This window comes from Cryptomeria japonica, chromosome 6 (assembly GCF_030272615.1).
Source record: "Cryptomeria japonica chromosome 6, Sugi_1.0, whole genome shotgun sequence".
NCBI lineage: Eukaryota > Viridiplantae > Streptophyta > Pinopsida > Cupressales > Cupressaceae > Cryptomeria > Cryptomeria japonica.
Genome location: NC_081410.1, coordinates 607,726,873 through 607,871,051, shown reverse-complemented (window position 1 = coordinate 607,871,051; position 144,179 = coordinate 607,726,873). Strand labels below are relative to the sequence as shown.

At 37.1% G+C, this 144,179-nt stretch overlaps 1 protein-coding gene across 1 annotated transcript; it reads right to left on the bottom strand.

Moving 5' to 3' along the window:
* Window positions 1-100,328: 100,328 nt before the first annotated feature.
* On the bottom strand, window positions 100,329-100,802 carry LOC131033609 (E3 ubiquitin-protein ligase RING1-like). Its single transcript, XM_057964851.1, has one exon. It carries the CDS (start codon window positions 100,800-100,802, stop codon window positions 100,329-100,331), a length of 474 nt encoding a protein of 157 aa, XP_057820834.1.
* Between the last annotated feature and the right edge of the window lie 43,377 nt (window positions 100,803-144,179).

Sequence of the window (144,179 nt, the reverse complement as noted above, 5' to 3'; positions counted from 1 at the left end):
CAACCCTAAAGCAACTAAAACCTCCAACTCATCAAGCCGCAACTCTTGATATAAACTCATGGTAGTGGGCCAATGCTCCCTCGAAGTCAATGGCCCCAACTCAGCTTACATCCAGCAAAACCAATTCATTATTTCCAAGTCCTCAAGTCCTATTCTACCCTCTAGGTGTAGCCATACCCTCAACCTATCCCAAAAATCTAAGCCTACCTCTAATCTCTCCCCTCCCAAGTGCATGCGCTGATTTACCTTACGCTCGCACCTAAGCCATAGCGCACGCACTATTCTGTAGGTGCATGTGCTAGCAAAGAGCCTAGCCCACCCCCTCCCCTGCCTACCACCCCCTTCAACACGAGCACCCACACAATAGTGCGAGCACCCGCGTAAGACCTTGAGCACCCGTGCTAGACACCACCCAATCCCCAAAAAATACCTACTCTACCCGCCTTTGCCAGTGAGCACGTGTGCTATTTGTTAGCACTCGCGCTAACCCATTGGTGTGTGCATTGAAATGGTGATCAATGTGTGTGCCTCACCAAATCTTGGCCCTAATCTAAGCCCCAATTCTACCCTTAGCCTAAAAAATCAAAAGGGGGGATAGTCCTACATACCGGTGGTCCATAACTGGTGGGTTTTTCGTACCATTGGATCCTCTCGGTGCTCACGGGTGGGAATGCAATTCATATCTCCTTCTCTCTTCTAGGCTCTGATTGGCTCCAAGGCTTGTGTATAACGATGACTCCTCATTAGGCCCTTTGTGGCTTATATGGCCCCCCTTGAGGGCCCATTCCCCCTGCAGTCTCTCTTCTTCTATATGCTCTTCTACATTTTCTACATCTACTCCCTCTTTCTCTTTCACTCATCTTGTCCACTCAAGTTATTTCTTTTTTATTTCAAGAATTTTTTGTCAATTGTTCTTTCGACAAAATTCTCAAGGGGGCATACACCTCCCACGCTTTACGCTGGGGCATCTATTTCTTTTTCTTCTATCTTTTACCCACCACCAAATTTGTTGCTGCATAAAAGAGGGGCAAAATGTAGACACTTAAAAATAATTATTTTAATTATTTTAAGTCCCTGACATAATTAATTTATTAATTACACCAATTTTTAATTCCTCCTCAATATTAATTAATTATAATTAATATTGTCACTATAGTCTGTTGATTGATTTATTTAATAAATCAATCCCATTTTATTCTTCTAAAAATCCTCAATATTAAATTGTCTCAAATTCCTCCTCTTCACTAATTAATTTCAATTAATTAGTTAACCTATGTGATTCCTACAAATCACCTTTTTCCTAATCCATCATTAACCTAATAAATTCTTCTAGAAACTCCCTAAACTCACTTAGCATTATTCTTCTAATTTTTAATTCCCTCCACTCATTCTCTCTCCTAGTCAAATCCTCCTACAAATCTTAGCTATCCTAATCCCACCTAATCTTTCCTCTAATCCCTCTCCTAATGAGTTGCTAGTGGCTAATCATCATGATTACCCACAAAGTCGATTCCTTGTCCCTTTCATCTAACTACTCTCCTTAAATGCTCTCTTCCTAGGTGAATGTGAGATTTTCAAAATCTCACATTCCTCTAAGTATCTCATCTTCCAAGGAATTTTTAACTCCTCCTTATTACTCCAATCCCCATGAGCATGCCTTTTGAAGAATTTTTAATTCTTCATTTCCATCCCTCAAGGAGTATCTTATCCCTTGTTCTTCTCAACGCACATTGGGAAGTCTTCCTAATGAACCTTGAGGAGTGTGGAGACAAGAAAGGCCTTTAAGGCATATCTCTTGGTCTCCACACCTCCTCTTGGGCCTTGTGTGGGCTCACATAGAATCTTGACCCTCCATCTTGGATCAATCCTAGCCCTCCATTTCTCCTCCTCTCTTCCCATAAATTGAGGACTCCATTCCTCCATATCTCATCTCCAATTTTAGAAAATCCATGCTACTAGTTTGTGCCTAGGAAACCATCCTTGCATCCTTACCATGCCAAAACTAGCACTCATCCATACTTAGCCATCTCATCCTTCAATCCTTAATCCATCACATCCATTTGTTCACAATATTGGAGAGCCAACCACATCAAGCAATCTAGGAGAAACCAACATCATGTTGGAGGTATTTGGGCACACTTCGACTTCATCCAAGTTCCATCTAAGGGAGAAGGTAAAATTTTGCAAGGTATAAGCATTGTCTTCATGTTTTTATGTCGTTTGATTTATGTTCCATGTTTTAATATGTTTTAGTCTTTTGTTTGCATACTAACCACCTAAATTCACCTTGCTGCTTTTTACCATCTTCACATTCTTCATTTCACTAGCAAATTCATGACACATATCATCATTTCCTCCAAAAATTATATTAGCCACAAATACCTCACTTACCGGTATCTTATCTCCTTCTGACTTGAGGTATATGTTACCATCTTCATTGGTTCTTTGAAAACCAATCTTTACTAAGTGAGAATGTAATCTTTCATACCATGCCCTAGGTGCTTTCTTCAAACCATATCGTGCCTTGTGTAGTTTTCACACCATATCGTTTGCTTTAGTCAAAGCATAACCATCTGGTTGTTCAATGTAGATTTCATCTTCCAATATTCCATTTAGGAATGTTGACTTCACATCCATCTGATATACTTTAAATCCTCTGTATGCTGCAAATGCATGTAGATTCCTAACTCCTTCCAATCTTGCAACTAGTGCAAATGTCTCAACATAGTCTTCACCTTCTTCCTATGCATATCCTTTTGTAGCATCCTAAAATTGCGACACTTACAATTTCGACCGCATTTGGGTCTTCATGATGGCGATGCAACACGGAACCTAAATGGAGACCCTGAAACTTGTTCATGACACCAAAAATGCATTTTTCAGCACCCTGGCCTGATCCTCCTTGCACCCTGCTATCCCTAGAGGTGGGACCATGGCGCCCAGCGCCCTGGTCCTTCAGGACTAGGGTGCCCAGCGCCTTGGTCCCCCAGGACCATGGTGCCCAGCGCCCTAGTCCCTGGCCCTATTTTGGGCCCGGTCTCTTATGGGGCTTCGGGTCTTTAAGTTTGCAAATTGGAAAATAATGTTTCCTGGTCGGCCTAAGGTCGGGAAAATCAGTCTATCAACCCTAATTGACAAGTATATAAACTACATTTCCTCTCCCATTTGAGGAGGTCAAAGAAGAGAACATAAGCAAGAACAAAATGCGGAAACGATATTCGAACATTCAAGCATTCAAGCATTCAAGCATTCCTTCAAGCAATTGAGCATTCTAAGTCTCCATTCAAGGCTAAGTGTTGCATTCAAGACAAGGATTCAACCATTGAAGAGGAGATCACTTACAACATACAACATACTACATACATTACACCTTCGCATGTAAGAATACAAACATTCTTACAACAAGGTATCAGTACTTGTTTACATTACAAACATTTACATTTACAACATTCTCATTTCTTGGTTAATTCGAAAACCGGGGTTTGACCTAAAGGCAAACCCCTCATCCCTAACCCCCCAATCGTCCTCTCTTTTCTGTGTGTAGGTTGCAGGTACGCGAGTGTAATTGAAGATCTGGAATCCTTGTGCAGAGACGAATAGATCCCCCTTCGTTTCGCGGATTTTTCGGAGGACCGTGTGCACGCCGGGCGCGATCGTCCCGTCAACTTTCGCTCAAATTTGCAGAATAGCACCATCTCGACATTTTACTGCTAATTCCAAGTCCGTAGCTTCATCCCATATCCCTATCTCTATTTATAAGTGAATCTTTCCTACTTTACATGCATTCCTAGTTCAATCTTTCTATCTACATTCTTTACAAAAGAGGGTATCCTTGATGTCTTAACCCTTGAAACTCATTCAGAATCCAATCTTACATTGCGTGGGATTAGATCTTGTGGGTTTCAACCCATCTTTTGAATGTAAAGTCTCCCCTAAGTGAAAACCATCAACCCTAGTGACTCTCCCTTCTCTCTCCTTGGAGTTGGGGAGGGGAGAACAACTAGGGTTCGATTTTTCCGCTTTACATTTTGGTGAACCTGACGTGAACATCCTCATTCTGATTATTCATGGTTAGATCTGAAAATTTTGCTTTCCTAATTACATTTCCATGTTTGATTTTTTTTGCAAATTTTAGAGGTTGATTGCATAAAAACCCTAAAATTTTCTTTTAAGTAATTAAACTTGTGAAATGTTTAATTGTTAATGCTTGTTTCAGATCTACCCTTCTATTACAAATTGTCAATTCATATTTGTGCTTTAATTTTGAAAATTAAGTGGTTAAGTGTCAAAACCCTAATTTTTAAAACCTTCTTGATTCAACCTTTGACTGATAATTTCACTGATCAAAACACCTCCAAATTGGCTGTAACTTTGGATTCCGCAATAAAATCACAATATCTTTCATCCCTAAAAATTTGGAAAAAGGTTGCGAGGACCGTGTGCACCCCGAGCACCATCGTCCTTGACATTTTTTCCAAAATTTTGGGAGCTAGATCTTACTGTATTTTTCTGCTAAAATCCAGAATTTTGGCTGATTTTATCAATTCTAACACTTTCAAAATTAAAGTCAAAGTTGGTCCTAAATCTGAAAAGTGTGTTAGCATTCATTCGAAATTTCAGTGCTTTATTCAAATTCTTGCAATTTGTGACTTTTGAAATTAAGTGTTTAATTACACCAACCTTGATTTCCACATTCAAATTTGAATTTTGCATGAAATTCAGTCAATTTTTAAATTTCAAAGCCTGCATTGCTTTCAGCATTCCCTCTAAAATCATAAAATTCAAAATTTCAGTTTCCCCCTCTTTTTCAAAATTCAAATTTTACATTTTTCAACAATCTTGGTAGGGTTCAATTTTGAGATTGCAACTTTAATTTGGCCTATCTATAGATCGTAAAATCACTAAATTTTTTCAGATTAGCTTTAAAATCATCATAACTTTCATCCTTGAAAATTTTGAAAAAAGTTGCGAGGACCGTGTGCACTCCGTTCGCCACGGTCTCGGACATTTTTTTTGAAATTTCGAGAGATTGTCCTGATTGCATTTAACAGCTTAAATCTAGGAGATTGGCTGATTTTATTGAAATTTGCTACCTCTAAAATTCAAAATCTTCTCTCTCTCTTTAGTGCATGAGTTTTACAACAATAAGCCCTACTTACACTAATCCCGTTAGACGAAGCCTTAGAATTAAGTCTTTCCAAGGTGTAATTACCGAGGAGATGGAACCTAATTTGAATGGCCTTTTTAATGAGGACATGGGTAATTCCTCTAATCCTCTTAATGATGAAGAAGCTCTCGATGAGGTTTCTATAGAACAACTTTCAAAATTGGATAACCAATTTGATGATTTTCGACAAAGGATGTCTCAAGAATACCCCAATAGTCAAGCTCTTTCATTAATTGAGGGTCTAAAATGTATGGTTCAAAGTGATAAGAATGGAATTGATATTTTGCATGGTATTGCACACATTGTGGATTCGAATGTGATGCCTATGAAGAGTTGTGCTGAAACTTTAGGTTATACACAACCTCCTACTCAAGTTAATCATTCTATTCCTTTGACAACTCCTATTGCTAGTATACCTACTTTTACATCAAACATAATGACTACTTCAATACAAGACATTCCTCCTATGATCACTAATCATGGGGGCAATCCTTCTTCTTCAATCAACCCTCTTCCTTCATTCAATCCGACTTCTTCATTCATTCCTTCAATGAGTGTTCCTATTATATCACCAAAAATGAACATGATGCAAGGGGGCAATTCGTTTAACCCTTCTATTCCTCCTTGTAGTGTTCCTCCTTTCCAATCATCTCCTATGACTAACTATCATAGTGTCCCACCACCTTACTCTCTACCTTCTTTCAATAACATAATACCTCCATCACAATCTAACACGTCTAATATGAACTCTTCGACTGAAGCGACCATTAACAATCTTGCACAAACTGTCTCTTCTTTACAGCAACAAATTGCCTCTATGAATCAATCTAAGGTTAGTGTGCCCACATTTGATGTTGCGAGCCCACTTTCTCTTGACATTGTTCGAGCTATTCCCCCTAAACATGTTGAAATTCTGCATTTGGAGCTTTATAATGGTAAGGGTGATCCTCTAACACATGTTAAGACCTTTCAAACAATATGTACTGATTTTGCTTATGACCAAAGGTTGCTTGCAAAACTGTTTACTAATACATTAAGAGATAAAGCCCTACAATGGTATTGCTCGTTGCCTTCTTATGCTATTACTTCTTTCGAACAACTTGCAAATGCTTTCATTCAACAATTTCAAAACAATATATGTCCTAAGGTTACTTTGATTGATTTAATGCATTGTAAACAAGGTGTTAAACAAAAAGTGACTGATTTCATTGGTAGATATAAGCATTTGTATGCTCAAATTTATTTTCCAGTGCCTGACAATGATATTCAAAGAATCTTTATTTCTAATTTACAAAAAGATATTAGAGAAAAAATCCTATTTTTTGAGTTTACTTCTTTCCAACAGTTGTGCACAACTCTTCACAATTATCAACTGACTGTGAGTCAAATGGAACAAGCAAATCCTATGGCTCCGAGTGATAAGGGTGATAGTAGTCAACAACCATTTGGGAAGTTTAAACTGAATAGAGAGTCCACTAAATTCAATAAAAACATCATCAACAACAATGTGAATGCGGCATCAGGTGTGCCTCCCATTTCTAAGTTTTTCAAGAAAGAAAGAAAGTTCACTCCTTTGAATGAATCATTGCATAGTATTATGAATAAGTTATTGGAACAAAATGTGCTTACTCTTCCTCCTATAAGGCAAATAGATCTTGCAAAGATTAATTCACCCTATTTTGATAACAAATCTTTTTGTCAATTTCATCGTCATCCTGGGCATGATACTGAAAAATGTTTTGCTTTAAAGGGTAAAATTCAAGATTTGATTGATAATAATACTATCTCTGTTTCTGGTGTTAATGATAAAGGCAACACATCTGTAGCTCCTCCTAATCAAAATCTTAATATTTTTACTGATCCATTTCCTTCTCATACCTCTAATGCGATTTATACTACTGATTCCTCTGTCTCACCTGATGATCTTGTGTCTATGACTCCGAATGTGATTAACTTTGTAGAGCAGCAGAAAATCCCTAAAGAACCTTCCATCACCTTTGATTCTAGTGAAACTATCAGGGCACCTAATGGTCCTTTATATATAGTTGCAAAAGTCAAGAATACACCTTGCCGTGGAGTGCTTATTGATCCTTCTTGTATGGTTAATATCGTTACTGAAGAATTTCTTTTTACTTTGCAATTGAATCAAGTGATCTATGATGAAACAAATGTGGTTGTGAAACTATTTGATGCATTTTCTTCTCCTGCAATTGGTTCTATTACATTACCTATTGAGGTCCATAACAAATCCCTTGATGTGGACTTTGCTATTATTCCATCATCCGAACAATTTCGTGTGAAGCTAGGCTATCCTTGGCTATCTTCCATGAAAGCTATTGCTTCTCCTATTCACAAGTGTTTGAAATTTCCCCATAAAGGTGAAGTTGTTACTGTCAATCATAGTCTCTTTAAACCAGCTGAAAGAACTTCTAGCATTCCTATTGATTACTTTTGGCCTAAACAATTCCAATCTCTTCCTCCGTGAAGTGATCATCTTTTCAAATCTTATCAAAAGTGGAAAAAAGATATGATCCTATCTCTAAGTGAACCTAGAACACCCAAACTTGATATTCCTATCGTTCTTGAGAAGGAAGTTCTTCCTTTGAAAGATAAAACTAATGTCTTTCCTCAAGAAGATTCCCAACCCATTCCTATGAATGTGACTATGCCTATATCTAATAAACTTTCTAAAAGTAGACCTATCCCTCCTCGTCATGATGGACTTGGTCTCCTTCCTAAACCAAATATTCCTCCTTTATATGGAGTAGTTCCTCCTCCTCCCTCTTATGGAGAGAAGAGACCTTCCTCTTCTCCTATCATTCAACCTAAGAGACCACAACCTAAACACCCAAGTGATAAGGATGAGAACATTCCTCCTCCTCAATCTTCTCAACTTCCTACTAAGACTAGACGAAATCGTTCTGCACGTGAACGCCGACGAAAGCATCGTCTTAGAGCTCAGGCAGCTGCTTCTCAAACTTTGAAATCCCCAAAAACACCTTCAACCAATATTATTCCATTTTCTCCTTAGCTGACGATTGAGCCGAAATCTCCTAAACATAAGATGCATGATGGCCTTGATCCTGTGTGAGTTAAAGATCCTATTTTTATAAATCTTGATGATGATATAGATGAAAATGTTATTCATGATGAAAATGTTACTCCTGTTCATTCTGATAGTGAATATTAATATGTTGATGTTGATAACCATCTATCTAATGAATTTTCTAAAGCACTTATCCTAGCTCCTAGACAAGAACACCATGGCTTGGGGTATGAACATAGCCCTTGTTTGGATCTTGTGATATCTCCATCTGCTGTGTTGGATGTTCCTCCTCTAGCGTGTTTCCTACCTTCCCGAAATATTGATCAGCAAGATCAGGGGGTAGCTGACGTGCTAGACTAGTTCATTAGCATAGCAGATTCTCTCCTCCTCTCTTTTGTCACTTCTTCTATGTGTTATTCTCATTCTTCTATTTGTTGTCCTTAGTGTTGTCTACTTGAGGACGATGCAAAACATTGAGATCTCTTTTGGTCTCTCTCATGTTGACTCAAAAGACACATGTGTTCCCTTCTTCTAGGTGACCTTCCTTGATTGGGGAATGAAGAACAATTATGCATACATACATATGATATACATGAATTATCATATAGCATACTGACCCCGAGGAGAGCGAAGTCACCTTGTGCTTTGTGTTTTGTGTCTATTATCCTTGGGCTTATCTCACACTTGGGGGCTAAATCCTTGTGATAACGTGCTCCTTTCTCATTTCTTATATGTATCACTACCTTAAAGCAATCACCCCCAGTGAGGCATGTGCGATCACTTTAACGTAGGGGGGCATACATCCCGTTCATATCTTTTCAAGATACTTGAAAATTTCTTGACAAATTTAGCTTTACCTTGAAATTTTTTGATATCTTTCTTGCATGACTCATAGTGAGGGAACCTTACTACTGACAGTCATGGTTCTCCCTCATGATCTTCCCTTTTTCTTTGTCAATCGAAGTCGTAAGATCCTTAGTCCACTGGGGGCTTGGTGTATCTTGCCTCCTTGACGTTGTGAAAGTTTTTCAATGTTGTTTCCTTGTACTTTACCGGAAGTATGAGCGTACGCTTATACTCCCGCTAAAGTGGGGGCTAAATGTAGCATCCTAAAATTGTGACACTTGCAATTTCGACCGCATTTGGGTCTTCATGATGGCGATGCAACACGGAACCTGAATGGAGACCCCGAAACTTGTTCATGACACCAAAAACTGCATTTTTCAGCACCCTGGCCTGATCCTCCTTGCACCCTGCTGTCCCTGGAGGTGGGACCATGGCGCCCAGCGTCCTGGTCCTTCAGGACTAGGGCACTCAGCACCCTAGTCCCCCATGACCATGGCCCCCAGTGCCCTGGTCGCTGGCCCTATTTTGGGCCCGGTCTCTTATGGGGCTTCGGGTCTTTAAGTTTGCAAATTGGAAAATAATGTTTCCTGGTCAGCCTAAGGTCAGGAAAATCAGTCTATCAACCCTAATTGACAAGTATATAAACTACATTTCCTCTCCCATTTGAGGAGGTCGAAGAAGAGAACATAAGCAAGAACAAAAGACGGAAACGATATTCGAACATTCAAGCATTCAAGCATTCAAGCATTCCTTCAAGCAATTGAGCATTCTAAGTCTCCATTCAAGGCTAAGTGTTGCATTCAAGACAAGGATTCAACCATTGAAGAGGAGATCACTTACAACATACAACATACTACATACATTACACCTTCGCATGTAAGAATACAAACATTCTTACAACAAGGTATCAGTACTTGTTTACATTACAAACATTTACATTTACAACATTCTCATTTCTTGGTTAATTCCAAAACCAAGGTTTGACCTAAAGGCAAACCCCTCATCCCTAACCCCCCAATCATCCTCTCTTTTCTATGTGTAGGTTGCAGGTACGCGGGTGTAATTGAAGATCTGGAATCCTTGTGCAGAGACGAACAGATCCCCCTTCATTTCGCGGATTTTTCAGAGGACCGTGTGCATGCCGGGTGCCATCATCCCGTCAACTTTCACTCAAATTTGTAGAACAACACCATCTCGACATTTTACTGCTAATTCCAAGTCCGCAGCTTCATCCCATATCCCTATCTCTATTTATAAGTGAATCTTTCCTACTTTACATGCATTCCTAGTTCAATCTTTCTATCTACATTCTTTACAAAAGAGGGTATCCTTGATGTCTTAACCCTTGAAACTCATTTAGAATCCAATATTGCATTGCGTGGGATTGGATCTTGTGGGTTTCAACCCCTCTTTTGAATGTAAAGTCTCCCCTAAGTGAAAACCATCAACCCTAGTGACTCTCCCTTCTCTCTCCTTGGAGTTGGGGAGGGGAGAACAACTAGGGTTCGATTTTTCCGCTTTACACCTTTGTATACTAGTCTGGCTTTATTTCTGACTACTATTCTATCTTCATTCAGTTTATTCTTGAATACACATTTTATCCATAAAACATTCTTGTTTTCTAGTCTGGGTACCAGTGACCAAGTATTGTTCTTCTCTATCTGGTCAAGTTCTTCTTCCATTTCCTTGATCTAGTCTTCATCTGTAAATGCTTCCTTTTTAGTTCTTGGTTCAATGGTGGAAATCATACAAGATTTCTCTCTAAGCCTTGTTCTTGTTTGCACACCTCTGTTCATGTCTCCAATGATCTGACCGGGTGTATGATTGAGTCTAACATACTTTAGAATTACATCATCTTGATTTCTAGGTTCTTCTTCTTCTTCTTCACTTTCTTCTTCTTCTTCAGCTGGACCTCCCTATTCCAGTTGAACTGGGGCTTCTCTGTTCTATTCTTCAACTTTTGGTTTCACCAGTTCTAGTTAAAAAAATAGTGTGTAAGGTTCTTCTTATTTCTTGTCCTTGCTGGTTTCTCTTGATTTCTTAGGAAACTCATCAACTTGGACATTTATACTTTCAATGATCTTCTTGGTCTGGTTGTTGTAATACTTGTAAGCTTTGCTCTTGGTGGAGTAACCAAGAAATATGCCTTCATCACTCTTGGTATCAAACTTACCAGCATAGTCACCTCTCTTGATAAAACATCTGCTACCAAAAATCTTAAAGTAAATGACATTAGGTTATCTACCATAATAGTACTCAAAAGGAGTTTTATCCTTACCTCTTTTAACCAGTATTTGGTTCATTGTGTAAACAACTGTTCTGAAATCTTCTCTCCAGAATCTCTTAGCTACACCTCCTTGTATTAGCATAGTCCTAGCAGCTTCAACAATTAACCGATTGTTCATTTCTGTCATACCGTTCTACTATGGTGACCTAGGTGCAGAAAGTTGCCTCTTAATTCTATTGACTTCATAGTAACTAGTGAATTCCTCTAAAGTAAACTCACCACCTCGATTAGTTCTTAAGAACTTTATCTTCTTTCCACTTTCATTCTCAACTAAGGCTCTAAATGCCTTAAATTTTCTAAAATATTTTGTCTTGTCTTTCAAGAATGTGACCCACATCATCATTGAGAAATCATCAGTAAAAATCATGAAATATCAATAATCTTGAATACTCCTAGTTCTCATTGGTCCACAAAGGTCAGTATGAACCAAGTCTAGAAAATGTTCTGTCGAGAAAGATTTGCTCTTGAAAGTAGAGGATGGCATCTTCCCTAACTGACATTCCTTGGACAAAGCATTCATCAGTTTGTCCAACTATGGCAACCCTCTTACTGATTTGGATTTACTGACTTTTACAATGTTATCAAAATTTACATGACATAATCTTCGATGCCAAAGCCAACTATCTTCTACTTTTTCTATTAAACAATTGTTGACTTTAGAACTTAAATGAAATAAGTTACCTCTAGTCTTTTTTCCAGTTGCAATCAGTTCACCTTTGCTTCCATAAATCTTCCAGACTCCATTCTTGAATTCTAGTGGGTAACCTTTGTCACTAAGTTGAGCTACACTCAAAAGATTGTGTTTCAGTCCTTCAACCTAGTAGACATCATCTTCATTGCTCTTTACATTCAAAGAGATGAATCCCTTTCCTTTTACCATGCAGGGTGAGTCATTTCCAAATCTCATAATACCTCCATTGAATTCTCTCAAAGTAATAAACTTACTCTAGTCACCTGTCATGTGGTGTGAACAACCACTGTCTATAATCCAATCATCACAACTATCCATGCGAGAGACTAATGCCTTCTGATCTCATGTCTCTTCTTTAATAGCAACAAAGACAATGTCCTCATTTGCATCTTCTTTAGACTCCTCATATGTAATTCCTCCATCAATTGCAATGAGACAATCCCTTTTACCTTTGCCTTTGTACTTCTTATACTTCTCACATTTTTGCTCATTATATCCATTTTGATAGTTAGCAACAATATGTCCAATCCGGTTACATGCAAAAAACTTCAAAGGTAATTTACCTTTGTACTTACGGATACCTCTGGGTAACCTCTTGGCCAACAATGCTTCAAGCTCAATTAGACTATCTTCATCATCAACCTCTCTACTGGATCTAGACTCATGACTGTAACTAGCTTCTCTGCTTTTCCTTACCGGTGGGTTTGAAACTGAAGCTCTAAATGCAGATTCTGATCTTTAAACACTTCCATCAAAACCATTTAACTCAAATGTAGTTAATTTACCAATGATGGAGTCAAGAGTTACCTTTGATTTATCAATAGACTTGAGTTCTTAAATGGATGCAACTTGGATAACATAGATCAGTAGAAGGGTTCTCAACACCTTGCTAACCACTGTGGTATCCTCCATTATACCACTAGCACTTTTGATCTCACCGACTATCTCCTTGATCCTCTGACAATACTGTTGAATGTTCTCTCCTTCACCCATCCACATATCATCAAATTTACCTCTCAGACTCTCTTCTTTGACAATCTTAATATGCTCATCACCACTATAGATATCATCAATTTTCTTCCACACTTTATGAGTAGTCTCCAATCCATGGACATCAACATACTCTAAATCGGAAAAGGAACTGATAATGGTCTCCAATGCTTGATTGTTCTCCTGTTGCTCCTTCTTTTGGTCATCTAACAAAATAACACTAGGCAAGTTATATTTAGTAACAACATGTTCCCAATATTGACATCCTAAGCTCTTGATATAGATCTTCATCCTATCACTCCAAATTCTGTAGTTTTCCCTATTGAATTGTGGACCTTCTTTCTTCATCATGTTCTCCTAGATCTTTACCTCAAGCTATTAGGCTTAAACACAAGAGGACCTGAAATGCTTTGATAGCAATTGATAATATGATGAATCAATAATGATCCGATCAACTACTGAGAGGGGAGGGTGAATCAGTAGATAGAAGAAAAACTAAACTTTCACCAAACTTAAACCCAACTCATAAACCAATCACTAAACTAACCAGTTTAGACACTGTATCTAAAACTGCAACTGCACTGTCAAACTTTATTGTTTGACCAAAATATCAATATAACAGATCTGAAACTCACATACCATTTAACCAAAACATTAAATCAATTTACTAACATTAGTAATAGCTCATTTAGATCACTTTTGATCATCTAAACATATCTAAGTGGCTTTACCAATTAATCATATCAACCATATCAAAACATATCCACAAAATCATTCAACACTTGACACAATGATTTTTCACATGGAAACCCAAAGGGGAAAAACCACGGTGGGGATGAATATCCACAAGTATTTTGAACTCTTCTGAATTTCGCCATGTTAGGAGCCAAGCCTTGTTAGAAGCTTATACAATAATGTCCTGTTAAGAATAGATCCGGTTAGGGAACACCCGGTTAAGGGATTGACTACAATACCCCATTAAAGGCAATCCATGTTAAGAGTAACCTTGATAGAGGCCTTCAAATAAAAGCTAATAGATCACCTAGTTAGAGGATTTAGACAACACCAAGCCTGTTAAAGCTTACCTGGTTAGGGGATTTAACTATTGTAATGGTTAGAGAACAATAGGGTCTTTGTTGATCTAGTAATAGCACTATCTTGCTTAGTCAGATCCTTTCATGCTCCTATCTACCTTCAAAACAATTTGCAGACACTCCTTCTACTTCAACAATAATCACACTACCACACTTAACCAAATTGCCAACACAATTACAAACAAATCATCAACCTTATAAGAAAATACAATACGTCAGGAACACATCACAAAACCTATAACTCTCATTGAGATTACAAACATATCAATTCAAACATGACCGTAAGATTACATAGCAATAAACTACATGTTTTTCTAGACAACTTGAACCGCTCCTGGATCAATGGACATTGAATCTTGTAACTCATCACACGGTTATCACTTCATTCTATGCATTTTATCATTACCAAGATAAACAGTTATCTTCATGCACCAAAATCACTTTGAAACTCATCACACACATCATTTATATGTGGAATCTTCATCTCTGATCACCATTTGATCATAGATCAACATAACTGATTCACCAAGCTCCATCGGTTAGGGTTACCGGTTGATCACTCTACTTCAAATACCAATACCAGTTTCATTCACTATTCAACTACTGGTTGCTATACAACTCCATTATCGATTACTATCAACATCAATGACAACACTATAGTTCATCAATGCAATCTTCATGCAATGCCAATAGAAGAGAGAGAGGGATGGGGTATGGAGGAAGGGAGAAGGGGAGAGAGGGAGAGAGAGGTAGTGGGAGGGAGAGAGAGAGGAGGAGAGGAAGAGAGAGAGAGAGAGAGAGAGAGAGAGAGAGAGAGAGAGAGAGAGGCACCCTATATGTGCTTGAGAGGGGGAGAGAGGGAGACAATACACATACATACACACATATGTGTGTATATGTATACTTAATATATTATATATTATTATATACATATATATATTAGATATTATATATACACACATATTATATATACAATATCATACTATACACATGATACACACTCCCAAATTTTAAACAAAAGTAGCATGTACATGCTATTTTAGCTTTATTACCGTATACACATTGTTTATAGTAAAGACAGTGCGTACGCACTTTTGACTGTTTAGGCTTGGAAATAGGCCTAGATGATAAAGCTACAGGTTGGAAGTTTGATTTCCTTCCATTTCCCTCCTTTTTGACGTGTTTTATTTTACCAACTTGATTTATCGACTTTGTCATCATTAGGTTTACACTTCATCAAGTGGGTATTTCTAAAATTCCCACCATATTTTCACCCATCTTTTGAGCTTTCTAACCATATAATTTTTTTAAAATTTGAACAACAATAACATATTATTATTGGATTTCTTTTACCAGTGTCTCCATAGTTCTCACAGACATACGTGTACCATTTTAAAATTTTTTTTGATCTACTTATCCAAATTTAAAAAAACGTTATATATTATTGTAGTGCACTTGATTCTTTACAATTTTAAAAAAAAAATTATATTTTTAAATTTTTTATTGCAAGTTATGCTTCTCACACAAATAGGTACCTAATTTTCAGGATGTGCTTGATTGGAAAAATCATTAAAAAAATACTCAACAAAAAATTACAAAAAAATACACAACTTAACTATCTTTCTGCCAAAGGAATTGTCAAAATACTAAATCTAACTATGACTTTTTGATGTGCACGTTAGACACTATGCTATATTTTTTAGAAAAAATTAGGGTCTATTTTTCGTGCATGAAGGATTTGACCCCCTTTATCTTATCCAATTTTCAAAAAGTTTAGTAGTTTGGAAACTAGATTCAGAGTACTACAATATTTGTTCTTTTATTATCTTCATATCTTGAGTGGATGACTTTCAAATTTTGCCTCCAAGTTTAGGTTCACCTGATTTCAAAAAACAAGTGTCAACTTATACCCCCCTTTTTGACCACCATCTTTGTGCACTTACTCAATGATGTATTTCATTTAATGACCCTTACGCAATGTATGTACAAGTGGGAAAATGTTGGGAAATAGGTGTTGTACACCTTGCATAATAATATTCATAATTGTAATACTTTACTTATTATGTGAAGTTGCACATGGATGTGTAACATGTCAAGATTCTTTTAGAATATTCTTAGGGCCATTGTGATGTTCTATTGTAATATTGTAATTATTTAATATTGGGAAAATGTATTTAAAAAGAGAAAAACTAGTACCCAATATTAAATGTGGGGTCAAGGGGTAGCTATGAGCATATGTTTTTACTTAACCACTAGTTGTATTTGTGTGAGCTTTTTTAAATTAAAGTAAGTACATATTTGGTGGTTAAGGTTGGCTGATGGTTTTGGGTTGTCACTATATTGATTCCTTTGGAGGTTGCATTTGTGGAGCATGTCATGGGATGCATAGATTCATACTTCGACACATGGGAATGCATTGGAAGGCTTGATGGCTTAAAGGTATTCATTGTAAATCCATACATGCTTTGTATTGCTTTATGATTGATTAATATGATGGAGTATGGATGATTTTGGAGGCTAGTTTTTTCCCTTATGAGGGCTTTCCTAGAGTATATCTTGTGTTACTTTGTGGCTTGTCTATTTTATCTTTGCATTATGGTGATTGTATAAGCTTGTATGCATACTTTTATCTCATGGGTTATGTAGAAAATGGATTAAATTAATGTGGGTTTAAAGCATTATTTCCTAATAATCATCAATCGTATCAAGTGCACATTAATATGGTGTAACTACATCTAAATCATATGCTCCAAAAATTGTATCATCAAAAAACCTTATAAAATAAGAAATGAGCTAAGAAAGGAAGGAAGAGAAGATATCCATGATAGAACAATATATCCTACTTTTAAAATTAAAAAAAAAATATTAGTGAATTATTTGAAGATTTGAGATAAAACCCTATTGTCTTGTCCAAGAGTGAATAGGGATGGTAAAACATAAAATATGTAAATAAGTAATAAACATTAAAGTGAATATGTATCATTTAAACACAAACACGAAAAAATATGGGCTATATCTAAACTTAAAATGTTGAATTAGGAAACTATATTTCTAAAACCTTAATGGAAATAAGAAATCCTAGGAAGAAAACTACATAATATAGGATTGATCAAGTTTAGTAAAATGTAAAGGATATTAAATTTACTTTCCCTTAATGTAATATAATTTAATTGAGTAAGATACAATCAAATTAGACTTTGTTAATTAATAAGTCTATTGAAATTGTATAGTATCAATAAGGATACATGAAATTTTCATAGTCCATAATGATTGCTTGTAATGCAACATAAAAATCTATGTGTAGTCAAATCCAATAGAATAACAAGCAAATAAATAAGGATAATTAACTCCATGACCAAGGAATGAGTGACACCCAATAAAGATTTTGAACCTTTACTATCTTTAGCCTAAATTTGTGATCTTTCTATTAGTTAAGTTCCTTGATTCTTGCACTGGATTTGTGATATATCTAAGGTCAAGTTTGTAGATAGGGGTTAGGTCCACAATTTTCAATTCATCCTCTATACCCAAATTTGACCACACATATTGTGTACATCTTCTTTCTTATTCTCTAGGTTCCCTTCTAATTATCCTACTTTTTTTTATATCTAAGGATTGGTAGTTTTAGAAACATTATCAAAGGACTATTGTTGTATCCCAAAGAGTCATTTTGTCAAAGGTCAACCAATAAAATATGTGTAAATTATTGAATATAGAAAGCAAGGGCTCTAGAATGATGTATGCAATTTTTTCACTTCTTTTAATCTACCAATCCAACTTTTCACTATTGGTTGCTCATTTAATGCTCTAGGAATGCAAGAGGACTTGCAAATTTTTAAACTCTTTAGAATGTCAAATGAGTGCTAATAAAGACCTCTAAACATTGGCACGTAGCACTAAATTTATAAATGTTTACCTAATCGGTCTAGGCTGAAAAAATAAAAGAGGCTAATCTTTATCCAGGTAGCAGTACAAATAATCATAATAAATGTGTAGGGGAAAAAGCGAGACTAGGCTAACATGCCCTAATCCTACCTTTTGACACACATTGCAGAATACGAAAGAGCCTAGAGGTATCATACAATTGGCTACTTCTTTTTGTGGAAGAGAGAGCCATGGGCTACCTATTAGGGTTTCTATTCCTTTGTTGTAATTGAAAGATAAAATGATGCAAGTTCAATTCCCAGCCCTAAAGTGCAAGTATGAACAAGATTGCAAAATTGAGATTAAACAATTGAAAGCTATAAACACAAGGAAAAGGAAAGAATGCCGATGCGTACCCAAAGTTAAAATCTGAGTGAAAATGTTCAAGACGGGGGTGCAGGCACCACTATCCTGATTCTACCCCTGAAACTGCTCCTGAAACTGCTGTTTTGCAACCTGAAAAGCTGTCTGAAACTTGCTATCTGACAGAAGGACCAGGGCGCCCAGCGCCCCTGTCCCAGGGACCAGGGTGCCCAACGCCCCTATCCTGGTAGGACTAGGGCAACCCATGCCCCTATCCCAGTCTTTTGTCCTGAAATTTGGTGTGAAGTTCTATCTCGGTCCTCTTTTGTCGGATCTGCAACTTGCGGCGTCCTTCGAATTGAAAAATCTGCACTTATATCTGAAAAGGGTTGTAGGCGGCTATATAGGGTTTTGCCTTAGTCAAACCCTCGATTTGGTGATTTCCACCTCCACGAATAGCCAAGTTGTATTGTAAAATTAGTGTGTGTGCAGACCTTGTGTGTGTGCAAGATCCTAAAATGCAAGTAAGCAAACTAGAGCAACCTAGAAAGTAAACCCTAACTGCTTGTAAATGATAATGTAAATGCTCCAAATCAAGATGCAAAGTGATCTAAAGCATGAATACAAATAATATAATGAGGCTTATGCAAAGACATGAAAACAACATGAAATCATACCCAACCCCAAGGGAAGGGTACAAGCCAATCTTCAGTCGGTGATCCCCTATTGCTCTTCAATGTCTTCAAAGCCCTAAATGGATGAATGAAATTGATGAATGCTTGATGGATGGATGTTAAATGTTGTTGAAGTCTTCAAAGATCTACTCTTTCACTGCGTAGAAGGTCCTTTAAACCAAAATTCCCATCCTTTCAAATGAAGAAAGAGAGCTCTTATATATGAAACCCTAGGTCTTAATTTCAACTTTTGGCCAACCTAGAGATTGAATCTCTCACCAATTTCTTGGGGTTAAGCTTTATTTTATGATTGGATTGTGCTCCTAAAATTTTGGGAAAAATGTCGGGGACCATGTGCACTCCGGGCGCCATGGTCCCGACAATTTTTCACCAAATTTTCAGGGCCGTCGGATATGATGATTTTAGGGAAAATCCCGAAGTTACAGCTGATTTCAAGATGTTTTGACCCCCGAAATCAAGCCCCCAAGTTCAAAATAGGACCTAATTAGGGTTTTTGATTAAATGATGTGTTGGAGGAATAAAATAAAAGGGGCACACTTTAATGAAAAGGTCCCAACTTTATGATACGGGAGATGATAAAAATAGAACCTTAGACCTAATTAAGTGCTAAAGGGGAAATGCAATGCAAAATGCAAAATGCGCCAAGGCGGGTGCTAAACCTAGTGTGAAATTGTACCACCCTAGCAAGTGCGTACAATTTATGATGCTACATTTAGCCCCCACTTTAGCGGTCATATGAACACTACGTGCATATGCAAGCTAAAGTATAGAAAAGTAAACATTATTTGAAAAAGGATATATCCATAATTCTGTCAAACGAAGCCCCCAGCGGTAACTGCAGTACACAATTAGGAACCGCACCCTACAAAACACACGTTAGATCACAAAATCACCTAATTCTTACTAAGGAAGGTGATGAAAATTCGAGGGTAGCTATATGCCCCCCCTGTTTCGGATTGCTAATTTTAGTGAGTTGAAACAGGGTATCATGTTTACCACTTTGAATTGTTAAAGAATATTGATGACAAATGCTCACAAGAAGATTTGATATGAGATCAAAAACTAATGGAGAATCATTTGGTAAGAAAGAGGACTAAATCTCAATTCCAACACAACAAAGAGTGTGAGGATTTGAGAGTTCTCTAACACAAGATGAAGGATGTAAATGGAAACAAAATGCAAAGAGAAGAAAAGAAAGGAAAAAAGCATGAATACACACATTGGTGATCCATGAGAAGAATAGTGAGAGAGAAAAAATGGACTTCTCACCCCTAGATCTTGTCTAGGTGATCCATGGGAAAAGGATGGAAAACTAGCCCCTAGAGTCTGTCTAGGTGATCCATGTAAGGGAGGAGAGTGAGAAAGTCTAGCCTTATGTCGCTAGTTCCACTCAACCTCATGCATGTGTGTGTAAGGGAGGTTAGAAGCACCTCATAGGAGTCTATGCCCGAGTATGCTACAACCTGTATATGTATAGTACAAAAGCGTGACATCTCGCTCTAAGAGTCTGTGCTCTGGTTCCGAGAATGACCCATTGCTCAAAAGGTGTAATGTTTATGTCATAAGTAAAGTAGAACAAGGATACCTACCTTCATCACAAAAGAAGATACCCCAAAAATGCAACAATGTCATAAATCCAAGCAAGAGAGTTTTGCACTCTTTAAGCATGGATAAGATAGTTGAAAAAGGGATATCTTGTGTAAAGGAGATCCTTAGAGGAGAAGAGATCTTTGTACAAAAGACACCTATCCCTAAGAGGAATTGTCTTAGACAAATATAACATCTTCTAGAATAAGACAAAGAATAGAATAAGAATGAAATACTTTCTTCTTTTGCGAGGTGAAAGTGATTCTTAATGAAGGATAATGCTCTTTTTAACCCAATCGGGAGAGTGATTTCATTATGGATGTATTTTACCAAGTGCAAAAGAGGTTGCAGTCAAGGACTTACACCTCTTGTAAGAGAGAATCCTTGAACAAACAACAACAAATGCATACAAGGAATAACATCAAGTAATAAAGTTCACACCATCCACGAAATAGGAAAAAGTGGATCCTTAGAGAAAAATAAGGAAAGATCATTGCCTCCCAAGGATAAGGACAATGAGAAGGACTTACACAATCTTCTAGGGAGAGATTTAGACATAAGAAAAATGTACTACATACTCAGATGAGTTCATGCAAGCAAGACATTAGTGTATGTAAAATGCTCCTCACAAGAAGTGGGTAGGATAAGAAAGAGAATACACATCTTCTCCCATATCTAGGAAAAGAGGTTTCTAAAGAAAAGGTGATCAATATTTCCACACTATTACCCCAAAGGGAAATTTTAACCATAAAAAGAAGAGATGTATGAAATCACTCTTGTCCCCATAGGAACAAGAGATAACATAGAAAAATTAGGCTATTATGTTGCTTCAAAAATATGATTGCACTTGTAATTGTACCATCATGAATGACAATGAGCCCCCAGTAAATGAGCTACCAATGTCACATAATGATGAGCAACATAATAGCCATTAATGTTATTTAAAGACATGATAGACTAAATGAGGTATTTGAATATGACATGCTAAATGCTCAACTATAAGTGAGATCAAAAACATGTATAAAATGATAAAAATTGAAGAAGAAAAGTCACAAGAAATCTTAGAAGAGGGATGACTGTAATTTATTAGAGCCTTATCCCTGGAGGAAAGGACTTTATGATGCATAGGAGATAAAGATTCATAAGTGGATTTAGAAATTTGAGGGGAGTCATAAAGAGATTTGTTCATCGCCAAGATTTCCTTATGAGGGGAGTGAGAGTTGATATAAGTAGAAGATGATTTAGTTGAAGTGAGATCATCATCACTACTAAATATAGCATTCACATTGAGAGATGGTTTTTTAGATGCTTTGGTGGGATTAGAAAGATTATATCCAAGTCCAAATGAATATTCATGCATGTTATGTTCTAAAGGAACTTTAATTCCTTGTTCATTTGTGCCACAACCATTTCCACTATAGCCACTCTTAGCCAAAATGTGAAAACCACGACCATGAAGGGATGCTAAATTAAAGAGGGATGGTGATGCCCCATAGATCTTAGTGCTATTTGTATTAGAGGAAGATGTTGAAGAGTTATTTGAATTGAAGGTAGCCACAAAGTTGTTACTGAATTGCTTAGACAAAGTGGGCTTCTCTTTAGTTTCTTCCTTGGATTTTCCCTTCTCAATCTTAGGCACTCTATATTCTTCTACAAAAGTAGGGTTAAAGTCTAAAGATCCCCAATCATCATCCAAGAGAGCCTTTTCGGGAGAAAATATATCTTTGGGAGAAGATTCTAATTGAGTAGAAGGATCAAGAGTACTAGAGGGGACAAAATCCTTAAAGGAAGTAGATGCATTTGAAGTGGTAGAAGGATTGGAAGTAGTTGAACAAGAAGATCCAGTTTGTAATGGTTCTTGAAGATTAGTATCAGCTAGCAAGGTGTATGTTATATTGTCATAAATGAATTTGACTCACCCATGCAAAGTTGAGGGGACAACTTGCATACTATGAAGCCAAGGTCTCCCTAATAGAAGATTGTAAGTCAAATTACCAGAGATGACATGAATAGGTTTAGGTAAAGTAATAGGACCTACTATAATAGGTAAGATTATGATACCCAAACATTCTTTACCAACATTATAAAAGCCTCGAATAGAAATAGAAGAACGTTTAATGAGAGAATGATCCACATTAAGCTTGTCCAATAAATCAATACTACAAACATTAAGGTCAGATCCATTGTCCACAAGGGCTCATCTTATAGCACTTTCATTGATAATAACTACAATCATAAGAGGATCATATTGATTTTGAATTTCATGAGAAGGTAACTCATCTTGTGTGAACACAATTTGAGCTTTGGGTTTGCTTGTAGAATCAATCAGGGAAGCCATGTTATTATTATTATTATTAGGTGTCACTGCAGGTGGGACATCTAAATTTTTTAAAGCATCTTGTAACATCCCATGATAGGCAGGTGAAGTTTGAACTAAATCCCAAATAGAAATCTTTTCCAGAGTAGTTTTAAGTTGTTCAATAAGATCATAGTCCTTACTAAGCATTTGTGAAATACGTGGAGCTTGCGGAAGAATTGTTTGAGGATTAGGAAGAGAAACTAGAGTAACAGGAGGAGGATTAGGCTGCCTATTATTTCTAGTATTATAAGTATGGGCAACTGCATTATAACTCTCTCTAGTTAATTGCTTGGCATAAATATAAGGACTTATAGGTTTTCTTCCTTGCACAGTGATGATAGGTTTATTCAGAGTAAGAAAGGAATCATGAACATACCCTCCTTGGACAGTAAGGAGAGGTGATTTAGGATCTTGAAAGGTGGGAGAAGGATAAGCACCTTGGACTTCAAAGAGAGGCTTATTATGCTCATTCAGGTTTATCATGTTAACTAATTTAGAAGTTTTGTTCTTGTTTAAAGATTTCGATAAAGCCACAAAGTCATCAAGAGCATCATCCAACAAAGCATGATCATATCGATTAAAAGGTTTATCTTTTGATTCAAAAGGAGACATCTCTTCATAGAGGGGATCATTGAAAACAACCATGTTACTAGATTTAGTGGAAGAGGTGATAGGAATGTACCCTTGAGAGGAATCATTTGACTTATCTTTCTCATCACAACGAAATGGCATAGTAACAATGTTTATGAGTTTTTGGTAAAATGAAGGTTTGGTATCTTTAGGGTTCAAAAACACATCTAAAGCTTCATCTAATTCATCTTGGATATACTCATTATCAACATAATTGCATACATCATCATAAATATGAACATCCTGCAAATAAAAATCTGACATTTTGAAATAAAAATTGCATAAAACTTAAACACACAATGCAAAGAAACAAAACACACTCTTTCTTTTTCCTCTTTTTTTTTTCTCTTTTTTTTTTTTAATGAAAATGAAACTTAAATGAAACACACTAAATCTAGATCTATATCTAACAAATGCAATGCAAGAGAAGGCAATAATAAGTTTACGTCAGGTTCACCAAAATGTGTAGGGGAAAAAGCGAGACTAGGCTAACATGTCCTAATCCTACCTTTTGACACACATTGCAGAATATGAAAGAGCCTAGAGGTATCACACAATTGGCTACTTATTTTTGTGGAAGAGAGAGCCATGGGCTACCTATTAGGGTTTCTACTCCTTTGTTGTAATTGAAAGATAAAATGATGCAAGTTCAATTCCTAGCCCTAAAGTGCAAGTATGAACAAGATTGCAGAATTGAGATTAAACAATGGAAAGCTGTAAACACAAGGACAAGGAAAGAATGCAAATACGCACTCGAAGTTAAAATTTGAGTGAAAATGTTCAATATGGGGGCGTAGGCACCACTGTCCTGATTCTGCCCCTGAAACTGCTCCTGAAACTGCTATTTTGCAACCTGAAAAGCTGTCTGAAACTTGCTATCTGACAGAAGGACCAGGGCACCCAGCGCCCCTGTCCCAAGGACCAGGGTGCCTAGCACCCCTGTCCTGGTAGGACCAAGGTGCCCCATGCCCCTGTCCCAATCTTTTGTCCTAAAATTTTGTGTGAAGTTCTGTCTCGGTCCTCTTCCGTCGGATCTACAACTTGCGGCGTCCTTTGAATTCGGAAATCTACACTTATATCTGAAAAGGGTTGTAGGCGGCTATATAGGGTTTTGCCTTAGTCAAACCCCCACTTTGGTGATTTCCACCTCCATGAATAGCCAATTTGTATTGTAAAAGTAGTGTGTGTGCAGACCTTGTGTGTGTGCAAGATCCTAAAATGCAAGTAAGCAAACTAGAGCAACCTAGAAAGTAAACCCTAACTGCTTGTAAATGATAATGTAAATGCTCCAAATCAAGATGCAAAGTGATCTAAATCATGAATACAAATAATATAATGAGGCTTATGCAAAGAAATGAAAACAACATGAAATCATACCCAACCCCAAGGGAGGGGTACAAGCCAATCTTCAGTCGGTGATCCCCTGTTGCTCTTCAATGTCTTCAAAGCCCTAAATGGATGAATGAAATTGATGAATGCTTGATGGATGGATGTTGAATGTTGTTGAAGTCTTCAAAGATCTACTCTTTCACTGCGTAGAAGGTCCTTTAAACCAAAATTCCCATCCTTTCAAATGAAGAAAGAGAGCTCTTATATATGAAACCCTAGGTCTTAATTTCAACTTTTGGCCGACCTAGAGATTGAATCTCTCACCAATTTCTTGGGGTTAAGCTTTATTTTATGATTGGATTGTGCTCCTAAAATTTCAAGAAAAATGTCGGGAACCATGTGCACTCCGGGCGCCATGGTCCCGACAACTTTTCACCAAATTTTCAGGGCCGTCGGATATGATAATTTTAGGGAAAATCCCGAAGTTACAGCTAATTTCAAGATGTTTTGACCCCCGAAATCAAGCCCCCAAGTTGAAAATAGGACCTAATTAGGGTTTTTGATTAAATGATGTATTGGAGGAATAAAATAAAAGGGGCACACTTTAATGAAAAGGGCCCAACTTTATGAAACGGGAGATGATAAAAATAGAACCTTAGACCTAATTAAGTCCTAAAGGGGAAATGCAATTTAAAATGCAAAATGCGCCAAGGCGGGTGCTAAACCAAGTGTGAAATTGTACCACGCTAGCAAGTGCGCAAAATTTACGATGCTACAATAAATATATTAATTAATTGAATATACTAAACTATATGTATATAAAAATAAAGCAATTACTAAGTATATGACATCATATGATTGTAGAGGATCAATCAAGATTAAAGAATTATACATATATGTAAATGTATATAATTCCTACTATATTTATATATGCCTTTACTTTATATATATGTGTGTTAAAATAGTTAGAATAAATGAAAAATCACATGGGTACATAAAAATCACCATGACAAGTATGTAGGAGAGGATCAAGTGGATGTGCACCTTAATTTTAATGTCTCTCAAAATCCTACATAGTGATTTCAAATGAGTCCCATATTTTTACAATGGATTACTTGACAAGGTCCTTCCATTTAATAGATTCTAGGTCCACATCATCAAATATGATGCCACATCAACATGCTTTTTGTTAAGGTGCCCAAAAAGGCCCCCCAAAAAGGGCAGAACAATAATTATGCATTAATTTATAATAGTTGTGTATTACATTTTATTGTTATACCAATACATAATCACATGATTTGTTGCTTTTTACATCTAAGGTTGAAATTAAGAACTCATGATCAACAATAACAACTATTAAATCATAGCTACTAATGCTATATTATTAGTACTTGCCCTTAGGCTAGTACTATTGCAATCGGTTGCATTTCATTAACTCGTTATTATTCAATTGGTTTTCCACTAATATTTCTGTGAATTTTTTTCAATGATTTTTTATAATTTTTCAATAGTTAAGATGCTTGATTTTTCAGTTTGCAAATTACAAAAATTATTTTTCTTCAATCTAATTGGCTCAAATAATTATAATATAATAATTAAAATACATAATTGATTAATAATTTTTCATAATCTAGAAATTACGATTATAATTTAGGGTTAAGTTAGGTTAGGTGTTTAATTAATGCCAGGTATAGTTTTTTTTTTTGCTCAGTAAAAAGCCTAAACCATATTTTATTAATAAATAGTATTACAATCTCCGCTCAGTGCAGGTGCTGGTAGGAAAGAGCAGAGAGGAGAAAACCTTCGGCCTTGCCCGGACCATAGGTCCAGTCAATGACTAATAATATTTAATGATTTACATATAATCTTTTACAAATTCTGCAATCTGGTTGATCAAAATCCCTTCATAGGTAGCATCTATGATTTACATGAGGTAATATATTTCTGCCAAACTTCCTAGTTCACTGTTGCCATATTTTCCATCTTCTGATTATCCTACAAAATAGATTTTCAAAACAATCCCTCTACAAAACCACTTTGTTAAATGTTAGTGCCAAAGAGAAGAATAAGAGCCAATATTATCTCTCCATACTTACCCTTCTTGTTATTATAGACTAGGTTTTCTTCATATTAAGTCAACATCATAAATGGTTGGCTATACTATGAAAGATTACCCAATCTACAATAATATTAGGGGTATAAACACTGGTTAGCAAAGGATTGATACTAACACAACCTATCTAGCCTATACCGTAGGCTCTTACCATGATATTCAAGACTTATACATGTTTAAATATAAATGTTGAAGTAAACCAATATGCCAGGATTACTAAAGTACTCCTTGTTACTATATTTTAGTATATGCCTGATTCAAAGACCATCTGCATTCTAAACTTCACTTAATTAGTATAACTATAAGTTTTGAAATTGTCATTAAGTGAGTATCTTACCCTTCGCTATCTATGCTATATCAAAGAATTTAATAAACACCTCAATATGTGCCTTGCACTACCTGCAGATCCTATATCTTTGTGTATAAGATTAGTTATAGTAGTAATATAAAACAAAACTATGTAATGAAAACTTATTCTTCCTCCTTGTCATCTACAGCTTCCATGCCAGAGGCCTGTGTTTCACTGGGACTATCAGCTTGGAATGGGGTCCACCCCTCTTCTACCATATAACTCATCAACCATTCCCCTTTTGGTTCTTTTACCACTCCAATCCATTGCTTAAGGAATGCAATGCTCCTTACAATCTCTATTTTTCTTTGATGGCAGAGTTTCTGATCCTTGCTACTTAGAATAGACCTTGTGAATTCTATATTGAGCACCACTTCCTTATCTATAGCTTTCACAACTTTGGAGTAATATTCCAAGTAAGGTATTTGAAGCTTATCATCCACACATTTTATCTCCATTTCCAGGTTGACCAGGTATTCTTCTTTGAAAATCAACCTGCATAGTGTGACTATGACTGCTTTTTCTTCTCCCATTGTGAGTAGTATTGCTACAAACCCTACTCGGATGCTGCTATTAACTCATTTCCTATGTTTTAAGAGTATAATCTCATCACCCAAAATCCTTTTGGTCGCATGTATGACCAAATCATCTTCAGGTCTCAGAATAATCGACCAACATTTGTTAGAGATCTCTCTGATGAATGACATTTCACGCTTCTTAGGGTAGAGACAAATACCAGAATCCATTTTTAAACAAAGCTAAGTGTTGAGTTCCTATGCTTAGATATACTGGTTATGTCAACTGGTATTGTTGGTAATACAAGTTGTGACCTCGGTTGTGCCTAGATAATCTCATGATGTTTTCCTATCTGCCTCTCAGTATATATTATGATTGCTTACTGATAACTCTGACATATTTCCATCCCCAAAATGCCCTGTTGTAATGACTGTGGGAGTGATGATTACTTTTTCATGATTTTTTGTTTTCCTTACTCCCTAGCCTTATCAATGTATGATTGATCAAGCAATCGAGCAATATCTTCATGATGATTTCTAGCTTATGATGTTTAATCATATTTATATACTACATTGATGTATATATATATATTAGTTTTTGTGCGAATATGTGTGTGTGTGTGTGTGGGGGGGGGGGGGGGGGGGGGGGGCATATATATCTATATCTTCATGTAAGTATATATTTGTTCTATTAAATTTTTGTCCATGTACATCTGTGCATATATATATGCCTTTATGCATATATATTTGTATACATATTTATATATCTCTATATACATGCATGTATATGTGTATATATGTAGATATATGTATACATATATGCACCTATATGCATATCTATATATATATATATACATTAATGCATATCTATACACACACACACACATATGCCTATATGCATATATATCTATATCCATACTTGTATATATGTATATATATGCATATATGTGTATGTATATATAGATTTGAGTATATAATCCTGTTGTATGTGTCCAGATGAGCATATGTATTTCTATCACATCTGTGAAAGTTCCAACCCTATTCTGTCTTGTCATATCGATTGTGAGATTGTTGATTTCTCTTTCATTTATTCTCTATTTGTCTTATATCCTAGTATCTTCATCTTGCTAAGGGGTCAAACCATGTCTAAATGATAATGTCTTGTCATATGATGATGTCTATGCAAATCTATATATTATATAGATCTCTTTATATATAGGTCTGCATATATGTCTATATGTATGCTTGCATATTTCGGCCTCTCTCTCTCTCTCTCTCTCTCTCTCTCTCTATATATATATATATATATATATGTCTATATATACAGATATTTATGTATATCTCTATGTAAGTATGAAATATGTATATGTCTGTGTATGTATATACATGTATACTTGTATGTTGTTTTGTATAAATGCATATACTTGTATTTATATAACCCTATATGCCTACCAACATACTTTGTTTATATTCGTTTGCATCTATAAAAGGGAGTAATCTCTACTCTAAGAATACTATTGATAGGTATATATGATTATATGCGCATATATCTCAATATGTGTCTGTATACATCTGTATATATAGTTATATATGTATACGTGCATCTATATATGTCTCTGCTACCATATATATGCACGTGTACACATTTAATTATATAAATACAAATATATACGTACATATATACTACTATCTGTGCAAATACATATGTATACCTTCCAATATGTATGTGAATGTGCTATGAATGTGATATTTTTAGGATTATGTCTAAATCTCTACCTGCCTATGAGTATCCTGGTCTAATTGCCTATATGTTAATGTTGTGGTTCTATTTGTTCCATCTGCCCCTAAATTGGCTAGCTTATGTGCCAATGTGTTAGCTTCCCTATAGATGTGATTGAGCATGTAATCTGATAAGATTTCCTTTAGAGAGAGGGCTCTATCCAATAAACTTCTGAGCTCCTAGTTTGGCATTGTCCTAGTCCTCATTGCATTAATTATGATGGTTGAGTCCCCTTCTATTTCCAATTTGGATATTTTTAATTGTTTGGATAGGTTTAAACCTTCTATTAGGCTCAACAATTCTGCCTTATTGTTGGTGCAATGTCCTAGATATCAGGATCTTGATCCAATACATATCCCTTAATGTGAGTGGATTATACATCCTGACCCTACCTCCCCTGGATTGCCTCTGGATGCTCCATCAAAATTGAGTTTGCACCATCCAGTCTTCGGGGGCACCCACTTGCATGCTTTTCTACCCTCGGTCTTATCTATGTTCCCCTTCCCAAAGAAAGGAAGGATTTTAATCCCCTTCCACTACTTTCTGATGTAGTTATCCTAGTCTATAAATGTCTTATCATATTGTGGAATGGTCGTATTCCTATTATTGGAGGTTTCTGTGATGGAGGCTTCTATTTTTGCTATCAAATTTTCTACCTTCATTTCTGTCTCTTGGAAGATTCTCCCATTGCTCTCCTTCCAAACCTCACATATTACTATTGTTAGGATGCATATCCATAAATTGTGGAAGATGCTATTCCTTTTGATGATTGGTCAATTTCAAAGCCAATCCTTTAGGTAAGGGATGAGGGTACCTGACCAACCTAATTGTGCCATCAGCCAATACTAGCATTTTTGTGTGTAGTTATAGGTTGTGAATATGTGGTCATTTGTTTCCTCATCTTTCTTTCATAAGACACAAATTGAGCATCCTTCATAACCTCTAAGTTTAAATTACTCCATAGTTAGTGTAAAGCGGAAAAATCGAACCCTAGTTGTTCTCCCCTCCCCAACTCCAAGGAGAGAGAAGGGAGAGTCACTAGGGTTGATGGTTTTCACTTAGGAGAGACTTTACATTCAACAGAGGGGTTGAAACCCACAAGATCCAATCCCATGCAATGCAAGATTGGATTCTATATGAGTTTCAAGGGTTAAGACATCAAGGATACCCTCTTTTGTAAAGAATGTAGATAGAAAGATTGAACTAGGTATGCATGTAAAGTAGGAAAGATTCGCTTATAAACAGAGATAGGGATATGGGATGAAGCTGCGGACCTGGAATTAGCAATAAAATATCGAGATGGTGTTTTTCTACAAATTTGAGTGAAAGTTGACGGGACGATGGTGCCCGGCGTGCACACGGTCCTCCGAAAAATCCGTGAAACGAAGGGGGATCTGTTCGTCTCTGCACAAGGATTCCAGATCTTCAATTACAGCCGCATACCTGCAACCTTGTTGTAAGAATGTTTGTATTCTTACATGCGAAGGTGTAATGTATGTAGTATGTTGTATGTTGTATGTGATCTCCTCTTCAATGGTTGAATCCTTGTCTTGAATGCAACACTTAGCCTTGAATGGAGACTTAGAATGCTCAATTGCTTGAAGGAATGCTTGAATGCTTGAATGTTTGAATATTGCTTCCACCTTTTTCATACCTATGTCCTCCCCCTTTTTGAGAGGGGAAATGTAGTTTATATACTTGTCAATTAGGGCTGATAGACTGATTTTCCTGACCTTAGGCCGACCAGGAAACATTATTTTCCAATTTGCAAACTTAAAGACCTGAGACCCAAAAGAGACCGGGCCCAAAAATAGGGCCAGGGACTAGGGCGCTGGGCGCCATGGTCCTGGGGGACCAGGGTGCTGGGCGCCCTAGTCCTAAAGGACCAGGGTGTTGGGCGCCATGGTCCCACCTCCAGGGACAGTAGGGTGCAAGGAGGATCAGGCCAGGATGCTGAAAAATGCAGTTTTTGATGTCATGAACAAGTTTTGGGGTCTCCATTCAAGTTCCATGTTGCATCGCCATCGTGAAGACCCAAATGCAGTCAAAATTGCAAGTGTCGCAATTTTATGATGCTACATTTAGCCCCCACTTTAGCGGGAGTATAAGCATACGCTCATACTTATGGTAAAGTACAAGGAAACAACATTGAAAAACTTTCACCACATCAAGGAGGCAAGATACACCAAGCCCCCAGTGGACTAAGGATCTTACGACTTTGATTGACAAAGTAAAAGGGAAGATCACAAGGGAGAACCATGACTTTCAGTAGTAAGGTTCCCTCACTATGAGTCATGCAAGAAAGATATCAAAAATTTTCAAGGCAAAGCTAAATTTGTCAAGAAATTTTCAAGTATCTTGAAAAGATATGAACGGGATGTATGCCCCCCTACATTAAAGCAATCGCACACACCTCACCGGGGGTGATTGCTTTAAGGTAGTGATACATATAAGAAATGAGAAAGGAGCACGTTATCACAAGGATTTAGCCCCCAAGTGTGAGATAAGCCCAAGGATAATAGACACAAAACACAAAGCACAAGGTGACTTCGCTTTCCTCGGGGTCAGTATGCTGTATGATAATTCATGTATATCATATGTATGTATGCATAATTGTTCTTCATTCCCCAATCAAGGAAGGTCACCTAGAAGAAGGGAACACATGTGTCTTTTGAGTCAACATGAGAGAGACCAAAAGAGATCTCAATGTTTTGCATCGTCCTCAAGTAGACAACACTAAGGACAACAAATAGAAGAATGAGAATAACACATAGAATAAGTAACAAAAGAGAGGAGGAGAGAGTCTGCTATGCTAATGAACTAGTCTAGCACGTCATCTACCCCCCAATCTTGCTGATCAATATTTTGGGAAGGTAGGAAACATGCTAGAGGAGGAACATCAAACACAACAGATGGAGCTATCACAAGATCCAAACAAGGGCTATGTTCATATCCCAAGCCATGGTGTTCTTGTCTAGGAGCTAGGATAAGTGCTTTAGAAAATTCGTTAGATAGATGGTTATCAATATCAACATATTCATATTCACTATCAGAATGAACAGGAGTAACATTTTCATCATGAATAACATTTTCATCTATGTCATCATCAAGATTTATAAAAATAGGATCTTTAACTCGCACAGGATCAAGACCATCATGCATCTTATGTTTAGGAGATTTTGGCTCAATCATCGGCTGAGGAGAAAATGGAATAATATTAGTTGAAGGTGTTTTTGGGGATTGCAAAGTTTGAGAAGTAGCTGCCTAAGCTCTAAGACGACGCTTTCGTTGGCGTTCACGTGCAGAACGATTTCATCTAGTCTTAGTAGGAAGTTGAGGAGATTGAGGAGGAGGAATGTTCTCATCCTTATCACTTGGGTGTTTAGGTTGTGGTCTCTTAGGTTGAATAATAGGAGAAGAGGAAGGTCTCTTCTCTCCATAAGAGGAAGGAGGAGGAACTGCTCCATATAAGGGAGGAATATTTGGTTTAGGAAGGAGACCAAGTCCATCATGACGAGGAGGGATAGGTCTACTTTTAGGAAGTTTATTAGATATAGGCATAGTCACATCCATAGGGATGGGTTGGGAATCTTCTTGAGGAAAGACATTAGTTTTATCTTTCAAAGGAAGAACTTCCTTCTCAAGAATGATAGGAATGTCAAGTTTGGGTGTTCTAGGTTCACTTAGAGATAGGATCATATCTTTTTTCCACTTTTGATAAGATTTGAAAAGATGATCACTTCGTGGAGGAAGAGATTGGAATTGTTTAGGCCAAAAATAATCAATAGGAACGCTAGAAGTTCTTTTAGCTGGTTTAAAGAGACTATGATTGACAGTAACAACTTCACCATTATGGGGAAATTTCAAACACTCGTGAATAGGAGAAGCAATAGCTTTCATGGAAGACAGCCAAGGATAGCCTAGCTTCACACGAAATTGTTCGGATGATGGAATAATAGCAAAGTCCACATCAAGGGATTTGTTATGGACCTCAATAGGTAATGTAATAGAACCAATTGCAGGAGAAGAAAATGCATCAAATAGTTTCACAACCACATTTGTTTCATCATAGATCACTTGATTCAATTGCAAAGTAAAAAGAAATTCTTCAGTAATGACATTAACCATACAAGAAGGATCAATAAGCACTCCACGGCAAGGTGTATTTTTGACTTTTGCAACTATATATAAAGGACCATCAGGTGCCCTGATAGTTTCACTAGAATCAAAGGTGATGGAAGGTTCTTTAGGGATTTTCTGCTGCTCTACAAAGTTAATCACATTCAGAGTCATGGACACAAGATCATCAGGTGAGACAGAGGAATCAGTAGTATCAATCGCATTAGAGGTATGAGAAGGTAATGGATTAGTAAAAATCTGAAGATTTTGGTTAGGAGGAGCTACAGATGTATTGCCTTTATCATTCACTCCAGAAACAGAGATAGTATTATTATCAATCAAATCTTGAATTTTACCCTTTAAAGCAAAACATTTTTCAGTATCGTGCCCAGGATGACGATGAAATTGACAAAAAGATTTGTTATCAAAATAGGGTGAATTAATCTTTGCAGGATCTATTGGCCTTATAGGAGGAAGAGTAAGCACATTTTGTTCCAATAACTTATTCATAATACTATGCAATGATTCATTCAAAGGAGTAAACTTTCTTTCTTTCTTGAAAAACTTAGAAATAGGAGGCACACCTGATGCCGCATTCACATTGTTGTTGATGATGTTTTCATTGAATTTAATGGACTCTCTGTTCGGTTTAAACTTCCCAAATGGTTGTTGACTACTATCACCCTTATCACTCGGAGCCATAGGACTTGCTTGTTCCATTTGACTCACAGTCAGTTGATAATTGTGAAGAGTTGCGCACAACTGTTGGAAAGAAGTAAACTCAGAAAACAGGAGTTTTTCTCTAATATCTTTTTGTAAATTAGAAATAAAGATTCTTTGAATATCATTGTCAGGCATTGGAAAAGAAATTTGAGCATACAAATGCTTATATCTACCAATGAAATCAGTCACTTTTTCTTTAACACCTTGTTAACAATGCATTAAATCAATCAAAGTAACTTTAGGACTTATATTGTTTTGAAATTGTTGAATGAAAGCATTTGCAAGTTGTTCAAAAGAAGTAATAGAATAAGAAGGCAATGAGCAATACCATTGTAGGGCTTTATCTCTTAATGTTCTAGTAAACAGTTTTGCAAGCAACCTTTGGTCATAAGCAAAATCAGTACATATTGTTTGAAAGGTCTTAACATGTGTTAGAGGATCACCCTTACCATTATAAAGCTCCAAATGCAGAATTTCAACATGTTTAGGGGGGATAGCTCGAACAATGTCAAGAGAAAGTGGGCTTGCAACATCAAATGTGGTCACACTAAACTTAGATTGATTCATAGAGGCAATTTGTTGCTATAAAGAGGAGACAGTTTGTGCAAGATTGTTAATGGTCGCTTCAGTCGAAGAGTTCATATTAGACGTGTTAGATTGTGATGGAGGTGTTATGTTATTGAAAGAAGGTAGAGAGTAAGGTGGTGGGACACTATGATAGTTAGTCATAGGAGATGATTGGAAAGAAGGAACACTACAAGGAGGAATGGAAGGGTTAAATGAATTGCCCCCTTGTGTCATGTTCATTTGTGGAGATATAATAGGAACACTCATTGAAGGAATGAATGAAGAAGTCGGATTGAATGAAGGAAGAGGGTTGATTGAAGAAGAAGGATTGCCCCCATGAATAGTGATCATAGGAGGAATGTCTTGTATTGAAGTAGTCATTATGTTTGATGTAAAAGTAGGTATACTAGCAATAGGAGTCATCAAAGGAATAGAATGATTAACTTGAGTAGGAGGTTGTGTATAACCTAGGGTTTCGGCACAACTTTTCATAGGCATCACATTCAAATCCACAATGTGTGCAATACCACGCAAAATATCAATTCCATTCTTATCACTTTGAACCATATGTTTTAGACCCTCAATTAATGAAAGAGCTTCACTATCAGGGTATTCTTGAGACATCCATTGTCAAAAATCATCAAATTGGTTATCCAATTTCGAAAGTTATTCTATAGAAACCTCATGGAGAGCTTCTTCATCATTAAGAGGATTAGAGGAATTACCCATGTCCTCGTTAAAAAGGCCATTCAAATTAGGTTCCATCTCCTCGGTAATTACACCTTGGAAAGACTTAATTCTAAGGCTTCGTCTAACGGGAATAGTGTAAGTAGGGCTTATTGTTGTAAAACTCATGCACTAAAGAAAGAGAGAAGATTTTGAATTTTAGAGGTAGCAAATTTCAATAAAATCAGCCAATCTCCTAGATTTAAGCTGTTAAATGCAATCAGGACAATCTCCCGAAATTTCAGAAAAAATGTCTGGGACCGTGGCAAACGGAGTGCACACGGTCCTCGCAACTTTTTTCGAAATTTTCAGGGATGAAAGTTATGATGATTTTAAAGCTAATCTGAAAAAATTGAGTGATTTAACGATCTGTAGATAGGCCAAATTAAAGTTGCAATCTCAAAATTGAACCCTACCAAGATTGTTGAAAAATGCAAAATTTGAATTTTGAAAAAGAGGGGGAAACTGAAATTTTGAATTTTATGATTTAGAAGGAATATTGAAAGCAATGCAGTTGAAATTTAAAAGTTGACTCAATTTCATGCAAAATTCGATTTTGAAAGTGGAAATCAAGGTTGTTGCAATTAAACACTTAATTTCAAAAGTCACAAACTCCAAAAATTTGAATAAAGTACTGAAATTTCGAATGAATGCCAACACACTTTTCAGATTTAGGACTGTAAGAAACACAATTTTGACATGAATTTCAGTTTCAATAATTTTTGAATGATTATAAGCCTTAATCCAAGCAATCGCTAGACCAAATTTGACTTTAATTTTGAAGGTGTTAAAATTGATAAAATCAGCCAAAATTCTGGATTTTAGCAGAAAAATACAGTAAGATCTAGCTCCCGAAATTTCGGAAAAAATGTCGGGGATGATGGTGCTCGGGGTGCACATGGTCCTCACAACTTTTTTCCAAATTTTCAGGAATGAGAGATATTGTGATTTTATTGCGGAATCCAAAGTCACAGCCAATTTGGAAGTGTTTTGATTAGTGAAATTATCAGTCAAAGGTTGAATCAAGAAGGTCTTAAAAATTAGGGTTTTGACATTTAACCACTTAATTTTCAGAATTAAAGCACAAATATGAATTGACAATTTGCAATAGAAGGGTAGATCTGAAACAAGCATTAACAATTAAACATTTCACAAGTTTAATTACTAAAAAGAAAATTTTAGGGTTTTTATGCAATCAACCTCTAAAATTTGCAAAAGATCAAACATGGAAATTTAGGAAAGCAAAATTTTTAGATCTAACCTTGAATAATCAGAACGAAGATGTTCACGTTGGGTTCACCAAAATGTAAAGCGGAAAAATCGAACCCTAGTTGTTCTCCCCTCCCCAACTCCAAGGAGAGAGAAGGGAGAGTCACTAGGGTTGATGGTTTTCACTTAGGAGAGACTTTACATTCAAAAGAGGGGTTGAAACCCACAAGATCCAATCCCACGCAATGCAAGATTGGATTCTATATGAGTTTCAAGGGTTAAGACATCAAGGATACCCTCTTTTGTAAAGAACGTAGATAGAAAGATTGAACTAGGTATGCATGTAAAGTAGGAAAGATTCACTTATAAACAGAGATAGGGATATGGGATGAAGCTCCGGACCTGGAATTAGTAGTAAAATATTGAGACGGTGTTGTTCTACAAATTTGAGAAAAATTTGACGGGACGATGGCGCCCGACGTGCACACGGTCCTCCGAAAAATCTGCGAAACGAAGGGGGATCTGTTTGTCTCTGCACAAGGATTCCAGATCTTCAATTACAGCCGCGTACCTGCAACCTTCTTGTAAGAATGTTTGTATTCTTACATGCAAAGGTGTAATGTATGTAGTATGTTGTATGTTGTATGTGATCTCCTCTTCAATGGTTGAATCCTTGTCTTGAATGCAACACTTAGCCTTGAATGGAGACCTAGAATGCTCAATTGCTTGAAGGAATGCTTGAATGCTTGAATGCTTGAATGTTTGAATATTGCTTCCGCCTTTTTCATACCTATGTCCTCCCCCTTTTTGAGAGGGGAAATGTAGTTTATATACTTGTCAATTAGGGCTGATAGACTGATTTTCCCAACCTTAGGCCGACCAGGAAACATTATTTTCCAATTTGCAAACTTAAAGACCCGAGACCCAAAAGAGACCGGGCCCAAAAATAGGGCTAGGGACTAGGGCGCTGGGTGCCATGGTCCTGGGGGACCAGGGCACTGGGCACCCTAGTCCTGAAGGACCAGGGCACTGGGTGCCATGGTCCCACCTCTAGGGACAGCAGGGTGCAAGGAGGATCAGGCCAGGGTGTTGAAAAATGCAGTTTTTGGTGTCATGAACAAGTTTTGGGGTCTCCATTCAGGTTTCGTGTTGCATCGCCATCGTGAAGACCCAAATGCAGTCAAAATTGCAAGTGTCACAATTTTAGGATGGTACAGTTAGGAACTTCCCCTGAAACTTTGCCTAGGCAAAGAAGCAAGCTTTTGGGAGACCGAATTTGCCCCAACAAATTGTGTTAGGGATGTTGTCCTTGATTTCAGCATGGCCAAAATCATGAGGCAACCCTATGAAACTGGTTCGTTTCATACCTTACAACCTTTGGGAGATCTTGATCGACTTCATCAGTTAGCTCATTTTTACTTTTCACTTTTCTTTTTATTATTTTCTAAGTTTTTCTGATTTGCAGTTTTTCCTACCTTTCCAAAGGGAATTGCACATCGGACTTTAAAGTCTGAAGTGCAAAGGTTTAATTTTCCCCTGCAGATCAGACTTTAAAGTCTTACCTATAGGTAATCCTTCCCCTCTAGTTCAGAATTTAAAGTCCGATCTGCAGGTTGTTTGGCCAAAAAATGCATGTCGGACTTTAAAGCCCGACTTGCAAGGGTTTTACTCATGCATATCAGACTTTAAAGTCCAACATGCATTGCGTGATTAGTAATTAATGGCTGCATTTAATGGCTAATTTAGGGGTTATTTATTAAGTTTTGGAGTTTATTTCTTCATTTTCATTTTGCGAATTCTCCTCTGGATGTGCCCTATTCCTTCCTCCTCCGATTTCACTTTCCATCCTTGCGGATTTGTTGGGTTTTCATCATATTTTCATCTTTGGTCGCTCGGATTTAGGTAGGGTTTTTATTTGTTTTCCGTGTTTTACCTTTCCTTTTCTCCTTCGTTTTTGTTTTTGTTTTGTCATTGTCTTGGAAGGGCAATCGGATTTTAAAATCTGATTTCTCTTAAACCTTGTCAATCTAGTTGATGGTAATCAGATTTTAAAATCCAATTTCCCTTTTAATCCTTATTTTTCCTCACCTGCACAATGGGTTTTAAAACCAAATCCGTAGGCTGTGTGCGGAGATCCCCTCACATATCGGACCTTAAAGTCCAATATGCAGGAGGGTAAACCTTGTGTATTGGACTTTAAAGTCTGATATGCGAGGGGAGATTGTTAGATTGATGTCAGGGTTTAAAATCTAACATGTCAATTGGTTGTTCTTCCCCAGCACATCGAACTTTAAAGTCCATTGTGCTGGTCTTTTTTGCAATGTTCTACACCTGCACATTGGAATTTAAAGTCTGATATACTAATGATTTTTCCCAACTTGCACTCCGGACTTTAAAGTCTGATGTGTCAATGATCTTTCCCCAACTTGCACATAAAACTTTAAAGTCTGATATCCAAGAAATGATGTTTTATCTTTGCACATCGGACTTTAAAGTTCAATGTGCAAATTTTGACTCCTAAGGTGTAGATTGGACTTTTTTCCCTGACCTGCTATTTTTGACAGTTTTGCTCCCAAGCCTATTCTGAGTCCAATTTTTTTATCTGATTGATAAAATTTGATTTCATTGATGATAATAACTATCAAAGAAGCTAATGCTCAGTGTTGAATGTAGTCATTTGCAAATGTCAAAGCCCTCTCACAACAAATCAGAGCATTCTTTGAGTCAGTTGGAATCTTCTCCGAGTAAAACATAAACAAAAAAGATGTAGTACAAGTATGATAAGTACTTGAATTTGTACCCAGAAAGTTTAGTAGACTCAAATATCAAGGAGATCAAAGATACAGAAATTGGACATGTCAATATGCAGGAGTTTATTGATCAAGTTGAGAAAACTCTTGCTTGCCTAACAAACCTAATCAAATCTGAGTTGCATAAATATGCATCCTTCCTAGTTGTAGCTCATGATCCAGATTTTGTACTTGTAGCAACAGATCACTTTGATCTAAATACAAGACAGGTTAGGGATGTTGATCAAAATGTCATCATGACTCAAGATAGTGTTTTCTTAACCATTGTTTTGAAAGGTTCTCCAGTTGAGGAAGTAGTTGACATTTTTCAAGAAAGTGCTCAAGAGTACAATGAGAAAAATGAGGTCAAATGAAAGAAAGTGATCAATACTGTGTACCTCTCTGCTACCAGAAATTCTACCACCTCATGATGGCCCAAGTATTTTCACAGGAGTGACTTCAATGAGGAGTACAACGACATGGTCACCATGTTATCAATGTTGGCATTTGGTATTATAACAGGCAATGGGAGATTGTTGGCATTTCAATAAGGATATTGAGAAGGTTGTTGATGATTATGGATATAACTAATTAAGGATGATTTACTGTCTTAATATTATTATTTTGTCATTGATGTCAAGAAATTGATTTTCTAATTTAGTATGATGTTGCCATATCTTGAGAAGTATGATTTGATGAGTATAAAGATGTTGGTAAAAGACATAGAAAGAATATGATGAATAAGGGGATGAATAAGGTATTCAATGAGCAACTATTACCGAGTTAGACAATGATGAGATAATGATGTTTAGATTATTTTAACATCATACATATGTTGTAAATTTTAAGGTTAATACTATATTATGTTACCGAGCAAAGAACCTAGTCAGTAAACCCTAAGGAACCTAGTCGATAAACCCTAAGGTTATCGCTATCGGTTAATGAAGGTGGAACGTCTACCGAGTGAAGTTTAGTATTTACTGAGTTGTTACCAAGTTGTAACTAATCTGTAATAGAATACATTAAATAGTTACATGCATTATTTAATGAAGGAAGCTGATGAGCTAGAACTGATTAAATGATTGGTATGCTATGCATAAAGTTTGTTAAAGAATCTATGGCAAAGGAAAATTGGCATGAAGATCTATAGCGCAGATTGAACCGCATTACCCTAGCACAAGTTCCAAGAAATGTATGCGAGTTCCAAGGTAGGGTAAAACATTTTTCAGATCGAAGGATACATTGAACCTGGACAAGTTTGAAGATCTGATGGCTATGATTGATCATGGGAAATGTGATCAAGGAGATTAAGCGGTTGGATAATTGTTTATAAATAGGGGGTTGTTGATAAACAATGTATGTGGGCAAATGTATGCATAGGGATGCTACATAGTGATTACAGAGCATAGAAGCTTGAAGACCTATTTGAATAACAGCGTATAGAAGCCCAACAGATGGACAAGATTAGTTCTATGTCTAGATTGTATTGAGCAAATAAGAATCTGCTTTACAATTTTAGATGTGAAGTTGCAGATAGATTTTTATTACTGTTATTTTGTGAAAGTGATAGAAAATCTCTTAACCGAGTGGACTTAACAGTCTTATTTGTAAAACCCTCTAGCATGGTGGCATTCTGATTGAGGGTTTGAAATCCTTTAACAAGGTCACCTCTAACAAGGTGAAGATCCTAACAGATCTGAGGGAAATCCCTTAACCAGGTCACATCTAGCAATGTGTTTGTAATCTTTAATAGGATTTGCTTTTAACCGAGCATACTCTAGAAGAGTATATTTCTTAGTGGGTCCGAAATCCCATAGTGCTTTTTCCCTATTTAGGTTTCCATGTTAAATCTAGTGTTATGAGGTTTATGATGTTTATATGCTTTTGAGTTTGCATGTTTAGTAGTTTTGGTTGTATTACTGAAGTATATGTTACTAAGGTTGAATCTGATGTTTTTATGGAAGATTAAGTTTGTATGATTCACCCCCCCCTCTCATCTTATTGGCTATTGGATCTGTACTTACATTAAGTATCAAAACTATCAATTGGTATCAGAGATTTGGACTCTGGAAGAAAAAGTTTAAAGGTACTTGAGGCAAAGATCCAAAGATGTATAAGAGGGATGCACCAAAGCTGAACAAGTCAAGTTTCTCTACATGGTAGAAAAGAATGAAGCTGCACCTATCAGGAATTGGAGAATATGTTGTATATTATCTGGAGAATGATTTCATCACACCGAGCACCTATCCATTGACTATGGAAGAAATAAAGGCAAAGCAAGAACATATCCAAGCAATGATTAAAATAACATCTGCATTGAACGACTGAAAGTTCAATGATCTAGAAGGCTGCAATGATGCAAAGGCAATGTGGGACAAGCTCATATCTGTATATGGCGGCAATGAATATGTTCAAAGAGAAAAAGTGGATAGTCTAAGAGGACAACTTGAATCTATGAGGATGAATGAAGGTGAGAACATAACCCAGTACAGTTGGAACTATTGAAGAAAAGGATATAACAAGTAAGTTGTTAAGAACCCTTCTACCGGCTTATGCAATCCAAGTCTCTACAATCAATGAACTGAGGTCTATACCTAATATGCTAGTTTCTTTAGATGCTACTATTGGTAAGCTACATGCATTTGAGTTAAGTAACTTTGATAACAGTGGATCTTCGGTAAATAAAGATGAATATGCATTTAGTTCTTTTCATGTTGATGAATCTAATGATTACAATGAAAGAAAGTATAAGTACACTGCAGGAGATCATAGTGGAGCAAGTGAAAGATTTTGTAAGAACATGGAAGAAGTACACAAACTGTATGAGGAAATTAGAAAGTAGGAAGAGTTTGAAGCACTATTAGCCAGAAGGTTACTAAGAGGCAAAGGTAAGTATAAAGGAAAACTACCTTTGAAATGTTTCAATTGTGATAAAATAGGACATATGGCTTCTAACTGTCCTGACAAAGATTCTACTAAAAAGAGAGATTACCGTGATGACAGACAGAAAGATAATCATTACAGAGGACAACGAGACTTCAAAAGAAGAGATAGAAAGACATGCTTAATAGCCGATAAGGAATCCAACAATGAAGAAAGGTATGAAGAAAAAGCCCTAATATCTCACATAAATACTAATGATTCTTGTGTCATAGATAGTGGATGCTCATATCATATGACAGGTGATAAACACAAGTTTGTTATGTTAGAAGATTATGATGGAGGCTATGTAAGATTTGGTAATGATGCACCATGTCTAGTAAGAGGTAAAGTACCTATAACACTTCTTGACAATGGAAGATGCAATGATGTTTATTGGGTTGAAGGTTTGAAATACAATTTGTTGAGTGTAGCACAACTAAACAATATATGTTACTGAATAGAATTTCAGAAAGAAATTGTCAAAGTTCATGACAAGCATGGAAAGTTAGCTACTACCGGGACACAAACAAAAGGTAATACATTTCACCTTGACTCAACTTAGAGCAAGTGTCTATATGCAAAGATGGATGATACATGGTTATGGCATAAAAGGTTTTGTCATGTAAATTTTGATAATCTGATCAAAATAAGTAAGAAGCACCGAGTAAGAGGTCTACCGAGTCTTGAAAAACCTGAGAATGCTATGTGTCAAGGATGCTAGATGGGTAAAATGACAAGATCAAGCTTTACAAGTAAGTCTTACACCTCTAAGGGAATTTTAGATCTTGTGCACACTGATCTTTGTGGTCCTATGAAAGTTCAAAGTTATTATGGTGATAAATATTTCATATTATTTGTGGATGACTATTCAAGGATGATGTCGGTAATGTTTTTAAAAGAAAAATCAGAAGCCTTTCAAATGTTTAAATGGTACAAGGCAAGAGTTGAAAATGAAATAGGAAGACAACTGAAATGTCTTAGATCAGATAGAGGAGGAGAGTTCACATTTGATGAGTTCAACTTATTCTGCAATGATCATGGTATTAAAAGACAAGTCTCTGCACCGAGAACTCCACAGAAAAATGGAATTGCTGAGAGAAGAAAAAGATCTATTGTGGATTGTGCCAGAACCCTGATGATTGAAAAGAAAGTGCCACAAACATTTTGGAGGGAAGAAATAAGCACAATAGTTTACACCCTGAACCGAGTACAACTGAAGAAAGGTACTTTGAAGACACCATATGAAATCAGGTATGACAAGAAACGTAATGTAATTTATTTTAAAATCTTTGGAAGTAGATGCTATGTACACCAAGATTATAGAAATGGCAAGTTTCATCAAAAAAGTGAAGAAGGAAAATTTCTAGGTTATTCTTCTAGAAGAAAAGCATTTAAATGTCTGATCAAATCATCTAACAAAATAGTAGAAAGTGCAAATGTGAAAATTGATGAATTTGCAAAAAGAAATGAAGGAAATTCCAAAGAACCAGAAGATTATGATGAATTTGTCTACGTTCAACCAACAAGTCCTACTAACAAAACTGTTGAAGAAAATAAAGAGAATATCCAGTTACCGAGTGATGAAGAAGATCAAAGAGAGCCTACCGAGCCTGTATTAGCCAAGTATGTCAGAAGACATCATGCACCAAGTCAGATTATAGGAGATAAGGATGATCCAATGATGACAAGGAACAAACTGAGATAGAACACATGTCTGATATCTGAATTTGAACTGAGAATAGTGAAAGAGGCATTTAACAGTGAAGATTGGATAAATGCTATGATAGAAGAGATTGATCAAATCAAGAAGAATGACACATGGACACTAATCCCAAGACCAAAGGACAAAAATGTAATCGATACAAAGTGGATTTTCAGAAACAAGCTAAATGAAAAAGGTGAGGTCATTCAAAATAAAGCAAGACTAGTATGCAAAGGTTATGCTCAAGAAGAAGGAATTGATTATGGTGAAACGTTTGCACCTGTGGCTAGACTTGAAGGAGTAAGAACATTGTTGGCATATGCTGCTTTCAAAAACTTCAAGGTATATCAAATGGATGTCAAATCTGCATTTCTGAATGGAATATTAGAAGAAGAAGTTTTTATTGAACAACCTGAAGGATTTGTTGAAGACAAGAGTAAAGATCAGGTATGTAAATTCAACAAAGCATTATATGGTCTGAAACAAGCACCTAGAGCATGGTATGAAAGATTGCACTCTTATTTGATTAAGATTGGTTTTATAAGGACAAGTGAGAACAACAATATGTACATGAAGAATGATGAAAATGGAATACTGATCTCAGCCATATTTGTTGATGATATTATATTTTGTGGAAATGACTCTTTATGCAAGAACTTTGGAAATGAAATAAGCAAAGAATTTGAGATGTCATTAATTGGTGAGATAAAGTATTTTATAGGTTTACAGATACTGCAAATAAAAAATGAGATTTTCATTACTCAATCCAAGTACATAAAGGAAGTCTTGAAGAAATTTAGAATGGAGGATTCAAAACCAATAAGTACTCCTATGACTACCAACTGTAAACTATCAAAGAATGATGAATCTGTATCTATTGACGAGACACTTTACCAGTCCATGATTGGAAAGCTACAATATGTTGTTCACAGCAGACCAGACATAGCACATGTAGTAGGTATAGTTGCAAGATTCTCTATAGATCGTAAAGAAACACACATGACAACAATCAAAAGAATTTTTAGATACTTGAAAGTGTTGGCATATGCACACTCCAATGAGACATTGTATGTGATTGAAGGTTTTGTCATTGATGGCAACCTTGCAATCTTATGACACCAGAAAAGGCATTATACTGGCATCAGTAGATGACACTCTACATCAGCACTCAGGACACCAACACTGACACAAAAGAAAGGAAGTATACCGGCACAAAGGCCGACAGGATTTTGTTATATTATATTTTGTTTATTATTGTAAAAATGTGTAAGCCGACTTGGCAAATTGTAAAATGACTCTTATATATAAGAGATATCATTGTAGACATTAGATATTGAAGATATAAGCAAAAAGGAAAATCTTAGGGAGACCTATTGTGTGAAATATAGGTTAAGGGGTATATTTAAATAATAGAGTAGGAACTGGTATTGAATCTGGCATTGAAGATGCTATTGTAATGCAGTACAAGAAATTGGATTTGTATAATCCTTATTGTAAGTCAGTGAGACTTCCTATTGAGCAGTGAGCTCTAGGTAGTTGGCCTTCCTGCATGTGTAGGCCTTTATTGTAAGTAATATTGTCTTATTGGCCAGTGAGTGAATATTGTGGGTCACAAATCCCACTGAGGTTTTTCCCACACTGGTTTTCCTCATTAAAATCTTGTGTTATGGTGTGATTTTCATGTGGATGTTCTTGAATCTATTTATTACATTATTTCTTGCATACTAGTACACTGTTATATTATGTTCTGCATGTTTTAAGTTAAGAAATTCCATTCACCAGTCAGATACTGATTCACCCCTCCCTCTCAGTATCTGTGGGATCCCTAACAATTTGTATCAGAGCTTGGTCCTCTATTTTCAAAAGCCTAACAACTTGAGGAAGATCTTGACACCGGTAAAGATGGAAAATCTGATGAAGCAACTAGAAGGAGCTCTTACAGACTATGATGCAGAAAAATTGAAAAATATCAAACTAGAAGATGATATAAGGGCAGCTTAGGACATCATTCATGCACTTCAAGAAAACTTTACTGTTGCAAGAAATAAGAGAAGAGAACTTTGTGAAAAATTGCAAAATGAGAATGATGAAAAGGAATCACTTATTGATATGATAAGCAAGTTGAAAAAAGAGATCATGACAAAAAAGAATGAAATGCAGGATATGACTATGAGATTTTGCAAAGAGATTGAGGATAGGAAGAAGAATGAAGAAGAATTGACTAGAAGACCAAGTGATGTAGCAAATGAGAACACAAGACTTAGCTATGAAAATGACATGTTGAAGACAGATCTGATGCATACTCAGAATGACTCAAATGAACTAATGAGACAAAAAGAAGTCTTAGAAAGAGAACTAGAAACTGCAAATCAACATAAAGAAAAATTCAAGAAAATCTCAGAGGAACTTGGCACCTTGCTGAAGAATCAAAAAACTAAAGGTGACACTTCTGGAATTGGCTTTGAAGTTGGTGAAAGCTCCGGTACTGCAAATACTCAGGATCATAGCAAGCCGGTAAGAAAACCTAATTCTTAAAAATTCAATGGAAAATGCTTTAACTATAATAAGTATGGTCATAGAGAAAATGAATGTAGATCTAGAAATTATAAGAATATCAACACACCCACCGGTCAATGTTCTAAATGCAACAAAGTAGGTCACAATTCTGAAAACTATAGAATGAATGTAAGATGTTATATTTGTGGAAGATTTGGACATTTATCTAATCAATGCAGAACACAAATTGGCATAGGTTATGGGAAAGCTATCCAAAAAAATAATGTAACTTGTTATGCATGTAACAAGATTGGGCATATTGCTAAATTCTATAGAAGTAAAGGAACGCCGGTAGACAACAAAAGTTCTAGCTTGAAAGGTAAAGAAAAGGTTGAAGAGGTTAAGCAAGAATTCTCAAAACAATGGATTAGAAAAGCTGATCTAAATATTGTGAATACTCCTCCACCGTTAGAACCAACCAATGCTTCACTAGTAGAATAGAGTGATGCTTCACCAGAAGGACAAAGCAGTGCTCCACCAGTAGGAAGTTCTTCATCTAATTGAAGAAAATTTCCTTGAGGATTTGGCAATCTAATGACACATGTGCTATTATTCCCTCAGTTAGAGATAAGAAGTTGGAAATTACTTATTACCAGCAAACAATGTTAAATGAATACTTAACCGGAATGCAATTAATGTGGTAGATAGCGAATAGACACTATATAATCAAGGTTTTAGCTCCATTTCATTTCACCAAGATTTCAAATTTACGAAGAGCGTGAAGACTCCGAGCTAAGTCATTTCGAGCAAGAAGCAAGAACACTCCAAACAATCATCCATCCTAAGGAAGTAAAAGGTATTTAAGCATGGCATCCACCTCTGCAATTGAATATATAGCAAACCCTACTGTTGTTGAAGTGATAAAAAGACCTAGGCCTATATTTCAGTTAGTTCCCAAGGTAGCAAAGAAAGATGATACCTTAGGTTCTTTTTCTCAAATTCCTAAGGGAGTTGTTTATGATAAAGACCCCAGAATGTACATCCACTGCAACATTGAAGAGTTAGGAGATGAAGAATTTAAAACCATGTTTAAAACTATGATATGTGATAAAATCGGCAATGTAAAAGATGAACACACGATCATTGAGACCCTAGGATTTATAGAGATCCTTAGCATTCCTAAATTTCCCAAGGATGTGATTAGGATAGTCTTAAGTAGGGTACATGGTGAGTTTTTCTGGTTGGATGCAGTCCACAAGATCACCAAGGAAGCTGTGAAAGCTATCACAGGGTTACCGACCACCAATAAAAGACCAAGTAAAACCAAGAATGTTTCCAATGATCTAGTTATAAACCTAATTGGTGCAACATTCGACAAGAGGTCCCTAAGAGTTAATAATGTAATAGATATCAATGTGGATTCATCAACATGATATTAGGATATAAAGCTACTCGTGCAAATAGACTTAATTCAGTTTCAAGCTTATGCATTAAGACTTCTTATGAAATGGTCACAGACAATGCAAAAATTGACATATGTGAGTGGTTAAAAGATGAATTAATTGACAACCTTGGAAAGATCAAGAAGGACAAGAAAGGAACTTTCAGGTTTGGAAATCTGTTAGTATGTCTGATGCTACACATAACAAAACAAGTTCCCCGTATAGGTTACAAAGAACTTGGTGTTGGTGTAAATAAATATTCATTATGGATATTATTACACTTTACTTAAGTTAACTTAGGATAATGCATCTCTTCGTAGTTTGGATTTGAGACACTTAGGGAAGTGTGCACATAGGGATAGAGCTTGTAGGAGAAATTCCACCTTTTGTGGTCTTGTTTTGTTGTTACAATCCACATTCGGTGGGTCATCCACCTCTTGTGGAATATTATATTATTTCTCCTACCTACCCTTGTTTCTCATTGAGCCACATGTCATGATTGTGTACTCGTACATCCATATGGCCTTGCCTATATAAGCAGGCCTATATTCATTGTATTGGTGAATCTAGTTGATCACTTTCATATTGATGAGAATACAATTTGTTCTTGTCATTCTTTTATCTCTATTTTTATACTTTTCATTGTGCCCTTGATCTTGGCAAAATCTCACATGGTATCAGAGCCATTGACGCTTCATTGATTGGTTTTTGGAGACATCATGGAAGGCTTCTATTTTTGGATCTAAGGAGCTATGCTTTTTGGAGGCATCTTGGAGTGTTTTCGACCTCGCCATTGCATCCGGGAGGCTGTTTCCATAAAAATCGAGTATAAATTCGACCTATTTTGGCAAAAATCAATTTTTTGGTGTGGAGAAAATTTTCTGCCCAATTCGGGCTGTACGGTACGAAATTTTCGGATTTTTTTCAAAACAAAAAAAAAAAAAAATTCTGAAAATTATTTTCTAGTTTGAAAAGATTTTAAAAAAAAAAATAATAATAATATTTTTTGAAAAATTATTTTTGGAATCCGTACCTTCTGCCCAGTCAGCAGTGCCTAGTCAGCATTTTCTTTGGAAATTTTTAGACCCCTCTCCATTGAATCGTTTGGTTTATTGGGTCAACTTTGGAAGCCTATAACTTGCTCAATTTTGCTTCTTTTTGGGTGCAATTTTTTTTTTTATTTGGGCTAATTTTTCATGCTCTTCACAATGGTGTAGTTATTTTCTGGTTTTGGTGCACAAGGTTTTCAAAATTTTCAGATTCTCTCAGTTGTACCTATCCAATCCTCAACTCTGCAACTTCAAAGGCCTCGTTTGAGCTCATACAACCTCCTTTTCAAGTGCCTTTTTTTTGAAAGTGCATGATTTTTCATCTACTTTCATAATATATGATTAGATTTCAAAGATTTTAAGTAGAAATTGTACTTTTAGATGTTGATCTTATTTGACCTATTTGATACTTGTAAATTGCTTTGATCTTAGTTTAGATCTCTCGCATTATTAGTTTGAGTCTCTTTTGACCTTATTGAGGCAGTTGTAAAATTGAAATCAGAAGTCCACTTTGCCATTTTTTGCAATTGGCCCATTGTACATGCACTAAGTATAAAGTGCCAAATCATCACTTTTGGGGGGTTCTTTGATTGAGTGAATTTGGGGGGGTGTCTTGTGCGATTGTGCCTCTCTTTCCTTGTGCTCTTTCATTTTTGTTGCAATGAGTTCTCATAAATTTCCAACTTTAACTCCACAAAATTATGCATCATGGAAAATTAAAGTATGGAGCAAATTAATAGAAAAAGGTCTCATGCATTACATAGATGGAACAATAGCAGCACCACTTGATCCTAAGGTTGATCCTAATGCTCAGTTAGAATGGCTCACTAAGAATTGCATGGCTCTTGGAACTTTGTGCAAGTATGTATCAGATGACCTCATCTTTCATATTGAGAAGTGTACTAAAATCAAAGATGCTTGGGATATGTTTTAGAAATTGTATGGTCAAGTTGATGAAATCAGAGGTTATAAGATTGACAATGAGCTCACCAACTTGGATCCCAAGAGTTTTTATACAATCCAAGATTATGTCACCAAAGCAAATGAGCTAAGAGCAAAGCTTAAGGATTGTGGAATTGACAAAAATGATGCTCAGTTGATATTCAACTTGTTGGACAAGATTGCACCAGAATATGCAACATTTGTGTATAGCTTCCAAACTCATCATTTGATAGTGGGGAGTTCCTATGTTATGCCTTCATTTGATGCTTTCACAAAAATGTTGATATTGGAACAATCTAAGTTGTTGAACATGGGGTTTCTCAAGTCTTCAAAGTCCAAGGCTTTGGTGGCTAATCAAGGGAATCAAGGAAGTCAAGGCAAAGATTCCAACAAGAAGAAGAAGCAATCTAAGTCACAGCCACAACAGGAAAAAGGACAATCATCCTCTCCATCACAAGGTGATTTTTCATCCTCTTCCAAGAAGGGGACACCACCTAAGAAGGATAAGCCAACTTGTGCATATTGCAAGAAGTATGGTCATGATGAGCATCGATGCCACACAAAGCAAGTTGACGAGTTAACTAATCTTCTTAAGAAAAACAACATCAACTTGCCATCCACCTACACAAAGAAGGATTCATCTCCTTCCTCTTCCTCATAGTATAAGGGAAAAGGGAAAGCATTTGTGGCTACAACAAGTTCTTCACAGCAGTGGATACTTGACTTAGGTGCCTCATATCACATGGGCTCTACAAAGGAGCAGTTTTCTTCATTGGAGCCATCTAAGGTACCTCACATTTACATAGGTGATGATACACAAGTAGAGGTTGAAGGGAAAGGTTCAGTTGACATGGATGATGGAACATTTGAGAATGTTCTCTATGTTCCTAACTTGTCTACCAACCTTCTCTCTATCTACCAAATCACTCACTATGGGAATGGGAAAAAGGTTGAGTTTACACTAGATTCAGTTGTGGTAAAGGAACCTGATGATGATGCCTTGGTAGCAGTGGGACAAGTCAATGACAACTCAAGGCTTTATTCATTCTCCCACTTTGTGCCAAGTTCACCTTCTAGGGCCTTGCTTACTCATTCAAATTCTGAAAGTAAGCTATGGCATGAGCAGTTTGGTCACCTCAACTACCACTATCTTTAACAGCTCAGCACTAAAGACTTGGGCACAGGTCTACCTTGAATCAGTTTTTCAGAGGGTGTATGTTCAGGTTGTTCCATGGGTAAGCATCCCGAGGAGAAGTTTGATAAGGGGAAAGCTTGGAGAGCTTTGGAAGTTCTTCAACTTGTTCATAGCGATGTATCAGGTCCATTTCCAGCACCTTCATTTAGTAAGGCCTGCTATATCCTCACCTTCATTGATGACTACTCCTGCTTCACTTGGGTCTACTTTCTTAATCATAAGAGTGAAGTATTTGATAGATTTCAAGACTTCAAGACTCGTGTGGAGAAGCAATCTGGGAAAGTGGTCAAGATTCTTCGTACAGATAATGGAAGCGAATATGTGAACAAAAGACTTGAGGATTTTTGTACATTTGAGGGGATTGATCTTCAGCATTCTGTAGCATACACTCCATAGCAAAACGGAGTTGTAGAACGCAAGAATAGAAATTTCAAAGAAATGGCTAGCTGTATGATTCAGGCACGTTCTCTTGATCCTGCTTTTTGGGCTGAGGCTATTGGTTGTGCCACACACATCCAGAATCGGGTTCCTCTCAAAGCTTTGCAAGGTATTACTCCTTTTGAAGCTTGGGCTGGTAGGAAACCGACTGTGAGACATTTTAGAGTCTTTGGGTGTCCAGCATGGGCTAACATACCTCTGCAGAAACGCAAAGCATTGGAACCACAAAGTTGACCTTGCATATTTGTTGGATATCCTAAGGGTGTTAAGGCATATAGATTGATGGATCCTGAGACACATGAGGTGTTCATTGAGAGGAGTGTTCACTTTGATGACCTTGATGAGGAGATTTATATGGAGCAGCCGCAGGGTTTCATCTGGGATACTTCCTTGGTTTGCAGACTAAGGAAATCTAAATATGGCCTTAAGCAAGCCCCCAGGGCTTGGTATGCCAAGATGGATTCCTTTCTTCTCTCAGCAGGGTTCACCAGGTGTCATTCTAATCTAAATGTCTACATTTTGTGATAGGATGACTCTCACTTGATACTTGTGTGCTCTATGTTGATGACTTGATCATTACAGGGAGTACTGCATCCATCATTAGCAAGGTCAAATCTGCTTTGCATGATAGATTTTCTATGACTGACTTGGGTCCTTGCACTACTTTCTCAGGATAGAGATTTCATAATCAACTTTCGAGATTACACTATCGCAGCCCAAGTATCCTCTTGATCTACTTGCACGCTTTCATATGGCTAATTGTAAGCCTGCATCGACTCCCTTTCTTTCCAGAGTCAAGCTTGGGGCTCAGTGTTCTTCTCCACTAGTTGATGCCACTTTGTATCGTCAGCTTATGGGTAGTCTCATCTACTTGACCCATACATGCCCTGATATTTCATTTGCAGTTGGCATGGTTTCTCGCTTCATGCAGGAACCACATGAGCTTCATTGGAAAGCCACCAAATGCATCCTTCATTACATCCAAGGTACGCATCACTATTGGATTCACTATGCAGCAGGCACAGGACTTCGCTTGGTTGGTTACACAGACTCTAATTGGGCTAGTGATCTTGATGATCGTAAGTCTACTTCCAGTTACAGTTTTCAACTTGGTTCAAGCCCCATTTGTTGGCAGCGCAAGAAGCAACATTCTATTGCTCTTTCTTCGACTGAGGCTGAGTATTGAGGCGCTATTAATGTAGCAACTGAGACTATTTGGCTTTAGCAGATTCTCACAGAGTTTGGGTTCACCACTCCATGGCCAATAGTTCTACATTGCAACAATCAGAGTTCTATTGCAATCTCGAAGAACCCGGTCCAGCACCAACAGACCAAACACATCGAGATTCATATGCACTATATCCGAGAGCTCATTCAGGAGCAGGTCATTGATTTGCAATATTGTCATACAGTGGAGCAGGTTGCAGGCATATTCACCAAACCTTTCACCGAGAGTAAGTTCTAGCAGTTGCGAGCTCTCTTGGGGGTGTGGGATGTGTCATTAGGGGGGGTCAGCTGACTTCTCCTTCCTCTCTTATGGGGGGAACTTTTTCCTCTTTGAGGTTTTGTCCTTCTTCTTTGAGTGTCTTTTGTACTTTCATCTTTCTTTTGGGGGGGGGGGGTTTCCCACTGGGTTTTCTCCTTTTCTCCATTTATGAGAGATTGCATTGCATGGTTTTGCTTGTATTTACATATTGTACATGGGTACCTATCATGGCCTAGTAGCTGGGACCCATCTTGCATTGTTGACTTAAGCCTTCATTCCCCTAAGTTGCACTTAAGGGGGGGTGTTGGTGTAAATAAATATTCATTATGGATATTATTACACTTTACTTAAGTTAACTTAGGATAATGCATTTCTTCATAGTTTGGATTTGAGACACTTAGGGAAGTGTGCACATAGGGATAGAGCTTGTAGGAGAAATTCCACCTTTTGTGGTCTTGTTTTTTTGTTACACTCCACATTCGGTGGGTCATCCACCTCTTGTAGAATATTATATTATTTCTCCTACCTACCCCTAGTATTTCTTACCTACCCTTGTTTCTCATTGAGCCACATGTCATGATTGTGTGCTTGTACATCCATATGGCCTTGCCTATATAAGCAGGCCTATATTCATTGTATTGGTGAATCCAGTTGATCATTTTTATATTGATGAGAATAAAGTTTGTTCTTGTCATTCTTTTGTCTCTATTTTTATACTTTTCATTGTGACCTTGATCTTGGCAAAATCTCACACTTGGATATGATATACTGGTAGGCAAACAATTAACAGAACTATTCAATAACATGGGTGAGAACAAGGAAAACAATATTCATGACTTTTTCCAAGCATTAAAGGCCAAAATGAAGAAAAGAATAAGGTTATCCTAGAAGATTGTAGACAAATACAAAGATGAAATATACTTTGTCATCAAGAAAGATGAAATCTGGATGGAAGCAGTCATCCCAAGGACAGTTTGGGTAACCGAGATGCGCTATGAAATAGATGATCACATAGTTGAAACATATGCTAAAGCACTTCTGGAAGCCCCCAGAGAACCTAAGGAAGAAGTGTTTGGTAGTGCAGAAAATATTGAAAGACAAATACAATCAAAGAAAATGGTGAAAAAGGTTGAGGTAGTTGTAAGGAAAGGTTCCAGACAAGCAAAAGCCATCAAAGAAGATGTATTGAAGAAAACCGGTATAACAAAGAATGAGTTAGTAGCTCCACAACCTGAAACTCACCTATCACCGGTAGGTACTTATTCAGGGAGTGACATGCCTACAACTTTCAAAAGAGTTGTGAGAAAAAGAGATCCCTCACTAGCAACCACACCCTCACCTAGGAGGACAAGGCAAAAACAACAAGCAGTGAGATCTCTAGTAAGAAAGGCCACACCAAAGAAGAAACTAACACCCAAGAAGAAGAAAAGGACAAACAAAGACTTGGCCCCTCTTGATATATGACTGAATGAAATCATAGAGGAAGGTAAATTGAATAACATAGAGAAAATATATGACACTCTAACAGCTGATGAAAAAGAGCAAGTTGAAAATAGTGTTATATTACATATAGATATGTACAAGAAATTTTTGATGGAAGTAGTCAATGAAATTCCTGATGAACTATTCAAAAGACTAGAAGAAAGAAGACAAGCACTGATAGAACTGGATAAGAAAATAAAGATTGAAAAGCTACTTGCTATATATCCAGTAAACTCTCCTCAAGAAATTGATGACCTAATTACTCAAGCCAACCAGATAGTATTTTCTACTGCACACTGGCACGGTGCTTTAATGGTAGGAAGAGTTAATGAGGTAACAGAGGAGACAAAAAATGGATGGGATACATTCCTAGTTGAGAAAGAAAAACAAGAAGAGTACAGGAACCCCAAACCCATAAAATTTTATCAGAAAGATAGAGACAAGGGGAAAGGAAAAGTTGGTGCACCACCTAGTATCAAGGTTAGAGACAACTTACCCCCACCTCCTTTAATTACTCCTCCGGTAAAATCAACAACTACTGAAGATCAACCGACAGCTGATAGTATGGATGTAGAGGATGATAATCCTCATCCTGAAGTTTTATATACTGTGGATGTTGATACTCAAAAGATCAACATAGTGGTAGACAAAGATACAACAGATAAGATAGATACGGCTAGTGAGCCTCTGGTAGTTGAGGAAACTGATAACTCACAGGAGAAACCGACAGAAGATAAAGAAAACAAGGTAGAGACTCAGACATAGACTGAGGCAATGCAACAAATAGAGGAACAAACAGAGCAAAAGGCTCTGGAACAGGAATAGGTACATAAGGAAATAGTACCACCGGCAACTAGTGAAAAACCATTGCTTAAAGAAATGCAGACAGAAACAGACCTACCAGAGGTCAATACAAGCTTGGTTACTTCCACCGGTACTTAGATTGTTGATTCATCATCAAGCTTCAAATCAACTAATGTGACTAAGTTACTACTCGATTCTATCAAGAAAATAACTGACTACAGCTCACAAGCTTACAAAGCAATTGATGATACCATACCAATTTTGAAGGTAATTGCTCCCAACTGTAATATAGACAATAAAGATTCTTTAGGAGAACTTGATACACTGTGTAAATATATCTTAGAAAACATTGAGAAAATAAAAGAAGAGTCAGTGAAGGATAAAGTAGAAGTTGAAAAACAAAAATTCTTTGATGAGCAAATAAAGAAGTGTAATAGAGATTTTGACACACTTCTACCGGAATTATGTAATTTGTTGAAAGAGTACAAAAATCTATACAAAGATACCTGCAAAACAAACTTTTTGACTGTAGATATAGACAAGAAAATGAGCAAGGTACAGGATGAGATCAATAAACTTGCAGATAGTTTTGTCAACTCACCTGATACACTATTAGTTTTTGAGGAGAAAATAACATATTTTGAGGAAGAACTACTCAAATTGGAAAGAGAGAAAGAAAGAATAGTGAATAAGGAAAAACATTTGAGATCAAAACTAAGTCCAAGATTGGACTATCTAGCATCTCTACGGAAGGAAGTATCTGAGGCACTAATACAGGGAAGCAAAACACTGGCAGAGCATTTGCAACATCTCACTGGTATAGTAAAGAGAATAGAGACAACAATAAAGGATAGCAAAAAGTTTATGGACAATATAAACTTGATTTTGGGAGATCTTTTTCAAATTGTAACTACCTAGTTACAAGGTTGAAACTACAAACTCTACTGACATCTTGACAACCTTTGTCATTGATGCCAAAGGGGGAGTAGTGGGATGAGAAAATTCAAATCACAGGAATCATATGCTCAAGGGGAGCTCACACATTTTTGGACTTCACATTTTTGGATCATTTTTTTTTTTTGAAATTTTTCATGAGTGTTGCCATCAATGCCAAAGGGGGAGATTGTTAGCATATGCACACTCCAATGAGACATTGTATGTGATTGAAGGTTTTGTCATTGATGGCAACCTTGCAATATTATGACACCGACAAAGGCATTATACAGGCATCAGCAGATCACACTCTACACCGGCACTCAGGACACCGACACCGACATAGAAGAAAGGAAGTATATTGGCATAGAGGCCGACAGGATTTTGTTATATTATATTTTGTTTATTATTGTAAAAATATGTAAGCCGACTTGGCAAATTGTAAAATGACTCTTATATATAAGAGAGATCATTGTAGACATTAGATATAGGAGATATAAGCAAAAAGGAAAATATTAGGCAGACCTATTGTGCGAAATATAGGTTAAGGGGTATATGTAAAAAATAGAGTAGGAACCGGTACTGAATCTGGCATTGAAGATGCTATTGTAATGCAATACAAGATATTGGATATTTATAATCCTTATTGTAAGTCAATGAGACTTCCCATTAAGTAGTGAGCTCTAGGCAGTTGGCCTTCCTGCATGTGCAGGCCCCTATTGTAAGTAATATTCTCTTATTGGCTAGTGAGTGAATATTATGGGTCACAAATCCCACTGAGGGTTTTCCCACACTGGGTTTCCTCATTAAAATCTTGTGTTATCGTGTGTTTTTCATGTGGATGTTCTTGATTCTATTTATTGCATTATTTCTTGCATACTGATACACTGTTATATTATGTTCTGTATGTTTTAAGTTAAGAAATTCCATTCACCGGTCAGATATTGATTCACCCCCCCTCTCAGTGTCTGTGGGATCCCTAACAGAAAGGCACTGAGGATTATGGCTTAGTATATCAGAAAAGAAATGATTTTGATTTAAAAGTTTATACTGATGCTGATTGGGCAGGCAACATTGATGACAGGAAAAGCACAATTGGAGGAGCTTTCACGTTAGGAGAAAGACTAGTGAGTTGGCTTAGCAAGAAATAAGGATGCGTTTCACAGTCAACATCAGAAGTTGAATACATTGCTACAACATTGAATTGTACCAACATAGCATGGATCAAACAACTGTTGGAAGGTATAAATGAGAAAGTTACCAAGCCAGTAACTATATTCTGTGACAATACTAGTGCCATTAACATTTCGAAGAATCCTGTTATGCACTCTAAGACAAAGCACATCTCTATCAAATATCATTATCTTAGAGAAGAAGCTCAAGAGAAGAAAGTGGTGTTGGAGTATGTTAGCACAAAAGGAACAAATAGTAGACATCTTCACCAAGCCACTACCAAGGGAAACTTTTGAGTATATCAGAAGTAAGTTAGGGGTTCTACCCCTATCTTCTACTCACTGACCGAGTTTGGTGAAAGCATCAATTCGATGACTCTATCGAATATCTTTTAAGAGTTGATGTTGATTTATACACTTTATGATGTTTTCTAAAGGTGTGCAAGAAACAATGCAGGATACAATACAGGAAACAGGAATTGAAGACAAAATGCTCTGACCGAGACTAAGTTGAAACATTATAGCAGGAATTCACTTCATACAGGAAGAAATTATGTTTTAGTTCTTTACTTTGGCATTGTTGTCAAAGGGGGAGAAGACTGGAAAAGACTGAAAAAAAAGCAGAAAAGAAAGACTGAGAAAAGAGGAGAAGTCTAATGTATGGGGGAGAATTCTGATGACAAGAAGAGAGCATTTCAGAATCTCACAAACAACTCACAACAATCTAAATCAATTAGGTCAAATCAATTGGTTTTGCCATCAATACCAAAGGGGCAGATTGTTGGCATTTGGCATTATAACAAACAATGAGAGATTGTTGGCATTTCAATAAGGATATTGAGAAGGTTGTTGATGATTATGGATATAACTGATTAAGGATGATTTACTGTCTTAATATTATTATTTTGTCATTGATGTCAAGAAATTGATTTTCTAATTCAGTATGATGTTGCCATATCTTGAGAAGTATGATTTGATGAGTATAAAGATGTCGGTAAAAGATGCAGAAAGAATATGATGAATAAGGGGATGAATAAGGTATTCAATGGGAAACTATTACCGAGTCAGACAATGATGAGATCATGATGTTTAGATTGTTTTAACATCATACATATGTTGTAAATTGTAAGGTTAATACTATACTATGTTACCGAGCAAAGAACCTAGTCGGTAAACCCTAAGGTTATCGCTATCGGTTAATGAAGGCAGAATGTCTACCGAGTGAAGTTTAGTATTTACCAAGTTGTTACTGAGTTGTAACCGAGCTGTAACAAAATACATTAAATGGTTACATGTGTTATTTAATGAAGGAAGTTGATGAGCTGGAACTGATTAAATGATTGGTATGTCGTGCATGAAGTTTGTTTAAGAATCTATGGCAAAGGAAAATTGGCATGAAGATCTACAACACAGATTGAACCGCATTACCCTAGCACAAGTTCCAAGTCAGGGTAAAATGTTTTTCAGATCAAAGGATACATTGAACGTAGACAAGTTTCAAGATCTGATGGCTATGATTGATCATGGGAAATGTGATCAAGGAGATTAAGCGGTTGGCTAATTATTTATAAATAGGGAGCTGTTGATAAGCAATTTATGTGGGCAAATGTATGCACAAGGATGCTACATCGTGATTACCAAGAACAAAAGCTTGAAGACTTGTTTGAATAACAGAGTATAGAAGCCCAACAGATGGACAAGATTAGTTCTATGTCTAGATTGTTTTGAGCAAATAAGAATCTGCTTTAGCATTTTAGATGTGAAGTTGCAGATGGATTTTTATTATTGTTATTTTGTGAAAGTGACAGAAAATCTCTTAACTGAGTGGACTTAACAGTCTTATTTATAAAACCCTCTAGCAAGGTGACATTTTGATTGAGTGTTCAAAATCCTTTAACAAGGTCACCTCTAACAAGGTGAAGATCCTAACAGATTTGAGAGAAATCCCTTAACTGGGTCACATCTAGAAATGTGTTTGTAATCTTTAACAGGATTTGCTTTTAATTGAGCATACTCTAGAAGAGTATATTTCTTAGTGGGTCCGAAATCCCACAGTGGTTTTTCCCTATTTGAGTTTCCACGTTAAATCTGGTGTTATGAGGTTTATGATGTTTATATGCTTTTGAGTTTGCATGTTTAGCAGTTTTGGCTGTATTACTGAAGTATATGTTACCGAGGTTGAATCTGATGTTTTTATGGAAGATTAAGTTTGTATGATTCACCGCCCCCCCCCTCTCATCTTGTTGGCTATTGGATCTGTACCTACATTAAGTATCAGAACTATCAATCAAGAGTGAAGGGTTTAAAGGACTCTCACTACTTTCAAAGCTGGATGTGTTATTACATAAATATAATCAGGAAAGGGGCTGCTAGGATTGATTGGGGTGAGTAGATCAAGGTCAGTGCAAGAAGATGAGTCCACTTTTTGGCCAAAAAGTGGAAGTGTTTTCCCTGTTTTTCGGATTTTGTCTCACTTGAGCTTAAATTTTGAAACACTTAGAGATTGAATCTTGGAAAAAGTCAGTAATATAAAAGATAGCTCTCTGAGTGTACTTTTCAAATATGTAATTTATTTTTAATACCCACATAATAAAAAATAACTTTTTGAATGGAGTTCTAAAAACTATGTTTTAAAAATGCTTGTTTCAGGACCATACCATGCATGTGTACGACCCACACTTTTTGACACAATTAAAATTATTTTCTCAAACCGTTTTGGGAAATGGTTTGTAATACACTGAAGATTGATGAGCATATTTTTCTATATTTTTTTTTCAAATATTTTTTTTAATTAATTTTTTAATGGCCGTAATTATCTTTTTAAAAATTTGAAGTGTACGACCCACATAATTTGACGTAAACTTAGCATTTTTTGATTTTTTTTTTTTTTAAATTGAAAAGAATTTTGTGTAGATTGATGACATATAATTTTTTTTTCAAAATTCATTAAAATAAAAAAGTTATTAAATTAAGAAAATTTGTTAATATTTCAAATTTATGGACCCGATTTAGTATAAATTAAATGAAAAATAGTTAAAATAATCATTTTAAAATTAATTTACATATTTATAATCTAGACAGTATAATCTAAAATGGGTTTCAATTTTGTATAAAAATTCTCTGAGTAGAGGCACGTAAACTATTTCATTTCATCATATTTATGCTTTCATTCATGGAGCTTTGAATTTGCAGGTTCATGTCTCAGGTGTGGCCATCCCAGGCCTATCCTTGGCCTAATCCCAAGGCAAGTGGTGGGTTGTGAATTCAAATTTTACATAATGGGCCCCAGTTTTATAAACGGGGGCCCGTTTCATTTTTTGCTCGTTGGATTTAATAAAGGGCCCCCATTTCTAAATAACTGTTACTGTAAAAAAAAAGATAGATTGCATCGATTTACCACACTATCATTGAAATCCGTACTGACAAAGATTTTTTACATCATTTGGCAGTACTTTTTAATATTTTCTACACAATTTTTTGAAGAACTCAGTAAAAAGATATTATTTTTTGAAGACGAGTTTGTAAAAATGGGTTCTAAGCAACGTCAAAAGAAAAAAAAGAGGACAATGACAGTGGACGAAATTCAAGCACAAAGAGAGAAGGAGGCGAAACACCAAAGAGATCGAAGATCACAACAATAACAATTGAATAACACTTCTAAAGCATCTAGTTCAGTGCCCGTTGTAGATGAGACCATTGAAGACATCATGATGGATGCAAGAAATGTAGAACCACACACGGGTATGATTGTTGATGCAAATGTTGATGTGGATGCGAATCCTGGTATGTTTTTAAATCCCGATGACTATGATGCCAATCAAATTACTGATTTAAATGAAGCTGGATATAAATTTCATACACCAATACGAAAAGAAATAAAAATTGAAAATATTACACCACCCTCTCTGAAAGAAAATGAATGTAATTTGTTTACTATTGATAGCAATGTGCTAGATAATCTTAATGGGTTAGTTTCTTGGAGACAAATCAAAACACATGCGAATAGATTATATAAACAATTTTTCTATAATAAAAAGTTAGGATTCCAATGTCAATTAATGCTACAATTAATAAAAATGTTAAAAATGCGTAAAGTCATTAAAAAAATAGGTATTTATGCAAAACCAAAAAGAAAAGATGAATCATATAAGCAAGTTGTATCTACTGTCGCCAGTGCCATCGATTCTATAGGAAAAACAAGTCGATCTAAAAATAAGAATGCAACACGTAGAGTTATAATGACTGCTATAGTTGACAAAATGATTGTTAGTAAAAGAATGTTAAGTGATATAAGTGGCTATTTGAACTTACATCATAGAACCTTGTCAAGAGCGGCCAAAAGAAGAGACACAATTGAAATTGATCCACTAAACCATTGTTGGAGTTTTAGTGGTAGACTTCAAAGGTCGGACATGAAATTAAATGATGAAACTAAACAATTAATTGCAAAATTTTGGCATGATAACACTAGAGTTTCATCAAATGCTAGAGATGTTTTAAAGTTAAGGGTGGGATCAAAAATTCATGATCCTCATCCAAAACATCTTCTTGACATGACTCAAACTGAATTCTTTAAAAAATTTAGTGATGAATCTGTGTTAATGAATTTACAAATTAGTCAAAGATCATTTGAAAAATGCAAACCCTGGTATGTTAAAATCAATAAACATAGAATATCTTGTTGTTGTAAAACTCATGTCCAGTTTCATTACTATTATGATGTTTTTTGATATATACGTTGTATGTTGCATGGTAATGATCTTGTGTAGGATTGTGGTGTTTATGTTCCACCTGAAACTATAAAAGATTTTATTGGAATTTTATTTTGTAAACCACCTAATGAACAATTATTTCTTTCCAGTTCATGCATTTATGGCCTTTGCAATTTATGTGGGAACTATTCTTCGATAGGTGAATGTTTGCATGAACATGTTTCATCTGAGTTTGGACAAAAAATGGTTGATGTTAGGAGATTTAAAAATATAGAATACCCTCTAAAGGATGGAAAGATGGGGAAACGTTTAGAATTAATTACAGAACAGAATAGTGTGAATGCATTTATTAGTGAGTTTAAAACTCATATTGTTCCAAAATATGTGAAACATTCCCAACATGCCCGATGGCTTGATGGACAGTTTCGCATATGCAAGAACACATTTCTAGTTGGAACAATAGTATCAGTTGTGGATTTTGTAGAAAATTATAATCTAAAACCACAAGAGGAAACTCAATCACAATACTACAACTCAGTGCAAGTGGCCATATTTGTGCACATTATATATAGACATGACCATGACAGTACATAAGATAATAGAAATTTTTTGAGGGAGTATCATTTCTATGTTAGCGATAATTGATTACACTCCTTAGAGTTTGTTCAACATTGCTTTGAGGTATTTTATGATAATCTTAAGGAAAGAGAAATTGACATGAAACAACATATGATATGGTCAAATAACTGCACTAGACAATTCAAAAATGCAAGAATGTTTTATTGGCTATGCAAAGTTCACAAGATAACCAATGTCCAACATTTATGGAGTTTTTTTGAAGCGGGACATGGTAAGGGGGAACACGATGGAGACGGTGCCTGTATAAAAAAGAGCTCTTGCTAGAGAACAATTGAAATTCAAGGATGCAGTGAAATTCAGAGATGCTCATGCAGTTGTAGATTGGTGCAATTCAAAGTTGTCAAAAGGATCAACTGAAAACTCTGCAATTCGACGTTTCTTCTGGTTGATAGAGGAAGATAGTATTCCTATTTGGCATGATTGTAATACCATCATTGGATCAACTAAATGGCATTCATTTAAGAGTTCTAATTCAAACACATGGACTATATTCACAAGGCAACTTGCTTGCTTTTGTCAGTTTTGTGTTTCCGGAGATTGGGAATTTTGTGAGAATAAAGAATGGGTTGAAGAATGGCAACAAATATCATTGACACCCATAGATGCAAATGATCCGCATGAAAGAACTGATGAAGATATGGATCAAATGTTTGCATCAAATGACTATGATCACATTTCAGATCTTATACAACAAGGTAAAATTATTTTTGAAATTTGTTTTGATTTATTAAATAGTACATAAATTTATGAAATCTTATAGTGCATATTTTTGTTTTTATTTCTCATTAAATATTAAAATAAAATTGTTTTGTGCACAGGACATGTCTATGCTGTTGTTGCACTAGAGGACAATGAAGAGGGGACAGAGTATTGGTTGGCTCGATGTGTAGAGCCAAAACATAAGCTAACTACTCCTCGAGTAGATGATGATGGTTATGACTATCCAACAAGATCTGTGGTTGTTGTTGGCACTTGGCTAAGCAAATATCTAACAAGAAAGAATGGATTGCCCGCATTTGAAGATTATGAATTAGAGAAGAAGATTATACATTACTCGCATTTGGTAGTGGCAACTAATATAAAATTGGATAGATATCATGGCAGGCCTGCTAATAAACAATTATGGACTCTCTCTATGGAAGAGCACGAGACAATTATAGATGCTTTACAAAAGAGAGAGGATGGAGATGGTATAATGGAATGAATCTAGTAAAATTTTGTTTCAGGTCTACCACAAGTAGAAGGCATCAATGAAAACAAAGTTATTTAAATAGACTATTTATTTTATTTTAGATATGTCTTCTTGATTACATTTTGTGTACAATATACATAAATGAGAGACTATTGGTCAAATTTATGAATGAGATAATTATGTTTTAATCAAGTTCTATTTATTATATTTGTTAAATGATACTATTTATTTTAGAATATGTTATAATTATAAGATATGTTTCACTACTTAGTTCATGATGTATGCACCTTTAGTTTATCTAATCACAAGAACTATTTAAATGAAATATTTTGAAACTAAATTATAATGAGATACAACACAATAATATTAATAAATCTAGAAAAATGCATGTGTGTGTTTGGATGCTCCTTATTTCTAGTGTTTTAGTGTACATGATAATTTATTAGAATTCAATTACATAGTTTTGAGATAATTGCCATCAATTCATATTACATTGATTAGTCTTCAGACAATCTTAAAAAAAAACTAATCTCCCATGACTATAAATGACCTACTTAAAACATATTATATTCTAAGTGGTTGTCATGTAAAGACAAAACATCAAAACTTTTGAAGAGTTAAGCATATTTCACCATTAAATTTCTCCCTTAATCAAATCTACATAAGATTATAATTTACAAAACCTTCAAAAAATATTATTTCCTATAAATCATTTATTATAAAACTCTGCAATCATTTGTTTTCATATATAATCTTTCTATAAAATTTAAGATATCAATTCATACACAAATTCTCTTACAAAGTTGAATAAGAAATGAAACTCTTACATAAAAATCAACACAACATGCCAACAATTAAAAACAAAATTAACCTTGCAATATTTACTTTTAAAATAATCAATTTCAACAATATTTTACACATGCATTTATAATTATCATCTAGAATATTATTTTGACTAACATTCCAAATAAAATTCCTAACATACTATATGATCCTCATTAATACCCATCCATAATATTTCTTTAACAGATACATCTCCTTCAAAGCATCACATCATAATGCTTTTTATTTTAATAATTGAAAGCTTTAGGGATGCGCTCATGCACAAAGGGGTCCACTATCATACTTGCAAGCACTTAATTATTAAGTCAATAAACAAACTACAACTCAATGAAGCTAAAAAAGTGATGCAAGCCTATTTTTAAATATCCCAATTCCTTTCGCTGACCTAATACTTTTAGTGGCAACCATTTTAAAATTTTGTATTAATCAAAGAGAATATTTTAGGGAAAAAATGCAGTGTTGGCACTTTATGAAAATAAAGGTTTTTAAGACTCTAGAGACTTGTTCATCACAATATTTTATTGTTTAATACGCAAAATTTTGAAAGATTTTGATATGTACAGACAAATTAAATTTTTCATATAATTAGAGGTGAAACCAATTTTGAATTCTACCTCAATGATTGAGGGGATCTTACAATTTTGACTTTAAATATAGCTTCATTTATACTCTTTCATAAATAAACTAAAATAGAAGCTATAAAGAATTGCTAAATTCTAGCAATATATGTGTATGCAAGCAAGCATAAAAAATCAATAAAGGACTTAAACTATGAATTTCAAACCATTATGCTATGCATAAGTACCACCTTTAGATTGAGTTAAAGGATAATGTATAAAAGATGAAAGACAATAGTATCTCAGAAAGAAAACTCTTGTTGTAGCTAAAGGTTGATGGCTTCAAGATGGATTTGTGACCAAGATAGGATGTAAGGTGCTTAAATTGGCAACATAACATTGCATTACAAGAGTTCTTGAAAATAGCTCATATAATGATTTATTTATAGTCATGAAGGATAGAGGATTAAAGACTAAGATTGTTTTGAGAGATCAATGGAGTAGATTGATTGAAAGGATTGTGTGCATTAGAAGCTTCCAAGTGGCAACTTATGTTTGGTGCACATGAGGAGTTCATGATCCAAGAAATTTTTGAGGAAAAGGTCTTCTTAGGGGCGTATACACCAAGATGTTGTAAAAAAAGGTAGCCAAATGACCAAAAAAAGATAAACATGAGTGCATTATTGGGAAATTCATTTAACGCATTTGAAGTCTTTTTTGTAGTGATTTTTTCTTACACTATCCTAGGCTCGTTTACACTATCCTAGGTTCATTAGGATTGTCCTATAATCATTAGGACTATCCTAGGTTCATTAGGATTGTCCCAAGTTCATTATGGCTTTCTTAGGCTCATTAGGACTTTCTTAGGTTCATTAAGACTGCCCTACATTCATTAGGATCATTTGAGGCTCATTGGGACTATCATATGTTCATTGTGATTGTCCTAGGTTCATTAATTTAATTTGTGTGTTCATTAGGACTATCTCACATTCTCAAATAGATTCAACTAATATCTTAAATTAACTATTTAAAAAAAAAATAGCTCATTAACAATTTAATATTATATACAATCGAATATGATTTCAACTTCAAACCTTGTGCACCTTTTAAAACCAAAAGATGTTGTTAAAACCATTCTTCTAATATTAGCTTAATCATAACATAATCTAATAAATCTTCCTCAAAATATCTACCAACTTCAAATCATATATCAAATCTTTTATAGTATAAATTACATTCTAGATATACCAATATACTTCTAAAGATATTCAAAATACTTCTTGGGAATTATATTTTTCAAATCTTTCAGATGTATATATAATTAGCACCCCATTTAGAAAACTCATTATCAATCAACATTATAAATCAAGAATATTTTTTATTTTGTATTAATGAATTATATATTTGGCATATTAGCTTCCTTTATGAACCTATGTAAACCAAACTCCAATTTTAGTAACTTATCTAGCTTTGCTCTAAAATTGTGTCCATAATTGATCCTTTTATACCATCACATGACATAATAGGACCATAATAGGACCTTTATGCCATGACATGGCATAAACCTAAGCCTAAACTTTGATATCTAAAATTTGAAGAGTAATGTTAATTACTTTTAAGGTTATACTAATTTAGTGGTAACTTTTGTATTGCCTAATGAGGATTAAGAACAATTTAGGTACATATGTTCAGTTTTATTTCAATTTCATTTTTGAACGTTTTTGTTTTTGTTTCCATTTCAATTTCATTTTTTTGTTTGTGTCGATTTTGTTTTGTTAATTATCTAAGTTTGGTTTTGATTTCTAAATTTGTTGATTACGGTTTAGGGTTAACTGTTCAAAAATATTTTAGATCAAAATCAAGAATTTACAAATATAAAAAATAATTTATTTATATGCTACTATAAAAAAAACTAAATAATACACAAAAAGACAAGAAAAATATATAAGAAAATTATGAGATGTGAAAATAGATGACTGAATGTGTACTTGGGATAGTGGTGGAGGCTTGAAGTGGAAACCACAACACGGGGGCCCATTTTTTATCTGTTCTTGTCAATTAACTGTCATGGTGAAAATGAAAAATTTGGCCAATAAAACGGTAAAAATAGAATTTCAAAACAGGGGCCTGTTTTGTCTATAAACGGGGGCCCGTTTTGTCTATAAACGGGGGCCTGTTTTGTCTATAAACGGGGGCCCATTTTATAACAAAATGGGGGCCCATTTTATTTAGCTTCGGCACCCTGTGACCTTTCAGCTCGGGAGGCCAAACCATTAACGGGCCCTCATTTTTTAGAACGGGCCCCCGTTTTCATTTTGTGGAGCACGTTTTCCAAAGCCCAGACTTCCGTGAATTTGTGACTCATTAGCTTGCACATACCCATCAGTGATGCACTCTATGCATAGTTGAAAGAAGTCAAAGTAACATTGAAATTTTATATGACTTCTTACTTGGTTTATGCAGTCGCTTCTATGAGGCAATATCCAGGTTTGTCTACTAAAGGTGACAGGAGATTAGATCTTTTCTAGGAATACTAAGATCAACTCATGATCAAGAATCAAGGTAGCCACTTTAGAAGAGTTAATGATGCCTTCTTTGCTATGTGGAAGTGCATGTTTGATAGGAGCCTGTAGAAGAAAAGATTATCAGAGGATGCATATAACAGGGCATCTCATTTTGGATGCGTTTTCCTTTAGTTCCCAACATTCACTTACATAGGTATTAGATGTTTCTCAGGTGAACCCTTCATTCTAACAAGGTATCCTTATGACAAGATCATTCCCATGGAGTTGTGTCGGCAACTAATCTATGTGCATGAAAATAAATCGCAAGCACATAAGACCAGGTTGAAGTTCCCATAATCAATTGGCAGGTACTTAGTTCTAACTAACCCCAAAGCCAAAAAACGTGGAGGAAGAAATACAATGGAATACTATGAGAATATTCAAGGCATGAAACAAATTTGACTTTTGTGGCATGAAGAACAAGCTCAAGAGGAGTTACAGCCATGTCTATAAGTTTGAAGATGTATGGGAAAACTATCAAAATGAAGAAGATATAAGAAGGATGGATTTCAATCATCTTACCCTGGAATATATTGAAAACTTGGATTTGGCAAAGATCCCAATGACCATGGAAGACACTGATGACATAATAAACCCTGTCTACTATGAAAAGAAGATTGTCGACTCTCCATTCCCACCAGTGCAAAGGTCAAAAAAGGAAAGTAAATCTATCACTCAAAGAATCTCTCCTATTTTGGCAAACACCAATGCATGGTTGCTAAAAAATAATCTTAGAATGAAATAGCTTCTGCCTAGTTCTAGAGATGACGATAATAGTGATGGCTCGGTTGGTAAGATAGCTACAGCTGAAACAAGAACCAAGCCCAAAGAAGATTCACAAGCATTATCCTCAGCTCCTACAATGCAATCCAAGGGGAAAGGACCCAAAATAAAGTTCACAATTAAAGGGTCCAAGAAAGTTTAATCATGTTCAGTAGTACAGGAGACAATAATGAAGGAACTAGAACAACAGACTACTAGAGATACTGGAAAAGAGAAAGAGACGAAAGAAGGTGAAATTACTCAACAAGAGGAAGCACAAGTTGAAGAAATGTCACATCTTGGTGAAGTTAATGTTCCAGCTACTTCACAGGCACCAACACACTCACAAGTGATTATCCATTCCATCGATTTTGATTCTGATCAAGAGGAAGAGGAATTAGATGATGAGGATCTAGGCATGGGCATGACTCAATCAGAGACTGCTCAACAATTCTTTGCACTATCCAACTTTTCTAGCCTGGATGATATTCCTTCAACCACCATTGAATCTTCAATATTGGAGTTTCTTGAAGCTATAGAGGAAGCATTCGCGAAACAGCAAATGATGACTTTTCCTTCTACGGTGGTCGTAACAGAGATTCCATCTCAGGATGCAATGAAGTTATTTCTACTATGACAGTTATAACAGAAATTCCACCTCTGGTTACTACTCAGGTTGTTTCAACTACACCTTCCACTTTCTCCTTTGTGGCAGTAACTGAAGAAGAGTGAGCATCAACAGCTATTGCTACATCAGCAGTATATCACTAGATACTTCAACATTGATTTTAGTCACCATTGCCAGTTCAAGCCTGTATGCTCTTGAAATACCAAGTGACACTTAGCAAGAAGCTACTACTCTACCCGCCAATATTTAATTACCACCTTGGATGGAGGTAATAGCACCTAAGAGGAAGAAACACATGATTTTTCCTGATGAGTTTGATTTTGAGCAATTGGTTCGTCCAAAGCCCAAGGGAACAAAGAAGTCGAAGACTATTTCCTGGGTGTTAGTAGACTTGACCTCTAAAAGGAAGTATGTTGAGGTCATGGTACCACCATCAGATAAGAATAAGGATGATATACGTCCTGAGGATTGCATCATGCAAACTATAGAGCTTGGGGTGGAAAAGCATGAGAGTGTTAAGTTGGATTCTCAGACAACTTTAAACTCTTTGTTATGAAGACTTGACCAAGAGAGGGATGAGAAGAATGAATTAAAACAAAAATGTAAACAATTCACTAATGTTCTGCTAAAAGTTACCCAATCCTCTTAGGAAGTTGAGCCCATAGGATCCTCAATGGACATTGAAGCTCTCAATAAAATAGAATAGGTAGGAACCAAGGGCCGAGTGGTGGATGAGTGGATAGCATGACTGAAGTCAGAAGGGTCTCATCTCCTAAGTTCAACAGTTGGGTTATTTACCGATTTTGAAGTGATCCAAAGTCAGATACGAAGTATCAAAACTTCACTATCTCGGGAGATTGAAAATATTGAAAAAAGTACAAGCCTTTGGAGCAAAATGGAGGACTTCAAAATAGACATCCTCATTGAAAATAAAGTGGTTCCTTCAAGGGAAAAATATATCCAAATCTTGTCACTACTGTCTTATAGGAAGGAGACAATAAAGTTGATGATAGCAGAGCTGGATCAGGAATGGAAGGAAGGTGATGATGAGATTGATCTCATTTCTGCCAGGGTTGCTGACCTTCCTTGTTATATGTATGATGACAATTAGAATCTCATTACTAATGATGCCATCACATAGGAATTTATGTCCTTAATAGATCATTGCACTGGACAAGACTTCTCATTTGGTGCATTTGATAAGTTACTAGAAATCCAAGTCAGTTTGGAGGTCCTCGCATCCATGCTAAAGGATGGGAAAAAGAAATTAGTAGAGGCTGAGGATACGATCTCCCATGTTCATGTGATCATAGATTCTACCTAGATGTCGAACCAAGAAGAGATGGAGGCCATCCTGACTAGGTTTGAGGAATTCCACAAATCAAACGAGGAGGAAAATGAATAAAGTGTCCCTTTTTGGCATTTTCTTTCCATGTAGTTGCATTGTTAGATACTGCAAGTTTTCTCACAGCTGCATATTTTATTTATGCTATAGTTGTAGTCAAGTGGGACTCTACAGTTGAATTAGTCAACTGTGCCCACATTTTTCTCCAATTTTCTTATATATAAGGGAGACCCTCATTTGTATATTTTATCTTGGATTATGCTAAGAAAAACTCTGCTAAATGTTTTCCTCAACTAAGACTTTGAGCTTTGTAGTGAAAATTTGATCAAGCAAATAAAGAAAGCTATTTTATTTGATCCCAAACTTTGTGTCATGTTTAAAAAAGAATTGCTTATATGCGTAAATGTTCTTACGTTCATGACTTATATATGTTCTTGAATTTATTGATATAGGAAGTATTGTTAAGTGGATTAAAGAGCTCATGAATTATGAAAGTAGAATTTGGGCTCCTTGATTATTTGAGAAATTTTCTATTGTGAAGTAATTAGTATTAGGCTTTGTATTGCTACTATTGCTTGTAGTTTTTAGGATTAAGGAATTATACTTGAGGACTTTGAGCTGCAAGTTGAATTCCTTTTTATTGTAATTTAGTTGGTGTTATATTCGAGAAAGACTTTGTGCTTCTTGTTTGTAAAATCTTGATATAGTTTTTTGGATAAATTCATTAATTTCCTTAAGTATCAAAGTGATAGGGAAATTGTAACAAAGTGAAGGGAGAATACATTAACTCTGAAAAAAAAGAGTTATATGCCCAACTCTAACCCGTAGATTTAAATTTCTTATTAATTAGAGAAGAGACTTCAAAGGGAACCTCCCCTTGATGAGAGGAGAGATTCATTTCTCAATATAGCTGTGAGTGAATCATATATTTTGTCATTGGTATGCTAGTGACAAAGTATTCACCCAACAGTTTTTTGGCGACTCTGCTGGGGAGCAACGTGCAACCGATATTTTCCCTTTGGGTTGCAGTGCTCTTTTTATTGTAATATCCATTTTGCTGATTTTCTCAAAAATCATAATCTTGCTTATTGAAGTTACACTCGTGGGCAACGATTAGTGGGAGTTGTTGATCCTACTTTTTACTTTTTGCAGCAACATAATTTTCCTTTTGTGACACCTCCATGGACGTGTTTTCCTTTGCAATGGACATGAAGTTTTCATCCTTCTGCATGGCAATCTCCCATACCAAGTGAGGCATCAAGTTTGCAAGTCTTATTTGTTCCACTTGCAATTCATTTTGTAATACCACCATATAATCCATTAAGGATGGTTCCTGTTGGACCTTGGGGTACCGCTTTTGGTCCCTTGAACTTGACCGCACCTTTGCATGAACTTCCCAAAGGCACACGGAAAAATTTACCCATATTTTTGGGGGATGGCTCTCAACACCTAGACGAACACATTGTTGCCTTCTACATCGCATGTGGAGTCCTAGGTGTTGAGCATGAAGACTTTTCAGTGAGATTGTTCATTGAGACTTTGCATGGAGTTACTGCTGATTGGTTCTATCATCTTCCCAATGCTTGGATCACAAATTGGGCAACTCTTAGAACACTGTTTGAAGCAAGGTTCAAGTCTGCCGAAGACGATCACGCGTTGCTGGCTCAGTTAACTCAAATGAAGAAATAACCTCAAGAAGCTATGCATGAATTTGTAGCAAAGTTCAATAGATTGCACAATCACATTCCAGTTGCTTCATGACCAACTGTTGGAAACTTGAAATGTTTCTATATCAACTCTCAATTGCCAGAGGTGAGCTATCTTTTATGAAGGAATAATCTTATAGATTTGGCCACTACACAATAGTTGGCTATATCAGTTGAAGATGATCTTATCCTTGCTAGTAAGATAAGGAGAGATCCTAACAAGGTTAGGAATAATCAAATTGTTGATTCACCTATTACTTCAATGAATTTTGTTGTTCCCATGATACAAAAGTTAGCAAATGAATTGTTAGCACTTAAGAAGAAAATTTCCTCACAAGGAAATACTTATTATCATGATGTTCCAAGAAGGACTTATCCAAATAATGCTTCCAGTTACACCATGTCTAATTAGAATAAATTGCCTCCCACTCCAGAGAGGCTTGCATTGGAAGCACCACCCCAAAATTCAGCTATAGGATATAATGAAGCTGAACATAATGATCTTTCCCCTTTTGGTGAAGAAGATGCCAATTTGCATCGAGAAGATGATCTAGAGCTGGATGGTGACTCTAATATTAGGTTTATGCAATATCAAGAAGATGATACATCAAACACATGTGATGGGGATGTCTTTGCAGTATTCACCTGTTTGCAAGCATAAGCAGCCCAAACACCTATCATTGCAAAGAGTGATGATCCTATTCATATCAAGGATTCTCAATGTTTGCCAATTTCTATTGCGAAGCGTGGGACTCCCATACCAAATCCTACAAAAGACAATGCTATCTCAATGGACACCGCGAAGGATAAAAGTGTAAGTGTTTCTTTGATTGCTGTCAATTTTTCTGCACCTGTCAATTCTTCTACATGTACATTAAAGACTAGTGTACCTAATATTTTAAGTTCTCAAAATGAGAACCCAAATCAATCTTTGATGAATTCCTTTCAATCATTTGATATTTTAGACCATGCTAAGAAAACCAAAATACAAATGTCTGAGGCTGAATTTTTGAGATCTAATCCAAATCAATTTGACTGTTTGGTCAAGTTTGTTAAAGAAAAAGATACTACCCCTAGTAATCTTCCTAAGTCTAACTTACTTCAAAATAACTTAGTAACTTCCCCTTCTCTTGTAGAGAAGATAGAACCATTCTATATCTCTTTGTTGATAAATGGTTATAAGCTTAGTAACTATGTAATCAATTATGGGGCATCTGATAATGTTATATTGTCAAAAGTTGCCAATATCCTTGGCTTAAATTTGACCAAAACATTTGGAAGATGTTTCTCTATGGATAACAAGCAAGTCCCCTTGATAGGTCAGATCAAGGACGCGCAGTTTGCTTTTACTCATTCCCAAAAAAGAAGATTAAGATGACAATTTTGGTAGCCAATGTGTCGGCTTCCTATGGTCTATTGTTGGGAAGAAATTTCTGCAGAGATGTGGGGGGTGAGTTAAACATGGATATGACTGAGGCTCGTATTCCTGTTAAAGGAGTTATCCAAAATTTTCTTCTAGAAAAAGAATCAAAACACACCATTGTCAAGTCTGATGATCAGCGGGCACAGATTATTTTTGAATTGTCAAGTATGGGTAATTATTTCCTGCATGTTGATGATGGTTTGGAGGTGGTTCCTAAGAGTGAAGATGCCATTCCACTCAATGATGTTCCAGTTGATTGTGAAAGTATTGTTACGAAATCAAAAAGATCTTCAACTTCACAACAAGAAATTCTTGATTTTGATATCGTCAACATTGGTAGTCCAGATGATGTTTGGATGCTAGTATTTGATGGCATTTGTTCTTCTACTAGATCAGGAGTCGGTGTTGTGTTAGTTTCTACTAATGGAAATTCCTTTCCTTTCTCCTTCAAATTACAGTTTGGCAACACAAATAACACTGCTGAGTATGAATCTCTTCTTTTGGGGACAAATGTTGCCCAAAGGAAGGGGATTAAAAATTTACAAGCTCAAGGAGATGCCAAGTTGATAGTTTGCCATGTCAGGAACATATATCAGATGAGGAGCGATAGGCTATGACACTATTGTAACCTTGTATGGGATATAATAGAGGCATTTGATGCTTTTGATATATCTATGGTTTCCTATGAATTTAATGACAGGGTAGACTCATTAGCAGTATCAACAACCTCTTTGGTTCCTCACAACGATTTTCAGGATCAACATACATTGTTGAATTGGTCTTTCGACCAAGTGTTCCTAACAACTCTGATCATTGGCAAGTGTTTAATGAGGATCATCATGTAATTAATTTTTTGTAGATGGCTGACAATTTTGATGATCTATATTTCGAAGGTAGTCACTGCCCTTCAAAGGATGCAATTGAAAGTATAAATGCAGAAATGAGAGAGAAATTTCTACAATTAAAAGGGAATTAGATCCCTAAGGGTCTAGTTTCTTTAGAAAATCTTTTTGACAAACATGTCTATTATGTTAAAAAGCAACAAAGATCAGCTGTAGGATCAATGGAATATGAGTGAGTAAACATCGGGACTGAAGGCAATCCAAAAATGATCAACATTGGAAAGTGTTGTTCATAAGAAGAAAGGCAAAAATTTGTTGCATTATTGTAGCTATATGTTGACGTCTTGGCCTACTCCTATGAAGATCTTAAGTCTTTTCATCCTGAAGAACTTCATCATGACATTTCATTAAAGCTGAGTATTATGCCTTTCTATTAGAAACAAAGGCAATACAACCCAAAGATCTCTGATACTATCTTTGCTGAAGTTCAAAAGATGTTGAAAGCAAGGATAATCTTTCCCATTCATCATACTTCTTGGATAGCCAATATTGTACCTATATGTAAGAAGAATGGTGAGATCCGGATATGTGTTGATTTCTAGAATTTAAATCAGGCATCCTTAAAAGATAACTACCCTTTACCTATCATGGATCATGTCCTATAAGTTGTTACTGGATTAGAGATGATGTCCATGTTGGATGGGTTTTCAAGTTACAATCAAGTGGAGGTTCTTAAAAAAGATCAACATAAAACTACATTTACCACACCTTGGGGCACTTTTGCATATCGCAGAATGTCTTTTGGGTTGATAAACACAGGAACAACTTTCCAACGCGCAATGGACTTGGCCTTCTGAAGTTTCCTTGGTAAGTTTATTGTAGTCTATTTTCATGATTTGACTTTTTATTCTAAGAAACGTTAAGATCATTTCTATCACTTGCAACAAGTTTTGAGTAAGTGTCGTCAGCATGGAATTTCCCTCAATCCCAAGAAATTTGTTTTTGGGGTTACCAAAGGTAAGTTACTTGGGCACATTGTTTCAAAAGAATGTATAAAAATTGATGCTAAAAGAGTGAAAGCTATTCGTGATCTTTCCATGCCAACAAGTAATACTGTTGTTCATTCTTCTTCGACAAAGTAAATTTCTTGTGAATATTTATTCTAGAATTTGCTGAACAAAATTGTCACATAGTTAACATAATGTAAGGAAATTCTCTTTTCAAGTGGACTCCCAAAGGAAAGTAATCTTTCCATCAAATCAAGGAGGCCATGGTGAATGCCCTAGTCTCGATATTCCCTGATTATACAAAAGAGTTTATCATGTATAGCTATGCATCGGATCATACCTGCTTGACCATACTAATGCAAAAAAATCATGAAGGTGTGGAATCACCTATTGCATTCATGAGTTATCTGCTAAAGGCTCATGAGTTGAAGTACTCAGAAATGGAGAAGAATGCTTTTGCCATGGTAAAAGTGTTGAAACATTTCAGGTTTTATATTTTGAATTCACATGTCATCGCTCTTGTTCCTGATGTTGTTGTCAAGTCAATTTTGATGCAACAAGAGTTTGGAACTAAAAGGGCTAATTGGGTTGCCAAGATTCAAGAATATGATATGGAAATCAAGCCCACTAAGTTGGTTCATGGAAAAGGTCTATATCAGTTGATAGATGACAACAAATCAATTGATGAAGTGGTGTTGGAAAATGAAGGTATGAATCAAGATCTTCCCAAGGTTCTATTTGTCAGCACCATTGATGAGTGGTATTCCGAATTGGCATATCTCTTAACATATGGAGACTGTCCTGCACACCTGACATGTAATAAAAGGCAAACCCTGAAGCTTAAAGCGGTAAATTTTGTCCTATGGGACAATGGTTTGTATAAGAAAGGTCTAGATGGCAATTTCTTGCACTGCATGGACAAACAACAACAAGTAAGATTACTTCAAGATTTTCTTGCTCTTGCTTGTGGTGGACATTTTTTTGCCCCTATTACTGCACACAAAATCTTGCGTGCTAGATACTATTGGCCGAAATTGTTTAAGGACACATATAGTTGGGTTCATAAATGTGAGCAATGTCAGTAATTTGTGGGTAAGCCTAAACTAGCTGCATTCCCTCTTAAACCAGTTGTAATTGAAGATCCCTTTCAACAGTGGGGATTGGACTTCATCAGACCTGTCAATCCAACATCTAGTGTAGGTCACATATACATTCTCACAATGACAGATTACTTCACCAAGTGGGTGGAGGCAATCCCAACCAAGCAATCTACCTTGGTGGTGGTTTGTCAATTTTTGAAGGAAAACATCATTTCAAGGTTTGGTGTTCCTCATAATATAGTAGTTGATAATGCTTCATATTTTTCATCTTATGAGATTATTGACTTTTGCTTTGATCATGTTATTACTATTTCACATTCATCTGACTATTATCCACAAGGAAATGGTCAGGTTGAGTCAAGCAACAAGAATCTGGTTACTATTATGAGGAAGTATGTTGATGAGAGACAACAGACTTGGCATAAAGCTTTTTATGATGCGCTATGGGCAGATCATATAACTCCAAAGACATCAATCAGTATGTCATCTTTTCAAATTTTGTATGGGTTGAATGTTGAGATTCCAATCACTATGGAACTTCTAGTATTAAAGCTCGCCAAGGCCATTAAAGATGAAACCTATCAAGATTCACTGGATAAGCGGATTATGTTTCTTTCTCAGTTGGAAGAAACAAGAGTAGAAGTGGTTGATAGAATCGTTGCACACCAAAGCCAAGTGAAGGTGTTGTTTGATAAGAGAACAACTTCATGTGAGTTCTTAGTTGGTGATCAAGTCTTTTTATGGGACAAGAGGAGGGAACCAAAGGGTTTGCATGGAAAGTTTGACTCCTTATGGAGAGGTCCCTTCACTATTCATGAAATATGTGGCAAGCATAGCTACTTACTTGCATATGTAGATGGTACCCCATTTTTGCTACCTCATAGTGGAGAACATTTGAAGCTCTTTACTCAATAAAGAGAAATGTAAAGGGAGTTGTACTTACTGTAAATTTGTATAGTCTTTTCTTTTTAATTCTTTTCGTTGCCTGACTCTAGAGCCCAATGGATACAAGCACTCAAAGTTCTGGATTCTACAAGCTTCAAGTAGTGTAGCTTGTTCTGCAGTCAGAGCTAGCTATTGTCCTTGATTTTAGTGTGACCAAAATCATGAGGCAACCCTACAAAACTGGCCTGTTTTGTACCTTATGACCTCCGAGAGAGCTTGATCGACTCCATCGATTAGCTCATTTTTACTTTTCACTTTTCTTTTCTATTTTTTTCTATGTTTTTAAGATTTGCAGTTTTTCCTACAGGTCAGACTTTAAAGTCTGACCTGTAGGGTTCCTTCTTTCCAAAGGGAATTGCACATTGGACTTTAAAGACCAATGTGCAAAGGTTTGATTTTCCCTTGCAAATTAGACTTTAAAGTCTGACCTGCAGGTAATCATTCCCCTATAGTTCAGACTTTAAAGTCTGATCTGCAGGTTGTTTGGCCAAAAAGTTGCATGTCAAACTTTAAAGTCTGACTTGCAAGAGTTTTATTCATGCATATTAGACTTTAAATTCTGACTTACACTGCATGATTAGTAATTAATGGTTGCATTAAATACTAATTTAGGGGTTATTTATTAAGTTTTGGAGTATTTCTTCATTTTTTGTTTCACAAATTCTCCTCTATGCATGGCCTCTTCCTTCCTTCTCCAATTTTGCTCACCATCCTTGTGGATTCGTTGGGTTTTCGTCATATTTTCATCTTCAGCCGCTCGGATTCAGGTAGGGTTTTTATTTGTTTTCCACATTTTTCCTTTTCTTTTCACCTTCATTTTTGTTTTTGTTTTGTCCTTGTCTTCGAAGGGCAATTAGATTTTATAATCTGTTTGCTCTTAAACCTTGTCGATCTGGTTGAGGGTAATTGAATATTAAAATCTGATTGCCCTTTTAATCCTTCTTTTTCCTTGCCTGCACAACGGGTTTTAAAATCCGATCCACAGGATGTGTGTGGAGATCCCCTCGCATATTAGACTTTAAAGTTTGATATGCAGGATGGTAAACCTCGTGTATCAGATTTTAAAGTCTGATATGCGAGGGGAGATTGTTAGATTGACATGTCAGGCTTTAAAACCTAACATGTCAATCGGTTGTTCTTCCCCAGCACATCGGACTTTAAAGTCCGATGTGCTAGTCTTTTTCACAATGTTCTACACCTACACATTGGACTTTAAAGTCCGATGTGCTAATGATTTTTCCCAACTTGCACTCTGGACTTTAAAGTCCGATGTGTCAATGATCTTTCCCCAACTTTCACATCGAACTTTCAAGTCTGATATGCAAGAAATGATGTTTTATCTTTACACATTGGACTTTAAAGTTTGATGTGCAAATTTTGAATCCTAAGGTGCAGATTGAACTTTTTTCCCTAACCTTCTATTTTTCAGAGGTTTGCTCCCAAGCCTGTTCTGAGTCCAATTTTTTATCCGATTGATAAAATTTGATTTTATTGATGATGATAACTATCAAAGAAGATAATCCTCAATGTTGAATGCATTTATTTGCAAATGTTAAAGCCCTCTCATGACAAATCAGATCCTTCTTTGAGTTAGTTAGAATCTTCTTTGAGTAAAACATCAACAAAAAATATGAAGTACAAGTATGATAAGTACTTGAATTTGTACCCAAAAAGTTCAGTAGACTCAAACATCAAGGAGATCAAAGATACGGAAATTAGACATGTTAGTATGCAGGAGCTTATTGATTGAGTTGAGAAATCTCCTGCCCGCCTAACAAACCTAATCAAATCCGAGTTGCATAAATATGTATCCTTCCTAGTTGTAGCTCATGATTTGGATTTTGTACTTGCAGTAGCGGATCACTTTGATCCGAATACAAGACAAGTTAGGGATGCTGATCAAAATGTCATCATGACTTTAGATAGTGTTTTCTTGAACAATGTTTTCAAAGGTTCTCCAGTTGATGAAGTAGCTAACATTTCTCAAGAAAGTGCTTAAGAGTACTATGAGAAAAAACGAGGTCAAATGCAAGAAAGTGATCAATATTGTGTACTGCTCTACTGCTAGAAATTCTACCACCTCATGATGGCCCAAGTATTTTCATAGGAGTGACTTCAATGAGGAGTACACCGACATGCTCACCATGTTATCAAGAGTGAAGGGTTGAAAGGACTCTCACTACTTTCAAAGCTGGATGTGTTATTACATAAATATAATCAAGAAAGGGGTTGCTAGAATTGATTGGGGTGAGTAGATCAGTGATGCACTCTATGCATAGTTGAAAGAAGTCAAAGAAACATTGAAATTTTATATGACTTCTTACTTGGTTTATGCAGTCACTTCCATGAGGCAATATCCAGGTTTATCTACTAAAGGTGAGAGGAGATTAGTTCCTATCTGGGAATACTATGATCAACTCATGATCAAGAATCAAGGTAGCCACTTTAGAAGAGTTAATTATGCCTTCTTTGTTGTGTGAAAGTGCATGTTTGATAAGAGCCTGTAGAAGAAAATATTATCAGAGGTTGCATATAACAAGGTGTCTCATTTTGGATGTGTTTTCCTTCAGTTTCCAACATTCACTTACATCTGAATTGGATGCTTCTCAGGTGAAGCCTTCATTCTACCAAGGTATCCTTCAGACAAGATCATTCTCATGGAGCTGTGTCGGCAACTAGTCTATGTGCATGAAAAGAAATCACAAGCACATAAGACCGGGTTGAAGTTCCCAGAATCAATTGGCAGGTACTCAGTTCTAACTAACCCTAAAGCCAAAAATATGGAGGAAGAAATGCAATGGAATACAATGAGAAGATTCAAGGCACGAAACAACTTTAATTTTCATGGCATGAAGAACAAGCTCAAGAGGAGTTACAACCATCTCTATAGGTTTGAAGATGTATGGGCAGACTATCAAAATGAAGAAGATATAAGAAGGATGGATTTCAATCATCTTACTCTGGAACAGATTGAAAACTTGGATTTGGAAAAGATCCCAATGACCATGGAAGACACTGATGACATAATAGACCCTTTCTATTATGAAAAGAAGATTGCAGACTCTCCGCTCCCACCGGTGCAATGTTCAAATAAGGAAAGTAAATCTATCACTCAAAGAATCTCTCCTATTTTGGCAAACACTAATGTATGGTTGCTAAAAAAGAATCTTAGAATGAAATAGCTTTCGACTAGTTCTGGAGATGATGATAATGGTGATGGCCCGATTAGTAAGACAACTACGGCTGAAACAAGAACCAAGGCCAAAGTAGATTCACAAGCATTATCCTCAGCTCCTATAACACAATTGGAAAGGACTTAAAATCAAGTTCATAATTAAAGGGTCCAAGAAAGCTGAATCATCTTCAGCTATACAGGAGATAGTCATGAAGGAACTAGAATAGAAGACTACTAGAGATACTAGAAAAGAGAAAGAGATGGAAGAAGGTGAAATTGCTCAACAAGAGGAAGCATAGGTTGAAGAAACGTCACATCTTGGTGAAGTTAATGTTCTAGCCACTTCGTAGGCACCAACTCATTCACAAGTGATTATCCATTCCATTGATACAAATTTTGATCAAGAGGAAGAGGAATTCGATGATGAGGACCTGGGCATGGGATGACTCAATCAGACACTTCTCAACAATTGTTCACACTATCCAACTTTTCCAGCGTGGATGATATTCCTTCAACCACCATTGAATCTTCAATATTGGAGTTTCCTGAAGCTATGGAGCAAGCGTTTGCGAAATAGAAAATGATGACTTTGCCTTCTATGGTGGTCGTAATAGAGATTCCATCTTAGGTAAGCACTAAAGTTATTTATACTATGATAATTATAATAGAAAATTCCAGCTTTGGTTACTACTCAAGTTTTTTCAACTACACCTTCCACTTTCTCCTCTGTGGCCATAACTAAAGAAGGGTCAGCATCAACAGTTGTTGCTACATCAATAGGTATATCACTGGATACTTCAACATTGATATCAGTCACCGCTACCAGTTGAAGCCAGTGTGCTCCTGAAATACCAAGTGACACTCAACAAGAAGCTACTATTCCACCAGCCAATCCTGAATCACCACCTTGGATGGAGGTAGTAGCACCTAAGAGGAAGCAATAGGTGATTTCGCCTAATGAGTTTGACTTTGAGAAATCGGTTCCTCCAAAGCCCAAGGCAACAAAGAAGTCAAAGATTATTTCCCAAGTGTTAGTAGACCCGACCTCTAAAAGGAAGTATGCTGAGGTCATGGTGCCATCATCGGATAAGAATAAGGATGATATATGACCTGAGGATTACATCATACAAATTGTAGATCTTGGGGAGGAGACACATGAGAGTGTTAAGTTGGATTCTCAGACGGCTTTAAACTCTTTGTTATGAAGACTTGACCAAGAGAGGGATGAGAAGAATGAATTAAAACAAAAATCTAAACAATTGACTAATGTTCTTCAGAAAGTTACCCAATCCTCTCAGGAAGTTGAGCCCATAGGATCCTCAATGGACACTGAAACTCTCAATAAAATAGAATAGGTAGGAGCCAAGGGCCGAGTGGTGGATGAACGGATAGCATGGCTGAAGTCAGAAGTGTCTCATCTCTTAAGTTCAACAGTTGGGTTATTTACAGATTTTGAAGTGATCGAAAGTCAGATGCAAAGTGTCAAAACTTCACTATCTCAGGAGATTGAAAATATTGAAAAAAGTATAACCCTTTGGAGAAAAATGGAGGACTTCAGAATAGGAATCCTCATTGAAAATAAAGTGGTTCCTTCAAAGGAAAAATATATCCAAATCTTGTCGCTACTGTCTTATAGGAAAGAGACAATAAAGTTGATCATAGCAGAGCTTGATCAAGTACAGAAGGAAGGTGATGATGAGAGTGATCTCATTTCTGCTAGGATTGCTGACCTTCCTTGTTATCTATATGATGACAATCAGAATCTCGTTACTAGTGATGCCATCACACAAGAATTTATGTCCTTAATGGATCACTGCATTGGACAAGACTTCTCAGTTGGTGCATTTGATAAGTTACTGGAAATCCAAATCAGTTTTGTGGTCCTCGGATCCATGCTAAAGGAAGGGAAATTTTTTTTTGTAGAGGCTGAGGATACGATCTCCCATGTTTGTGTGATCACAGATTCTACCCAGATGCTGAACTAATCATAGATGGAGGGCATCCTGACTAGGGTCGAGGAATTCCACAAATCAAACGAGGAGGAGAAAAATGAATAAAGTGTCCCTTTTTGGCATTTTCTTTCCATGTAGCTGCATTGTTAGATGTTGCAAGTTTTCTCATAGCTACATATTTTCTTTATGTTGTAGTTGTAGTCAAGTGGGACTGTGCAGTTGAATTAGTCAACTGTGCCCACATTTTTCTCCAATTTTCTTATATATAAGGGGGACCCTCATTTGTATATTTTTATCTTGGATTATGTTAAGCAAACTCTGCTAAATGTTTGCCTCAACTAAGACTTTGAGCTTTGTTGTGAAAATTTGATCAAGCAAATAAAGAAAGCGATTTTATTTGATCCCAAAGTTTGTGTTGTGTTTAAAAAAGAATTGCTTAAATGAGTTAATGCTCTTACGTTCATGACTTATATATGTTCTTGAATTTATTGATATAGGAAGTATTGTTAAGTGGATTAAAGATCTCTTTAATTATGAAATTAGACTTTGTGCTCCTTGAATATTTGAGAAATTTTCTGTTGTTAAGTAATTAGTAGTAGGCTTTGTATTGCTACTATTGCTTGTAGTTTTTAGGATTAAGTAATTATACTTGAGGACTTTGAGCTGCAAGTTGAATTCATTTTCATTGTGATAATTAGTTTAGTTGGTGTTATATTAGAGAAAGACTTTGTGCTTCTTATTTATAAAATCTTGATATAGTTTGTTGGATAAATTCGTTAATTTGCTTAAGTATCAAAGTGATAGGGAAATTGTAACAAAGTGAAGGGAGAATACATTAACTCTGAAAAAAGAGAGTTATATGCCCAACACTAACCTACATATTTAAATTTCTTATTAGTTAGAGAAGAGATTTCAAAGGGAACCTCCCCTTGATGGGAGGAGAGATTAATTTCTCAATATAGCTATGAGTGAATCATATATTTTTCATTGGTATGCTAGTGACAAAAGCTTCACCCAACAAGGGATATAGTCCTTGATATTGTTTGCCTCATCATATATGGTTTTGAAGCCATATTTAAAATTGTATTGTCCATCCTTTGATCTCAACCATATAAGCTCATCTAACCTAGGTCTGAGTGTTATTATTCTGCCCTCAAGAATTTGTGACAATTCTTGGTCTTTGTTTGATGGGATGGGGTTTGGGATAGACTAGCCTAGTCTATGCTATTGGATCCTCTCCGTGGATCCCCAGGTGTTCTAACCACCCCTAAGGTCTCTATGGATTCCTCTTCTTGTGGAATCCCTTGACCTTTCTCAATCCACCCACCAACAACTTGAAAAACTACTCCTAAGGTCTCACCTACTCATGAGTTTCAAGGAACCCTTACTTAGGCTAATAAGGGCTTGGCTTCTTCCACACCTTCCTAGGTCTTAGAAAGGATAGGTCAGGTCTAATACATAGTTTTTCCACCCATTCATGTGCCCCCAAGAGGTTTCAATCTTTCAACCCCTTACCGATTTCACTATTTTGTGTTTACAAAATAGGGCTACAAGGATTGTGACCAATTAAGCCTCCTATCTTGTCCTTTAGGGCTCCCTCTTGCAAATGATGCATTTGATTGTGAAAACTCCCAAAAGACTTGCTGTTCATTTTTCAAGGACTCAAGGATTTTTTAGGTTTTAGGACTCCAAGTGTCCATACACTACCCTAGGTTGATTTTAAGATTTTTAAGGGTTTTTAAGAGGGTTTTTAGGCCTGCCAGGGTCACAATGTGGGTTTGGTGCTCTTGCCACCTTGTCTAGATTGGTGGAAGCTCCTCCTTCACACCAATGGTGCTCCACTCACCCCTCTATAACTCCTCCAAAGGGTGCCTCCTCCTCTGACCTTCCTTTCTCTCCAAGACCTCTGCAACTTAACCCTTCCTAGTCGGGCACTATCCAGTCTCACCTAGGAGTGGGTCATTAAATGACCTCATTGCATTTTCAAGGGCCCTGCTGGATTTGAAGTATAGTACAAGGCCTGCACTCTCATTCCCCATGGTTTCATGGTGATTCCACAATGGGGAATGGAGTTATGAGTCCATTGACACAAACCAGTCCAAAATTGGACAGTGAAAAGCAAGTTTACAAACTATTTATAATCACACACAACTTGCAAAACAAAACCTTAAATAAATGCTCAAAATGAAAGTAAATACACCATACAAGACACTCGACATATTTTTTCTTGAAAATCGATCCATTAACAATCTTCTTTTACTCCTTTTGTGCCGACTGGCAACAAAATTGCAGTCACAGTCAAGTCACTTTTCTTGGGTCATACAACATCTGACATCCAACCCATTAAATTAGGGTTTGCAATTACTTATAGTACCTTTTCCTTTCTCTATGTTCCCATATTAGGGTTTTCCACACTACATTAAAAATTTTGACCACTAGGTAGAAAAGTTGCTTGACAACTTTGAAAAGTTGTCATGCAACTTTTGAGAAACTTTCTCAATGTTGCTTTTCTTGACTCCTAGACCCATATTGGGCTGACCTAAGGAAACCACCATGCTAATAAGGACCCCTAAACACCTCAAAGGCACAGATACCCTCTATTTTCAAGAAAATATCAATCTTGACTTATGACCCTAAGACCAAACTAGGACCTAAACTAAGACCAATGAGCACATGGCTCTTATTGTATATACAATTGCTTCATAAAGAAGCAAGAACACAATCAAAAGCAAATGGTGGCAGCCCTTTGAAGGGTTCTTCTGCACCATACTCCCCCTCTACAACAAACTAAGGAACTAGGGGAGTGAGAAGAGCCGGATCAATGCCAAGCTTCTTGAACTTGCTTTCTTCAGCCCAAGTAGCTTCAGATACAGGTTGACCTGCCCATTTCACCAAGTGCTCCATGTAGACCTAGTGTCTAGTAGACTTCTTCACGCTTGACTCCAAAATCTCCTCTTCTATAGGCTGCTTCACTTGAGGTAAGGCATTCACATCTAAGTCTTGTAGCACCTTGGCTTGGTTCTCAGTCTACCCTTCTATCTCACCCTTATACATGATCATATCAACAACATTGAAGATTGGTGAAATGGCTAAGTCTGAAGGAAGTTCAAACTTATAGGCGTTCTCACCATATTTTTCCAGAATTCTACAAGGTCCTACCCTCTTCATTTGCAGTTTAGCAGGCTTGCCACTTTGCATTCTAGCTTTGCTCAAATGGACCATCACAAAGTCACCCACCTTGAACTGAACCTCTCTCCTTTTCTCATCCATTCTGGCCTTCAGTTTTTGAGTGGATTCAAGGATGGCTTTCTTGACTTTCTCTTGGGCTTCCTTGATGGTTTGAGTGAAGTCCCTTGCTTGGCCACTCTTCATCTCCATGGAACCAAGTTCCCTATGTTCACACACTCCTCTTAGATGTCTACCATAAACAACCTCAAAAGGACTCTTTCCAGTGGTCCTATTCACACTGTCATTATATGCATACTCTACTTGAGGAATGATTAGGTCCCATTTCTACCCATACTCCTTAGTTAAACACCTCAACAAGTTGCCTAACACCCTATTGATGACTTCAGTTTGACCATCAGTTTATGGATGGTAAGCTGAGCTAAATGAGAGATTAGTTCCAAGTCTCCTCCATAAAGTTTGCCAAAAATGGCCCATGAACTTGTTGTCCTTGTCTGAAACAATGCTTAAAGGGAGTCCATGAATCCTAACAATCTCCTTAAAGAAGAGATGTGCAACATAGCTAGCATCATGTGTAGTCTTACATGGAATGAAATGGCTCACCTTGGAAAATTTATCTACTACCACATAGATGTTGTCCATACCTATCTTTGTCTTGGGGAGTCCTACTACAAATTCCATGCTTATACACTCCCAAGGCCTATTTGGGACTGACAATGGTTGATAGAGACGAACATTACTTGATCCTCCTTTTGCTCTTTGACACACACCACATTGCTCCACATACCTCTTCACATTTCTTGGCAACTTGGGCTAATAGTAGTACCTCTGTACTAAATCCAAGGTTTTGTTGACTCCAAAGTGTCCACTTAAACTACCATTGTGTTTTTCTTGGATGAGGTTTTCCCTCATGGATGCCCTAGGTACACACAACTGATTACCTTTTAACAAGAGACCATTTTGGAGAGTGTAATCTGCATACTCACCATGGAAATGGCTCTCAAACTCCTTGCAAACCTTTTAAGCTGATGAGAAGTCTTCATCTCCTTCATAGAGGTCCTTGAAACCTTCTATTCCTATGCTCTGCAATTGTAGTTCTTGAACTGTCAACAACTTCTTGCTTAAAGCATCTACCACCTTGTTGAGTTTCCCCTTCTTATACTTGATGGTGAAGGTGAAGGATTGGAGGTATTCCATCCATTTAAAATTTCTATTTCTAAGCTTCTCTTGAGTGTTAATGTAACTCAAAACCTAGTTGTCTGTGAACACCACAAATTCCTTTGGGAGTAGGTAATGCCTCCATTTTTTAAGAGACTGCACTAATGCATACAACTCTAGGTCATAGGCTGAGTACTTCTTCTTTGCTTCATTGAGATTCTCATTGAAAAATGCCATAGGTCTTCCCTCTTAACTCAATACACCCCCTACTGCAATTCCACTTGCATCACACTCCAATGTGAACAGCTTGTCAAAAGTAGGTAGGAGTAGGATAGGTTTTGTGGCTACTTCTTGCTTCAATAATTGAAATGCTTTGTCAACCTGCTCAATCCATTTAAACTTAGTTTTAAGGCCTCCTTTTATGGTGTCAAGGACTGGTCCACATATGCCACTGAAGTTCCTCACAAAATTCCTATAAATTTGAGCTAAACCATGGAAACTCCTAACTTCAGTCCCTATTCTAGGGGCAGGCCAATTCAAGATTGCCTCCACTTTGCTTGGATCCATCTTCAAGGTTCCCTTAGACAGCACAAATCCTAAGTAGACCAGCTCTTGCTTCAAGAATTCACACTTCTCTAGGTTGATTGATAACTTCTCCTCATGCAACCTCTCTAAGACTAAGCTCAAATGCTCAAGGTGCTCCTCTTTGGTTCTGCTATAGATGAGAATGTCATCTAGGTACACCACCACAAACTTGCCTGTGAAGTTTTTTAACACCTCATTCATCAACATCATGAAGGTTCTTGTGGAATTGGTGAGTCCAAATGGCATCACAAGCCATTCATACAATCCTTTTGTGGTCTTGAAAACAGTCTTCCACTCATCTCCCTCCTTAATTCTAATCTAGTGATAACCACTTTTAAGGTCCAACTTGGTAGAATACATAGCACCTCCTAAACAGTCCATCAAATCCTTTATTCTAGGAATAGGAAACCTATACCTTATGGTGATCCTATTGATTTCCCTTGAATTAGTGCAAAGTCTCCACTTGCCTCCCTTATTTGATGCTAGCACTATCGGGACTGCACATGGGCTGATGCTCTTCTTGATCACTCCTTGTTCCAATAACTCCTGCACTTGCCTTGCCACCTCCTTGTTTTGGTCAAGTATGAGATTATATCCAGCTTTGTTAGGTAGGGATGCATCGGGAACAAAGTCTATTTGATGGCTTATAGACCTTCTTGGTGGGAGTGTTGCAGGTGCTCCATCAGTCACTATGTCCTTATACTCTTGCAACATTTGTTCCACCTCCTTAGGTACCTCTGCCTGCAACTTGTCTTCCTCCTCTTTTGGTTTCACAAAGATAGAACATCTCACTATTTACTACTCATGTTTCAAGTGTAAGAACTCTTTACCAGTAGCCATTAAGACACTAGGTGTTCTTGAGGTTCCCTCTTCATTCTCTGTCAAGGGCTGAATCTTAAAGGTTTTTCTATCCTTCTTAAAGGAAATGGAGTTCTGGTCTCCATCATAGATCACCTTCCTATCAAATTGCCAAGGTCTACCTAGTAATAGGTGACAGGCATCCATGGGTAACACATCACAAAGGATCTTATCCTTGTATCCTCCAATAGAAAACTCTACCCAAGTCTGTTCATTGACTAGCACACTCTACTCTTGATTCAACCATGTCACCTTATATGGGTTAGTGTGGGGTATCCTTGTGAGTTTCAAATTCTTGGTTGCCTCCTCTGATATTACGTTATCAGTTGACCCTGAATAAACTATCACCTTGCAAACTTTACCAAGGATCTTGCATCTCACCCTAAACAATGCTCTCCTATGCTTAGGTTCATTCTTGACTGGCTGTCTTATCAAGACCCTATTGAACATTAGATTTTCCCCAATCTCTAATTCAATATGGTCCACCTTAGGTGTCTTATTGCTTGATGTGTCTTCATGTGCATAAGAAACCCTCTTTCCACTGTTTGATGATGTAGGCTTGTTAGGGCATCTATAGGTCAGGTGTCCCAATTGTCCATAGTTGTAATATTTCATAGTTGCAAAGTAGGAGTTACCTCTGCCGGTACCTCTACCCCTATTTGGACCACCTTGTGCACCTCTTCCTCTAGAATGGCCCCCTCTGAGATTGGTTTCACTGCCATGTTCAGTCAACTTGGCCTCTCCTTGGTTCCTTTGCTCATTTGCCTTGCTTTGGTAACCACCTCGGTGATTCATTTGTTCTCTACCTCTGCCTCTACCCTTGGTATTCGAGTCTCCTTTCCTTTTGTTCCTCTCTTCCACCTTGGCAGCAAGCTGATGACATTTTTGGATAGTGGTAGGAGTCCATAGGCTTATCTCCTCTTGAATGTTCCACTTTAGGCCGCTCAGATACCTAGCCACCTTAATAGATTCATCTTCTTGGACTTTGGATCTAAGACAAAGTTTTTGAAATTCTTCAATGTAGGAGGTCACATCAAGGTCTTTTTGCTTCAATCCCTATCTCTTCTTATGAATTTGGACTTCATAATCCTCTTGTAAGTAGTTCTCCTTGATCTTACTCACCATGGCCTTCCAATTGGTAATAGGTAGCTTCCCCATGCTAACTCTCTCTTCTTATAGGTACTTCCACCATGTCAAAGTTGTTCCTTTTAATCTTGATTTGGCAACCTTAACCTTTTGAGCCTCTGTCACTCCCTCACATTCAAAGTGGTTTTCCATGCCCTCAATCCATTCCATGACAGTGTCAATGTCCATCCTTCCATTGAAATGTGGCAATCCTTGAAAAGCTTTGGTGTTCAAAGCCTTAATAGCCTTTACAAAAGGTTCTTCATTGAACAAGGGATTTGGTTCAGGTATAATGTCATCTATGTCAATGGTTTTCTTACCTTTATCCTTGGTGTCTTCACCCCAAGGTCCTTGTGTCCTCTGATCCACCACTTCCTACAGCTTATCCCTTATCTCACTCATAGCTTCTTCAAGGAGTCTATTCTTCTCCTTTTTCTCTTCTACCTCCCTAGCCAGATCTGCATTAGTGACCATTGTGCTTTCCCCTACTGATTCACTAGAATATAAAGACATACACGGTCCACCAAATCTTTAACTTGCTCTGATACCAATCTGATGGGATAGGGTTTGGGATAGACTAGCCTAGTCTATTCTCTTCGATCCCCTCCTTGGATCACTAGGTGTTCTAACCACCCCTAGGGTCTCTAGGACTTCCTCTACTTGTGGAGTCCTCTGACCTTGCCCAATCCACCCACTAACAACTTTAAAAACTACTCCTAAGGTCTCACCTACTCATGAGTTTCAAGGAACGGTTACTTAGGTTAATAAGGGCTTGGCTTGTTCCACACCTTCCTAGGTCTTAGCAAGGATAGGTTAGGTCTAATAAATAGTTTTTCCACCCATTCATGTACCCCCAAGAGGTTTCAAGCTTTCAACCCCTTACCGATTTCACTATTTTGTGTTTTATCTACAAAATAGGGCTACAAGGATTGTGACCAATTAGGCCTCCTATCCGGTCCTTTAGGGCTCCCTCTTGCAAATGATGCATTTGCTTCTGAAACCTCCCAAAAGACCTACTATTCATTTGGCAAGGACTCAAGGTTTTTTCAGGTTTTAGGCCTCCAAGTGTCGGTACACTGCCCTAGGTGGATTTTAAGGTTTTTAAGGGTTTTTAAGAGGGTTTTTAGGCCTGCCAAGGTCACAGTGTGGGTTTGGTGCTCTTGCCACCTTGTCTAGATTGGTGGAAGCTCCTCCTTCACACCAATGGTGCTCCACTCACCCATCTACAACTCCTCCAAAGGGTGCCTCCTCCTCTGACCTTCCTTTCTCTCCAAGACCTCTGCAACTTAACCCTTCCTAGCTGGGCACTGTCCAGTCTCGCCTAGGAGTGGGTCTTTAAATGGCCTCCTTGCATTTTCAAGGGCCCTGCTATCTCTAAAGTATAGTATAGGGTCTGCACTCTCATTCCCCATGGTTTCATGGTGATTCCACAATGGGGAATGGAGTTATGAGCCCATTGAAACAAACTAGTCCAAAACTGGACAATGAAAAGCAAGTTTACAAACTATTTACAATCACACACAACCTGCAAAACAAAACCTAAAATAAATGCTCACAATGAAATTAAATACACCATACAAGACACTCCACACATTTTTGCTCAAAAATCAATCCATTAACAATCTTCGTTTACTCCTTTTGTGTCGACTGGCAATAAAATTATAGTCACAGTCAAGTCACTTTGCTTGGGCCGTACAACATCTAACATCCAACCCATTAACTTAGGGTTTACAATTACTTATAGTATGTTTTCCTTGGTCTGTGTTCCCATATTAGGGTTGTCCATGCTACATTAAAGATTTTGACTACTAGGTGGAAAAGTTGCTTGACAACTTTGAAAAGTTGTCATGCAACTTTTGCAACTTTTGAGCAACTTTCTCACTGTTCTTTTCTTGACTCCTAGACCCATATTGGGCTAACCTAAGGACACCACCATTCTAAGAAGGACCCCTAAACACCTCAAAGGCACATATACCCTCTATTTTCAAGAAAATCTCAATCTTGATTTATGACCCTAAGACCAAACTAGGACCTAAACTAGGACCAATGAGCACATGGCTCTTATTGTATATACAATGGCTTCATAAAGAAGAAAGAACACAATCAAAAGAAAATGGTGGGATCCCTTTGAAGGGTTCTCCTGCACCATTGTTGTCCACCAAGAATGGGAGCATGTTTTTCCATTTCCATCCCATTGTCGATTTTGGTGCCAATGTCGTATAATCCCTTACATGATTACCCCATAAAAATTTCATTTCATTTTTTATGTTGGTTGTGTTCATTAGACTATCTATTGAGGGGAAATCCCCTAGTAATCCTCCTAGAACAAAGTTGCTTTACCATAGTGAATATCCCAGGATAGATGGTTCACTATGAGCGATCAACTTTCTTTTATAAAGTTCTAGATTCTAGATCCCTTGGGTGGGTTTGTTTCCCTAAATACTGCATCTCTCTGATTTTGTGATATGTATTTGCTTCTAAGGATTCTGGCCCATTTGGCTTCTGAGGATGTGTACATTCTCCATGCCAATTTTGCCCCTAAATCCTTATTTTGCCATAGAAATTTTCTTATTCTCGTGCCTCCATCACTCTTTTCTCAACATATCTTTTCTCATGATATCACTTTCATTTTGTTTTGATCCTCTACACCATTCCAATAGAAGTCTCTAATTATTTGAGTTAGTTTCTTACAGGCCCCTTTTGGAAGTGGTATACATGATAGGAGATAGATAGGCATTGCTGCTAATACTATTTTTATGAGGGTTAATCTTCCTGCCACTGTCATCCATAAGGCTTTTCAAGATGACAACGTCTTCCTCACTTTTTTAATCAGGGGATCCCAAAGTTTATTGGTTTTGATACCTTTTTCTAGAGGCATACCTAAATACGTGAATGGTAGATGCCCTATTTTGTACCCTAGATACGAAGTTATCTTGTATTCCTCTCGTGCTTCCATATTAAAGAAGAATATTTCTGATTTCTCCTTGTTTACCATCTCTCCTAAATCCAGCCCATAAGATTGTAATATGTTATTGATTTCCTTAGCTTCCTTTAACTGTCCTTTCCCCATAATCATTATATTGTCAACAAACTATTGATGGGTGAATGGTTCTACCCCACCAGTGATCTGAATCCCCATCAATCTGCTAGACCTCCATGATACATCCAGGATTCTACCTAAGGCTTCAAACATACTTATAAATAAGAATGGGGATAAAGGGTCACCTTGTTTGAGTCCCCTGGATACTTCAAAGAATCCTTCTGGTTTCCCGTTTAGTAAGATAGAGAACCTAGGGTTTGATATGTAGAAGTAAACCCAATTGATCCATTGTTTGTTAAAACCAAAGGCCTTCATGCAACTAGAGAGGAAGTACCAATCCAATTTGTCATAAGCCTTTTTGATATCTAACTTTATCAGCATATTAGGATGCCCTTGGAACTGACAGGAGTGGATGGCTTCTTGGACAATACTAATTCCTTCCAAAATTGATCTATTGGGTACAAAGCCTGTTCATTCTTTTGATATTATGGCGGGCAATAATTTTTTTAGTCTATTGGCCATGACTTTAGCTAGTAGTTTATAAGTCATGTTACATAGATAAATGGGTCTAAACTCTTCCCACTTTGAGGGATTCTCCTTCTTTGGAATTAAGGCCAAAAAGGTGTTATTGATCTCTTTTAGGAATTTCCCTGCATTGCAGGCAGATTCCAAGGCATTAGTAACCTCGTCCCCTAAGATGTGTCAGCATTTCTAAAAAAAGCTAGCAGGGAAGCCATCTAGTCTAGGGGCTTTGTCTCCCTGAAGCTATGCCAAATCCATTTTAACTTCTTCATGGGTGATTTTAGAGTTTAACATTTAATTATCACCCTCTGTTATCAATTTGGGTATGTTATTTAATAAGATTCTATTGTTAGGGAGGTCTAAGTGTTCCCAGTTGTTGAGGATATTTTCAAAATATTTGATTGCATCTTTTGGGATCAGATCTTGATCCATTATGATCTGATCACTGTCATTGGTGATTTGAGTAAGATTATTTGTTGCCCTTTACATTTTGACACTGTTGTGAAAAAATATGGTGTTTCTATCACCATCTTCTAACTATGTCTCTCGAGATTTCTGTTTCCAATATATCTCTTCTCTAGCTAGAATGCCTTCATATTCACATAAAAGCATTTTCTCAGCCTCGTATGTTTCAGAGGTCATCCCATTTTGCATCACATCAGTGTTTATTGTCTCCATCTCTTTCTCAATTCTTGACTTTTCCTCAAAGATGTTTTTAAATTTCTTTTTGTTCCAATCTAATAATTTGTGCTTAATCTCTTTCAGCTTAGAGACTAGACAGTACATTTTTTATCCTACAAAGACACTATCCTTCCACCATTTTTGTATGTTAGGGAGGAAGTCTTCATGTGTAAACCACATTATTTTGAACTTGAAGGGACACCCAGTTTGCTTTGTTTCCCCCATAAGTTCTAAACGTACCAAATAATGATCAAAGCCTGACTAAGGTAATACTGTAGTTTTTAGTTCTGTTTGAAGATCAATTAGATCTCCTTTAAAGAAAAATCTATCAAGTGTTTCTGCAATGTTGGAGAAATCTTTTCTTCTGTTATTCCATGTGTGAAAACCCGTCTCAGTTCTGATTTCAAGTAAGTTATTGTTATTTATCCAATTTGCGAAGTCTCTTTGTGGTTGTTTAATGGTTTTTATACCACCGCTTTTATCAGATGAGTATAAGATGGTGTTGAAGTCACCACCTATGATGATGTGTTTTTCATCCTGAGTATTTAAGTAGTGTTCAATTTCCTACCACACTAATCTCTTTTTATTTGTTGGAATTGGGCCATATACATTAAAAATAATAAACTCAAGATTTAGACTAAGGGCTCTTACTTTGCCAGCCATCCAATTTTGCATCTTGGTTTGACATGTGAATGGAACTGCATTTTTTCTCCACATTATACCCAGTCCCCCCGATGCCCCTGTAGACTCCACTGCTTCCATCTTCCATTGGGTGAACTTTCTACTAAAATTATTCATATCATTCTTGCCTAATTTTGTTTCTTGTATCATAACTAGGTCCATATCAGATTTTAGTATGCTTCGCTTAATCAATCTTTGTTTGTTAGGGGCTCCCAAACCCCTAACATTTCATGTAAGTATGTTTATACCTCTACGAGGGGGTGGGGAGATTTTCCTTGCCCCAACAATGTTGTGATTTTGGCCTGCCCCTCCGCATCCCCGTCCATCTTCCTTTTGTCTAAAAACAACTTCTGACCTCTTTTGTTGCTCATGGGTTTGCCATAGTCAGGATTTGATTTCTCACCTCCCATCTAGAGGATACCTCTGTTTTGTGGATTGATTGGGCTATTGTCTAATACTATGTTATTTTCCATTTTTTGCATATTGATCAGTTCATCGATAATGAATTCTCTTTCCTCATTTGCATTCAATCCTTCCACAACAGGGGATTCCTCTAGAGTGGGAGAGGCTATGGTTGTATCATCTTGAGCCACCTCAGTTGGGTTGGTGATTAGTGAGGATGTTTTGGGGGGGCTCTGAACCTATTCTATATTGGAGATGTTGACATTAACTGCCATACTTGTTGAAGTATCAAGGAGTACCTCCTCGACACATTCTTTTGCTAGTTTCCCCATTAACTTTTCTATAACATTGTCCAATTCTGCTTGGATTCGGTCCACATTATTATAAACCTAAGTTTCTATGATGTTTTGATTAAGTAAAAACAGGTTTTTGAAAGGAACCCGAACCTTTTACATATCAGGAAAAAGATAAAGCATTAAAGAAGAAAAAAACCGTGCTTGATCACCCAAACAAAAAACAATTCCCATCCAAACCAAAAAGGGAACTCAAAACACATAGCACTCAAAACCTAAGTTTCTATGATGTTATCGACTCTGTCTGGAATATTACTCAATACCGAGAAAGGAGGCAGGGTTGGGATAATATCAATTGCTTGCTGATCAGTGCTTATAATGAAGCCGCCCCTGTCATTATTAAATTGGATGTTTATTTTATTATTTGAAGCTCTATGGTTGTACATTGTTACTTCCTGTGGCTTCTGCAGATTAGGGTTTGGCCTTTTGCAGATAGCTAAATCTTTTGCTACCAGGCCAGTATACCATACCATTTTTAGGATGTAGCTGCCATCTATTGTTTCTATGATAATGTTTTTCAGGTCTTACATGCCCTTGTTTACTTCTATTAGCAGTTTTATGTCAGATTTATCTGACCAATTTTTCTCTACGGCCATGAATTTAGCCAATTTATCCCCAATTTCTATAATAATTTTAGCATGCATTAATTCTATAGGAACATTGGGGATTTCTATCCATTTTGATAACCTTTTAAATTCATATCCATTAGCATCGAATTTAGGTTGCCAATCAATGAAATTGAAATTTGCACCTTTGTAAAAAACATAATCTTCATGCAATAGTTTGGCCTTCAAAGATTTTTTGTAGCATTCAATGTATAGGAAATTATTTTCTAGGGTTGTGATACTTACCTGGTCGTGGAATGTAGTTTTCCACCAATCCACTATTCTGGCAAGTGCCTGATTATTCCCTCCCCATTTCGCAAAGAGCTCGTGCCCTCTGCAATATTTATTTAAATCCATGGCTTCTCTGGGGTTCAAAATTTTGATGAACTTTGGGTCAGGTTTTGTCATTGCTAGGGCACCCTCTCTCCTTGCACCATGATGGAGTGAGTCCCACAGCTTTGAGACCAACCTGTAATTGGTTGATTTGTGGCCATGATATTGCAATGCCCTTCCTCCATCCTTAGCGATTCTTCGGTAACCCTCCTCTCTAAAGTTATGTGGGCGGGAATTTTGCTGTGGCTTTCGAAGGGGATGTCCAGGGCCTGGAGAATTTTCTCGAAAACCCAATGGTATGCAGTTTTCTTTGGTGGCGTAGTCGAGGATTCGAGAGGTGATGGGGATCACCGACATGCTTTCTTGATAAGCCCTAGCTTCCCTCTTCTCTGCCCTAGCAACTCTTTTTCCCAATACTAATTTCCACGAGTGTTCAAGTGAAGGAGCTTCCCTGTCAGATGGAGGCTTGCCAACCATGTTGCCATTCCTGTCCTGGTGTGGAAGAGGATCGCCAAAATGTCGATGTGTAGAGCTCATTATTCGCATCTCTCTAATTCATTAGGTATATTTTTTAATTATAATTAGTATTACAATAATGGTTAAATTAGGATTCAATTAGGGTTAAAATTCAACTAAACTTATATCAACACTAACCCTAATTTATCCTAGAATAGTAACTTTAATTCTTTTATGATTTTGTTTCAACTTAGTGACCCAAATTTAGATTGTGTTAATTTAGTTATAGTAATTTTATTAATCATTGGAGACAATTCTTCATCCATACATTTAATCCACTATATTTAAATTATTATTGAACTTTGTCTATAATAATATATTATATTTATGTATACTTTATAAAAAACAACCTTATAAATAATGAAAAATTGTAACTTAAAGGAGATAAAAAGATAAATAACCTTTTAAGTGAAATGAGCTACATAAGGTGAAATAAGCCTCAAGAAATTGCTATTATAATTTTAAGGGTAAGCTAGGGCTATGGTATAATTAAGATTATTTATATTTTTTTAATTATAATGACTATTACTATTATGGTCAAATTAGGATTCAATTAGGGTTATTTTTAATTATATCAACCCTAATCCTTATCCCAAGCTTTATCCTAGAATAGTAAATTTAATCATAAATAGTAGTCTTAAACTCCTTAAAAGTTTCTTGATGAGTTTATTTCAATTTAGTGATCTAATTTTAGATTGTCTTAATTTAATTATAAGAATCTTATTAATATAATGTATGGTAATTGGTGTATTATTTCTAAATTTGATCATATAAACATTTATTTCATCATTTTTTTGTGATCATATTCTATGATTCAACATAAGATGAGTTGGATAAGGAATTTATTTTAAGAACTCGATGACTAAATACTACCCCTTTATACATAAAACATATATTTTATAGTTTCACATATATATTTTCTATTTTTACTTTTATTCTTGTGTCAAATGAAAATCATAAATGTCCCATTCAAGTTTTAATAACACGTCAATCTCTTTATTGAATAATATAATTAATTCTATTATATTATAGTTCAGTGAAGAAAAGTAATTCCTATTGTTTTCTAGTGTTTGTCTCTCTAAATAAGACTGGAAACAAAATTTCCCAAACTTTAATCAATCATTAAAATTAGAATAAGAAAAAAAAATAGCGGATCTAGCAAAACCAGAAAGAAAACCAGAAAAGTAGTCTCCCTGGTTTGCAAATACAGAATTTAGACTGTAACGAATAGTTCCACTGATTAAATCAAACATGAATTCCTCCAATCGGAATAAATAGACTGCCCAATTTAGTGCAGGGGAAAATGATTTCATATTTCAAAAATGACTAACTTTTTACATAATTTCAAGCGTTTGAAAGATGAATAGCAAGCACCTTGCTCTATTCTGATCTTCCACTGCATCAGATCAAATTCCTGAAGAAATGGGTTGTTATAATAAATAATCATTTTTCTAATCGCTGTAAGTTTAGTTTCTGATATTAATTGTGTGTTTATTTCCTCCATGTTTGGGATCAAATTACATGATCCATCTCTTTCATTATCTTTTCCCAAGTTTATTTTACTAGATATTCTGATTCTACTATTCTGATTCTACTAAGTACATGAGAGTATATAATTAGAGAGGAATAGTGAATAAAGAATATATATATATATATATATATATATAATTTCTATTGTATTTTTACATGCATTACTTTATATGTGTGCTAAAATAGTCACAGTAAATGAAAAATTATATGGGTATACAAATTTCATCATGATAAGTAGGAGAGAAGATCAAGTGGTTGTGTGCCTTAAACTTTGTGCTTCTCAAAATCTTAAATGGTGATATCAAATCAATGAATTACTTGGCAAGGCCCTTCCATACACCTAAGATTCCAAGTCCATGTCATCAAATATGATGCAACATCAACATTTTTTTGTGGAGGTGACTAAAAAGACCCTAAAAAAAAGAGCCGATCAATAATTATGAATTAAGTTATAATAGTTGTGTATTAAGTCATGTTTTATTGGTATGCCATACATCATCACATGATTTGTCATTTTTATGTCTAAGATTCAAATATAAATAGTCATGATCAACACTAATTACAAAGTGTTAAACTATTAGAAATATTAGACATAAAATAATCAAATATAGAATTTCAACTACTAAATATTCTCCCCAATAAACATAAAACATATATTCTACATTCTCACATATTGAATGATGAAAAAAAAATGTATTATATTATAGTTCAGTGAACATACCTACTTCAATGAAGAAAAAGACTATATAAATTGGAATCAATTCTTATTGTTTTCTAGCGTTTGTCATTACTTTACTAAAGAAGGGTGGAATCAAACTTTCCAAAAAAATTTAGATTATTCGTTAAAATTAGAATAGGAAAAAAAAGGGGTATCTACGTTGGATCTCACAAGAATTTTCATGTCTTCCTGGTTTGCAGATCAGAAAACCAATCAGACTGCAAACAATAGTTCCGCTGATTAAAAACAACCATGATTTCCTCCTATCTGAATAAATAGAATGCCCAATTTAGTGCAGAAAAGGATTTCATATTTGAAAAATGACTAACTTTTTACATAATTTCAAGCCTTTGCAAGATGAAAATAGCAAGCAATTTGTGGCAAAAGCCTTGCACCTGATGTTCCTTGATCCATTTTACCTGCTCTCCACTGCATCAGATGAAAGTCCTAAAGAAATGGGTTGTTCCGGTAATGAATCATCTCTTCCATCATCATTCTCCAAGTCCAATAAACTTGAAGATGGATTAGGCCGCATTCTGATTGATGAAGTTTTCATAGTTCATAATGATCATTTTGCTTTCTTCTGGATTAGATCATGTAGATTTTTTGTCACCAATGTTTTCAATAAATAGAATCTCCAAGATGACTACCATTTTACATAATTTCAAGCGATTGCAAGATGAATAGCAAGCAATTTCCTTCACCTTCACCTGGCCCTATCCGGATCTCCCATTGCATGGGATCAAATTCCTGAAGAAATGGGTTGTTCAGGTAATGAACCATCTCTTCCATGATCTTGTTCCAAGTCCAATAAGCTTCTTGAAGATGAATTGGGGTGCACTGTGGTTCTGCAAACAGGGCAAGAAGAGTGAGAAAGAAACCATTTATCTATACATTCTTTGTGAAAGTAATGATTGCAGTTGGGCAACAGCTTGACTATCTCAGAATCCCCATATTCAGATAAACAGACTGAACACTGGTGCCCATCATGTGATTTGTACTGAGATACTGGGAGAGCCTCTATTACTTGTCTGTGAAGACCCACAGAGTCCAGACTTGAGGGATCTTCTTCTTCCAAACCCAACTCTTGAATATGGGTTGCTATGGCAGAGGAAATATTTCTTCTCAGGCCAGATGCAATGTACCAAAAAGTTGCTAAAATAATCCCAGAAACGATAACAATGCAAGCTATGGCTATGATTGACATTTCATCCATTTATCAATGCTTGATTTTGGGCTATAAATTCTCAGAATCTTGATATCTGACCTTAGAAGCCTATGATATTTCAGTTTGAATTTTTAATATTTGAGCACCATGTTGGGAAGCATGGATTGATGTAGGTCATTATTAGTATGATTGGGGGGTTGGTTATGCATCTTTCAGCCCAAACATATTTAATAAGCGTTGCCAACCTTTCATTTGTAATATTGACCAAACTTCAATAAAAAAACATTAAAATTATAATTAACAAATAAGTGTTGAAAAATTATGCCCCTCCTTTAAAATAAATTATATCAATGCAAACAAAAGGAAATAAAGAAAGCCCAATATGTTATACCGAGTTGGATATTATGGCAAACCCAAGAAAGAATGGGATTCTCTTTTTGTCTCGTAATTGATGTAAGTATTTATATTAAGTACTCACAAGACAAGTTGATGTATAGTGGAAATGATGTTGGAAAGTTGTCACACATATTGTATAATTATTTTATAATTTCAAGAGAGGTTGTATAATAACTGATATGGATTTTCTACATTCTATGGAATACTGTGTATGATTGCTCTTTTAAAAGTGAAATTGTATGATTTTTTAAGTGAAATTGTATAAGTAATCGTAAAAGTATTCAATGTAAGCACCCCTTGTATAGATAGGGTGATAGGTTGAGAAGGGATAGGGTCGATGATAGGGGCTCGCATGAGTTGATGTCTGACTTGCCATTGGTCAAGCAATCAAGTGAGCTACTTGTTGCAACAACAAAGTCATTGGATAAGATACTCCTCCCTAGGACCTCCAATTTGGAATGGATGGAGGAGTGTAGGTGGGAAGTTGTGAGATGGATATGATACATTGAGGGTCATAATTTAGTGAGTTCACGATCAATTTAGTTCTTTGGATGAATAGATTGAACATTTTTGAAGTCTTGTAAAATGTTGCACTCTTAAGATGTCATTATTTTTTTCTCTAAAATCAGAAAAGTTTGATTTTCAATGAGAAATGGAAGATAGTTACATTTAAAACATGAAGATACAACAAGAACAAGAGTTGTAGTGCTCCGAATCTACTCTCTAAACTACTATATTTTTTTAAATGTTGAGTTTAAGGGTTTCAAAAAGGGGACCCCAATAAAGTAATGTTTTTATTAAAAAAAAAAACATAACACAACGTTTGTTTTGGCCCCCTAAAACATTAACAGTTTTTTAGAATTTCAAAATTCTCTTTGGTGAGAAATCAGCTAACACCATGTAGTTTATGCCTAATTTTTTGATTTTTTTTTTAATGAATATATGATTTTTTACAAATTTTCAAAGTGGACATCCTGAAAAATAAAATATTGGGCATGTTCCCCCCTAAAGTTTTTGAAAATAAATCCAACAAAAAGTAAAAAAAATCAATGTGTATAATGGAGTCTAGTTTCTTAAAATGTAATTTGTTTCAAGATTTGATTCATGAGTAAAATTCTATACCCAAAATACCACATGTTGGTTTTTGACAAAAAATGGACACAATAACAAAAGAAATTAAAAATGAATTTAACTTTAACATAATCAAAAAGTGAAAAAAATTGCATGGCTTGATAACTAAGAGAGAGCTTTATGTCATTGTGGTATTTTTCTAAATTTGCATTGAAATAGATACAAAACTAATGGAGAGAACAACAAAAAAAAATGTGTGAATATTTTTTACCTTTTCAAGAAAACACATCTTTGACATGAAGTGTTCATCTAACCCTTTTGGGTTGGATGCCCAAGGTAGGGTTGAAATTTCCCAAATGAAAAAGAGAAAAATGCTAGAGCCAAATGAAAATGTACAAATTGAAAATGCATTTTTAGAATGCTAGCACCAAGTGAAAATGCACTTACACAATGCTAGCGAAAAATAATGCTAGTGCCAAATTGTCTACATTGGATCAATCCTCTTTCTCTCCCAAGTTAATTAAGGCTTAGAGTTTAGGGTTTACAATTGATGATCCATAGTTGAGGTTGTACCTTTCACTCCCTCTTTGCCTCCTTTGGATTCCCAAGGCAAGGTTGGAATTTCCCAAATGAGAAAGAGAAAAATGTTAGAGCCAAATGAAAATGAATTTTCAGAATGCTAGCACCAAGTGAAAATGCACTTATGCAATGCTAGCGAAAAATAATGCTAGTGCCAAATTGTCTACATTGGATCAATCCTCTTTCTCTTTGTCTCTTTCTCTCCCAATTTAATTAAGGCTTGGAGTTCAGGGTTTACAATTGATGATGCATAGTTGAGGTTTTACCTTTCACTCCCTCTTTGCCTCCTTCCATCTCTACCGATACTTACCTTTCTCTACCCCTATCTTCTCTCTGTCACCTCTATCTCCCCTCTCTAGGTCTCTCCCACCCTATCTCCCCCTCTACCATGTCTTCCCTCCTTACCCCCATCTCTGTCTATATTTCCTCCCTCTCTCTTCTTCTCACCCTCTCTTATTTTCTCTCTCTCTCTCTCTCTCTCTCTCTCTCTCTCTCTCTCTCTCTCTCAGTAGATCTCCCTCCCTCCTTGTTTACCTCTCTGCCTCTTGTACCCTATCTCATTTCCCACCTTTCTCTCCACCTCTATCTCTCCCCCTAGGCCTCTCATTCCTCTCCCCAAGATCTGTGTCTCTCACCTTTATATCTATCCCCTCTCTAGTTCCTTCCCCCCTCTTCACCTCTCCCCTTACCTCCTTACCCCTCTTTCTCTCTTTGTAAACCCCTCTCTCTCTCTCTCTCTCTCTCTCTCTCTCTCTCTCTCTCTCACCTTTTTACCTCTCTCCTCTCCAGTTCTATTAGAAACTCCATGTGTACCTCTCCCTCCCTCCCTCCATATCCTTCTCTTTGTTATTATTTCCCATCTTTTCTCTCCCTCCCTTCTCTAGGTAACTCTCTCCCTTGTATAGGGTTTAGATAATAGGGTGTAGGATATAGGGCTTATGGTATAGGGTATAGAGTATAGGGTAAAATATTAATGGTACAAGGTTTATGGTACATAGCATTGAGGGTATTTCCCATATTGATACTTCTTTTTATCTCTTCATCTCCTTCTCTCTCACACACATCTATCTTGGGCCTCTCTAGGTCTCTCTCTCCCTATCTTCTTCTCTCCCTCTCTATCTCCCCCCCTCCTTACCCTAATATTTATATCCATCCCCACTCTATCTTACTCTCTCTCTCTCTCTCTCTCAATTATCCTTTCTCTCCATTATCTATTTTATCACCTCTCCCTCTCACATTCAGTTGGTTTGGGATTTGGTGATCCAGATGCTATCATATGTTCTAGTAAGCCTTTTGGTTACCGGTAAGGGTTTTACCAGTAGCGCTTTGTTGAAGATATTTTGATGAATTCGGTAAGTGGTGTTGGTGCAGATTCTAGAAGGTTATCAGGATGTTGATGGTTATCATGTTCATGTTTCAGTTGTTCGTGGCATTTCATTTGGCTTATGGTGACCTATTTTGGGTCTCGTGGTTATTTTGTTAGGTTATGGACCAGTTTATGTAACGTGTTGGTTGATTCTCCTGATGCATCACCAATTGGATTTATTGTTTGGTTTATGTTGTTTCGGTCTTAGACCGACTTGGTTTATCATTGGTTTATAGGATTATGTAATGAGTCTATTGTATTATCTTTTAGGTGGCCGACCTAATTGTTTAGGTCTCAGGTTGGTATATGATGGTATGATGATAGAATAAGTATTTGGTAGAATACTGAGAGGGGGGGTGAATCAGTAAATTGAAAAACTGATACAAAGTTCCCCAACTCAAACTCAGTCAAACAAAGGAAACATATCTTAGTCAAGATCAATATTCATAAGAATACTTGACATAAACTGGTTTAACTATTATGACAACTTTAACAGTAAACAACTTCAATCTTATAAACATCAACAATGCCTAATCATAACTCAACATATTCAGCTCTTAATGCTTCTATTTAACATGCCTTACCAGAAGTTAACCAAATCAACAAATAAGATCACAACCACAAAAGCATTCACCACTTGACATAAATTTTTATACATGGAAAACCCAAATAGGTAAAAACCATGGTGAGATGAGACTCACAAGGATAGCTATCTGAACTCTTCTGAAGTTCACCTTGTTAGGAGCCAAGCCTGTTAAAGATTTACAATAAGTTGTGTTAATAACTAATTCTGGTTAGGAATCACCCGGTTAAGGGATTTACAAATATGCCTTGATGAAAAACACAATACCCTATTAGGCGTAACCTCACTGGAGGATTTAAGAATCCAGGTTAATGGACCACCTTGTTAGAGGATTTAATGAGTAACCAAGCTTGTTAGAGATTACCCGGTTAAGGGATTTCACTTTTGTTGTAATTGTTAGAAAACAATAGGTTTTCTTGATCTGTTTGAGTAGCACTACATTTGTTTGATCAGATCCTTCTAAGTTTCAACATGCCTTCACTCAAAGTGTAGATCCATTCATTGGTTAGGCAACTACACACTCAATAGGTTTCTATCAATCTTGCCAACAACCTTTACAAACAACTTCATCGACCTTAAATACAAATCAATTAGGTCAGTAACACTGTAAAAACCTAATTCTCATCATCAAGATTACAAACAAGTTGGTACAATCTTGACCATTAGAAATCATGACAATCTCTTCACATTCTTCAAGAAAATTCCAGCCGCTCCATGATCACCATTTCATCGGACTTTGTAGCTCATCATGCATTGTGCATTAGATGCAATCCACTTTGCTCCTTCCCTGGACAAGAAACAAGCGCGTCAAAATAATTTGAACATATCCTCATACAATGATCACACATGTCTCCATCATTATTGCTTATCAGATAATAAACCATCAAACTTGATCGGTTAGGGTTTAACAGCTGATAGGGTTTACCAGTTACATTACATAGAAAGGTTTAACCCTTTACACTGGTTCACCAGTTCAACTCACAACTTTACATACCAGTTTATAACATCTTCCACAAAGGTCTTCTTACTGGTTAGTAGCCAATATCAAAAACAACAATATCAGCAATAACATTAATACCATTACCGGTTCAATTGACATCAATGACAACATATGATTAATGCAATCTCTATGCAAAATGCCAACAAACTCAAAATGCCAATAGTATACGTATAATGTAAGATCTCTTTGTAGATCATATATTTGGTAGGAAAATATTATGGGATTATCTGTGTGCGAATAAAGTTATAATCATATGTAGAGGTTTTGGTCAATCATAGGTGATCGAATTTGGTTTGTAAAAGAGGTTTAAGACCTCCAGTATTGAGCTTAACCAGAACTATACTTAGGCATATGAGATTCTATTCTTGTAGTTCATTCATCTTTCTAGATTGTAGTTTGGATTTATTTTGTAGTTAGTGAGGCTCCTTTTGTGATGAGTAGTGTGTTCTAGGCTATTGGCCTTCCTGCATGTGCAGGTCCCTCTTATTGTAATTACATACATGTTGCATAAGTATTATCTAACTGTGGGTAGACTTCCAGTTGTGGTTTTCCCCTTTACCGGGTTTTCCACGTTAAAATTATGGTGTTATGTGTTATGGATGGTTGGTAATTGTTTAGTGATTTATGTTTATTCTTAATTGTTATATCTTCTATTCCAGTATTTGGTTTATAAATTCTGTTAAAATGTTTTGTGTGCTTAAAATTGTATAATATGTTGACAACTGATTCACCCACCCCCCCTCTCAGTTTTCCACCAATTATCGTAATAGTTTCCTTCTCTAGATCACCAAGACAATCAAATATCTTGCTTTCATCATATTGTCAAAGAATAAAATATATGCCCTTCGATCTACTTTGAGCCACAATCCTGTGCAACCGATCATTGTGTTTTGTAGTTGGCATTTAATACCAACCTAGTCGGCCTTTACCTCACCAACACATCATTCACCTACCACTGCATGCTCACCACCTAGAGTTCACATGACATCTTTGTCAGCATCTAGCTCACTTGATTATGTTGATTCAAACTCAGTCATCCACCGAACATGCTACCGGTATACACTAACTAGTTAACCTTCATATCATACACTTCTCTATTCTATTGGTTAGAACATACTATCTCAGACCACACTTACCTTACTGGGTTTTCTTGCTTATCGATTGACATACTTAACGGATTGTTGGCATTGACAAAACCAGTTAATCTAGAGAACCAGTATATTTGCAGAGATTTGTCATTGATGTCTAACACTGATCGGTGGACTAGTACCGACGGAGTGGTATATCTCAGTAGCAAAGGTGATGACTTTTTAAACAACATTGATGCAATATAAGAGACAAGTGATTAAGGTTCAATCAGCTCAAGGGAAGACAAACTAAGATAACTGGTATGTCACTCAAGAAGATTGGTGTTGAGGTTAGATCTTTAGGTTGGTCATTATGATAATAATGAAGACACCAAAGGTGACCTAGGCAAGAAGGCTTGAGGTTGTATGCAAACCAGAACCTCATTGGCAAATAGGAGAAGAGACTTGATAGAAGCACTGCAAACTGGCATCAAAGGATGAACCGGCAATGAAGAGTGTAGTGAAGTAGAAGGAAGATAGGTGTTTTCCTAAAATATCAGAGTGATGATCAGTCATTCAGTGGCAAAAGGTAAGTTGGTGAGCTTGTGTCTATGCCAAACCAAAGGTTGGTGAAGTCAACTTAAGTTATCATGTATTTAAGCCATGATTACTTGCAGATTTTCTGGTTCTCATTTAAAAGACTGAACTCGACCCAAAAGTCACTATTTTTTGGGGGATGCAATGGTAGAATTGGTTGAATAGTTGGTAGAATTGTTGCAAGGTGTGCAGAGAAAGAGTGGGAAGATTTGAATTATAAATCTACCAAAATCTGTGATTGCATTGATTAAGGAAACACCTAAAGGTGACTATAGAGAATGTATAAAGTATTTTGACTTCATTCAAAATATTATTGATCTTAAAATTTGCAAAGAGAAGATCCTGTGAAAGGTGATCCAAAGTGCAGAGTAGAGTGAGAGGAAGTGCTAAAACATTTAGTAGAGCAGTGAGCGTATAGAACAGACCAGCAGAGTGCAGAGCCAAGGGTTAGAGGACCAGCAGAGTGCAGAGCCAAGGGTTAGAGGATCGACAGAGTGCAAAGTTGAGGGTCAGAGGACTAACAACGTGCATATCTGAGGGTCAGAGGATGGGCAGAGTGCAAAGTTGAAGATCAGAGGACCGACGGAATGCACAGTCGAAGGTATAAGAAGAAAACTGGTGTTGTGCAAAGCAAACACAACTGGTGCAGATAAAATATGATTTTCATTGTGATCTGTTCAAGATATCAGTAGCTACTCCAACATATCATCTTTTTGTTGTTGTCTAACCATTGCAACTCAAATCCCTTAACCGAGTGAGATCTTAATTGATGTTTCTAAGTCCTTTAACCAGGATACCTTTAACAAGGCTACCTTTAACAGAGTAAAGGCACTGAGAGGCCTTAAATAAAGTCCCTTAACCGGGTGGCACCTAGGGTGAACTCACAATACTGGTTCCCACTTTTTGACCAACTTTGACACTTAGATGAATATTTTGAAAAAAACCTTCACTTTCTGACACCTATAACTTTTAAACCGTTAAGAATTTGAAGATGATACAAACTAGTGATTTTTAACATCTTGTTTGTAGATTCTAAATATATTTTTTTGCAAATTTGTTTGAATAAAATTTTATTGATTTTTCCATCTCCCTCAAAAAGTAGTTGTTTACAGCAAACAACATTTTTTAAGAGTGATGTGTATCCTGAAACGCATAATTTTTTTTCTATAAATGATAAAAACTTAATTCTTTTGAATTTTGGTTTGTAACATCAATACCCAGGGCATGCACTTGGTTTGATAGTGATATGTTGAATATTTTTTATTTTATTAAGTTTTGAAGTTCGACTAATTATAATTTGGATATAGGTTACGTTTGAACACATAACTTGTTCTATATATATCAAAATTCAATTTTCTTTTTTGTGTTAGAAAGAAAACACCAATACCTAGTGCATAGATATTTTTCAGAATTTTTTTGAATTAGTTTACTATTTTTCCCAATGCATTGAACAAAGAAGTTCATTTTCGGTGAAAAACCTACATTCATAAGAAATAAAATAAAAATATATTAATGAAATTAAATATATTGAAATTTATACTATTTGGAAAGCTTATAATAAGGAGTAAATACTTTAAAAAATAACTTTTAAATGAATTAATTTGACCCCCCAAAAGCTAATGTAAAATTGTTTTTTTATCAACATTTGATGGATGCAAAGGAGACTCCATTGCAAGTATGATTTAGAAGTAGAGAGGTTCTATCCAAGAAATTTTGATCTAAGAGCCTTTGATTTAACTCTCTTCAATTAATTACTTCAAATGGGACCTCTTAAAGCTTAAATCATTATATTTTTTTAAAAATGTATGATTTCAGCAAAAATCAGGACGTACCAAAAAGTGGGAACCAGCTTTGTGAGTTCACCCCCTAACAGTGTCTTTGTAATATTCTAATAGGGATGGCTCTTCACCCGACGTACTCCAGAAGAGTACAAATTTTGTGAGCTCCTACTCACACCGTGGTTTTCTCCCATTTGGGTTTCCATGAGATAAATCCTGGTGTCACTATGTATCTTTTCATGCATGCATATTTTACTGCAGTAACTATTTGTCTTGTTGAATATTAAGTTAGTGCAGACTTGAGTTAAAAGTTTTAATTGTGTAAAACTGGTAAAGTGTTGATTCACCCCTCCCCTCTCAGCACTGGTTGGGACTAAGAATTGGTATTAGAGCTTTGGTCCTTAGATTCAGAAGAATCTTAACTGCTTAAGGAAAGATCCAAGATGATGTGAAAGGAGGGTCCTAAGTTATCTAAGGAGAATTACACCTTATGGTGTGGTAGAATGAAGCTCTATCTAAGAACCGTAGGAGAACAATACTGGAACCATGTAATCATAGAGTACAATGAACCTACAGGGGTTCTCACTCCAGATTAGATCAAAGAAAGGAAAGACAACACTATTACTATGGATCTGATTTCTAGGACTCTATCTAACAATGAGTTTGTTGAGGTTCAAGATTTGAAAATAGCCTTTCAGATGTGGGATAAGCTGAAGACTATTTATGGAGAAGATCCTAATGTTCAAAAGGATAAAGTAGACAACTTGAGAGGAAAATTTGATGAGATGAGGATGTAGGAAGGAGAAAATATAGAGAAATATAGAAAAAGAATAAAGGATGTAGTAAACTCCATTAAAAGTGCTAGAGGAAATCTTGAAGAGGATGATGTGGTCAGAAAAATCCTGAGAAACTTGCTACCACAATATGCCATAAGGGTTTTTGCAATTCAAGAACTCAGATCCTTAGGAATAGTTAGTGTTTCACTTGACTCATTGATCGATAAGTTGACTGCCTTTGAACTGAGCAACTATGATAACATTGTACCAAAGATTGATGTTGTTTCTAAAGCTTCCATGATGCATGCACCAACAAGGAGAAGTAAAGAAACCAAAAGCAGTTCTACTACAAGAATCAGTCATTCTCATGAAAATGACAACCTGTTATCTGAAGAACGGGAACAAGATGAGATTGAAGCTCTACTGGCAGGAAGATTTCCAAGAGGAAAAGGAAAGTATAAAGGTAAACTACCCTTAAAGTGCTTCTCTTGTTATAAGATAGGTCATATTGCATCTAGATGTCCTAACAATGATAGAGATGGGAAGGATAATTTTAGAAGCTACAAGGACAAGAGAAAGGAGTGCTATCTTTCAGAAGGAGTTACTGATGAAGAATCAACAGGATCTGATGGAGATGGAATTGCATTTGTGGTGGTAAAGGAAGATAACATAGATGAAGGTGATATGGAACTGATTTCTAGTTCAAACCGGTGTGGAGATTGGGTAATTGACAGTGGCTGCACTCACCACATGATCAGTGATAGAAACAAATTCCTCAACATGGAGGATTGCAATGGAGGAATGGTGAGATTCAACAATTATGCTCCTTGTGCAGTAAAAGGTAAGGGATCTATAGCCCTATATGATAAAACAAATTGTGAAGATTTTTATTGGGTAGAAGGGCTAAAATATAGTCTATTAAGTGTTACACAACTTAACAATAAGGGTTACCAGTTAGAATTCAATGAAGGAATATGCAAAACAAATGACAAATCAAGAAGTCTGATTGTTACCGGTAAACAATCTAGAGGTAATATGTTTCACCTAGACACCACCATAGGTAGTTGTCTAATGGCAAAGGTAGAAGATAGTTGGTTGTGGCACAAAAAATTATGTCATGTTAACTTTGATAGAATAGCAAAAGTTAGTAAAATGAAGTCTGTCAGAGGTATGCCTAATATTGTGAAACTTGAAAATGCTATGTGTAAAGAATGCCAACTAGTAAAGTTGACCAGGTCTAGTTTTAGTAGCAAATCTTTCTCATCTGAAAAATGTGTTGGAATTAGTTCATACATTCTTGTGTGGTCCTATGAGAACCAAGAGTTTCTATGGAGACCGGTATTTCATGTTGTTTTTAGATAACTTCTCAAGAATGATGTGGGCTATATTATTGAATGAAAAAACTAAAGCCTTTCACATGTTTAAGGTCTTCAAGGCTCGAGTAGAGAGAGGAACCGACAAGAATCTAAAATGTCTGAGATCATATAAAGGAGGAGTGTTCACCTCACAAGAGTTTATGAATTACTGTGAAGAACAGGGGATTATGAGACAAATGTCTATGTAGACACCTAAAAATGTCTCATTGATCATGTACTAATTATTCCTCTAATTGATTAAATAATTCTTTAATTATTTAATTAAGTTAATTAATCATATTCTTCTAAATTCATATTTCCTCACCATCTTACTAACTATTCTATTTCTTATTCTTTCATCATTTAATCATTTAACCATTTTCTAAATATTAATTAAATATTTATTATTTAATTAATTATGGTTAATTCCCCAATTTAAATAATCTTTATTATTTAAATAATTCTATTCTTAATTTATATCTCTGATCATCTAATCATTCAACCTTTTTCTAAATATTAATTAAATATTTATTATTTAATTAATTGTGATTTTATCCTTTAAATTAAATAATCTTTATTATTTAATTAAATTTTATTTCTACATAATTAAATAGTTTCTTTAAATTATTTAATTAACTAATTAATTCTTCCATTTCCAAATTCCCAAATTCTAATTTCTTTTAGTTTCTTATTTCTTCTATTTTCTTCTAAATTCAAATACATGTCCATGATTTCAAAAATCAAATTGAAAATCAAAGTCAAGTTCTAAATATATTCAAATACTAAATTGAATTTAAATAAATTCAATTATTTGAATAAATATCACGCAAAGATTAAATTGAAAATCTAAGTCTAAATGCAAGCACATGTCAAATTAATTAATTAAATCATTTATCTCTCCAATTTCTATTTCCATCTTCTAGTTAGATTTCTCTAAAATAAGCTTTCTTTTTCATCAATTAATTTTCCTCCAATCATCATTTTTCTTCTTTCAGTTAGCTTTTTCTCAATCAGTTAACTTAATTAATCTATTCAATATATTATGTTTCACCTCTAAATCAACAGTTCAACTATCAATCAACATGTGAGCTCACCTGAGTTCCACCTCTTGATCATTCTGTTCCACCTTTCAATCAATCTTCTCCCAAAATCTATAAATTGAACATTCAATCTCCATTTTCAATAATCACGAACTTTGAATCTTTGTGTCACTTGTAGGTTACCAGCGCAATATCTGAAAGCCATCATACCACAGAGAAGAGAAGAGCAATGGAAGCTATATGAGATCTTGGAATAGGGAGTTTTATTGAATGATTTTAATTCCTATTTGTTTGATATTGCATTATTTCATTGTCTATTTGTTAGAATTCTTTGATTAGATAAGGATTTGTGATTTCCCATTGATTTTAATTGAATACTTGATTTTAAGATGAATTTTACTTGCACACATTTTGGTGAACCCAATGTGAACAACAGCTAATTTACCTTCTCTGTTCTTTGTGTAATTTTTGTAGGTTGTACGGATCTTTCATTTTTTTACAGATTTTGCATGAATTTCGAGAATAGATTTTTCATCACGCAATCACACTTATATAGTCACACAATCACATTTACAACACTACGCATTCAACCCCTCAGGGTCACACATTCGACCTAATAGGGTCACATAATCGCCCTTTCCAGATCACACAAACGCCCTTTCCAGACCACGCATTCGTAGGGAAAATTGTTGTTTGATTGTTTTTATTTTCATATCCTTTTTGTTCTTTGATCTATTTAATTCTTTCTAAAATTGAGTTAATCTGGAAACAAATTACTTCTATTGCATGATTTTATTATAACAATTTATGGAACGAAAGGTACAATTCTAGATTTCAGGTGCAAGGACAAAGGAACAAAGAAGACTGGCCAAACACCATCAAAGGGTTCTCCAAGCAGAAAACAAGATACAAGATTCGGAAGATCAACTAGCCTTTGATAGATATAATAGCTTATTTCTTTCTTATCAAGTTAAATATGATCTAATCAATATTGAATGGATGATGAGAGATTTGGCTAGGGCCTCACAATTGGTTTTGTAGGTTTCTGATCAGGTTTAGATGTTTTTAATTTTTTATTTTGTTGTCTGCATGTCTGTCATGCAATCACCCTATTATTATTACATAATCGATCTATTGTCGTCATACATTCGGGCTGTTAGAATTACGCATAAAATTTTGATTTTATGTCTTCTATTGGTTTGATTTTAATACTAATCTCATGTTTGCAGCCTGTGGCAAATTTACAAAAAGGACCGCATTAGTATTAGATCAATTGCATGCATAATCTCACACTTCATCTTTTGGTGCTTAAAATCACCAACAGTTAAAATGGACATGCATGCATAATCTCACACTTTGTCTTTTGGTGCTTAAAATAAATTAATGGTTAAAATTGACATGCATGCCTTCATATTTCAATTTGGTGTTTAAAATGGACATGCACATGCGTATTCAACACCTCAATTTGGGTTATAAAATGAACGTGAATCAGGCTGCATTAGATTAAATCATATTTGTCTTTCTTAAGGTAAAGAATTTTTATCGTGTTTGGGATGGACCTACTGTTGCATTAACTAACTTTGCACCCACCTTCGAGGTCTTGGGAGAAAGGAAGGAGGTGACAATGACATCCAATTTTATTTAATTCCATGTAGTGAGGGGTATCTTTGACTGGGGATTTCATCACCCCACAAAGGTACATCGAATTCGGATGCATTGGGGATATCATCTCTCCCAACATACTCTTAAGCAGATTTTTCGAGCCGCTATATAAATATACTAGTCAAGTGGCTAAAGTGTTGAGTGAATTTGACATATGTGGGGGCCTTCTCTGCATCGATAAGCTCAACTAATGTCTTAAGTGGATTGATCTGAGAATCCATTGTTGGATCGGGACCCCTCAAAACCTTATACTATGAACCAATTTAGTAGCCCAAAATCCTACATTCAGTGATTCTAGGAGTGCGGATCGTACCCCATAGATACCCCTCATGTACCAGACATTATGAGAAAGAAATCCCTTGGTGATAAGATCTTTGGATCTTCAGGGTAAGAGAGACTGGCATGCCCGAGAAGTGTGTGTCGTGGAGTGGAGCCATTGCTACTAGACTCTCTATCTGTCCGTTTTGTTTCAGTATTTTGCTGCGGGGGCCTCATTGAATGGTGTCTACTTTCCAGCCTAAGATTGTATTCTGTGCTTTTTTATGTATCATTTTGTCAGACCAGTATTGAGTTAGTCCTTTGGGCTATTTCAGGCCCTATCCTACGTATCTCTAAATTTTCTGAGATTGTGTGAAAATTGAGTTAGTCAGTTATACCTACCTCCAAGCAATTGTTCTCAAATTTGGAAAACTACAAAACATGTCCCACACACGTAATTACTGAAAACAAGGTCTATTTTTGAAAACAAAAACTCAAAGTTTTACATACTTGTGACCTTAGGAAGTCCTTGCATAGTCCCCACTTACATCCTCATCATCATCCTAAGTCCTTTCATAGTCTCCACTTACGTCCTCATTATCGTCCTAAAGTCCTTACATAGTCCTCATTCACGTTTTCATTATCATCCATAGTCATTGCATAGTCCTAATTGTGAGTCTACATTATCATCCTCATATACGTCTTCATCTAGAATTCATAGGCATCTATCATAGTCCATTGCCAATTATAGAGTCATAGCATGTGTCGTAATGGGTCTCCTAGGTGATGTTTTGCTCCCCTTCGAGAAACCTCATCTAGTACCAAATGGTGGTCAGTGAGAAATCATTAATGGTCTAGCTAACTTAGCTTGAGACTCAAGGAGAAACGCACCTCAGTATATAGGAGTCAAGTACGAGATTAATATTAAGCATAAAATTGCCCATAGGATTGACAAAGAAATTCTTGCGAAATGTCTAAGAGAACACATGGAAAAACATGCATTAGAGAAATCCAGAAATACTCAACAAGTCTCGCATCAAAATCCTCAATAGAGAGTCTAGTCTAGTTTTGCATACCTCATACTTACATCTATAGTCTAGCATTAGTCATCGTCTCGCATAAAACCACACTCATATAGTAGTCTTAAATTCCCATCACAAGGTCACAAAAGGCAAAAGGTATAATGGACCCAAACAATGCCCAGTCTGTAAACCCAACTTGGAATATGGACATATCAACTGGTCAACAATCAGGCTCTCAGACAATGTCTACCCTAAATGAATTACAATAGCATTTAACAAAAGAAGAAATTGAGTTAGCTCAACAAGATCCACATGTCCTTATGATCTTAGATGCACTTATACATAGTGATAGGGACAAATATCTCTCGTTGTTATTACAAAATGGGGCAAAACTACTTGAAGATTTTGATGTCACAAAGATCTTACCACTGGGAAAAACTTTAGGTCAAGATAATAGTCAAGCATAGCCCATAACACAAATGTAAGCAATGACCTCCAGTTTTTCTCAAAACGTACCTATCCAAACAAATGTCAACACGAATGCAAACTTTCAAACAAGTGCATCATCTTTGGCGATCAATGTTAGTATACTAACACAAAGCATACCAATAATATCAAGTGTCTCGGCACCTATTCAAACACAAGCAACAAGTGCAACCCAACCTCTGGTTTCCTATTCTATAGGATCAACATATAGTCACCAAAATGCAAATCTAGGTCTTACCAATACAACAAGTGCAACTCAACCAAACAAGGGTTTGCATATCACCTATTTCATGGTACCTAGTGGAACGCACAACACACAAAATTATAATCATGGTACCTTCCAACAAGATCCTAGTTATGCAACCACAAATCCTTTTGTGAGACATACACAAACACAAGGTGTACCTTTGACCCAAGCAGATATTATAACACAACAATTATAGAATTTGCAACAACAAATGATGACCATGTAGACCGGTAATGATAAAAAGAGCTACACAGTGCAAGACTTATGTCCTTATCCATTTGATCACACATTATACATGTCTCCTTTCCCACAACATTTTGAAACACCTAAATTTGACAGATATCAAGGGAAGGGTGATCCTAGAGACCATATCAGAGAGTTTTTTATGGCATGTATAGAGGTTGCAACAAAAGATGCTTATTTAATGAGACTATTTCCTAAAAGTCTGGGGGGGGCAGCCTTAGAGTGGTTTTCACATTTATCACCAACCATCACATCATGGGGAGAATTAGCTGGATAGTTTATTGCAAACTTCTCACATAAAATTGAAACCCTGGTTACTTTTATGGACTTGTGTGCCACTAAACAATATGAGAATGAAACATTTGCATCCTCCATACAACTATGGAGGGCCCTCTATAGGAGGTGCAAGACAATTATCCCAGAAACAGAGCAAGTGGATATGTTCACAGAAAACTTGATTCCCAAGATTAAATATCTGATACAAATGCAATGTTTAACCACACTCAAACAAATCACAGAAAAAGCTCTAAAATGTGAGAAGGGACTAGTGGAGCAAGGTCTTATTAAGTATGGCAACACCAACAACAATGACAAGTCCAATTTTTGGTCAAAAAACAAAAATGTGACCAATGATGGTATTGTAGATGCTAGAATGATAAACAAAACTCAATCGGTTTTATCTTTGGGAACAAGTCAGCCATCTAATCCACATATAGGGAGTAACACAACCTCAATAAATGTAAACGCTACACGAAACATGAACACAAGGTACCCTAGGGTAAATGCTCCAGGAAGAAATTGCAAACCTTTAGGAGAACCTATTGAGTCAGCACTCAAACAGTTAATACAGACAAACATGATCACTTTACCAGAAATAAGAGTATATGAACCAAGTCCTTTCAAACCCACATGGTGGAATGATAGTGATTTCTATGATTATCATCGGACTAAAGGTCACAAAACAGCAAGTTGCTAAAAATTGAAAAACTTGGTCCAAGATATGACAGACGAAGGGGACATCACAATCGATACTGATAAAACCTCAGCAAACACAAATCATACAATTTTTAAGGATCCATTTGTTAAGTGTGACACAGAGAAAGCTACCACATTAGGTACTCAAGACAATACAACTAACTACACAAAGGTCTCATACAACTACACTATTCATGCCATTAGCTCAGGAGATATAGTAAACAAGGATTCACAAGAAACAATTGATCAATATGAGCAATATCTAGACACTCACACAGATGATAACCAAATTTGTATGATATCAGAGGCACTAAAATACAATGATGATAGAAATCTTTGTCTCAGAGACTGGAGGCATGATCAACCATCTCATTCAAGTTGGTTTGAAGATGGACTCATAGAACACATCATGGATGTCAAACATACACATAAAGAATATGAAGAGGGATTTAACATAGATCTTGATAACACAACATATGATACCAGCAAAACTTGTAAGTCATATGATACAGTGGCTACGATCACCATAACTCCCAGAGATAGAGACCATGTAGTAGTTACAGATAAAAGGTAACTTTATAAGGAATACCACAAAATCAACCACCAGTAATAGGGACCTATAATGTTGTTGAGAAACTTAAGAAAACTCCGACATAGATATCATTATTCAAAATTTTGCGTATTTCACCCACTCATAGAGCTATACTGGACAAAGCACTTCAAGATTCGGTAGTGGACAGACATATAGATGAAAATTCCTTCTAGTATATGGTAGGAAATCTGGCCCAAGGCACACTTATTGCATTCACGGAACAAGATATTCCTAGTGATAGACTGCTTCATAATGACCCACTACATCTGGAAGCTTACATTCATAAGAGAAGAATCAGAAGAGTACTTGTAGACAGAGGAGCCGGTCTCAACATTTGTACTTTAAAACTGGTTAAGGGACTAGGATATTCTGAACTTCACATTGATTCATCCAAGAGGATAAATATCAAGGCATACGATGATGAAGAACATCCATCAAAAGGCATTGTAACATTACCCGTACAAGTGGGACCTATAACAATAGAGGTCGCTTTTCAAGTCTTTGACAATGAATTGGGATATAACATGTTATTGGGCCGCCCATGGATCCACACCATGCAAGCAGTACCATCCACATTTCATCAATGTATCAAATTCCCATGTAATGGTATTGAAATCACCATAAAGGGTGATCCAAAGCCCTTCCAACATTGCAATTACTTGAAAGAAAGTGTGGATAATCAGGTACCTATTAATCAAGCAACACCTCTCACTACACAATTGAAGACATTAACAATCATAGAAACAAAAAAGGATATGCCTTCAACATCAACCTTACAAATACAAGATATGGGTTGTGGAGATTATTTTATTGCAAATAATTTAAGTGGGAAACAGTTGTCTCTATCTCCTAAGTCTTTTGGGAAACCTCACAATATAGTACAAAAACAAGATAAAGGAAAAGAAATTGTCAGGTACATAGACTCGTGCTCTTTCATTAGATGGGGTGACTTACAAGAAGAATCCTTGAATGAAGATGTTAACCATTGGATATATGGTGAAGAAGATCACATGACGATACCCATAATACCCATAGATCAGTATGGCAATGGATTCAAAATGGTCTGGAGACATGGATATGATGGTACCACAGGCCTATGGTTACAGAAACAAGGAAGACTAGAGCCTATTGTTCCTAATGCTAATCTAGGGAATCAAGGATTAGGGTATAAGCATGTACCACATATCATAGAGGCAAGAAATCACACCCTTGATATACTAAATCGACCAATGAAACCATCATAATACATACCACAAAAAGATTTTTCCATGCAAGTTCTTCCATCTTCATCTCAAACATGTAATCAAGTACCCACATTGCCTAGTGCGGAATCAGATGGAGAAGACATGAGACAACTCCTGCAAGAACCTAGCACTGAATCACAAAATGATGCAGATATTGATACAACAGTATAGGCTAATATTGTGATAGAGGCAGGTTTACCACCACCAGCTGAATCTCATCCATGGTTATTATCACTACTCCTGCCATGAGAAATGACTCATGCTCAACCTAATGAATCAAATGAAGAAAGAATGCAGAGGCTTATACCAAGCTTAAGAAGGGTAACTAATGTCCAAAGAAGACCAGTCAATCTACACCAAAATCAATGGCAGGAACAAGAAGAAATAAGTGATGATAGCTCACATGATAAAACATATATTGAAAGTGAGACATACACTCATGACTACGAGTTCTTATCACTCCATGATTCTAGCCCACCAGCAAGTGTAATATTAAGGTATCAAATAAAGCCTATACAAGATGAAAATACACAGTCATTCAAACAATCAAGTCTTCATGTTATCAAAGTCTACTATAGAAGGGAGTAATGATTTACCCCTAGTACATTCACACTTGATTGATTGGGGGCAAGAAGGAAAACCAATGCTGGATTGGTTTAAAAATGATGAAGCAATTACAAAATTTCTCGAAGTCAGAGAGGGGCTTCCACAAGGTGATCACAAAGTAGGGTTTGTTGTAGACCTAGATAGAACAACATAATTTGGAGAAGAAAGTACCTTTACAATAGAAGATAAAGATCAAAACACCCATAATGGCAAGAGTGAGTTGGGTAACCTTCCTATTGAAAGAGAAAGTTCAACATTTCTTATAGAAGAAACAAAAGAAGTAAACATAGCAGAAGGGGAGGTTGTACATAAGATCCATCTGGAAAAATCACTAAGCAAATAAGAAAAAGATAGATTCATTCATTTTTTCAAGCAACGACCTATCAATTTTGCTTGGTCCTATGCAGATATACCAGGCTTAGACTCTAAATTAGTGTTGCATCGCTTACCTTTGATACTAGGAGTTAAACCTTACAAGAAAAAATTGAGAAAAATGCATCCAAGTATTGCATTACTGGTTAAAATAGAATTATAAAATCTGCTGGATGTAGGTTTCATTAGACCTATTGACTATGTGGAATGGATATCCAACCTATTACCTATGACTAAGGCCACATGAGGCATAAGAATTTGCACAGATTTTCAGGATTTAAATAAAGCTTGTCCTAAGGATAATTTCCCACTACCCAATATCAATATGATAGTTGACCTAATAGCTAGAAATGAAATGCTATCCTTAATGGATGGTATTTCAGGATACAACCAGATTAAAATTACACCAGAAGATCAACATAAAATGACCTTTACATGCCCATGGGGAACATACTGCTGGAATGTGATGCCATTTGGTCTCAAAAACATCGGAGCAACATACCAAAGAGCCATGACAACGCTGTTTCATGACATGATCCACAATATAATGGAAGATTATGTGGATGATATATTGGCTAAATCAAAGACAAGAGAAGGTCACCTTGTGGTCCTTGCACAGATATTTGATTGGTTGGAGAAGTATAATGTCAGACTAAACCCAAAGAAGTCATGTGTGTTCGGCGTAACAACAGGTAAAATGTTAGGGTTTATAGTATCAAACTGAGGAATTGAAATAGACCCTACCAAGGTCAAGGAAATCATTGATATGCAACCTCCATCAACACTTAAACAACTCAGAGGGTTACAAGGAAGACTGAAATCCATAAGGAGATTCATAGCACAGTTGGTAGATAAGTGTCACCCATTCCAGCATTTACTCAGAAAAGGAGTTACCTTTAAATGGATAGAACAATGCCAAGAAGCTTTCCAAGCTTTGAAAGATTATCTTTTAAACACACCAGTGTTAATATCCCCTACTCCAAGAAAACCTCTATTGTTATACATATCAGCAACAAACTTAGCTCTAGGAGCTCTATTGGCACAACATGACGAAAAAGGAAAAGAAAGAGCCATTTATTATATAAGTAGGACTCTGATTGGCTATGAGCTTAATTATACCCCTATAGAGAGAGCATGCTTAGCCATAATATTTACATCCCAAAATCTCAGACATTACATGTTGATTCATAAGGTACAACTCATTACACGCTTTGACCCACTCAAGTACCTATTGAGTAGAGCAACATTGACCGAGCGATTGGCTAAGTGGGTTATGATCCTGAGTGAGTTTGATATAGAATACATAGATAGAAAATCCATCAAAGGACAAATTATAGAAGATCAATTAGCAGAGGCTCCTTTACAGGATAGTCACCCATTGCTAATAGACTTTCCAAATGAATCCATGTTTACATTAATTGCATCTGTAATGTGGAAATTATATTTTGATGGGTCATATACAAGTCATGGATCTAGAGCAGGGATTCTTTTCATTGCCCCTCAAGGGGACGCTATACCTAAGTCATTTAGGATCAATTTCCAATGCACAAACAATATAGTTGAATATGAAGCTCTCCTCATAGGGCTTCATATAGTTGTATAGTGGAGAATACAAGAATTACAGGTCTATGGTGGTTCATAGTTGATTGTAAACCAGATCAATGGTGATTACAACACAAAGGATGACAAACTCATGCCTTATAAGAAGCTGGTAGAAGATTACAAGGATCACTTCAGCAAAATTACCTTTGAACAAATCCCAAGGATACAAAACAAGGTAGCAGATGCAATGACTACCATAGGATATCTTCTAAATATGCCTGCTAACACAACTCAGTTTGAGTTCATCATAGAACACCGACATATGAGACTCCCCTATCAGAATATGTATGTGCAATTGTGGGTCTAGAATCAGCTTGGTACAATGAAATATATACATATTTACATACTTAGTACATATCATTGGATTTGTCCAGAAATCAAAAGAAGACCTTTATTCGTTAGGCATCTAGATACACCATTATAGCTAATACTTTGTACAGAAAGGGCTTCGATGGAACTCTTCTTTGATGTCTTGATGATAATGAAGTGCAACTTGCTTTAAAGGAAGTCCATGATGGAATTTGTGGGGCTCACCAAAGTGGTCCACCATTGTCAAAGAAATTGTTGAGAACAGGTTACTACTGGCCAACTATGGAAAAGGACACTTATAAGTATGTACAGAAATGTAAGCAATGTCAAATGCATGGGGATCTCATTCATGCACCAGTACAAGATCTTCAACCCATTACATCACCATGGCCATTTTCACAATGGGGATTAGATCTAGTGGGTAAAATCAACCCTACTTCTTCCAATGGGCACTGTAGACACCCAAAATTGTCATGTCTAATTAAATAAATATTTTATTTATTTAATTATCTAATCCTAATTCTTCTATTAATTAAATAAATCTTTATTTATTTAATTAATTCATTTATCCTCTTCTAGCCTTATTTCTCATTTAAATAAATACATTTATTTATTTAAATTATCCCTTTCGTAAATTAAATAAATATTTTATTTATTTAATTGTCCTATTTCTTCTATTAATTAAATAAATCTTTATTTATTTAATTAGTTCATTATCTTTTTCTACACATGACACATGTCATTCATCTCTTATTTCCTACACTACCTACCTCTTTCATTATTTTGGTATTTCTTATACCTACCCTCTAATCCTAGCCGACCTCTCTTTTTACACCTCTCAATCTTAACCCTCCATTTCTTATTGTGTCTTCTATTTAAGGAGATGCCTTCTTCATTGACAAACCCTAATGACACATGCTAATGACTTATTTTGGAGGACTTGGCTACACTACAATTCTACTTGCAACCACATTCCGTTCTTTATTGAGCTCTTGTGCACATAAAAATCTGAGAGCAAGCATATCAAACAAGATCAATGGAGATAGGAAGAATGGAGATCAAAACCCTAGTGGACATGTGATGGTATAATCTTTGTGATTTTGAGTTATATTTGCATTGTCTTAGGTTATCTTCATATGTTATGGTGGATCTTTGTTCATTGTTAGGCTAGGGTTTGGTGGTTGAATCCATTTTAGTCTCTCAATATTGTTGTTTATTGCTATCCATTTTCACCATATACATTTTGGCACGCCCGGTGGGACTCTTGTCCCTTTGCATTTAACATTTTGTTGCAAATTTTGCATTTTTGAAGTTGCAGATCGGACGATTTCGATGACATTTTAGGTTTTTTTCCGCGTCTGCGAGTGTTCGGAATGCGTTTTTGTATTTCAGAGGCGTCTGTGATATCTTGGATCACGTCTGTGTTTCTGTCATTTCTATTTTTGCAGGTCTCCGAAAGTCGCGTCTGTGATCCCGAATCGCGTCTGTGCACCATCTGATCGCGTCTGTAGAATAAAGAGGCGTCTGTGTTCTTAGATCGCGTCTGCGAATCACAGAACCGCGTCTGTGTCGGACAACAGCGTCTGTGTCTGGTATAACAGCGTCTGTGCATTCTGTTTTGCAAATTTTTCAAGTTTTTCGATTCGGGTTTTCGGATTTTGTACTTAGGGTTTCAGATCTGGTTTATTTTTGGCTAACCTTTGCAGATCTAGCTAACCTGATTTGTGCAGCTTGCTTTGGAGGCAAATACGTTTTTGTTGAAGGCCCCTTTTCACAAAGTCTTTTTTGGGTTTTCTAAAATTTACCTAACTTGTTTGCTTGCAGGAAGGGGTTATCATTTGAAACAACCCAAACTACTAACAATTTTGTTGCAGGGCCTTAGCTAGGGTTTTGTAATTTTTATTGTGTGCCTTGTTTCATAGCTTAGCAAACACTTCAATTGGTGCACTAAAATTGAACCATTGTCGTTTGTGTCTTGAGCAATAGGCTCTTTTTGTTTACTCTTTAGAGGGCCTGTCTTCCCGTGTGGTCATTAGGACTACTAGTGAGAAGAGAACGACCCAAGTGGTAGCAAAAGAAAAGCCATCTTCTTCCAAGACACTATAATCAAATGTATTCATGGTGAAAACTATGAATAACATGTGCTGATTAGTTCATACCGACACTATGTCTCCCCATAAACCCGTTTGATCAAATTTATTTGATCATTTGTAGGGCGTAACCCCTACCGGCTGGGAGCCTTCTGTATTTACAGAGCTGAAAATGCCGCATGTATGGCCACACGAGCGGATGCCCTTACTAGCACCTCATTGTTTTAGATGCCCAAATCCTTCTAGTTGTTGAGGCAGGAGGTCGGACCTCTGGTAGCGGCCCACACACATACGGTTCTTAGTAGAGATACAAAGTTCGCCATGGGGAGTTTTCATGGGGACTGATGCTTGGCTGACCCGAGAAGTGAGTGCCGAGGGTGGAGCCAGTGAGGTCAAGCATCTAAGTATCCGCTCTGAATAGCGTAGCCTCGGGGGTAAAACCCCATGTGGGATCAACAATTATTGTCCTGGCTAGCCATAAGAATTGTGCTTGACTTATGATAAACATTCAAACAATCAAGACAAAACAGCAAAACATTGTGTCTTTTGTGTCTTCAAGTGTATGCAAAAACTTTTTACATCAAACAACACACTTTTTGGAGTCTAAACAGTCTGCAAACATTGGGTTATCAACACTGTGTCCTCTTGTCATGAAAAACAGTCGAAAAATAAGATTTGGTCACAGCAAAACAAATTCACAGATAGGAAAGATTGCACTAAGGTTGCAAAAACGCGTCTGTGTCGGTTAAAATCACGTCTGTGTCTGATAAACGCGTCTGTGTAGTACAGAATAGCGTCTGTGTTTTTATCAGTGTCTGTGTCGAACATAGACACGTCTGTGTCTGTAAATCGCGTCTGTGAAGTATACAGGCGCGTCTGTGTCCACAATTGCAAAAAACTGTTACAGTCCCAGCAAACATCAACAGAAAATCTCAGAATCACGTCTGCGTCAAACAGAATAGCGTCTGTGTCTTAAAACCGCGTCTGTGAAGTATACAGAGGCATCTGTGTCAGGATTTGAAAAGTTTAACAGTCAAGCAAACAAAGAAATCAGTTTCGGCATACTTGAGCTTCCTAGGTTGTCTCTTCAGATTTCATTTAGCATTCAGCCTGTTCTAAGGTCTTACACAGTCCATCATTGCTTCATACTAGTCTAAACTTGAGTCAAAAGGTCACTTGCTTGTCCTCATCATACTTTGTCAACACACTACATACTACTACACTTTGCTAAGTGGTCCCTCATCAAGGTTTCTTACCTTTGGGTCTCATTTGGTCTTACTTAGAGTCAAGGTCAGCTTACCTCATCAAGAGAAACTATCCTCTCTTTGGAAGTCACACCTACTCTACTACATACATACTTGGTCTTACACTTTGGACATTGCAAGTAAACTTCAGATTCATTTACATTCCATACAACACTTGGTCTTACACACTCTTGTCATTTTCGTCTAGTCTCTCACATATTGCTAAACACCTAGTTCATGGTTGAAACCCGTCTTCAAAAATCTAGGAGAAAAGCTAAAGAAGCTCAAGGGTCCGCAAACATGAGTTCTTATGAGTATGACAATGATGTCTTCTACAATCCTGAGCACACTACATTGCCAGACATGAATGTTTATAGACACAATCCAAATATGGAAAGCGCAAACGCTATACAACGCTACACACAATGATAATGTGGACAATTCTTCAATACTATCAGCAGACATACAAGAATCTATAATGGATCCTCAATTCAATAGATTGGTTGAAGAGATAATGAGGAGAGATCGTCAATATTTCCTAAACATGATGGCACAAAGTGGAGCTAAAATACCACATGATTTTGACTTATCTCAACTTATGGAAAGTAGACCTTCACAACAAACTCAACTTAATAGTGGAGGACCAAATAATATGATGCCGGAGTCACCATCAGTTTTGCTTCAGAAACTAGCAATCCCACATACACAAGCTCAAATGCATGATACTTACACTCAAAGACCATCATGGAGGCCCTATGCTCAAACACATGCTCAAGATATGGGTCAACCAAGACAAATGGATACTCAAGGACTTCCTCAAAATTTTGACACAAGGAGACCTCATGCCAAAATTGGGGGCAACACAATGGAAAATGAAAGGCCTATTGAATATGGTTTATATACACAAAACAGATATGGGGTCCCTCAACAAGAAATTATGCCAAGTGCTCCATACATGTCGCAACAATATAGACCTCCATATGGACATGTCTACGATCAGTATCATCCATACATGCAACAAGCTCCTCCTCAAATGGGTGTTTCAAACATGGGGTATGCTACAAGAAATCCATCTCCTCCCAAAAATAATTTGGAGCAACAAATTAGAGATCTACAAAAGAAAGTGGAAGACATGGGCACATCAAAACCCACATATACTATGAGAGATATATGCCCTTATCCATTTGATAAGAGCATTCCAATGCCTCCGTTTCCTCCGCACTTTGTAACACCAAAATTTGACAAATATAGAGGGAGAGGAGACCCCAAGGCACACATAAGACAATTCTTCATAGCTTGCATTGAGGTAGCAGCAGAAGAAACATACTTAATGAGGTTGTTCCCACAGAGCTTAGGAGATCAAGCGATGGAATGGTTTTCTCAATTACCTCCTGGTATTAAGTCATGGGGCGACTTGGCAGAGGCATTCATCCAACATTTCTCTTACAACATTGAAACAGATGTCTCAGTTACTACCTTGTGCAATACGAAACAAAAAGAAGGAGAATCTTTTGCGTCATTTTTACAAAGATGGAGAAACTTAGCTAGCAAATGCTCTTGTGAAATCCCGCAGAAACAAATGGTGGAAATGTTCACACAAAACGTTAACAAGGCTATTGGTTATGATCTCAGAAAAGCTTGTTTGTCTACATTCAAGGATGTCATTGAAAAGGGCCTAGCAACAGAAAAGGTCTTGATTGAACAAGGAGTAATCAAACTATTTAAAGAAAACAAAGAGGACTTTAAGGGAAAGGACAAACCAAAATTTTGGAACAAGAACAAGAACACAGTTAATGATGGTGTTGTTGATGCCAACACAGTGAGACCAAAGTTCGTCTTTTCTGGATCAAGTTCTACCAACAATCAAGTGAACAATCAAACGGCTGCTAAACCACGAAGGAAATATACTCCATTGGGAGAACCACTTGAATCAGTATTCAAAAAGCTTGTAGCAAACAAAGTGATCACGGTCCCAGACTTTCCTCCATATGAACCGAAGGTAAAACCGAATTGGTGGAATGATGATGAATATTGCGAGTTTCATAAGAGCAAGGGTCATAAGACAAGTAATTGCCATCGATTGAAAAACATTGTACAAGATCTCATTGACAGAGGAGATATTGAGATTGAGGGACATTCATCTAACCAAGAGCATGAGGTGTTTAAGGAACCATTCCCAAAACATGACAAGGGAAAAGGCAAAGTCACAGATGATCAAGCCAATTACACCAGAACATCTTACAATTATGATTCCACTATTAATCACATCTCAATGGACAATCATATTTCTATCATTACTATCAAAAATAAAAATCCTGAGAATCCTCCTCAGCGACCCAAAATTGTCCTAAAAGGTGTGGGATCTTCATCCACATCTACCTCTGAATGTCATGTTACAACCCGTCGAGGTAAGATCACATTGCCAGGTACCTCTACTAAGAATACCAATCTTCCGTCAACTAAGCCTGAGTACGACCTTGTAGAGCAATTAGGGAAAACACCCACACTCATCTCTATTCTTGAGCTCTTACGTATATCTCCTGCACATAAAGCTGTCCTTGACAAAACCTTGAGAGATACTGCTGTCCCTACTGATCTGAACGTGGACCAGTTTCAAGCCATGGTGGGATACCTATCTATTCCACACTCCCTCACATTCACAGAAGCCGATGATGCTTCCATAAGTCAGCCTCATAATGCACCTCTACATATTGAAGCCTTCATACATAAACACCGAATAAAACGAGTCCTGATAGATGGAGGAGCAGGTCTTAATATTTGTACATTGAGCACCATCAGACAATTGGGATATTCTGACAAAGCTGTGAATTCTATGAACCAAATCACTATTAAGGCTTATGATGATGAAGAGCGTTCGTCCAAGGGCACGGTCATCTTACCACTAAGAATAGGGCCAGTCACAAAGGACGTGATTTGTCAAGTCCTGGATCTAGACCTCACATATAACATATTGCTAGGACGTCCGTGGATTCATGAAATGAGAGCAGTCCCATCAACGTACCATCAGTGCATAAAATTTCCTCATAATGGAGTCGAGGTAACGGTCAATGGTGATCCAAATCCATTCATATATTGCAATAACTTGAGATCACATACTGAGATTATCATTCCCAGCAATCGTGAGGCTACTCCTTCTTCAGCATATATTGATCCTGAGTCATTAAAGCCCTCGACATCCAAACAAGGTGAACTTAGAGCCAAGTTTCAAGACAAAGGCATGGGAGAATACACTCTGAATCAGACAATGTTCTTACGACAAGTCATGAACTCCCCCAAGGAATATGGGAGGCCACATCCTAATAAGAAAATCTCCATCATGCTACTCAAATGGGATCCTACCATCTTTCAAAAATGGGGCGAACTAGAGGAAGAAAATTTATATAAAATGCTATATAAGGACGCTGAAGATGATACACATGATCAAATTATAATACCCTGTGAAAACTATGGTAAAGGTTTCAAAATTCTGCAGAGATTCGGGTATGATGGAAAAAGCCCTCTCGGACTACGCAAAGAAGGTGTCATGGAGCCTCTACAACCTGAGCTAACTACAAGAAGGGAACGCTCCAAGGGGCTTGGTTTTCTAAATCCCAAGATTCAAAATAAGAGAACAAAATAGATATGGCGAGTCAAAGTGGCTGAAGTTCAACAAGAGGATAATTATTCCACAGACTCCAATGAGTGGGAATGGGGTTCAGACAAATCCTCCAGTGACTATGAACTAAATGAGACATTTAGAGAGCCAGATGAACCTACAGAGGAGGAGGAGTTTTACAAGAAATTCAGAGTTGGTCAAGAACCGACCCATAAGGATCCTGCACAAGCTTCGTTTCAAGGCCTTAGGTCAGGATCATATAGGATGAGGACACCTGTCTCTGAGGGTGCTACTAGTGATGATAATTTGGACTCACTCACGATCGACACTGATGAGGAGAGTGCCATTGACGACCTCGATGACTACCTTGACATACCTGAATATAACCACATCTTCACTATTACCCTTGCGGACTCTAAAAACACTAAAGACCTTCCCCTTATTCACCCCCAACTCATTGACTGGGATCAGGATGGACCACCACAGTTTGATACATTTCAAAATGACGAAGCTATTGTTGATTATCTTGGCATTCGCGAAGATCTTCCTCTTGGAGACCATAAAGCAGGATACGCCATAGAGCTAAATAACATGGCATACTTTGGTGAGGGTGTCGGGCCTTCTAGTCACAAAAATGTGAAAATAAAAACAAAACAAGGGTCTTATGGCGAAAACCACACTTTGGCGCTCTCCGACTCTAAAAAAGTAAAAAGAAAGGACGTATCTGAGGGTGAAAACCTCTCTAAGGCGCCCGAAGATGGAAGGCTTGACATTCTCCCAGCATCATACGAGGAAAAATCATCCATGTTGGTAGAGGAGACTATAAAGACAAACATTGGTACAGCAGAGGTTCCACACAACATATTTTTGGCTCAATCATTGACAGAGGTCGAGAAAGCAAGGTTCATAAGCTTCTTTAAGGAACGACAAGTCAACTTCACATGGTCTTATGCTGATATGCCTGGACTAGACCCCGACTTAGTAATGCATCATTTAACAGTCAAACAGGGGGCAAAAGCAGTAAAACAGAAATTGAGGAAAATGCATCCACAGGTGGCATTGCTAGTCAAGGCAGAGCTGGAGAAATTACTAGATGTCGGATTCATACGCCCAATTGATTATCCTGAATGGATTTCCAACTTAGTACCTGTTAGCAAACCAGATCGCAGCATCCGAATCTGTACAGACTTCAGGGATATCAACAAGGCTTGTCCGAAGGACGATTTCCCACTACCAAACATTGATTTAATTGTTGATCTCACAGCAGGCCATGAGATGTTATCTTTAATGGACGGATATTCTGGATATAATCAGATCAAGATTGCACCTGAAGATCAACATAAAACGTCATTCACTTGTCCATGGGGAACCTTCTGCTGGAATGTCATGCCCTTTGGGCTGAAAAATGCAGGTGTCACGTATCAACGAGCCATGACTACTATCTTCCATGATCTCATGCATGTAACGGTGGAAGATTATGTTGACGACCTTTTGGTTAAATCAATAGACAGAAATACACACTTGGATATACTTTCAGTTACTTTTGATAGGCTGGAAAAATACAAGGTAAGATTAATTCCAAAGAAATATGTCTTTGGAGTAACCTCCGGGAAGCTCCTAGGATTCATTGTGTCTAAAAGAGGAATAGAAGCGGATCCAGCAAAAGTCAAGGCTATCTTGGACATGCCGCCACCCAAGAATATCAGTCAACTTCGGTCTTTACAAGGGAGACTCCAGTCCATACGAAGATTCATAGCACAACTTGCAGATAAGTGCAATCCTTTCCAGCACCTGCTACACAAAAACATTAAGTTCAAATGGGATGAGAACTGTCAACAGGCTTTTCAGGCGCTCAAAGACTATCTTTTGAACCCGCCAGTTTTGATGCCACCAATTCCAGATCAACCATTGCTACTTTACATATCAGCTACTCCGACAGCACTGGGGGCACTCCTAGCACAACAAATACCTGACGGCAAGGAAAAAGCAGTCTACTATATCAGTCGCACATTGGTGGGATATGAGCTGAACTACACACCAATTGAGCGTGCATGTCTCGTTGTGGTCTTCGCTTCACAAAAATTATGACATTACATGCTTACTCACAAGACCAAGTTGATTGCCAGAATTGATCCACTAAAATATCTGCTCAACAAAGCTACACTTACTGGGCGACTGGCCAAGTGGGTAATGATTTTGAGTGAATTCGACATTGAATACGTGGACAGAAAAGCCATAAAAGGACAAGCCATCGCAGATCAACTGGCAGATGCTCCCATGATAGATGATGTTCCTCTACAGTCAGAATTTCCAGATGAGTCCATTCTAACAATATCACCTGCAAAGCCATGGCAACTATACTTTGATGGCTCATACACACAGCATGGGGCAGGAGTGGGTATACTCTTTATAACTCCCCAAGGTGATTCTATACCAAAGTCATACCGCTTATCATTTCCTTGCACCAACAATATAGCGGAATACGAGGCATTAACAACAGGGCTAAGGATTGCAGTTCAGTGGAAGATCCAAGAACTTCGTGTTTTTGGGGATTCTCAACTTGTCATCCATCAAGCAACTGATGATTATCAAACAAAAGATGAAAAGCTAATGCCTTACAAACAACTGGTAGATAATCTGAAACAGCACTTTGCAACGATAGAGTTTGAGCAGATACCAAGAGAACAGAATCGTGCTGCTGATGCCATGGCTACAATTGCTTCGCTCATTGACCTACCGCAAAATGAGACCTGCTATGAGTTCCTGGTGGACAACCTGCTGATTCCGTCATATGAGATCACTCCTACGGAAATGATATGTGTTGTTGGTCCTGAATCCCAGTTATATGGTTCCATATTCACATACCTTCGCGACAACATCTTACCTCCTGATTTATCGAACAACCAACACCGCACTTTCATCCGCCAATCCTCCCGATACGTTATCCTAGCTGATATCCTATACCGACGAGGTCTAGATGGCACCCTCCTTAGATGTTTAGAGAGTGACGAAGCTCAGATTGCGTTACGAGAAGTGCACGAAGGGATATGTGGTCCGCATACTAGTGGTCCTACCTTAGCCAAGAAACTTATAAGGACTGGATATTACTGGCCTACTATGGAAAAAGATGCATATCAGTTTGTCAAGAAGTGTAAGCAGTGTCAAATTCATGGAGACCTCATACATGCACCAGCGCAGGAACTACAGCCACTTGCATCTCTTTGGCCCTTTTGTCAGTGGGGACTCGATCTCATAGGCAAGATTCACCCTCCTTCTTCCAATGGACATAAATTCATTATCACAGCCACAGAGTATTTCACAAAGTGGATTGAAGCCGTGCCTCTCACACAAGTTACTGGGAAACAAATCGCTACTTTCATCCTGAACTACATCATTTGCCGATATGGGATTCCTACTTCCATTATCACCGATAACGGGCGTCCTTTCAAGAACCAGGATGTTCGTGAACTCTGTGAGTGCTTCCATATCTCTCATCGTTTCTCCACACCATATTACCCCCAAGGTAATGGCCAAGCTGAGGCGTCTAACAAAACAATTCTCAAAATCCTTAAAAAGACAGTCAACGACGCTGGCCGTAACTGGCATGTCCAACTCAATCCCGCACTTTGGGCCTATCGTACCAGTGTCCGCACACCTACAGGAGCTACACCCTACTCACTTGTCTACGGTGCTGAAGCCATCTTGCCTATTGAGGTCGAGTTACCTTCTTTACGGGTCTCCTTGAGAAACATAATCAACGGTGAAGATTACAGGGTCTCTCGCTTACAAGAACTAGAACTGCTGGAGGAACGACGACACACTGCTTTTAATCATCTCAAGGCTTACCAACAACGAATGAGTCGTAGTTACAATCACAAGGTCAAACCTCGCGCATTTGAGGTAGGTGACTTAGTCCTCAGAGAAAACCCCAAGAATCAGCAAGATAGAGAAAAGAAGGGTAAATTTGAACCCAACTGGCTGGGTCCTTACATCATTACAGCAGTATATGGATCTGGGGCATATCAGCTCTCAACTACAGAAGGTGAACCCTTGGAGGATCCTATCAACAGCATGCACCTTCGCAGGTTCTACACATAAGCTCTTTTTGAGTATCCTAATGCGAAAATACAAAAAAAAAAAAAAAAAAATTTCAAAAATACAAAAAAATTATAAAAACAAAAAAATCGTTACTTGGTGAAAACCTGGCAAACAGGCGCCTTGTGACAACAAAAAAAATTGAAAAATCCAAAAAAGTAAAGAGAAATAATTTCGTCCAACGGTGAAAACCACTTCGGTGGCGCCCTGGGCAAGTACCATGGTGAAAACTGGGTCACCAGCGCCATGCGTAGGGACTTTGCTCCTCCCTCCTTCAGGATTCACTTTCATCCTTTCACTTTGCACACACTCACAACCTATTCGTTCACAATAAACTTACCCATTCCCCTCATGGCTTGTTATTGATCTACCTAAGATTAGTTAGCCATCCATAACCCTCCCTTTTTCACCCCCTTTCCATCCATAATAAATCAGATCCTATCTGTGACTACGGCCAATTCCTACGTCTAGTAATGGGTGTGGAACTGAGAACATCACATGTTTCGAGGAGTACAGTTTCTTTCAGCTTTCTTCAGTCTATCCGCGCACAATCCGTAATAAAGCAACATCTGCATCGCAGATCCGCAATAAAGTTTCATCTTCTCCGCAATAAAGTATCAGTTTCATGGATTCAGTCAGTTTCAAATGAGACACAGCAGCAACAATGGGCTTCAACAAATCAAATCTTTTAACAGACTCAGACAACATATGGTTCAGTGCTATCAATCCTTTTTGTGAAAGTGAACATTGTGACCACAATCAAAATTTGACTTATACAAGTGACAAGAGACACTAAACTTGAGGACTACAGTGGATGTTGGTGTCGAGTCTTGGTTTTCTTTTGATTTTATCTTTTGGTGACATGTCTTTTAGCTTTTCCAGGATGTCTCTGACTAGAGATTCTATCTCCAGGATGTCTTTGACTAGAAAGGCGAGGATGGGGTATCGTCACCTATTTGCATTTGCTGTCTGTGGATTGTCTTTTAGTAATGCTATGACTTGTCCAAGGATATGAGGACACTGTGAGCCTAGTATGAACTGGGGCATTCCTTGTTTGTGACTGTCTTATCTCCATGCAAACAGGTACAATGACTTTCTGGACCGAGTAAATGCCTCGATTGTCATAGCCTATTCTGCCATAATAAAGCTCAATGATGATAACGCACAAGAAGCTCTTTCATGTTCATATTTTCTGTCTTCCATCCCCCTTTCTTGATTGACTTCCATTGTCCTTCTCGAGTCCGTGTAGCCCACTATCACATGACTGAGTATAATGACACACCAAAAACATTTGCATTTCATATAGTTGCACCTACATCACCACATATAAGCATTTCATACATACATATAGATATCACAATTGCATCACATCCTGCATTAACATGTTAGCACATCTCACATTTTCATTAAGTAAATAATCATTTGCATTATCATATTCATTTGCATTACATACGTTTACATTTGCATCATGCATCACATATACAGCATAAAAGAACAAAAATATATTGCATTGCATCATATAAGCATCCATATCATAAAACATGTATCACATAAGAACATTTCATCACATAAGGTACACGTACATATAGCTGCCGCAAAAATGAATCATCTCATATATAATCAAATGTGTCATAATACAATGATGTCAAAAGAATCATATGGCTACAAAAGAATCACCCGCAGGTGTCTACAATACAATAATGGTACATATACTGATACAAGGGGAGCCCACTATAGCTATGAGGAACTCCCTCCCTCGGAGCCGCCTCACCTCGACGGAGTCTGAGCTGTAGATGGACCTGCCCCAGGATCCCCCTGTCTCTCTGGTGGTGGTGGAGGCCCCATAACCCCACCGCTGGATGCCTATCTCATGCGACTCCCTCCCGTAGCCGTCGCTGTGCGCGACGATCTATGGAAGCTCCTAGCCCGCTGATCTGCTGGCACGGCTGCATAGTATAGATCCCTCCAGTAGGCGATCTCCTCTCCGACTCGCAAAACATATGCCTAGCCTACCCCTGCATCCTCTGCTGCCCGCCTACCTGCCCTCAGAGCTGTCTCGGCCTCGGTGTATCTCTGGATGGCCTGATCCCTCTCCCGCTCTGTATCTCGGACCCTGATCCTGAGTTGGTTCCTCTCTCGAACCAAATCCTCAATCTCATCTGCCTGGCCCTGGCAGATCTCCCGCAGCTTAAGCACCTCATCCTCCTCAGAGTCTCCGCTCTCCGTCCCTGCCTGTGGCTCCTCCTCTACAGGTGCCTGTCCCTGTGCCTCTGCCTGCACCTGTCCCTGTGCCTGTATAGGTACTTGTGGCTGTACCTGTCTCTGTCCCTCTGGCTGCACCTGTCTCTGTCCCTCTCTGGGACCCTGTGCTGCTGGCACCTGTAGGGGCAGTCCACCCCGTCCTCTCACCACTGGAGCTGCCCTCTCCTGTCCTCCCTCCCTCCGAGGTGCTACCCGTCTCTCTCCCACCACTCCCCTCCGCCTCCGCTGGCCCCTGCCTCCATCCCCTCCTCCATCATCATCCTCTCCTCCACCCTCTCCATCCACTGGCTCTGCTGGATCTGTCAATCTAGGAAATGGATGCTCTGCCCAGTACGCAGAGTACTCTGCATCCATCCCTGCATCATCTACCTCTGGCCACATGTCCCATGGCATCGGCATCATCTCTGCTAGCTGCATCACTGCCTGATCATATGATAGCAGTGGCCCAAACTGCACCTGATCTCTGACCGTACGGGCATACATGCCCGAGCCTCGGGGCATCCTCTGAATCCTGCCATACTGCCTGCATACCCTGTCCACCAGCTATCTCTCTAATATATAGGGCGTCCGCCCAATCAGGTACCTGCTCCGGAAGGTGTAGGGCAGCTCCAATGCATCATCCTCCCACTCCTCGCACCCCAGGTACGGCCTCCAGATCACCATGTCAATGTCATCAATGACTCTCCTCCAGTGCTCCAATCTCCCAATCCGAGGCTGGGATGTAATCATGGCATATAGGTGCACAAAACTCTGTCCCTGTCCTCTGCCTCTGAAGTGAATCGGCCGTGTGATGGGAAGGTGCTCATAGGCCCACACCTGCAAGAGAGTCACACCGCAGCCCAAACCCACTGATCCATGATATACAAACTGATGCAGCTCATAATACAAATGTGCTAGGACACATGGCCCCCATGCATACCTAGTGTGCTCTGCCATCAGCGTCTCCAAGGCCCCTCCCCAGCCCACTGCCAATCCTCGTGTGGCCCTGTCTAGACACAAGTATCCACTGATGACTCCCCCAACAACTGCCGGCAATGCTAATCTCGTGGCAGTCATGGTGTCCCAGGCTACATGACCTGCTCGCATCTCCAACTCAGGATCCTGAAAAACCCGTCTCAAGGCCTCCCTGTCACCGTCACGGTCATAGGGGATCAACTCTCCATCAATGGGAACATGTAGTATCCTGTATACATCCTCCAATGTCACTGTCATCTCACCCATCAGCAGGTGAAACGTGCATGTCTCTGAGTGCCATCTCTCGGCCAATGCAGTCAGCAACCCCATGTTTGCCCGAAACTCGGGCACATAGAGCATATGTGTGAGACCCATCTCCTCAACGGAAATCATGTCCTGGATCGACAACTCTGGTCGCAGTTTCTGAGTCGACGGGAATCTCTCCCGTGACTCCAACATCGGCAAATACTCCTGCAGTCAAGCAAATCAATCTTGTCAGTTATCGTGGCATTCACTATTTATCACAAAATGCTACTCGCTACCTAAATGCATATGGCTATCTACCCTAGTGACACTCACTGTTCATCACAAAGTGTTGCTATTTATCCTAGTAGTGCTCCCTGTTCATCACAAAGTACTACGTGTGTGACATTCCCTGTTCATCACAAAGTGTCACTCACATTCGCACTCCCTGTTCATCACAAAGTGCTGTCTATCCTGGTGCTCCCTGTTCATCACAAAGTGCCTTGATCTATCCTAATCTTCCTAGAGGACCTGCTTGAGTGTATCCTCTCAGCAGCTTATCCAATCGACAGCGTATGTTCATCACAGAACTGTCGATTTGACCTAAAGGACTAAAACCATGCATTTAAATACACAAACGCACTGTTTCAACACACACGCGCTTTTAACTCATAAACGCGCTTATAGACTACATATACGCACCTCTGCAACACAGACGCGCTTTCTGAACACAAACGTGCCTATGCCAGACACAAACGCGACCAGGGAACACAGACGTCCCTACATGACATAAACGCTATTAAAAATCATAGACGCTGCTACATTTTACAAACGCGTCCGCATACAACACAAACGCGGTTCCAGGCACAGACGCGCCTGGATCCGACACAGACGCGCCTGTTGGACACAGACGCGCCTGGCGCTGACACAGACGCGGTTGCGCGTTTTTGCACTTTTAAACTATCCTATTCCTAGTGCATTTATTGCTCCTAAACATGCATTTATGACAAAACTCAAAATGCGTGAAAGTACGAGGAGGTTTTCGGGTACTTACCGGCTCTCCTGCATCGACTGGTCGCTGGAATCGGCGGACACGGTCGAATCTATGAATGAATGCCATCGCTGCTGACTGCTGCTGCTCTTTTCTCGCTCTGCACTGTGATCTTCTAAGGGTGTGGATGACAATGAGGATGTCTTTTGCCCGTGGTCTATCTTATAGCCTACCCTAGCCCTGGCCTTCATTTCCCGAGTCAGTCTTTCTCATCCCGTGACTTTGTCACTTTATCCTGCCATTCCATTCTAGCCTTTCTTTCTTATCGAGAGATTGTCTGCAATCTTTCCAGATCTTTTCATCCAATCTCTCGAGGGGGCATATAATTCCTTATTCTGGGGCAACTCTGTATCAGTTCATCTTATCTTCTTTGAAACAACGCGACAAGCCGCATTGTCTCAAAGAGGGGCAAAATGTAGACACCCAAAATTGTCATGTCTAATTAAATAAATATTTTATTTATTTAATTATCTAATCCTAATTCTTCTATTAATTAAATAAATCTTTATTTATTTAATTAATTCATTTATCCTCTTCTAGCCTTATTTCTCATTTAAATAAATACATTTATTTATTTAAATTATCCCTTTCCTAAATTAAATAAATATTTTATTTATTTAATTGTCCTATTTCTTCTATTAATTAAATAAATCTTTATTTATTTAATTAGTTCATTATCTTTTTCTACACATGACACATGTCATTCATCTCTTATTTCCTACACTACCTACCTCTTTCATTATTTTGGTATTTCTTATACCTACCCTCTAATCCTAGCCGACCTCTCTTTTTACACCTCTCAATCTTAACCCTCCATTTCTTATTGTGTCTTCTATTTAAGGAGATGCCTTCTTCATTGACAAACCCTAATGACACATGCTAATGACTTATTTTGGAGGACTTGGCTACACTACAATTCTACTTGCAACCACATTCCGTTCTTTATTGAGCTCTTGTGCACATAAAAATCTGAGAGCAAGCATATCAAACAAGATCAATGGAGATAGGAAGAATGGAGATCAAAACCCTAGTGGACATGTGATGGTATAATCTTTGTGATTTTGAGTTATATTTGCATTGTCTTAGGTTATCTTCATATGTTATGGTGGATCTTTGTTCATTGTTAGGCTAGGGTTTGGTGGTTGAATCCATTTTAGTCTCTCAATATTGTTGTTTATTGCTATCCATTTTCACCATATACAGGCACAAGTTCATTTTAACGGCTATTGAGTACTTTACCAAATGGGTTGAGGTAATTCCTCTTACATACGCTACTAGAAAACAGATAGCAAAATTCATGCTCAGCTACATTATATGTAGATATGGGATTCCACTATGCTTCATTACAGATAATGGACGTCCATTTAAAAACTAGGAAGTGAAAGAGTTGTGTGACAAATTTCACATACAACATAGATTTGCCACGCCATATTATCCACAAAGAAATGGACAAGAAGAGGCAACAAATAAAACAATATTGAAAATTATTAAGAAAGTTGTCACTGACACAGGATGGGACTGGCATCTCCAGTTAAATACAGCTCTTTGGGCTTATAGAATAGGAACACGCACACCTACAAGAGCAACACCATATTCCTTGGTCTATGGTATAGAAGCAATACTCCCCATTGAAATAGAAATACCATCTCTAAGAGTCTCCTTATAGAACATCATAACAGAGGAAGACTACTAGGTAGCAAGGTTACAAGAACTAGAAATGTTTGATGAAAAAAGGCAAACAACGTTCAACCATCTAAAAGGATATCAAAATAGACTGAGACAGAGTTATAATAAATGGGTCCGCCCATAAAATTTTGAAGTGGGAGATCTAGTTCTTAAAGAGAATCAAAGGAACCTAGCAGAATGAGAAAAGTTAGGGAAATTCAAACCTAACTAGCTAGGTCCTTTCATCATAACAAGGGTTATAGGCAATGGAGCATATAATTTGGCTACCATCACGGGAGATCCACTCTCTGACCCTATGAACAACATGCACCTTAAACGATATTATACCTAAGGGTTGGGTTAGTTTAGGGTTAGTTTAGGTTTTATTTTCCGCATTGCATATCATATTATTCAAAGCATTGCATAACATATAGTTTCTTTTCCAAATATATCACATTCATAAAGTTTCTGCATTTTCATGTAGTAGCAACAATAAAAAAAGGCAACTATCCAAGTTTATTATTCATTTGCATTCAAGAGAAGCAAGGGTCATCTCCTCTCTTAGATATTCGGACATGAAGCATTTGAGGTTCTAAGGTCGTTCATTTTCAACATTACCCTATGACGATGCTTTACTTATGGTTGGGTAGTGATTTCACTATTTGAGACTTGTTCACCCAAAATCAATCAATTGCTATATCTAAAACACAATAAATCTCTAATTCATTCTAGACACCTAGTTGATCATATGACTAGTGAAAAATCTAAAATTCTACTTCAGCACCACTTTAATTGTCACATCCAAGTAGGTTTCATTACTTACAAGTCAAGGCAAGAAAATAAAAAGATAAAGAGCTATGCCAAATTCATCTCAAGGCAAAAGAGCAATGATATATAACTGAAATATCATGCATACAAGTGCGATAAAAAGATTAACTATGGGAACATGCAAGTAACTCCATTAGGGCTATGAATTCCTACTGACAATGGAGCAATATTTGAGAAATTATAGTCTATAACATCATCAGAGCTCTCAAGGCTTGTTGGCAATGAGGCTCTATTCGAGATGCTTTTGAAGTTAGGATAATCCAGGTAGCTAGTCATATAGGATGCTAAGGATCTTTAGTGAACACAAGAGAAGGAATTAACTCATTTGCACACACATGGGAAAAAGAAGATCAAATTTTCAAGAATCAATGGGGAATTTTTGCGTGTCTCCATTTGTAAATTTGAGTGATGGGATGGGGTATGGGATAGACTAGCCTAGTCTATGCTCTTGGATCCTTCCCTTGGATCACTTGGTATTCTCTTCACACCCTAGGGTCTCTAGGACCTCCCTTTCTTAAGGAATCCCCTAACCTTACCCAATCCACCCACCAATGAGTTGCAATACTGCTCTTAAGGTCTCACCTGCTCATGAGACTCAAAACCCCTTACTATGGCTAATAAGAGCTAGGCTTGTTCCACACCTTCCAAGGTCTTAGCAAGGATAGGTCAGGTTTCTAACAAGGTTTTTCCACCCATCCATGTGCCCCCAAGAGGTTTCAAGCTTTCAACCCCTTACCGATTTCACTGTTTTGTGTTTTTGCCTACAAAATAGGGCTACAAGGATTTTGACCAATTAGGCCTCCTACCCGGTCCTTTAGGGCTCCCTCTCACAAAAAATGCACAAACAACCCAAACTCCCAAAATGGACTACCATTCATTTAGCAAGGGATCAAGGATTACTCTAGTTTTGGGCCTCCAAGTGGCCGTACAGTGCCTTGGGCGAATTTTGGGGTTTTTAAGGTTTTTGTGAGGGTTTTTATGGTCTACCTGGGTCATAGTGTGTGTTTTGTGTTTTAGCCACCTTGTCTGGATTGGTGGAGGCTCCTCCTTCACACCAATGGTGCTTCACAGACTCCTCTACACCTTCTCCAAAGGGTGCACTCTCCTCTGACCAACCTTGCTCTTCAAGACCTTTGCAACTTAACCCTTCGTAGTCGGGCATTGTTCAGTCTCACCTAGGATTGGGTCTTTTGATGGCCTCCATGCATTTTCAAGGGCCTTTCTTTCTTTGTAGCATAGTACAAGGTCTATACTCTCATTTCCCATGGTTTCATGGTGGTTCCATAATGGGGAATGGAGTTATGCAACCATTTATTCAAACCAGTCCAAAACTGAATAGTGAGAAGACAACTTACAAGATATTTACAAGCACACCACACTTAGAAACTAGAACCTAATCTAATTGCTCAAAATAAAAATATTTACACCATAGAAGATAGTCCACATAGTTTTTCACGTAAATCAATCCATTATATTTCTCAGTTGCTTCATTCAAACTGACTGGTGACAAATTTGCAGTCTCAGTCAGGTCATTTTGCTTGGGCCATACAATGTTTTACATCCAACCCATTAACTTAGGGTTTGTAACTACTTATACTACCCTCTCCTTGGTCTATGTGCCCATATTAGGGTTTTCCATGCTACATTAAGGATTTTGACCTCATGGTGGAAAAGTTGCTTGACAACTTTTAAAAGTTGTCATGCAACTTTCCCAATGTTGCTTTTCTTGACTCCTAGACCCACATTGGGCATACCTAAGGACACCACCATGATAGGAAGGACCCCTAAAAACCTCAAAGGAACACATACCCTCAAATTTCAAGAAAATCTCAATCTTGACTTATGACCCTAAGACCTCAACTAGGACCTTAACTATGACCAATGAGCACATGGCTCTTTATTTTATATACAAAGGCTTCAAAAGAAGCATAACACCAACAAAAAAAAGGAGGAAGAGATTGGAAGGGTGGTCCTACACCATGCTCCCCCTCTGCACACAACTAATAAATGGAAGAAGAGATGAGAGCCGGGTCTATACCAAATGTCTTGAACCTGCTCTCTTCAACCCAGGTAGCTTCAGACTCAGGCTGACCTACCCACTTCACCAAGTGGTCCATGTAGACCTGGTGTCTGGTGGAATTCTTTACTCTGGATTCCAAGATCTCCTCTACTATAGGCTTCTTCACCTATGGTAAGACTTTAACATCTAGGTCCTGCAGTACCTTGGCTTGGCTCTCAGTCTACCCTTCTATCTCACCCCTATACATGATCAGGTCAGCAACATTAAAGACTAGTGATATAGCCAAATCTAAAGGCAGGTCAACCTTGTAGGCATTCTCACCATATTTTGATAGGATTCTACAAGGTCCTACCCTCCTCATTTGTAGTTTGGTAGGCTTACCACTTTGCATCCTAGCTTTGCTCAAATGGACCATCACATAGTGACCCACCTTGAACTAAACCTCTCTCCTTTTCTCATCCATTTTGGCTTTTAGTTTTTGAGTGGATTCAAGGATGGCTTTCTTGACTTGCTCTTGAACTTCCTTGATGGTTTGAGTGAAGTCCTCTGCTTGCCCACTCTTCATCTCCAAGGTACCAAAGTCTCTCAACTCACATACTCCCCTTGGATGTCTACCATACACAACCTCAAAAGGACTTCTACCAGTGGTCCTATTCACACTGTCATTATATGCATACTCTGCTTGAGGAATGATTAGGTCCCATGTCTACCCATACTCCTTAGTTAAACACCTCAACAAGCTACCTAACACCCTATTAATGACTTCAGTTTGACCATCTGTTTGTGGATGGTAAGCTAAGCTAAATGACAAGTTAGTTCCTAGTCTCCTCCATAATGTTTGCCAAAAATGGCCCATGAACTTGCTGTCCCTGTCTGAAACAATGCTTAAATGGAGTCCATGAATCCTAACAATCTCCTTAAAGAAGAGATGTGAAACATAGCTAGCATCATGTGTAGTCTTACATGGTATGAAATGGCTCATCTTGGAAAAACTATCTACTACCACATAGATGTTGTCCATACATGTCTTTGTCTTGGGAAGTCCTACTACAAAGTCCATGCTTATACATTCCCAAGGCCTATTTGGGACCGGCAATGGTTGATAGAGACTAGCATTGCTTGATCCTCCCTTTGCTCTTTGGAATACACCACATTTTTCTACATATCTTTTCACATCTCTTGGCAACGTTGGCCAATAGTAGTACCTCTATACTAAATCCAAGGTTTTGTTGACTCCAAAGTGTCCACTTAAACTGCCATTGTGTTTCTCTTGGATGAGGTCCTCCCTCATGGATCCTCTCGGTACACACAACTGAATACCCTTGAACAAGAGACCATTTTGGAGAGTGTAATCTGCATACTCACCATGGAAATGGTTCTCAAACTCCTTGCAAACCTTGCAAGCTAATGAGAAGTCTTCATCTCCTTCATAGAGGTCCTTGAAACCTTCTATTCTTATGCTCTACAACTGTAACTCTTGAACTGTCAACAACTTCTTGCTTAATGCATCTGCCACCTTGTTGAGTTGTCCCTTCTTATGCTTGATGGTGAGGGTGAAGGATTGGAGGTATTTTATCCATTTCAAATGCCTATTTCTAAGCTTCTCTTGAGTGTTAATGTAACTCAATTCCTAGTTGTCTGTGAACAACACAAATTCCTTTGGAAGTAGGTAATGCCTCCATTTCTTTAGAGACTACACTAATGCATACAACTCTAGGTCACAAGCTGAGTACTTCTTCTTTGCTTCATTAAGATTCTCATTGAAAAATGCCACAGGTCTTCCCTCTTGACTCAATACACCCCCTAGTACAATTCCACTTGCATCACACTCTAATGTCAATAGCTTATCAAAAGTAGGTAGGAGAAGGATAGGTTTTGTGGCTACTTCTTGCTTCAATAATTGAAATGCTTTGTCAGCCTACTTAGTCCATTTAAACTTAGTTTTAAGGCTTCCTTTTATGGTATCAAGGACTGGTGCACACATGCCACTGAAGTTCCTCAGAAACTTTCTTTAGAATTGGGCTAAACCATGGAAACTCCTAACTTCAGTCCCTGTTCTAGGTGCAGGCCAATTCAAGATTGCCTCCACTTTGCTTGGATCCATCTTCAAGGTTCCTTTAGACACAACAAA

Excerpts from the sequence above, each read along its gene's own strand:
- LOC131033609 (XM_057964851.1), bottom strand. The coding sequence starts at position 100,802 with ATGGATGAAATGTCAATCATAGCCATAGCTTGCATTGTTATCGTTTCT.